General features: G+C 37.2%; 3 protein-coding genes and 1 pseudogene across 8 annotated transcripts; 2 read left to right on the top strand and 2 right to left on the bottom strand.

Annotated features, from left to right (window-relative positions):
- Window positions 1-30,820: 30,820 nt before the first annotated feature.
- TMEM67 (transmembrane protein 67) lies at window positions 30,821-89,865 on the bottom strand. Of its 4 annotated transcripts, XR_014255836.1 has the most exons (29): window positions 79,174-89,865; window positions 77,270-77,358; window positions 75,195-75,288; window positions 74,375-74,474; window positions 72,837-72,906; window positions 72,669-72,743; window positions 67,966-68,028; window positions 66,331-66,485; window positions 66,108-66,216; window positions 65,282-65,368; window positions 64,893-64,958; window positions 63,054-63,210; window positions 62,544-62,667; window positions 60,808-60,913; window positions 58,046-58,102; window positions 56,887-56,985; window positions 54,683-54,781; window positions 54,341-54,427; window positions 52,738-52,837; window positions 52,504-52,643; window positions 50,879-51,019; window positions 41,291-41,371; window positions 40,685-40,801; window positions 37,119-37,235; window positions 36,908-37,012; window positions 36,319-36,421; window positions 33,020-33,162; window positions 31,935-32,073; window positions 30,821-31,433 (listed from the first exon to the last, which is right to left on the bottom strand). XR_014255836.1 is itself a non-coding variant. In XM_082434174.1 (28 exons), exons 1-28 carry the CDS (start codon window positions 79,397-79,399, stop codon window positions 32,827-32,829), a joined length of 2,919 nt encoding a protein of 972 aa, XP_082290300.1. In that variant the 5' UTR covers window positions 79,400-89,865; the 3' UTR covers window positions 30,821-32,826. The 4 variants fall into 4 exon arrangements, 3 of the variants coding, with proteins under 3 accessions (XP_082290300.1, XP_082290299.1, XP_082290301.1); XM_082434174.1 differs by having other exon boundaries at window positions 30,821-32,835; XM_082434173.1 differs by having other exon boundaries at window positions 30,821-32,073.
- On the top strand, window positions 47,669-50,871 carry LOC309647157 (signal peptidase complex subunit 1 pseudogene; annotated as a pseudogene). The gene has a single exon. The product of its transcript is annotated as a signal peptidase complex subunit 1 pseudogene (transcript).
- Window positions 89,866-93,023: 3,158 nt separating the features above from the next.
- On the top strand, window positions 93,024-100,740 carry RBM12B (RNA binding motif protein 12B). 2 transcript variants are annotated; one of them, XM_082434176.1, is made up of 3 exons: window positions 93,024-93,107; window positions 96,479-96,525; window positions 97,104-100,740. In XM_082434176.1, the coding sequence occupies exon 3, from the start codon at window positions 97,132-97,134 to the stop codon at window positions 100,114-100,116; it is 2,985 nt and encodes a 994-aa protein (XP_082290302.1). In that variant the 5' UTR covers window positions 93,024-93,107; window positions 96,479-96,525; window positions 97,104-97,131; the 3' UTR covers window positions 100,117-100,740. The 2 variants fall into 2 exon arrangements, with proteins under 2 accessions (XP_082290302.1, XP_082290303.1); XM_082434177.1 differs by lacking the exon at window positions 93,024-93,107 and adding an exon at window positions 93,222-93,339.
- Window positions 100,741-103,683: 2,943 nt separating this feature from the next.
- On the bottom strand, window positions 103,684-129,157 carry CIBAR1 (CBY1 interacting BAR domain containing 1). Its single transcript, XM_082434190.1, is given in 9 exon segments — window positions 103,684-104,788; window positions 106,481-106,600; window positions 111,688-111,801; window positions 120,625-120,729; window positions 124,806-124,826; window positions 124,829-124,948; window positions 125,917-125,985; window positions 128,227-128,461; window positions 128,998-129,157. Coding segments are annotated over 9 exon segments (900 nt in total). The 5' UTR covers window positions 129,024-129,157; the 3' UTR covers window positions 103,684-104,698.
- Between the last annotated feature and the right edge of the window lie 15,022 nt (window positions 129,158-144,179).

Genomic DNA, 144,179 nt, shown 5'->3' with positions numbered 1-144,179 from the left:
GACCCTCAGCTTACGGGGGTGTGAAACCAAGGGCTTGAGCAGGTGGAAGGAACTGGAAAGAAGAGGGAAGAGCCAACTAGAGGTTCTTTGAAGGAAGAGATGGCAGAGCTCTCAGAATCCTGGAAGTGACGTACTAGGGAGAGAAAAGGTTCTAAAACAACAGCACACTTTCTAGTAAGAGAGATGAGGAGGAAGATGGGAACACTAGTGCTGTGAACTAAAACTAAGGAAGGAGAGCTGATGGGGGAGTGGAAACACCACGGGGGAGCTGCTATGGTCAGTTTTGGGCTTGCTGAGACCTTAAAGTAAGACAAAACTATACATGGGGTGAGTGGGAACTGATACCAGAAAAAGTGAGGAAAAAAACAGAGTATCTGAGAGAGAGAGCAAAGCAAGAGTCAATTAGGGTTGAATGAACTGGCAACAGTACTCTTCATACAAAGAATTCTTGTTGTCTGAAGCCAATGACAGAAAAACAGTGCACTTGTTTGTATTGTGGGAGCAGTTGCAGAAAGCCGGGAACCACGAGACCCTGCAAGGCTGTCCTTTGCCTACTTGGCCCATGGATACTACTGAACTGGGCACAGTGCCAAGTGGTCAGTGCTTGTGGTAGAAGGAGGGAAGATGGTGTTATGGGAAGTTGCACATTTCCTCTGCTGGGGAACTCTGAGCCTTTGTCCACACATACCTCATGTGCCAGCTCATATGACATAAAGGCAATGCAACAGCACTGATCCTAATGCTAGGGTGCTGATATTTGATGTATATTCTGTTGGAAATTCCCTTAACACTTCTAGGTTGCTAGGATACTCTTCAGAACGACTCAGAACTTTGCATGTCTTGAAAGTGTTAATGTAGATCCCCCAAGACTTTAACTGTGACCCACTGTATTTAAAAACTAAAGTGGAATTCATCTGATTTAGCAATAGTCACAAGGTTTTATCCTTTGCTCTTTTAAAAATCGTATTTCAGCAAAATTTACCTAATGCACGAGTTATTCTCAGAGTAAAGGGTTTCTTTTCATTTCAAATCATGTCTGATTATTTCTATGTAAATGACAATGTTGATCATTATTCCAAGGAACAAGAGCATCAGCATGTAGGTACATTTATTATTTGAGTGAAATGGCATGCATCATTAGTTGAATCCTAGATATGGCTTCCATTTTATTGGAATTCTGAATTCAAGCAGATTCTAAATTAAAGTATTAAATTTTATACAAGCAATACAGTATCGCCAGAAGTGCCTTCTGGATAGGAAGGGGAGAGTAAGGAAGAGATTTTATTCTTGCTTCTGTTGTGGGACTATGCAGATCAGATGTCCAGTGCCAACTTGACAACAAACCTCAAGCCTGAAATTGTCTCGCCACTAGCTTTTCCGTTTGGCCCATGTTGCATTATCATGAGCTGGTAACCCTGGTGATTTTTATTATAGAATTTAAATAATAAAATTTAAGATTTACTGATGATGCCCCTCCTATGTTCCCCCAACCTTCTCTAACACAGAAACACTGCGGCGTGTTTAACTAGCATTAAATTTTCAGTTCTATGAAGAAGAGACCACATCTGCTTTATTTACCACTGTATCCCCAGTACCGTTCCTGTGTCAAATTGTGATATGCATCCAGTACATATTTGAATATCTAAACCCATGAATGATGGCAACAAGCTGGTTCATTTGACTAGTTACATGAAATGCTAAGATATGTTTCTTGATTGAGTCATTACAATTTTTCCCATCACCTACTGTTTTACCTTAGAATCATAGAAACTTAGAGTTATAGAGGCCTTATAAGTCATGTGGTGGAGTGGTTTTCAACTTTAAATGCACACCGGAAGCATGTGGGAGCTTTACAAAAGACCAGTGCCTGGGTCCCACCACCAGAGATTCTGATGCAATTGGTCTGGGATGTGGCCCAAGTGCTGGGAGTTCTAAAAGCTTCTCAGGAGACTCCAATGTGCAGTCAAAGTTGAGAGGCATTGCTATGTTGCAGCCTTTTAGAGATAAGGAAGTTGAGGTCCAGAGAGACTAACTGACTTGCCCCACATCATAGAGTTAGCTAGTGGCAAAGAACGGAAACCCAGGTGTCCTGGTTCTCAGATCAGTGTTCTTCCCACTTATACCTGTGCTTTTCAATCTGGACTCACTCACAAATCATTTACTCTATCATTCAATATTTTCCCTTAAAGGGACTCCTTTTTTAGCAGTTAACCAATTTGTCTTAAAAGAAAATTTTATATCATTTGATAACTGGAAAATCTGTTTCACTTGCTATACATAGATGAGAACTAAAAATAAAAATGTTACTAAGTTTTAGCTCGATGAAGTTGCCTGCTGAAGACTCTCAGCCTGAAACTTGTTCTCTCCCTGAAAAGAAGAAACAGGTAACTATCATTAAGTTGAGGCTTTCTCCTTAACAAGAGGATTGAAAGGGAATTGAAATGGAATGACTAGACATAGAGAATGGAGATTAGGTTTAACATAAATACACTACCAAGTGTAAAATAGATAGCTAGTGGGAACTTGCTGTATAGCACAAGGAGCTCAGTTCGGTGCTCTGTGACAACCTAGATGGGTGGGATGGGGGCTGGGGTGGGAGGGAGGTCCAAGAGGGAGGGGATATATGTATACATACAGCTGATTCACTTCATTGTACAGCAGAAACTAACACAGCATTGTAAAGCAATTTTACTCCAATTAAAAAAAAAAAGAAATAGTGGTCTTCAAGAATCAGAAAATAGGATATGAAATCCCGTGAAAGAAAGATGACACTTGTTCCCTCTTCTCCCGGAAAGCAGAATCATTCATTCATTCATTCATAAAAAAAGAAAAAAAAATGAAATGGAATGACTTTTTATCTATATGAGTCAAATAATAAATTTTAGAAGAATGAATGAATTCTTTTATTAATCATAGATTCCGTGTCCACACAGCACCTACAACTGCCTCAAAGGCCTAGGTGGGCCACATCACATCCTCTGTGAAATCCCATGATGCAGGCGTAATTGGAGCCACAGCTGTTTCGCTGCTTTCTCTGCAATGGCCATCGAATCAGAGCGGTTAAAGACCAAAATATATTAAGGGTAGAATTATGGCATAAAAGAAACTGTATATAAAGGGGAGAAAGGAACAACACAACATTCTCTTTTCATATGCCAAAAAAGGAAAAACTCACCAAGAATTTCTCTTACTGGGTTTAAAGCTCTTTCAAATTTTTCAGTTATCAAGTTCTGATGCAGATTACAAACTGGTATATTTACTAAGTGCTCTCTCCAGGGAGAAAAAGCAAAAACACTGGGTGGAATGAAAATAGAAGATAAAAAGTGGATGGAAGACCCTGCTGAATTCTCAGCTAAGCCAAGCCTGATTAGACCACATTTTCTAAAGCAAATGTTTATTTTCTGAGGCAAAAGTTAACCTTATCAGACACACATGGCATGGACAGTGGAATGGGACAAATTATGAGGGACACAAGCCTGATGTCTGTTTCCTCAAGCATTATTCCATACCGAGGAAACGTTTGCTGGAACAATCCTTATGTTCTCCATAGCATTTGAACTTATAGGCACTCATCCAGTTTCTTTCTTGGAGGCTGAAAACGTCTTTGTCTACTTTGTGCTGTTTAAAAGTTGTCTAATCAACGTTGGCCTAATGCTCTGTCCTTCCTGCAAAAGAGCCAGCTGGGATCTTTGGTTCCATCAGGGGGTAAGTTATAATACAGCCATTTTCCTTTCAACACATTGGCTGGGAAATCTCCCCTGCCAGGAACTAAAAGGCTTTAATTTTATGAATCATCAAAGCTTTTTCTTCTACATGATGTAGAATAACCTTTTCTTTTCAGAAGGTCTAATCCCACAGACTCCCAGAAATCAAGATGTCACCAAATGGCATGTGCGTGGAGCTCAAGAATAACAAAGGCGAGCGCTATTCAAGGCCAAGCTGCATCTTGCAGTCTTGCATAACACCCGGTGTTAGAAAACCTCGACCCATAAAACACTCACCTACTTTGTGGAGTTTAAATAAAGCAGAATGGTGTTCCTTTTTAAAGAAGTGCTTTACAGTTATCTTCCTGTCAGAATTTCAATTATTCTATGACTCAGTGGGTATATGTCTAGCTTTTTTTTAAATTCTTTTTTTGGGTAAGAATGTGAAGAAGTTTTTCGGAGAAGTTTGTAAAGGAAACGTTTATATAACAATGCTAAGCTGCATCAAATACAAATACAGTTTATTTCATTATTGGAAATACAATGTTTTAAAAGTAATGTTTTAAGAACTGAGCCTTATCTATACAAGTGAACAACTTTTCTTTGGTGCATTTGAAAACATGGTAGTTCACTTAGGAATTAACTGACATTTATGGCAGAGTTGAGGTTATTCAATATTCACCTGTCTCAGTCCTTAGGATTCAGACTTCCATAGAAGAAGATAAATCAGGCTGAAATTTCTTACATGCAAGGGATTCATTTTTCCTGCTTTTGACAAAACCTGAGCATCTGTCGTTTCTCTCGTCTATAGCATAGCCTGGCCAGCTGCTCCCTATACCCACCTCCGCCTCTGAACACACAGCTAGACTACGTTCCCAGCCCTTCGTGCAGATTAGCACGGCCTGTGACTAGTTCTGGCCAGCAGAACGTGGACAGAAGTGGTGCGCTTTTCCCGCCTGGCCCATAGAAACTCCCTGTGACACCCGTGCCCATCACCAAATGGCCAAACACCCAGGGAGGACGCTGAGGCCAAGTCACAAGCTGAATGGCCATATGCCAACCACAAACGTGCACAACACTGAACTCTGAGTCTGAAATAAGCTTTCATTGTGTTAAATCACTGAGAGTTTAGAGTTTTTCATTGTTTTTAACAGTAACAACCAATACATCACTGTTGTCTTTTCTTCTCTCTTTCCGTCTCCTTCTACTCTCCTCTTTCCTTCGCTCGTTCCTACTGTCTCTCTTTATCGTGTGATTAGGTCTTTCCGATTTAATGACTAAACAAAATTGCTTTTATTGGATTTGCGATTAAGGCCTTAACAGTGTTGAAATAATAAGCAGACTCAATTAATTTAATTGGGAGAAAAACTTCAACTTTTCAAAAAGCGTACAAGTTAATATTTAGGATAATTTTTATTAAACAACTGAGTAAATAGTGAACATTCTATCTCATTTAGAAATCACATGAGAGCCTCAGGGTAAGTTATCTTAATGTTAATGACCCAGCAGATGTGTACATGACAACCATCTTCTAATGAGGAAAACCGGCGTCCATGCACTTGGAAACAGATATAACCTTATGTTCTCAGACAACTCTATTTGAATGGCACTGTGACTTCCAGTGGGCAAGCATGGGCACTGTCACATCAGGCAGGCCAGAAAAAACACTAGTACTACATATGACCACGTGAGGCTTCCAAAAGAATTAGAGTTTCAAAGTGGCTTTTAGAAAATCCAAAATGAAAATTCCGATCTGATCTTGTGTAAGCTGCTTTCTTTCAGACTCAATATGGCAATTAACCCTCCTCCTTCTTTTCTTGCTCCAAGTTGGTGATTCTCAAACTGGGCTCAGGGAAGACCATTTAGAGGTTATCTCAAGAAGTAGGCTCCAGGCAACTCACTCCAGATTTGACTAGAAAAGCTTTATTTTGATCTGTTTTGCAAATTGGGTTTCTGCATAAGCATTTATTTTTGTGTGTGAGTGGAGAAGATTCTTTTGCTTTAAAGCAAAAAAACATTGCTCTATACGTTCTACCTGGATATGACGTCTACTCTCCGAGTTTTAGTCACACAAATGTCCAAAGATGTCCAAATCTGAACCTCCAGCACATCATCCCACTTGTATTTCACCACCTCCACTTGCTGGATGCCTCATAGCCACCTCTTCACAATATTCCTGAAATAGAATGCATTATCCTGCCTACCCTCTTCCTGCATTAATGACATAGCCTCTACCTGATTACTCAACAGAAAGCTCTGAATCATCCTGACCCCCTTTCCTTTTCCTCCCCGTATCCCAGCAGTCGTTTAGTCCAGTTTGTAAACTGTCCTAAGTATCCATTAAATATGTCCTTCCTCTCCATCCTCGTTGCCACGGCCTTAGTGTAGGGCCTCGTCATACTCCTTCTGGACCATCACAATAGTCCCCAGTGGCTCTCATGTTACTCTGCCCCTACTGCACTGATTTTTCTGAAATACAGTAGAAATCATAATAGTTAATATTTATTTTTAGCTTGGCAGTTAATAAAATGCTTTCATGTACATTGTCATATTTAAGTATCACCACATTCCAGCAAGAAGACATTGTTAGTCTTCATTTAGATCAGGAGGCCTCAGAAAATTATCTTGATCAGGCATCCTCAGAAAGTCAAAGAGCTGGTGTTCGAACCCGAGGACTCTGAAGTTAATTCAGATGACATTAACCACACTACCAAACACACATCAGTCCTTGGCTTTAAGACCTTCAATTCCTCACCACTGCCTACAAAAGAAAACCCAGACCTTTTAGCACCTCGAAAACAGCTTGCTCTAATAGTGCCCCAGGAAGCTTTAGAAGTTAGCAGTAATAGTTAATTTAGTAGTTAACATTCCAGCTCTGGAGTTAGAACACACATTCTAGTGTAAAACCTTGGATAAGTTACATAACCTTTTTAAACCTCAGTTCCTGACTGTGCAATGTAAGGCTAATAATGGAGTTTCTCCCGCGAGGTTGCTGTAGGGCCTAAGTAAGACTGTGCACGTGAAGTGCTTTACACACTGTCTGTCCCATAGAAAGTGCTCAGTGAATGTTGGCTGTGGGGAGCAATTTACCAGCCTCTTCCTGCTCTGTTTACTTTCTATCCTCTACCCTTCAAGCAGCCACACTCTCTGCGATGTCCTCCGTGAAACCCCGAAAATCCCATGTGGTAAGCCCCCACCACTTTGTACACACCTCTACAGTTAGATACTTGGTTGGGTTATACCACCCGTAAGACCAGGGGTGGAATGTTCCCTGGGGCTGGTCACTAGGTCTTGGAGAAAGTCCCCACAATGGAAGCCTCTTCCCACAAGCTCTCCTAGGTCTCTTGCTTTAGGTTTCTTTGCTCTGCCTCTCCCCCCACCCCTGGCACTTCTGACATCAGAGTTGTTCTCCAGCCTTGCCTGTGCCCCAGCCGGCTAGCCCTGCTGTCTAACTCCGGCAGTTCGATGGCTATCTGACCTCAGCTCCGTGTCAGCACAGTTGTTCCTCTTAGGTGTAAAGCTTTGGCATCTGGTCTGGGTTCTTTCTGGCATCTGACCTCCAGTTTCTAGCTTTTCTGAAGCTGATGACTCCCAGGGTCTGACCAAGAATGGGTCAGATGGGACGATCATGAATCTTATCACGCTATTTTGTGTTGTCTTGTCTTCCCGGGAAGAGGGATCTTGTCTTTGATCTTGGTAGTTCCTCCACAGCACATGGTTTAGAATAAACACTTAATCAGTGTTTGTTGACTGAATATGAGACAGGCTGGGACCTGCGACCTGGGACCCTTTGTTGCAGTGCTGGCACCTGGACAAATGTCTCCTCAAGCAACAAAATGTAAAGAAACTATAAGGGACTAAAAACAACTGTGTGCATGCACAGTTGGGGCAAATTATGGACAACAACATGAAAAAGACAAAAAAAAAAACAAAAAACCAACTGCCACTTCTGAAGAGCCGGGACCAAAAGCAGGGTGTTGGGAGCAAAAGCAGGGTACTGTGCATGACCCTTGCACACAGCACTACCAAAGGGGTGAGCAAACTACCTAAGCCACCTCTTCAGCCTGACCCCTGGACAAACCCCTACTCTCACCCCAGAAAAGGAACCAGAGAGTGAGCAAGCAAGGAAACCTGTTGCTTGTTTTTTCTCCCCCCTGCTGTAGCAGAGGCCCCAGTAAAGCTTTGCCTGAATTTCTTGTCTGGCCTCTTATCAATTTCTATTGATTAAGGAGGCCAAGGACCCTGGTCTGTAACAAATAGACTATTCTTTCCCAAACGAGTGGCTGTGAGTCTTGGGAACTCCTGATATATAAGTTCTTAAGACCACCTAGAGGCATCTGACAGCGAACTCAGTCTTCTGAAACCTCTCAAACACCACAACATTCAGATCAGTGGGAAGTACACATAACTGTGGTCATACGTGAGGGTTTTATCCCAAGTGGAATTAAAAAAAGCATTCCACCTGTAAAGTGTTTTTTTTCTTATTTTTGTCCATTATGTAATAATAAACTTCATTTTACGTATTTTCAAGATTGACTGCTTTTTGCTAAGCACTGTGTTGATAGTAATTCCTTGCAACTGTACATAAATTCCTTGAAAGAAGTCTTATCTTTGTGTACTTTTTCTTTTTGGTGGCACCTTGTTGAGCAACTTTATGAAAAGTGCATGCCACAAAATGTTTCTTAAGTTGAAATACACTGCAGTTTTCCAAGTTTTGTAGCTGAAAAATATTCTCATTTTGTGTTTGATTCAGTTATTGTGGCTTTCATTGGATACACTTTTTTAAACCACTGAGCGTTATTTTTTTTTTTAATCTGTAAAACAAAAAAGTTGCCTAAATGATCACTGTTTCTTCTCAACTCCAGCTATCTGTAGTGGATAGTTAAAAACCCTGGTGTCTCCCTATCTCAAATGGTCTCAGAATTAATCAACAAAGATCCTAAAATTCTATTGGTTTACTAAAAATAAGAATACATTTTGAAATTATTAAAATTTTAAAACATATACTTAAGAGAAATGCAAAATAGTGCAACAATGAGATACTACTTTTTGCCTACTTATTACTTAAAAACATATACTTTAGGGAAATGCAAATTAATGCAGTGAGATACTGTTACCAAGTCCAGGTTCACTCTGCTCGCTGCACGACAGGCCAGTGAATCGGAGATGAGGTGTTGAGGTAAGCAACACGTCTTTAATTCGGAAAGCCAGCAGACCAAGAAGATGGCAGACTAGTGTCTCCGCAAACCATCTTATTGGGGTCTGGATGCCAGTTTCCTTTATAGAACAAACAAGGGGAGGAGATGAGGAAGTAAAGTAAAAAGGTCATAAGTTTTGCAAATATCCCCTGGAATGGACAGCCTTGGGGAGGGGATGTGTTAATGTTAATTTCTTCTTTCTTACAGCCATCCACAGGTGGACAGGGTCCAGATGTTTCCCTGAACAAAGGCATTTTGGTTTAACATTCAGGCAGAGGGGCAGGGTTCCCTGAGGCAAGCCATTCTGTATAGACAGTATCCTTTTAGTGAACAAAAGCAATGGGACGCAAGGGTTAAAGTAAAAAAAAAACAGATCCAACATGTAGTCAGATTTGGCTCTTCCCTGTTAAAATAGCACAAATTGCTTACCAAAAAGAATGATTATCCCCAATGCCGGGAATATTATCAGACACCACTGGTAGGAATGTACAACCATTATGGAGGACAATTTCACAATATGTATCACCAGACTTAAAAATACATATTTAAAAAATGCATATAAACTCTGAACCAAACATTATTCTTCTAGAAGTTTCTCCTAAAGAAATGATCGAGGATAGATGCAAAGTTTTATTTTTTTTCCACATCTTTATTGGAGTATAAATGCTTTACAATGTTGTATTAGTTTCTGCTGTACAACAAAGTGAATCAGCTATATGTATACATATATCCCCATATCCCCTCCCTCTTCCGTCTCCCTCCCACTCTCCCTATCCCTCTTCTCTAGGTCATCACAAAGCTTTGAGCTGATCTTGTGCTATGCAGCAGCTTCCCACTAGCCATCCATTTTATATTTGCTAGTGTATATATGCCAATGCTACTCTCTCACTTCATCCCAGCTTCCCCATTCCCGTGTGCCCTCAAGTCCGTTCTCTACATCTGCATCTTTATTCCTGCCCTGCCACTAGGTTCATCAGTACCACTTTTTAAAATTCCATATATATGCATTAGCATACGGTATTTGTTTTTCTCTCTCTGACTTATTTCATTCTGTATGACAGATTCTAGGTCCATCTACTTCACTACAAATAACAATCTCATTCCTCTTTATGGCTGAGTAATATTCCACTGTATATATGTGCCACATCTTCTTTATCTATTCATCTGCTGATGGACGTTTAGGTTGCTTCCATGTCCTGGCTATTGTAAATAGTGCTGCAATGAACATTGTAGTACGTGTATCTTTTTGAATTATGGTTTTTTCAGGGTATATGCCCAGTAGTGGGATTGCTGGGTCATATAGTAATTCTATTTTTAGTTTTTTAAGGAACCTCCATCCTGTTCTCCATAGTGGCTGTATCAATTTACATTCCCACCAACAGTGCAAGAGAGTTCCCTTTTCTCCACACCCTCTCCAGCATTTACTGTTTCTAGATTTTTTGATGATGGCCATTCTGACCAGTGTGAGGTGATACCTCATTGTAGTTTTGATTTGCATTTCTGTAATGATTAGTGATGTTCAATATCCTTTCATGTGTTTGTTGGCAATCTGTATGTCTTCTTTGGAGAAATGTCTATTTAGGTCTTCTTCTCATTTTTGGATGGGGTTGTTTTTGTGATATTGAGCTGCATGAGCTACTTGTATGTTTTGGAGATTAATTCTTTGTCAGTTGCTTCATTTGCAAATATTTTCTCCCATTCTGAGGGTTGTCTTTTCTTCTTATTTATGGTTTCCTTTGCTGTGCAAAAGCTTTTAAGTTTCATTAGGTCCCATTTGTTTATTTTTGGTTTTATTTCCCTTACTGTAGGAGGTGGGTCAAAAAGGATCTTGCTGTGATTTATGTCACAGAGTGTTCTGCCTATGTTTTCCTCTAAGAGGTTTATAGTGTCTGGCCTTACATTTAGGTCTTTAATCCATTTTGAGTTTATTTTTGTGTATGGTGTTAGGGTGTGTTCTAATTTCATTCTTTTACATGTATCTGTCCATTTTTCCCAGCACCACTTATTGAAGAGGCTGCCTTTTCTCCATTGTATATTCTTGCCTGCTTTGTCAAAAATAAGGTGACCATATGTGCATCGGTTTACCTCTGGACTCAAAGCTTTAGCTGAATGGTAGTTCTCGACCTTGAGATTGGAAAAGAAATGAAACAAATATTTGTGGATTGGCTGAAATGCCATTTCCCCAACAAGTTGGACAGATCTTTGGGGCGATTGTTCTGTAAGCACTGTAGGCTGGGCATACAGTAGGTCAAAAACTCACACAGACTCTTTCTGGAGCTCAAGTCTCGGGGCTGAATCCCACGGGGGTTAGGCGGGGCAGGGCCATTTTCCTTTATCCCCTCCCTGGCTTCGTTATGTGACAAACCAGAGGGAACTGAGCATCTCAAAATCTGAACCAGAGGTTTGAGGAAGAAGAGCCTGGATGAGGTAAGGGAGCCGAGGAGAGGAACAGAGGTAAAAAGCTAGAAGGGAGGACAAAAGAGGAGGCTAGGGCAGAGCCACTCCCGCACCCCCTATGAGGGGACGAGCTCCGAGAACAGGAGATGACTGTGTGGAAAAGGAAAGCGCTCTCTTGCGCCACCTTCTGGTAACTATGTGTATATGCACCATACACACATTTTCTGCTCATAGATTCTGCTTGCTCTTCTAGATGGTCAGGACATAGTTACCGGATTATAGTAGAAAGTAACCAAAAGGTCCAACAGTGGAAGATGGACTGAGAAAATTTTTATAGACGACTACTGTAGAGGAGGAAAAATAATTTTCCTTTTACTCTTCTAAGTTCTTAGCTGAGAACCCTGTAATAAAGACATTAACAAGAGAAAAACAGGAATTTTATTAATGTATATGTCATGTATACATGGTAGAGACCCAGAGAAAAATGAGTGACTCCTTGAGGTGACTCTTAGAATTCAGACTTAAAAACATTTTAATAGAGAAAGGGGAAGGGAATGTAGCCCTCTCAGCAGGGAGTGAATGATTTTTAGGAGAGATGGCTGGGCACTTAGAAGAGCAGGTGGGAGGTATGATGATTTGTGGCAAAGCTTGTCTGGTCACCTCTCCTGTGGTAAAAGTCTGTCATCCCTGGTTGATGAAACTCCCGGGGAGGAGACTTATCACCGTTGAGTTCCTTGGAGAATCTGTCTTTAGGCAGGTAAAGCGAGTTCAGAGAAAGCCTCTCCCTGAATTTGCTGCTTTTCCAGTAACTACAGCTGAAAATTTTGAAAAATATACAAAGCAGCATATTTTGGGGTTGCATACTCTGCTGCCCTTCACCATTTTCTAACATGAAATGCTACTTACAATACGCAGTTGAGTGAAAAAAGCAGGTTACCAAAAAAGTGTGCAGCCATTTCATTGCTGTAAAAACAACACACAAGTCATATGTTGTATATATACAGTCAGAAACATGGAAAAAATATGAAATGCTACTCTTTAAGGTGTTAACAGAGTTCTAGGCCCTGGGGTTAGATACAGAAGCAAACAGGACAGACAAAGCTCCTACTTGTGGACCTTTCATTCTCGTGAAGACATACATAACTTAAAAAATAAGCTAATAAATAAATAAATAATATGTGCCGCATACTGTTATCAGTGCTGGGGTTAAAATTTTGTGTACATGTCGGGTTGATATGGTCCCTATCCTGATAGAAGGCTCAGTCCTTCTGAGGAGGCAGGCAGGAAAACAGGTTAAGTGGATGCCACGATCAGTGCTATGGAAGGGGAAGTGAGGTCGCTGTAGGGCTGAAGGGAAGGGGTGCCCGACCTTATCCTGGGGGTCAAGGAAAGCTTCCTGAGGAGGGAAGTCCAAGCTGACAGCTGGAAGATGAGGTAGGAGTTAGCTGAAATACGGGGGAGCTTTCCAGAAAGAGGCCATTGCAGGTTGGAAGGCCTCAAGGAGGCGGGGAGGTGGGAGAACAGACAGACACGCTGGCTGAATGACAGAATGAGTCATTCCGAGAACCGAGTCTGGGTTCTCTGGTGCTTAGAGTTTGAGTGTGGACAGAGCAATGAGAAGAAAAGAAACTGGAGAAGCAAACAAGGGAAGACCATGAAACCATGTTAAGCAGTGTTTGGACTTGACCTTGAGTTACCTCTCAAAGATCATCATGAGTAATTCAAGGGATCAGTAAATGGGGTTAGCCCTAGTATGCTCCTCTTCAGGAGGAAAACATTTTAAAATAATGATGTTGTTAAAATCAATTTCTGAAAAATATTTAATCGCATGCGAATATGTTTATTCTACGCAGTTTTTTTTAAAAAGTAGGCTACAAAACAATGTGTAGCATATAATACCATTATGGAAAAATGTATAAGTTTGGCATCTATTATTTAAAATGCAAAGAAAAATGTCTAGGGAAATACGTTATGGTTAAAATGTAATCTGTGTTTATTTATCTCTAGTGATAGAATTTCAGGTAGTTTTTGTTTTCCTATCTTTTTTCTCTATTGCCAAGAGCTTCTACAAGGAATATATATCATTTTTATGATGAGAAGAGAAAATTTAAATGCATTAGAAGTATGATTTGGAGATAGAGAGCAGTGTCTTAAGGGTCAGAAATCTCCACGCATCCTAAAGATGTGAAAGAGATATAAGCAGTGGGAAAAACTCAGACTCAACACTGAGGGTCCATGAGATTTTACTCTCATTTTTCTGTAACAATTTGAATTGTAATCTGAGCAGCAGTAAAGTAAGCTGTTTATCTTTTGACAATAAGACATAAATTTCCCTATTGGCAGATAAATTTCACCTGTACAACTACTCTATATGCACATATTTTTGCATGTTTAATAGTGTCGTTTGCATATAATTTAAAATCAGAAGTCATGTTGGAAGAATTCTGAGCCATACTTGTTGTACTCAACAAACAAGGGAAACAACCTAAATTATATCCTGTCTCTATTTAAACTATTATCAGACCAGCAGTGGGTGTCCTGAGGAGGCTTTAATTCCAGCTCTCCATTGAGGGGCCTTGGATCTACCACAGAACTCCTTAGGGCTTCAGTTTTCTGATCCACACTTGAGGGAGGTAAGCAACCATTGCTAAGGTCCACAGAAGTCTATGATTTGGGGACTTCTTTTTCCCCATGTAAACTTGACAACATCTTAAAAACATTCTACAACTGAGCACTCTTTGGATACTAATAATCTTTATTCTACAAGTTTTACAGAAAAGTAACAATTGTTTTTTTAAAAAGAAATGTTTGAAGCTGCTTTCTCATTCTGGAAGGTGGAAAAGACAAGGTTGATTTTTTGTTTGAGAAATACCTGGAAAGAGGTTTTGGGTTATAAAAGGTGGGCTTTGCCTGGCATATTCTGGAATGAGGTATTTTGACAGAGAATCTAACTGTTCTGTAGGTAAACTAGAGAGACTGCGGATTTGCGGTGGTAAAATGAGTGGTGGCTATCAACAGAAATGGCTTCAGCTGTTATCCTATAACCTCCAGTAGACCCCTCAACCCACTCCAAGTAACATATAATCTAAGTTTTTAAAAACAAGGTGCTTCTAAACAAAGGACACTTGGACAGAGGGACTTTACCCCTCACTTCCAATCAAATTTTCCTCCCCAAGCCCCTTCCATATAGTCTGATAGTCATCACTGGCAGAAGGAAAAGGTTTAGGAACCCTGGGGACTCCAAGAAGAAGATAAATGGGAAAAAGATCAGGGTGGAGAGGAAGGTAGGTCCCAGCAGCACACAGCAGGCCAGCGCCTGAAAGTTAAGACAACAATGTAAATTCCCCACAGTGGAGAATTGGCTGAAGGACTCTGAGAACACCAAGGCTTAACATTCAACTTGAAGTTGTTTTCTGATCCATGCTATGCTGTAGCCCCTCCTCTGTTATTCCAGATCTTTGGCAAACCGTTAAAACATACAGTTATCTAACAGGGATCAAATGGATGCAAAAAGGTATTAACAGATATAATCAAAGAAAAAAAATCCTCAAAATGAAGATTTGAATCTCCAGAACTAAAGTACACATTCTATTTGAAGAAAATTAATATCAGTGTGTTTAACTCTAAGGTAAGTCATTGGACATTAAAGATAAAATTCTTTACGTATCCAGGCAGAAAAAAAAGTCCCCTACAAAAGAAGAAAGTTAAACTGCCCTCAGACTTCTCTACAGCATTATTAACTGTCCAGACATAATGGAAGAGTCTCCAAAATTTGGAAATAAAATTTGACTCAAGGATGTTTGTTAGACCTAAGTAACCTGTCTTGAATTCAAAGTTTAAGAGACAAACATCTTCAGACATGAAGGAACTCAGGGTATATGACATACACAACTCCTACTTGAAAAAATAAAAAAACAAACCCAAAAATTATTCAATGATGAAATTCAGCCAAGATAATGCAAATGTTAAAAATATGGTAAACACGATTAATGTAACACTCAATTACAAACAATTAAGTAATGTCTCTGGGTCCTGAACAAAACTAAATGTAAGCCAAGAGTTTTGAACGTAGTCAGACTTTTCTTGAGTATAAAGAGAACAAATATAATCAAACATGGAAGAAATCAAGAAATGGATCATCCATGAGACTTTTCTAGAAAGTACAACCTGCCAATGGAATTAATTCAATTGAGAGACAAATAGCATGTAGACATCAAGAGTTAGATTTTGAATATTAGAAATACTGCAGAATGGAGGCTTCCCTGGTGGCACAGTGGTTAAGAATCTGCCTGCCAGCGCAGGGGACATGGGTTCAAGCCCTGGTCTGGGAATATTCCACATGCTGTGGAGCAACTAAGCCCATGTGCCACTACTACTGAGCCTGTGCTCTAGAGCCCTCGAGCCACAACTACTGAGCCCATATGCCACAACTACTGAAGCCCGTGCACCTAGAGCCCATGCTCCACAACAAGAGAAGCCACCACAATGAGAAGCCTGCACACTGCAACAAAGAGTAGCCCCCGCTTGCCACAACTAGAGAAAGCCCACGCGCAGCAAGGAAGACCCAACGCAGCCAAAAATAAAAATAAATAAAATAAATAAATTTAAAAAAAAAGAAAGAAATACTGCAGAATGATAGGGAGTTTCATACTCTTTGAGTGGAATTGAAATTAGTAACATTGTTCCAATAATAATGGTAATGATTTAAAAAATAGGTCTGAATATTTATACCCTCTGTTCCAATAATTCACTTCTAGTCATTTATTCTGATGAAATTATTAAGGATTTGAAAAAAGATATCTGATGAAAGACAGTGATGTCAACACCACTTGTGAAAGGATAAAATTCTTTTTTGATCTTCTAAGACAAGAATAGTTATGGAACATCTACAATATTATGCATAAAATTTCTGAAAATGTATATCTTGCAATTTTTTATTAGTGTAAATTATGTTCTTTCTGGATACAGAAATAGTCTCATACTGGATGGATAGATAGATAGATAGATAGATCAATAGGTAAATTAACTGATTTGGGAAACCCAGACATGTAGATGAGACCCCGCAAACTCACTATTACACACTCAACAATTAGTATATAAAGTAATAAAGTAAGGTAGCCTTTGACATTTGAAATAAGGAAATTAAAACAATTTTTCTATCCTGATGAACTTTTACAGATGATTTATATAAGTAATATAAGTCTGCCTGTGGTGTAGTTGTTAGTCCAACTCTGTTGGCAGGTTGGGTTTCTAGAGTGAAATATAAGCTTAAGAAAATTTATGAGTAAATTTATTTTTAGCATTTAATTTTTCAAAATAGTTTCAATGTATTTTGTATTTTTAAAATATTTCACAGGGCAAAAAAGGAACTTGTTAGTAAATTTAGTTGTTATGTAAACTGATTGACTTAAAAAAAGGCTGACATAAACTCAAAATGGATTAAAGAACTAAATGTAAGGCCAGACACTATCAAACTCTTAGAGGAAAACACAGGCAGAACACTCTATGACATAAATCACAGCAAGATCCTTTTTGACCCACCTCCTAAAGAAATGGAAATAAAACCAAAAATAAACAAATGGGACCTAATGAAACTTAAAAGCTTTTGCACAGCAAAGGAAACCATAAACAAGACCAAAAGACAACCCTCAGAATGGGAGAAAATACTTGCAAATGAAGCAACTGACAAAGGATTAATCTCCAAAATTTACAAGCAGCTCATGCAGCTCAATATCAAAAAAACAAACAACCCAATCCAAAAATGGGCAGAAGACCTAAATAGACATTTCTCCAAAGAAGATATACAGATTGCCAACAAACACATGAACGAATACTTAACATCATTAATCATTAGAGAAATGCAAATCAAAACTACAATGAGATATCATCTCACACTGGTCAGAATGGCCATAATCAAAAAATCTAGAAACAGCAAATGCTGGAGAGGGTGTGGAGAAAAGGGAACTCTCTTGCACTGTTGGTGGGAATGTAAATTGATACAGCCACTATGGAGAACAGTATGGAGGTTCTTTAAAAAACTAAAAATATATCTACCATACGACCCAGCAATCCCACTACTGGGCATATACCCTGAGAAAACCATAATTCAAAAAGAGTCATGCACCAAAATGTTCGTTGCAGATCTATTTACAATAGCCAGGACATGGAAGCAACCTAAGTGTCCATCAACAGATGAATGGATAAAGAAGATGTGGCGCATATATACAATGGAATATTACTCAGCCATAAAAAGAAACGAAACTGAGTTATTCGTAGTGAGGTGGATGGACCTAGAGTCTGTCATACAGAGTGAAGTAAGTCAGAAAGAGAAAAACAAATACAGTATGCTAACACATATATATGGAATGTAAAAAACAAAAAAAAACAAAAATGGTCATGAAGAACCCAGGGGAAAGATGGGAATAAAGACACAGACCTACTAGAGAATGGACTTGAGGATATGGGGAGGGGGAAGGGTAAGCTGGGACAAAGTGAGAGAGTGGCATGGGCATATATACACTACCGAACGTAAAATAGATAGCTAGTGGGAAGCAGCCGCATAGCACAGGGAGATAAGCTCAGTGCTTTGTGACCACCTAGAGGGGTGAGATAAGGAGGGTGGGAGGGAGACGCAAGAGGGAGGAGATATGGGGATAAATGTATATATATAGCTGATTCACTTTGTTATAAAGCAGAAAATAACACACAATTATAAAGCAACTATACTCCAATAAAGATGTTAAAAAAATTAAACAAAATTATTTTTAAAAGGCTGACAAATAAAAAATTCGGAAATCAAAAAAAAAATACAGATGTCTAGTGTTAATAGTACTTCAGGGAAAGATGGAAGAGGGGTGGGGTCCCCATAGGGGTGAAGTGACAGGAGCAAGACCTGTAGCTGCAGGAAGTGAGATGAGGAACAGGACTTCATCAAAACCATTCAGAGTGAGAGTGACTTGAAGAACATAAGCCAACACGGCTCCCACTCGTGCTGCTCCTCTGCTGTGACCCATGCCACACCCCTGAGCACCTGAACTTGTGCACACACACGAGCGCACAGAAGAAATGCCTGATCCACCCCACAGGCCATCTCCCCTTACCTGTCATTAAGGTATCTTCATTTAAATGATTGAGTTTTAGTATTGATGCTGTGTATACTCCCCGATTCAGTGTGTGTAAAACTAGGAACACTTAGCACGTGACTGTAACAGAAGTAAATATACAAGATGTGACTTTGGTCTCAAGGGTCTTTTTTATCCTGACTCATTCTGTGTCAACTGAAGAAAAACGCACAACCTAAAATTTGCGAGTTAAGTTGTTTTTTGTTTTTTGTTTTTTTTAATTTTATTTTTTTATTTTTGGCTGTATTGGATCTTCGTTTCTGTGCGAGGGCTTTCTCTAGTTGCGGCAAGCGGGGGCCACTCTTCATCATGGTGCGCGGGCCTCTCACTATCGCGGCCTCTCTTGTTGCAGAGCACAGGCTCCAGACGTGCAGGCTCAGTAGTTGTGGCTGACGGGCCCAGTTGCTCCGCGGCATGTGGGATCTTCCCAGACCAGGGCTCGAACCTGTGTCCCCTGAATTGGCAGGCAGATTCTCAACCACTGCGCCACCGGGGAAGCCCCCCACACCAAGTTAAGTTTTATTTGGGGACTTTACTGAGGACTGTAGCCCGGGAGACAGCCTCTCAGACAGCTCTGAGGAACTCTTCTGCGAGGAGCCAGTATACATAGGAGTTTTTACTGGAAAAAAAAAAGTGTAGTCGAACATCAAAATATTACTGCTATTCACAAAAAACCAGACATCTCAAGTTAATGATTTTAGTGCTTTTCTATGTACGGGAAGATGCAGGAGTCTGGGCTCATTGAAATTATTTCCTAGATGGGCTTCTTAACTATTTAGGGCCAGTATTCAGAGCACAGAATGTTTTCTGATTTTCTTCCCCCTGAATTCCCCTCAGGGCGCACCATCAGGAGGGCAGCTGCAGTAGATGATGACTTGCTGCAGGGCAACATTCATTGTTTATTGGGATGGCAGGGGACATTCCATTTCCACATCTGTTAGCTTCCATGACCACCGCAAGCTAAAGAATGGTCCAAACCCTCTGTCTGTACTCTTGCTGCCCTTGTAAAAGCGAAGTTTAAAGTACAAGATCATGAAACCATTCTGTGAGCCAGAACTTTCTTTGGTTATTCATGAACATATGTGAGTAAATGCCTTTTGGGTATGATGATTATAAGTGTAACAAGATGGGAGGAAAATTCTATTAGCCACTGATGCAAGCATCCCTCTCAGGGAGAGCTTACCTCCCTTAGGAAAATGCCATTCTTGCCCGAGCTAAGAGCTGAGTCTATGGTGGTGGGGTATGTCTTGTTACTCCGCAAGGAGCTCCTGGGTGAATTTGGGAGGGGTGTGGGGAGAGGAAGAGAGGGAGAAGGACAGAGGCAAAGGGAGAGAGGAGATGTCCAGTGCTGTGCCACGACTGGGATCTCCTGAATCCTCAGAAAGTTAGAAGAAACCCAGCACAGAATACTTGGTGTGATTGCATTTCTCATGGAAACCCTCAGTGGGACTGAGAAGCCAAGCAGTTAGCGCCCATGCAGTCACAGGGAGAAGAGCCCCTGTGCGGGTGACAGACAGGATCAGCCTGCTGGGGGGAGATGCAGGAGGAAGCTTAGAGAACAGAAGCCGAGGTCTGCGGCAGGTGTGCACACTCGGGAAGTGGACTGAGATAGTTAGTGAAAAGATACATATAGGACAGATGAAGGACATGTCACGAGTTTGAGGGAAGGCTTGAGTGGAAGAGCTTGTCCTGTCCAGCAGGGACATAGGAGCCCGATCCTTATAGGAAGAAGAAAAACATACCTATCTTATTGTCTGTTCTTAAGAGGAATGCAGGCATTCTTGGAAACTGTGTCATAAAGCGGAATGCTACAAAATAGAATCTATTTTCTCCCGAGGAAAATTATTATAGCAGAGTAGCATCCTGACCGAGAACTCAGCATTGCATAAACCATAAATACAACCAACACATATCGTGAAAGCAAAGATACATATAAATTTACATAACCACTTAAAACTGTAACATTATTCTTGAGTTCTTTAAAACAGGCATAAGTGTAATATACACAGAATTTTATAAAAGACTCCAATATGCTATAAAGTGAATAGCTGTAAAACAACTAGTGTAACCAATTTAACATGAAGTATGTTAGTTATAGTAAGAATTAAACAATTAATAATATTGTGTTTGCCTTCTTAGCGCTTAAATGTAGTTTTCTGGAACAGTAAGTATAAGCCTTAAAGGGGTTATTCAAGAAAGTTTGAGCTAATGCCTTCTTTTTTCTATTAAATGTCCCTGAATTAAGCAATGCTGCTGGCAGTCAGTCAATTAATCAAAAGTTTCTTAAGGAACATAGTTGATACTCACTACTTGCTTGCTATTCTTGTTGAGGGTGAAGATGAGGTCTTGTCAGAAAACCATGAATAGCATATTTAGAAGAAATAAGCAGAGAGGAAGGTATGAGAGGAGGATTCTCCACTGTGTCATTGAGTTGAGTGGGCTGCAAGTGGTTATCTGCACTCTGAGGAGGTAGGACATTGTATCAAGTGAAATTCCTACTATGGTTTAATTAGTGTGGGTTGACTGGGAAGTAGTTGTTTAGGGGTGTTTGAAAAGTCAGGATTGCACTATATTGCATGTAACGGACACCTGTCTACAAATAGGGGTTTATAGTTCCCAGTAACAAGAAGTGCCAGCAGCCCTGGGCTGACCTAACTGCTCTAGACAGTCATCAAAGACCCAGTCTTCTGTACTCTCCTGCTCTGCAGCCTCATGCTTGAGCTCAAGATGTCTTTGGCACCTCCAGGCATAATGACCACACTCCAGGCAGGAAGAGGGAAAGGGCAAAAGTGTGTTAGTTCAGTTTATCCCTTTTTATCAGAAAATCAATAGCTTCTCAGAAGTACTAATGAACTTCTGCTAGTCTCTCATAGGCCACCATGAAACATGGCCACCTACACAGTGGAAGTTGAGCATATTCCATCCCAAATGAAACCAGTGTTCCATAGTGAAGAAAGAGGGGAGAATGGATATTCCATAGACGGCTAGCAATGTTCTTCCACAGGTTGATTTATTTGGGATAGGAATTCAGGGCTTTGTGGTGGCATACTCCATATTACAGGCTGTGTTCAAATGTCAGGGCCGTTAACGTCTTTCACATACATTGTCTGAGTTTAAACTGATGTGCTGCTTATAAACCTGCCCACCTGCCCTATCAAGATTATTATTTACCATTTTAAAATATATAAAACTAAATTTTAGGTTAAATGACTTGTCCAAGGACAAGTGGATTCAGTACAAACATTGATTATCTTCATCTGGCACTTTACATGGAGAAAGTTGTCAGTTGTGGATCTTGTACTTAGAGATAGAAGAGGCCCTAGAGATTACTGGGGCTACAAATGATGGAACAGAAGCCCAGACAGCAAAACTGGTTTAGCCAAGGTCTAGTTACCAACAGAGACAGAACTAAACCCAAACATTTTGACTTCAGTCTCGCATACTTTCCAAGATCTGCCTGATAAATATTCATCTAACCTTTGAACTCCTTTCTTTTGTGAGGAAGAAGAAATGAGTTTCAGAGCTCTCATTTGATCTCCATCCATTTCAGACTCTCCTAAACCACTTCTTATTTATAGAGCCCCTCAAGACAACCCTAATAACAAGGCTTGTTACTTTGCGGACTTAGACACATACATCATGGGATAAATTCTATTTCCCAAAATGGTAGGACTATATAAATAACAGCATGGCGTGGTCCAGTTAGTCTCTGACCCTTGAGCTTATTCTATGTGCAAGAATAAGTGTTCTTTAGTATTTTAGTTCTCAAGGTTCACCATCCAAGGGGCCAAATAGACACCCTCCTTTGATGTGGTGATTTTGTCTGGGAAGGTTTAGAATTAATTTTTATTGCAGTATAGTTGATTTTCAATGTTGTGTTAGTTTCTGCTGTACAGAACAGTGAATCAGATATACATATACATATATCCACTCTTTTTTAGATTCTATTCCCATATAGGTTGTTACAGAGTATTGAGCAGAGTTCCCTGTGCTATATAGTAGGTTCTTATTAGTTATCTGTTTTATATACAGTAGTGTGTATATGTCAGTCCCAATCCCCCAATTTATCCCACCCCCTCCTGGGAAGGCTTTGTGTGCACACCCAAGTGGCAGACTGGGAAAGGACCATGGAATCCACATGGTCCATACTTTCCCCGAGGAAGGTAACCCCTCTCTGCATCCCTACATGTGCCTTTCTAAGGCATGTGTAGGAAGACCTGAATGACGAGGAACCACTATTATTTAGGTGGCTTTAAATTATCTGAAAGTTCTTCCCTCTCTTGAGCTGAAATCCACTGTTTCATAGCTTCCATTCATTGATTCTAAGTCAGTGGTTGGGAGCTATATGGACATTAACTCCATCTTCCACAGGACAAATATTTGAAGAAAGCCACCGTGGTCCTGGTTAATCTTTTTCCAGTTCCTGTTATTCTTCCTGGGGCATCTCTAGATCCTTCATCATCCTAATTACCACCCTCCAAATAAAATCCAATTTGTCAAGGCCCCTAAGAACCAGGTACATTCGGAGCCAGACACCATGGGTGAGTGGCACATAGTAGGGCCATTCCCTCCTTTCTTTTGGATACTCAATTAAAGTGGCCTTAACTTGCATTAAGGAAGTTAACACTCCTCTCAGTGCGGTTCCATCTTGAGCTTGTTGGTCAATCAAAGGTATTTCTCTTTTTCTGGAGCACCGTTGTTTGGCCACGTCTTGTCTTCTGGACTGTCATATCTATACTCACCGCAGGTATACACAGAGGCATTCAAATAAGTGAATGTGTCACATCAATTTGTTTTGAGGTTGTCAAAACAGTAATTCAGTCACAGTGATGTACATTCATTGTGCACTTACCTGTTCCAGGCTCTGTGCTAACAACTTTATGTGTATTATCTCCTTTGATCCTTACAATGACCCTCTTGAGACAGTGATCTTCTAGTTTGACAGATGAAGAACAGACTCAAAGAGGTTGAAGAGTCTGCTTATGATCACATACAAAGAAAACAGAGAAGTGGGGAGTTCAGATCCAGGTCTCTCAGAATTCAAAGCTTTTGCTCTTCGCTACAATTCTATTCTGCCTCTTTATGGTAAGCACACAAAAAACCAAAAAAAGGATTCAATGAGGGCTCTTCCTGCAGCTTTATAATGACCAAAGAGAGAGGGCATAATAAGAGAAATGGGTTTGAAGTTCTGCTTTGGTTAGTATCTAGGATAGATACTCTGGTCATAAGATCTCATAACCCTCTACCCTCTGGGGGTTACAGCTACATTGCTCTCGTAAGTTACAGAAGTATTGAAAATGTCAAATTAATGAGTCTCCCTGGCAGCTGGCATTGCTGTGCTCATAATACGAAGCAGCTGAAAAGGATACATGGAATGACACCCAAACATTTATTAACATATTGGGAATCAAAGTGCCATGGAAACACTGACTACAAATATTTATCAAAATATTGGGAATCAAAATGCCATGCAGACAGTGGCTACAATTATTCCCAATGAGAGCTGGCTTGAGAAAAGTTCAACAGAGACGTAAGGGGAAAAAGAGCTCTATGATTTATTTTAAAACTATTTTTTAAATGCCCTGGTCTACTAACAGCTGTTTTTTCCTGCTGTGTTAGTTCTGTCCTCCAGCTCCTCACAACAAGAGTGGCTGCAAAAAGAAAACTGCTAACATGAAAACATGATCAGAATAATAGGCGACCCCCAGCAAGGAGCAGACCTTCTCCAAGTAGGACTGGGGCCTTGGCTTTGGCTTTGTGTTCTGAGCTTGGTCTCTCTCCCTTTTAGGTAACAATCCTTTGAAACTATGTGTAATGATGGCTTTGAGAAAGGCTCCAGAAAATGAGAACTGTCCAGTGGATGGAACCACTTTTAGCTGGCTAAAACAAACAAAACTAAATCTTGCTCTGGTTGCTGCAATGGGGAAGTAGATAGAATCCAGAACTTAGTTTTTTCTTGCTTTGAAACTGTATGCTTGACTCTAAGCAAATCCTCTCTCTACTGTTGGTAAGGTCTGTCAAATGGCCCACCCCGAGCTCCTGTAAATGTAGTTGCTCCTACCTCAGAGCCTTTGCACATGTTCCTTCTCTCTGGAAATCTTCACCCTCATTCCCACCCCATCATCCTGGCTGACTTCTGCTCATCATTTATATCTCCACTACCCTCCCACAACAGGTCTTACAAGGCTACCCAAACTATTTTAGGTATTTTAGGTTTTATGTTCTTTTACCCTGTACATTTTCTTTTAATTGCTTGTGGTAAGCAGAATAATGCCCCCCTCCAAAGATAGTCATGTCCTAATCCCCAGAATCTGTGAATACATTACCTTACATGGTAAAAAGGACTTTGAAGATATGATTAAGTTAATGACCTTAAGATGGTGATTAGCTGGTGGGCCCAATAATCACAGGAGTCCTTATAAGTAAAAGAGGGAGGCAGGAGATTCAGAGGCTGAGAGGGATTTGAAGATGTTACGCTGCTGGCCTTGAAGAAAGAGGAAGGAGCCAAGAGCCAAGGAATCCAGGTGGCATTCTAGAAGCTGGAAAAGGCCTCGTATCCTTAGGACCTAGCCCAGTACCTGGCATGTATAAGCACTGGATAAATATTTGAAAATTGATTATGCTCCATAGGAGCAAGCAGTAATGGCATCACGAGATCTCCCCCAGACTTCGTGATAATAGACAATAACTCTGACCAGAATACCCCTTCATTCATTCATTCATTTTCATTCCTTCACACATTTGCTATTTTTTTTTTTAATTTATTTTTGGCTGTGTTTGGTCTTCGTTGCTGCTAGCGGGTTTTCTCTAGTTGTGGCGAGCGGGGGCTACTCTTCTTTGTGGGGCGCGGCTTCTCATTGCGGTGGCTTCTCTTGTTGTGGAGCACGGGGTCTAGGCGCGCCGGCTTCAGTAGTTCTGGCATGCGGGCTCAGAAGTTGTGGCTCGCGGCTTCTCATTGCGGTGGCTTCTCTTGTTGTGGAGCACGGGGTCTAGGCACGCTGGCTTCAGTAGTTCTGGCATGCGGGCTCAGTAGTTGTGGCTCACAGGCTCTAGAGCGCAGGCTCAGTAGTTGTGGCACACGGGCTTAGTTGCTCTGCAGGCATGTGGGTTCTTCCCGGACCAGGGCTCAAACCCGTGTCCCCTGCATTGGCAGGCGGATTCTTGCGCCACCAGGGAAGTCCCTACTATTATTTTCGAGGTGCAATGCCAGACAATTGGAATGAGAGTAATCAAAACAGACCTGATCTTTCCCTTAATGATGAGACTAAGTGGTGCCATCTGCTACCCAGGAGCTTCCTTTTCTGTCACACGGTTGTGCCCAAGTATCCCAAGTGATTGATTGTGGGCCGGGGGGGAATGCAAATCTTTGGTGAAAAATCTTGTTTATATTTGCTATGTCATTTAAACATGGATTTGTAACTGAAAGGTGTATATAAGAAGGTTGTTTGTAAGCTCATAGTTATAGGATGTAGTTTTAGTAAGCAGCAGGTCACTATGTATAAATTCCATCATTCTCTCCCCAAGGAAAATAAACAGGTACAAGTTAAAGATGATCAGACTGGTAGAGACCAGGCCCAGTGACAGGCTTGACCATGGCTCTCTCAGTCAGGTCAAGACTGTGTGTGATTATTTTTTTCTGATTCCATCAAGTAAAAGAATAAATATGAGATATAAACTAGAAAACTAATAGCATCATAGTATTAAAAAGTACAAATATTGCATAAACAAAAAATAGGGGGGAAACATACACATGCCATCACACTTATACATGCTGAAAACCTCTCTTGTAATCTTGCTTAATATAGAGGCCTCACTCATGTAAAACAAACTCTAAGAGAATCAAGAAAAGAACGTGGGCTGCATTTTGGAAACTATATTGCCTTTTGCTGAAGGTTTAAAGTTGCCACATTAAAACATATAACATATAGTATTAACATACAATATAGTATGTCACATTTTACATTATGATATATCGTATATCATAGCATATAAGGAAGATATCATACAGAGTCCCATTTGGTGAGATTATATTTATAAAAGAGGCCTTACATACTCTGGATAACGTTTTGTGTTTTTTTTAAGATTTTAATGTAAATGTGTATTTTATTAAAATGAAGGAAGATTCCATAATCATTAGATTTTTAATAAGCTTTTTTTTCCTCGAGACATGACCTGTTTTGTGATTCTCTCTCTTATATTTCTACTTTTAGCATTCAATTCCCAAACCTGGGTTGAAAAAACCTCAGCATTACATATACGGGGAGGGACAGTAGAAGTGAGGAGCGGTGACAAGGTCAAGGTCCTGAAGTGCGGCGCTAGGGAGCCCTGTCCCCAGGCTCTGCAGCCCAGGGAGCTCAACACCCTGGAAAGCTGGCCAGAGTTCAGCATGTGCTCTACTGCCATCCGCTGTCACAGTTGCTTCAGTCAAACAGCGCAGAAACGTCGAGTCTTAACATCTTTGAGATACCTGGAAAATAGTCATCTAATAAGACAAATCCTCTTGCTTTTATATAACATAGTATTATAGTCATTTGTTCCACTTCCTTACCAACAGTTGGTATTTTAAGTTTTAAGATATTAGCCATTTTGATAGTTTGGTAGTTGGTGGTATCTCTTGATTTTATTTTGCATTCTCACGATGACTAAGGTTGAGCACTTATCACATGTGCTGGTTGGTCATTTGTGAACCCGGTTTTGGGAGATGCATACTTCAGTTTTTTGCCCATTTTTCCATTGGATTGTCTGTCTTTTCTTTATTGATTTGATGAGTTCTTTATTCTGGATGGAATGCTTTGTCAGATATATGTTTATAATTTTTTTTCCTCATATTGAAGTTTGTCTTTTCATTCTTATAATGCTATTTTCTGATGAACAGAGTTCCTAATTTCAACATAAATTGAAAATTTACATTTACTGTAAATATGCAAAATTGTAAATTTAATGTAAATAGTGAAGTCCAACTTACCAACGGTCGGTCTTTTCTGGGTCTTAAGACATCTTGGCCTACACCAATGTTATGAACATATTTTCCAATGTTATCTTCTAGAAGCTTTATCATTTAAACTTTCACATTTAGATCTACCATCTGCCTGAAATTGATTTTTGTGTGTAACATTGGGGTAAAGATTCATTTTTTTCCCTTGTGATATTCAATTGAACATTGAGAAACCACCCTTTCCTCACTGCACTGCATGTCACCCTTGTCATAAATCAAGTGACTGTATACCTGTGGCTCTGTTTCTAGTCTCCCTCCCACTGGTCATTTGTTTATCCTTGGGCCACAGCCATGTATTTCTTTTGTAATAATAACTATAATAGAAGGAAAGTTACTTTTTAAATCCTACAGATTGCTGATTGGGCAGTTTGTCTACTGTTCTAGCACTCCCGGCAATGTGACAGTGTCTTAATACAGGCTCCCAGGGGACTAATCTTGGTCTTTCTTTCATAATTAAATATTCACGGGACTTACTACCACTACTACTACTACTATTACATAGCTAACATCTACATAGCATTTACTATGTGCCAGGCACTCTTCTAAGCACCGTACACACATTAACTCATTTAACCTTCCCAATAACTCTCTGAAATAGGTACTATTATCCCCTTTTACAGATGAGCAAGATACCCCAAATCACCCAGCTACTACGTGGTGGAGTCAGGACTTGAATACAGGCAGTGCGGCTTCAGAGTTTGTGTTCTCAGCCACTATCCTTTACTGCCTTACTGCCTCTCTTATAGGCAATGTATTTTCTTGTGAACCATGACATGCAGCCAGGAAGTCTCCTAGCCCATGGACCGTCAATTATACCAGAGCAATCTGACTGTGGAAGGTACCCTCTTGCCCCTCTGTCCATTCACTTACTCTTCCGGGTACTGAGTATTCATTTGTAGGTAGGCTGGGAAACTTAGCTTGGTTAAACTCTCCATGCACTGTGGCTTGATGTAAAGGCCTTTAATGATATGGCTCCTGTTTTCCTTTCCAACCATCTCCCTCCAAAACCCCCAAATGTACTATCCTGTGTTCTTTTATGGGATAGTCAGTCAGGTTCGGCCACAAGAGGAGACACAGTAGAGGCTCAGGAAAACAAAGTTTATTATACTCACAGGTCAGAAACAGGAGGCACCCCCGCCATGCAGAGCCACATGGGGAAGCACCAGTGTTGGTCAGGAGGCAAAGGGACAGGAGTGAAGGGAGAGCCTAGGCCATGGCCTTTATTAGTTTCTGCATTTCTGCAGGGAAGGCAAGGCAGGGCAGGGTAACAACTTAGGACTGGTTAGTTTGAATAATTACAGCAGGCCCTAAGCTATAGGAGTGGTCCCTGGTTGCTTGGTACCTGGTCCTGGGATGACTAAGGCAGAGGAATATCGTTTCCAGGGGGGTAAGGGCCAGATAGTGCAGGTATAGCTCTGGATTGGTGAGTTTGCATATCAGAGGCCTGCTTCTGTCTTGGTCCTTTGCTACCTCTAAGAATTGGCTAGTCCCAGCAGGGCAGTCTCTCCCCAGTCAGAAAAAAATTTTAAGATGTTAAAACATCATAATATACAGAATATTTTTAAAAAATATATAAACAATATATGTATTCTGTATTCAAATAATCTGTAGTAGCCAATGGCCATGTGCTTCATCTCAGAGCATATATTGTTCCTTGCTTTGATTGCACTTGTCTTGTTTATCTTTAAATCTTTTAGATCAAATACCACTCTGTCAGGTCAAAGCCCTGATGACCAGAGATGTGCAGTTACAAGCTTTCCCCACATCACACCCTAGTGGCTGTAGCACTTTTCAAATTGCTGTAATTATTGGTTAATATACCTGTTTCCTCTACTAATCGTCTTACCCTTATGAGGGGCTCGGGAGTGGAAATGGGTAGAAATGTTGCTTGAATGAATGTATAAATGAATAAGCAAATGAAATAAACCCTCCCTTTCAGAGACAACATTCCACTCTCTACTCTTTTCTAATCTGTACCACAAACCACACCTACAACATGGGGTAACAGCTCCTTCTTGCCTCCTTTCACTAAAGGTCTGACATCTACCAAGGCCTCTTCCTTGTTGAGGCTGGGGTGACTGAGGCAGAAGTAAGGTCCACGATTTTCATTGCTTAGTTACTGAAATCAGTAATCTCAGTTTTAATATCATAGAATTAATTTATTAGCAGGATAGAATATACATTTGAAGGCACATATTTCAAACTAAAATATTTTAAAATTCCAGTGTTCATAGTTTACTATTATAAGCCTATCTTAATGAATTAATCCTTACAACAAGTGGTAAGCAAAGGATATTATTTCCATTGTAAACATGTGGAATGAAGCTCAAAGATGCCAAACAACTTGGTGTAAAGTCACAAAGCTAGTAAGTGACAAAGGGCAAAATTCTAATTCAAATCCATGGCTTCTGTTACTAAATTTGGAGCATTTTCCCATTAAGCCACACTGCTCTTCAACTTACCTTTATTTCCCCGCAGCTTTTATTGTCAATGTTTACTGACAACAAAAAGGTTCATGTTTCATGCTTGCAAGCACTGTGTTAATGGTCATTTTGAATGCTTCTCAATCTAGGTAAACAGCAGAGCCTTCTCAAAAGGCAGTTTGCTAGGGCAGCAGTATGAGAGAAGTAAGCGAGTATAAACATCTCATAATAGACAGACTGATCTGCAGAACCATTTCAAGGGCCTGTGCATTTCTAAGGAGGATAGAAAGCACACAGCAGCTTGTAAAGAACCTCTAGGTGAACCTAGGGTCATTATGAAATGACCAAGAGATTTATCAAATGTTTCTATGTAATCCGTAAAATTAAGGATATAATATACAAAGTACAGTGGGTTGGTTTTACAGAAATAGACAAAATATTATGGGTCTAGTAGAAAATTAAGCACATGATCACAAAGTTTAAATCGTGGCAATATGAACACGAGTCAATAGTGTATGAAAACCTGTACACCCTTTTATGTATCTAACCAAAATAAAAATAATATTGTACAAAACTACTTTAAAATGATTTTTTAAATGTCCTTTCTCTGTCTTAATTTATCAGCAGGTGAGCCAACCGATCATATTTTTTGAAATTTCCACTTAAATACGTTCACATGAATATTAACTTCTTTTATGTAGAATGAGAGTTGTATTTCTTTCATAAGCTTCTGAGTAGGTGGCTTTAAAAATCCATGCTGGTACATTTACTTATCTCTGAGGCTTTTAGAAAGGCATTTCTGTACTGTGACCCTTAAGAAACCAGAGTTTCAAATCCTCAACTTATTAGCCTCCCCTCTTCTCAGTCATCCTCAAGATTCAGAGAATGTAAAGGATTCAGCTTAGCAATGGCTGGGGACACCCACCCCAATACTGTTGTATTCCTAAATGCTATTTCATAAAATACATATTAATAAAACAGGAAAGAGAAACACCAAATGTTTTATTCTATATTTTCAATTCAGTAATATAAACAATATTTACATAGCATTACATTTAAGTATTTACACAGCATTAACATAGAAGGCAGTAAGAAATGTTGCTTTGGGGGTTAATGACCATTATACTTGAAATAAGGTGACTTTCAAGTTCATGGTACACAATGAAAAGGATTATTAAAGAGCACATTGAAGAAAAATAATATCATGGAAAATTATTAGCTACATGGCTCAGGATTTACATTAATTATATTTTGGCTCCTCATATTTTTTTCCTTATTTAAAAAAAAAAATACTAGCCTACTAACTTATGAAGCCTAAGCTTACTTTCAATAAATCACCTTGTTAATGTAACTTACAGTTTGTTATTTACAATCTTTAAACATAATTGAAGAGCAAAGCTTTGGGAGTGCTCTTACAATGTTAAGTAATGTATAAATGTATAAAAAACTATATTACAGCTCAATAATGTAAATGATATTAGAGATATAAACATACTTCATGGAAGGAGTATATTGACCTAATAATACAGGTATACAAAGGAATGACTACGTACCATTTCACGAGGTGCCTATTAATCCAATAGTGAATCAGTCCACTGCCAAACAGGGTGAACAATTAAAATGAGGCAAATTGATTCAGCCCATATACAATTTCAAATTTCTAAGTAAACTTGAAAATATTTTCAACATTTATTTAACCATAAAATACGTAAAACAAAATATTGAATTGAAAACTAGGCTTGAACTTGGAATCAAAATTCTTTTTCAATGTGAGAAAATGTAGGCAAATCTAGTTCATAAAATAATCTACAGAGACAAATGATGGGGACTGTTTTGAATATCATTAAAAAAATGTTATGCTGAAAGCAACATTTAGATTTTTTTTTTGTCCCATTGTCAGAGCTATCTAGTCTATGAGCTGGTGAATTAAATACCATGCATAATAGGAAAATAATATTTTCCATTGTATCACACTACATGTTCACAAAGCAAGTTGTATATCTACAAGTTATAAAAATAAATCTTTCTGTAGATTAAAAAACAAATAAAAATAGAATAATTTGTATTACAAGTTTTAAAAAATACGGCAAACTAACCTGATAATCATGACTTTTTTTTTGCCATGATTATAATTGTCTTTATCTATTCAATAAATTAAATCAGAAATCTTTGATCCACCAATGTTTTGGATGCCAAATTCTTCTGTCCTACTGTATTACGAATAAATCTAAAAATCTGAAAAAAAGTAAAACAATTCAGAAGGAAAAATATATATATAAAGGAAATTAATTGTGCACATCAATTAAAATATCTAAATTAAACTAGCTAATTCTCTCAACTATTTAATTTCATGTATCAGACATCTGAATTCCATGGTGATACACAAAATTATTTCAAGACTATTATCATCTTTCATAATACTGAAGCAGTGTGCGTCCCTATTCAGAATATATTTTTATAAATTAATAATACAAATCCCCTTACGTTCACAGGAATATACTTTTAAATATTTGGCAAGACAAGTTTCCTCTAGCTCTAAAAGCTATGGAAACATCAAAAGAACTGTGAGGAACAGAATTTGTTCATAATTCTAGATCTCTATCAAAAACTAATACATTATATCTTATTAACTCATACACTTCTTTGACATAGTGGGGAATATTTGGGTGATATGAATACTAACATTTCTAGAACAAATTTGGTTTTTCTTGAAGTCTCCATTTCAGGCTCCACACCCATCCACGCAATTGTTTTCTAATCCAGGCAGATAGGGGATGTGTGAGAGTTACAAGTTGAAGTGGCTGAGCCTAGAGCTAGATCTCAGAGCTTGCCTTTTTGTTACGGTAACATCTGGTGCAGAGGGTGAATGGGACTCTAATTACTGCTCACTGCTGGCATCTAGGAGAGATGGGTAATTTAAATGTCTTCCTATTAGGTTCCTTTCACATTTGCTCAAGCAACTTATGCCTTCCCCAAGATCTCGGTACTTCACTGACCCTGAAGGAAAGTGTAGAATGAACCTGGTTGAAATGTTTTTCCTTTTTTTGGCAGGGCTAATCATATTCTAAATCTTTATAAATTCCTAGTGAGAGTATACATTGTTACTCTCTGCTATAAAAATAAATATCTACTTCTAACATATTTCTTTTAAATGAAACCCAGAAAAAATTCTTAAATTTACCTCTTGCTGTAGGTACGTAAGGAAGGATGCTAAAATAAAATTTTGGCAAGCCAAATCCACAACACAGAAGAACATCAGATCATAAATAAGCAGAGTGGCTTCATTTCCATAATACAGAACACTGCTGAAAGAATAACTTTCATCTATCAAAAAAAGCAATTTATAAGACATAAATTAGAAATTTAAAAATAGAATAAACCTGTGATAAATTTCTGGTGATAAAACTTGGATATTTAAAAACAACTAGTTACTATAATACTTCATGGCTATTTTATGTCAATTATACCTGAATTTAAAAAAAGAAAAAAATACTTCATGGTTTACAAAAAATAAACAAAGGGTATTAAAATTTGCTAATCTAAAACGTTAATCAAAGAACTCTGCTCATAAAAAGCAGTTTTAACATTTGCACCAAGGGTTGTAATTGCTAGTGGTTTAAGTATACAGTCAGTATCTTTCAATGATCAGGTAATGAATATCCTTTCTCTACTTGTTTATATAACTAAAGGCTAAAGAATCTTAGAAAGATTCTCTTAGATTAAGTTTAAAAAGCAAAACACACTTTTCTGTACAGCAGAGAATTAACACAGCATTGTAAATCAACTATAATTCAATTAAAATAAATAAATAAATAAAAAGCAAAACAAAACCAGCAAGAACTAGAATAGTGTGCTACAATTTATGTCTCAAGTAGTCCCCTAAGGTTCTTCTCTGAGACTTCTTCTCTTCTCACTCCCCAAGTAAGGGTTCATCCTTTTTGGGATGTGAACACCCTTTTAAGATTCTGATGAAAGCTACAGACCCTTTCACGAGAGGAAGTGGGGGAAGTACACATATACGAATCTTGCACACAATTTCAGGGAGGTACAGAGAATCAATTCAGTGATTCAGCTGCCCATGGATATCCAGTTAGGGACTCTTGTTTTATACAAGAGGACATCTGGCTTGCTGCTAACATTCTTTTTTGATCAGGGCGTTAGTTATAGGAATATATTCAGTTTGTGAAAATTCACTGGCCGTTAAGCTATATCCTTACAAGATATGCACTTCTGTACATATAGTTGTATACATATTTTAAAAAAATAAACAAGCCAGCAATATACACTCTTTGTGGGTGACTTTTCACTGCCATTGCTCCAGCAATGACCTCATTTGATGAGACTTGCCATCTTACTGTGTGCCTTTACTTTCTCCTAAGATCCAGTCCCCCAGTTCCTTACATTTAATGGCTTACTGGACATCTCTTCCTAGATGTCCCAAAGGTACCTCAAGACACAACACATTCAAAACCAAATTCATCCTCTTTCCTTCAAAACCTGGTCCTCCATCTGCACTCCCTGTCTCAGTGAAGGGTGGCACCACCACCAACCACCTAGTCACACAAGCTGGAAATCCGGATGATTTTTGACTACTCTTTCTCTCCTACCTTCTTTTCCTTAACATCTCTGGCAATCTCTTCTTCTTCTTTATCCTCATCACTACTGCCTTAGCTCATATTCTCGTAATTTCCCAATAGCGATGAAGAAGTTGTTGATGATGATTGTATTATTATTATTATTAGAAATGGTAACAACATCATTTTTCTGAGTGCCTACCCATACCAGGTTCTTTACACAATGATTACACATGTGTAAATGCAACAACCTTTAGAAGGTTATACTTAATTTTATAGAGAGGGCATTAAAGTTCAGAAAGGGTAAACAACTTTCTCAAGTGCACAAAACTAGTAGTCAGATTTTGAATCCAAGACCAGAAACCTTTGAAAGCTATATTCTTAATGACTAAGTTATATTGTTATAGTCTTACATCTGTTTAACCCAACCTATTCACTACTGCCAGAATAATTCTTCCAATTTATAAATCAGATATGCTGAAGGCTTTCTGATGACATCCATGTTCATTAGCAGTGGTTTCCAAATTGTTCTGATCATGTATCCTTATCAGAATAAAATGCTGAGCATGCATCCCATAATAGGCGTAGTTTATTAATTACTACTACATATAATTTTTCCAAAATATAAATTAAGAATGATGGAATTGCAAATATACAAATAGACTTTTTAATATTTTCTTCTCACACCTCCATGGATCAACCTGCACACACCTTGTAGGACAAAATTTTTTTTAAAAATGTTTTTGGAAACAAGTGCTCTATAGGATAAAGCAAAACTCCTTAGGGTGTCAGACAAGGCCTTTGGGATTCAGTCTCTGCTCTCTTTATCGTTCATGCACTCTCTCTCACTGACCCACTTCAATCGAGGCTTCAATCATAAAGTTCCTAAGTGTATAACGCCCTTTCCCCCTTCTGCACAAACGTCTTCACCTCTCTTACGTGGACCCTCCTGTTTGACAACACCAACTTATTTTTTAATACCCAGTTCAAACTTCACCATGTTGCCTCTCTGGCTTCACCCTGTATCTAGTTAGATTTTCTACTTTCCTTTCTGCACCCAGTGCAACCTGTGTCTGCACAGACTTCTATCCCAGCATCACTCCACTCACTCATCACATGCCTACTTTCCACAGTCTACTAAACAAGATGCCCAAGGGAGGGACCATTAGTCTGTGTATCCCAGGACTGACACAATATGTGACACTCAATAACACAAGGGTAAGTGATATCTAGGCCAGGACACTGGTTATACCATTTCCATTCTTCCCAAGCCACACAAAAGGTTATCAGTCACATTGACACTGACATATATACTTCCTTTTTAATGATAAAAAACCATGTTTAGTCACTATTCCTGTCACACAGATATGTGCAATTTTTAAGAAGTTGGATAAAATGAAAAATTAAATGTTAAAGATAAGTCATGAACATTATTCTTCTTTAAGTGTTTCATAAGTGTGCCACTGAATGAACAGTCCAATAAAATCTGAACTTTATGTATTTGTTTTACTATCTCTTCCATGTCTACCACTGATTTTGTTTTGTTTTGTTTTGGCTGTGCCGTGTGGCATGTGGGATCTTAGTTCCTTGAACCAGGGATCGAACCTGTGCCCCCTGCATTGGGAGTGTGGAGCCTTAACCACTGGACCATCAGGGAAGTCTTGTTTGATTTTGAAATTCAGCTTTTTTTTACTTTCTTGTAGAACAATTATCTTTTATATATTTGTTTCTTGCTATTGATACATGACATAATAAAACGGGACACAGAAAACTACTATAATTCCTTTAAGTTAACTAAGTTCATTATGTTTCCTATATAAAAGTATAAAATCAAAAGACAGGAACTACAAGCATGTTTTTTCAAACTTGGAAAATAATAAGTTCAGCAAAGGCATTTGAAGGATACCATTGTAAAAGATGCTTTTTTCCATTGGTTCCATGAATTCCATTCCAAGAATTCTTTCAAGAAGCAATTTATCTTTTATAAAGTAGTCCATTTCCTTATGAACCTAATATAAAAAACGAGAGTCATTTCAAAAATAGCAGTGAAATGAATGCTTCCCAATTTACTACGCTGGACTTTATAACAAAATTCTCTTTAGGAATGTTTTAAATTTTAAATGCTATTAGTAGTACTTAGGACTAGATATACTGAAAATCAATTTATAACAAGCTTTTTAGGAATACAATCATAGCATATTTCTACAATAAATAATTGATAATATTTGTTAAGTAACAAAATTCCAGTATAGACGTATTTTAAGGTAATCATTATGCTAATAGACATGTAAAAATCTTTTTCTTTTACATAACTTAACTCCATCCCTAAGCCACAGTATTAGTTTTTACAGCAAAAACAAACAAACAAACAAACAAAAAACCCCACAAGGCGTAAGTCCATTGATTTGGTTGACTGAAGAAATAATTGACACTCCTCGCTAACTTTTTTAAAATTGCATTTTGATTCTAGCTTAAAAATAAATGATGATACATACATGATCGATGAAAGAGCCAAGAAATTTATTCATAGTATGATATGCTTTTATACTCTGCTCAAAAGTACTTCCTGATGAACTCAATAGTCTAGCAGGGCCATTTTTCTAATGTGAAAAAGAGACAAGGATAAATGCAACGTGCCTTACATCCTTGGTATCTAAATAACATGAAATACTGACAAAATATATGTGAATTGTCCTTTATACAAACCCTTGTTAGTGTCTCATGAATTCTGTCATACTGTTGTCTCATCTGGCTAGAAATAGCAATTTGAAAAGTTTGACCATCTGTATTGGGTATCAAACCTCTTTGGCTACACAAATTTTCCTGAAAAGTTAAAAAATTTAAATTGAGATCAAGATTATGAAAATTTTGCCTATCTTAAAAAGAAAATACAATATTTAACATTACAAGATTTGGAAGCCAACTGAAATTGTACTGAACTATTATATTTGAGACAAAGAGATTCTAACAGTAACCAAGGTTCCCACTCCCCTCTAGGTTTTACTAATTTCTATTTCATCATACTTCCTTGCAGGTGCTATATCATCTCCTTTACTCTGACCTACTTAAAAAAAAATCTCATACTAAGTTCACTGTATATTGATATTCTTAGCTTTCTTTATAATTAATTTATTGCTCTTTAATAAATGACAAAAAGTCTAGTCTTAGAATTAACTTTTATAAATGGTCTTTTTTGTTTTCTAAACACTTTAATATGCTTCCTTAATAAATTCCAATAAAAAAGGTAGTGATACATGACCCAATGGTTAATGTTATAGACCAGATATCTATTTCAAGTCTCTCTGACACGACTTGAATCCTGAGAACCATATGCCTGTAACATTTTGCCCTACCCCCGACCTAGCCAATTCTCATAGATGCTTTAGGGTTCAGCATAAGTATTCTTGCCTCCATTCTCGACTTTATTTGCTTACTCTGGAGCTTAACATTGTCCTCCTTTATCTAAACCTAAGCTGTAAACATAATATAACACTTGGTTTTCTACTGACTTAAAGGCAGTCTATGTGTAGTGAATTTCTCTATTAAAAAAAAAAAAAAATTTTTTCCCGATTAAAAAAGCACATGCCGCTACAGATAATTTATAAAATACGGAGAAATATAAAAAAAGAAAAAAAATCACCTATAACCTGAACACCAAGAGATACAGGTATTTTAAGGTATTTCATTTCCAGTTGTTGTCTAGGCATATACATATAGATGGCATAAAATTGGGATCGTACTGATTTCTTTTTCACTTAACATTATAGCCTCAGCATCTCTCCATGTCATTAAATGTTCTATAAAACATGATTTTTAATGTTTACCTAGGGTTTCACTGTATAGGTAAACCAATTTACTTAATATTCTCTCATTTTTACATATTTTTTGCCCTTATAAATAACCCCTGTGATGAAGATCCTGAACCTAAGTAGTTATTCACATTGCTAATTATTTCCTTGAGTTAGATTAATAGAATCAGTAAGTCACAGATAATGAACTCTTTATTTTTTTTATTTTCGGCTGCGTCAGGTCTTAGTTGTGGTGTGCCGGCTCTTCCTTGTGGTGTGTGGGCTTCTCTCCAGTTGTGGCGTGCGGGCTTCTCTCTAGTTGTGGCATGCAGGTTTTTCCTCTTTCTCGCTGTGGTGCGTGGGCTCCAGAGCACATGGGCTCTGTAGTTTGCGGCGTGCGGGCTCTAGCTGAGGCACGCAAGCTCAGTAGTTGTGGCGCGTGGGCCCAGCTGTCCCGCAGCATGTGGGATCCTAGTTCCCTGACCAGGGATTGAACCCGCATCCCCTGCACTGTAAGGCGGATTCTGTACCACTGGACCACCAGGGAAGTCCCAAAGATAATGAATTCTTAAAAAGCTCTTGTCAAATGCTTTCCAGCAGGTTTGTAAAAATGCATTCTGAGACCAGTGCCCATTTCACCCTGCCCTTGATGCTACTAGCTATTTTAAAAAAGTTTGATAATTTGAAGAAAGTAAAAATGTTATTTTCACATTCATTTCTTTTATGATTTATGAGTTGGATATTTTTTAGAGGTTTATTAGTCTCTTTCTGTTTATTTACATATTTTTAAAAATCTTTTTGTCATTTTTCCATGGGAGTTTTTTGGGTTTTTTTGTTTTGTTTTTCTTTTTTGGCCACGCTCTGCGGCATGAAGGATCTCAGTTCCCCAACCAGGGATTGAACCTGTGTCCCCTGCAGTGGAAGCGTGGAGTCTTAACCACTGGACCACCAGGGAAGTCCCTCCATTGAGGTTTTGACTTAGTTTGCTTACTGATTTATATGACTTTCAATAGTTATCAATATGTTTGTCATATTTACTATGAGAATTTTACCCTATGTCTTTTATTAATATAATTGTTGTCTATACAAATGTTCTATATCAATAAAGTAAAATCAACAAATGTTACTTTTTTGATGCTTTCTGTATTTTATGCTTAGATTGTCATCTCCCAATCTGAAATATTCTTTTCTAGGTTTTCATAGTTTCATTTTGAAATTTAACCTTTTAGTCCAGGTATAATTTCTAATAGTTAACCAACTGATTCAGTTCAATGTATTAAATAAATTGTTCTTCTCTGAGATGTTGTTATCATCTATTAAGTTCTTGCAAGTCACAGGTATAGTCCCTTAATCAATAAATCCTCTTGGTTTTTCCTCTTAAGTACATATTTTTATTTTTAAATTTTCTTATGGAAGTTTTCTAATATACATAGTAGAGAGAACAGTAAACCATCCATCACCCAACTTCAACAATTACCAACATTTTACCAATTTTCATCTATCCTCCCAACTTTTTTCTTTTAAAGCAAACCCCAGATACCATGTTATTTCATCTGCAAATACTTCTGTATGTATCTCTAACCAATAAGACCTTGAAAAAAAATGCCATTTTCACACCTAATAAAATTAATCTTTCCTTAATATAATTTAATATTTAGTCTATTAAATCTCCAAGATTTTTCCCAAAGATTTTTTTATAGTTGGTTTGTTTGAATCAGGATCCAATCAAAGTCTACACATTGTATTTGATTGGGTTTTTTTCTTAAATTTCTCTTATATCTAACAGTCTTCTTCCACCACCACCACCACCACCTCTCCTTTTCTTTTCATGCCTTTGATTTGTTGGAGACTCTGGGTCGTTTGTCCTGTGAGACATCCTAACATTTTGCATCTGGCTAATTGCTTCCTGTGGTATTATTTTGTCTCTATCCCCTCTATTTCCTGTAAACTGGTGGTTAGATCTAGAGGCTTGATTACATTCAGGTTCAATTTTCTTAGGCAAGAATACTTCATGGGTGATATTATGTACTTCCTTACTGCATCATAAGAGGAAGTGCCTAATGTCAGCTTTCCTAATTTTTACTTGTAGTAAGGTTGAGCCAGTGTGTTCAGATTATATCAACCTGATTCCTCATTAAAAAGTTCCCTGTCATCCTTCACTTAATTGTTTTAGCATCCATTGATGATTGTAGCCTATAGGCATTAATCCATTAGTAATTACAAAATGGTGATTTTCTAACTTAGAATTCCTTTTACTTTCTTCCAACAGGAAGATCTTTCCCTCATGAATTATTTGGTTACTTTGAAAGAACTGTAGGATGGAATTTGATTCATTCCCTTTCAGTGTTGAGGGTAATGAGTTGGTATCCTAGCAACTTTCAAAAGTAATCAATGAGGATTTTTTAAAAAGATTACTACAAATCCCAGATTAAGAGGACCCATCTCTCAACTTAAAAAACAAAAAGATATAAAATACATTCATACCGCTTCTCTTTTAAGATTCATATTCATTTCTTCCATATTAGTATCGGCATGCCCATGTACTGATCTACCATGAATGTAATAACCAAAACATCTGTGGGATAACAGAAACACTGATATCTATCAAAAGAGAAGAAGAAGCAGTTAGCAGCTCATCTGCAAAACAATAAAAATTAAGTTCTTCTTAAAATTGCTTCCTTTCTCTCAAAATAATGAGGGTTGAATTCTTGGAAAACATATAAAGAGAATAATAAGATAATAAAGGATAATGAGGTTATTTTAAAAAGTAGATGCAAAAGAGACTGGAGACACTCCCAAGAAAGGAAGAAACAGGGTTGATATATGAAAACTTTTCAGGGACTTCAGGCTGAGTCAACTGTTTGGTGGCATAAGCAATTCATAATTAAGAAACTGCAAAGAAAGAAGGAAAAATTACGACAGTAAATATTAACTTGTAGCTTGTTATAACCATCTCTGGAATTAACCACCATTGGAAATCAGACTGAAAATACAATCATAGCAAATCACTTTTAAAGCCTCTTGTAGTGTACTCATGACCTTTAAAAAGGAAGAAATAACAGTTGCGAGATAAAGTCAGAAAGTACTTACGTTGCTCATACAGCACAAGTCAACAAACTGTCGAATTTTATCTTCTATAAATCTCTCATAAAAGACAGCAAAGAACACAACCTGAAACATTAAGCCAAGTTCATGTTTATTAGATTTTAGGATTTAATTTTCTTTTATAGTCACAGTATAGTGTCATAAGAAAAAAGAAGTTCCAACCAAGAACATAGTGGCCAATAACAATTCCTGTGGGATAAAATCCTACTTATCATTTCTGATTCTTCTGTCAAAGGAAGGGTGCTTTGGAATTGTGTTAAGATTCACTAAGGGAGCTTATTTTGAATTTAAAAAACTTTTCTGTGTCATTAAAATAAGAAAGGACAAACACCAGGGGAGGAAGTAAGGGGCTTTAAAAGCTTTAGGATAAACCAATGCATTAATGGCCAGATTTAGGTCTGGTTCTGCAATTCTGCTCATCTCCTAAATTCAAAAAGCCACTAGAAAAATTGCTGTTTTTCAAATTAATCTTTTCTGATAGAGTAGCACATAAAAAGCATATGTCAAGTATTCTGTTTCAACTACAGATAATGTGTTAAACATTCAAATGGAATGGTTTCAAGTGTCTTCTTAGATAGATTTAATAACAATACTACAAAGGGAAGTTTTATAAATCAAAAGAGAAAAGTTTACATTGTAGGCCTTCTTAGATACACTTCAGAGAAAGATAACATTTCCTAACCACCCAATTCAAAGCTGTCACCTGCTGTCGCATTCCTAACTTCCACTCCCCTTACCTCCCCCTCTACTCACTATCTCATCTCCCTGCTGATGCCCTTCACAGCACTTGTCACAACTGTGACTTGTTCTTGTTACAGCGTATCTCTGAGCTCAGCACAGTGCCTCGCACATAAAATGTACTCAGATATGTAAATGAATATAGCAGGTGAATACTGAAAAGACTTTCCTAAATACTCTATGTACACATTTTAAAACTCCTTTAAATGACATGAAAAACAGTAACATTCAAAGTTTAAAACTAAAAGATGCCACTTAAAAATTGAAGAAGCTGGGTTTGGGGAAATATAAGGAGTGAACAATAAAGCCTAATATTATGAGAATCAAGAAGAGTTTGTAGAGTCAGCTCTACCCACCACCAGAGTCTCCCATCAAGCCTCTTAGATAGCCTCAACCACCAGAGGGCAGACAACAGAAGCAAGAAAAACTACAATCCTGCAGCCTGTGGACCAAAAACCACAGTTACAGAAAGATAGAGAAGATGAAAAGGCAGAGGGCTATGTACCAGATGAAGGAACAAGAAAAAACCCCAGAAAAACAACTAAATGAAGTGGAGATAGGCAACCTTCCAGAGAAAGAATTCAGAATAATGATAGTGAAGATGATCCAGGACCTCGGAATAAGAATGGAGGCAAAGATTGAGAAGATGCAAGAAATGATTAACAAAGACCTAGAAGAATTAAAGAACAAACAAACAGAGATGACCAATACAATAACTGAAATGAAAACTACACTAGAAGGAATCAATAACAGAATAACTGAGGCAGAAGAACGGATAAGTGACCTGGAAGACAGAATGGTGGAATTCACTGCTGCGGAACAGACTAAAGAAAAAAGAATGAAAAGAAATGAAGACAGCCTAAGAGACCTCTGGGACAACATTAAACGCAACAACATTCGCATTATAGGGGTCCCAGAAGGAGAAGAGAGAGAGAAAGGACCAGAGAAAATATTTGAAGAGATTATAGTCGAAAACTTCCCTAACATGGGAAAGGAAATAGCCACCCAAGTCCAGGAAGCGCAGAGAGTCCCATACAGAATAAACCCAAGAAGAAACATGCCGAGACACATAGTAATCAAAGTGGCAAAAATTAAAGACAAAGAAAAATTATTGAAAGCAGCAAGGGAAAAACGACAAATAACATACAAGGGAACTCCCATAAGGTTAACAGCTGATTTCTCAGCAGAAACTCTGCAAGCCAGAAGGGAGTGGCATGATATACTTAAAGTGATGAAAGGGAAGAACCTACAACCAAGATTACTCTACCCGGCAAGGATCACATTTAGATTTGATGGAGAAATCAAAAGCTTTACAGACAAGCAAAAGCTAAGAGAATTCAGCACCACCAAACCAGCTCTACAACAAATGCTAAAGGAACTTCTCTAAGTGGGAAACACAAGAGAAGAAAAGGACCTACAAAAACAAACCCAAAACAATTAAGAAAATGGTCATAGGAACATACATATCGATAATTACCTTAAACGTGAATGGATTAAACGCCCCAACCAAAAGACATGGACTGGCTGAATGGATACAAAAACAAGACTCATATATATGCTGTCTACAAGAGACCCACTTTAGACCTAGGGACACATACAGACTGAAAGTTAGGGGATGGAAAAAGATATTCCATGCAAATGGAAATCAAAAGAAAGCTGGAGTAGCTATACTCATATCAGATAAAATAGACTTTAAAATAAAGAATGTTACAAGAGACAAGGAAGGACACTACATAATGATCCAGGGATCAATTCAAGAAGAAGATATAACAATTATAAATATATATGCACCCAACATAGGAGCACCTCAATACATAAGGCAACTGCTAACAGCTATAAAAGAGGAAATCGACAGTAACACAATAATAGTGGGGGACTTTAACACTTCACTTACACCAATGGACAGATCATCCAAAATGAAAATAAATAAGGAAACAGAAGCTTTAAATGACACAATAGACCAGATAGATTTAATTGATATTTATAGGACATTCCATCCAAAAACAGCAGATTACACGTTCTTCTCAAGTGCGCACGGAACATTCTCCAGGATAGATCACATCTTGGGTCACAAATCAAGCCTCAGTAAATTTAAGAAAATTGAAATCATACCAAGCATCTTTTCTGACCACAACGCTATGAGATTAGAAATGAATTACAGGGGAAAAAACGTAAAAAAGACAAACACATGGAGGCTAAACAATACGTTACTAAATAACCAAGAGATCACTGAAGAAATCAAAGAGGAAATAAAAAAATACCTAGAGACAAATGACAATGAAAACACGACGACCCAAAACCTATGGGATGCAGCAAAAGTGGTTCTAAGAGGGAAGTTTATAGCTATACAAGCCTACCTCAAGAAACAAGAAAAATCTCTATTAAACAATCTAACCTTACACCTAAAGAAACTGGAGAAAGAAGAACAAACAAAACCCAAAGTTAGCAGAAGGAAAGAAATAAAGATCAGAGCAGAAATAAATGAAATAGAAACAAAGAAAACAATAGCAAAGATCAATAAAACTAAAAGTTGATTCTTTGAGAAGATAAACAAAATTGATAAGCCATTAGCCAGACTCATCAAGAAAAAGAGGGAGAGGACTCAAATCAATAAAATCAGAAATGAAAAAGGAGAAGTTACAACAGACACCGCAGAAATACAAAACATCCTAAGAGACTACTATAAGCAACTTTATGCCAATAAAATGGACAACCTGGAAGAAATGGACAAATTCTTAGAAAGGTATAACCTTCCAAGACTGAATCAGGAAGAAACAGAAAATATGAACAGACCAATCACAAGTAATGAAATTGAAACTGTGATTAAAAATCTTCCAACAAACAAAAGTCCAGGACCAGATGGCTTCACAAGTGAATTCTATCAAACATTTAGAGAAGAGCTAACACCCATCCTTCTCAAACTCTTCCAAAAAATTGCAGAGGAAGGAACACTCCCAAACTCATTCTATGAGGCCACCATCACCCTGATACCAAAACCAGACAACGACACTACAAAAAAAGAAAATTACAGACCAATATCACTGATGAACACAGATGCAAAAATCCTCAACAAAATACTAGCAAACAGAATCCAACAACACATTAAAAGGATCATACACCACGATCAAGTGGGATTTATCCCAGGGATGAAAGGATTCTTCAATATACGCAAATCAATCAATGTGATACACCATATTAACAAATTGAAGAATAAAAATCACGTGATCATCTCAATAGATGCAGAAAAAGCTTTTGACAAAATTCAGCACCCATTTCTGATAAAAACTCTCCAGAAAGTGGGCATAGAGGGAACCTACCTCAACACAATAAAGGCCATATATGACAAACCCACAGCAAACATCATTCTCAATGGTGAAAAACTGAAAGCATTTCCTCTAAGATCAGGAACGAGACAAGGATGTCCACTCTCACCACTATTATTCAACATAGTTCTGGAAGTCCTAGCCACAGCAATCAGAGAAGAAAAAGAAATAAAAGGAATACAAATTGGAAAAGAGGAAGTAAAACTGTCACTGTTTGCGGATGACATGATACTATACATAGAGAATCCTAAAACTGCCACCAGAAAACTGCTAGAGCTAATTAATGAATATGGTAAAGTTGCAGGATACAAAATTAATGCACAGAAATCTCTTGCATTCCTATACACTAATGATGAAAAATCTGAAAGAGAAATTATGGAAACACTCCCATTTACCATTGCAACAAAAAGAATAAAATACCTAGGAATAAACCTACCTAGGGAGACAAAAGACCTGTATGCAGAAAACTATAAGACACTGATGAAAGAAATTAAAGATGATACCAACAGATGGAGAGATATACCATGTTCTTGGATTGGAAGAATCAACATTGTGAAAATGAGTATACTACCCAAAGCAATCTACAGATTCAATGCAATCCCTATCAAATTACCAATGGCATTTTTTACGGAGCTAGAACAAATCATCTTAAAATTTGTATGGAGACACAAAAGACCCCGAATAGCCAAAGCAGTCTTGAGGCAAAAAAATGGAGCTGGAGGAATCAGACTCCCTGACTTCAGACTATACTACAAAGCTACAGTAATCAAGACAATATGGTACTGGCACAAAAACAGAAACATAGATCAATGGAACAAGATAGAAAGCCCAGAGATTAACCCACGCACCTATGGTCAACTAATCTATGACAAAGGAGGCAAAGATATACAATGGAGAAAAGACAGTCTCTTCAATAAGTGGTGCTGGGAAAACTGGACAGCTACATGTAAAAGAATGAAATTAGAATACTCCCTAACACCATACACAAAAATAAACTCAAAATGGATTAGAGACCTAAATATAAGACTGGACACTATAAAACTCTTAGAGGAAAACATAGGAAGAACACTCTTTGACATAAATCACAGCAAGATCTTTTTTGATCCACCTCCTAGAGTAATGGAAATAAAAACAAAAATAAACAAGTGGGACCTAATGAAACTTCAAAGCTTTTGCACAGCAAAGGAGACCATAAACAAGACGAAAAGACAACCCTCAGAATGGGAGAAAATATTTGCAAATGAATCAACGGACAAAGGATTAATCTCCAAAATATATAAACAGCTCATTCAGCTCAATATCAAAGAAACAAACACCCCAATCCAAAAATGGGCAGAAGACCTAAATAGACATTTCTCCAAAGAAGACATACAGACGGCCATGAAGCACATGAAAAGATGCTCAACATCACTAATTATTAGAGAAATGCAAATCAAAACTACAATGAGGTATTATCTCACTCCTGTTAGAATGGGCATCATCAGAAAATCTACAAACAACAAATACTGGAGAGGGTGTGGAGAAATGGGAACCCTCTTGCACTGTTGGTGGGAATGTAAATTGATACAGCCACTATGGAGAACAATATGGAGGTTCCTTAAAAAACTAAAAATAGAATTACCATATGACCCAGCAATCCCACTACTGGGCATATACCCAGAGAAAACCGTAATTCAAAAAGACACATGCACCCGAATGTTCATTGCAGCACTATTTACAATAGCCAGGTCATGGAAGCAACCTAATGCCCCTCAACAGACGAATGGATAAAGAAGATGTGGTACATATATACAATGGAATATTACTCAGCCATAAAAAGGAACGAAATTGAGTCATTTGTTGAGACGTGGATGGATCTAGAGACTGTCATACAGAGTGAAATAAGTCAGAAAGAGAAAAACAAATATCATATATTAATGCATGTATATGGAACGTAGAAAAATGGTACAGATGAGCCAGTTTGCAGGGCAGAAGTTGAGACACAGATGTAGAGAATGGACATATGGACACCAAGGGGGGAAAACTGCGGTGAGGTGGGGATGGTGGTGTGCTGAATTGGGCGATTGGGATTGACATGTATACACTGATGTGTACAAAATTGATGCCTAATAAGAACCTGCAGTATAAAAAAACAAACAAAACAACTAATACTAAACTTTCATTGGGTTATTTGTATGGAAATATAAATGTTTCAGACATTACATGAAATTTCTAAAAATCTTATATTTGTATTTGTATGGAAATATGTATGGAAATATGTTAATATAAATGTTTCAGACATTAAAAAAAAAAAAAAAAGAAGAGTTTGTATAGACAAATTTATGGAACTGTAATAGGCTAAAGGAACTTTTATGGATATTTTAGGAATAAACACTGATAGTTTGAGAATGTGACCATGGAGAGAAATACTTTCCTATCAAATGACAGCAGAATGGGAACGAGGTTAGACGGTTGTGCCCAAGACAGCTAGTTGCTGCCCGAACAATCCTTCCCCTTCCCCTTAGCGACAGAACCCTTCTTTTGAGTGGGCACACTGCTGCCCAGCTGACGGTGCAGTGAAGTGTGGCCAGGTGACCAAGTTCTGACCAAGGAGATGTCAAAGACACTTCTGAAAGGGCTCTCAAAGAGGAGAGGGTGAGCGTCCATTGCACTCCCCCGATCGGCAGGCCCACCAATCTGCACACAGGACCAGACCCCTGTGGCCCCTATGGTCCTTGAGTTGGGGCTGCCCTTGCCCCACTGCCCGCCTCCTCATCCAGTCATGCTGGAGCATCTGAGCTCACTGCCCACACAGGTGGATTACAAGGGCGAGAAGCTAGCTGAACAGGGGTTTCAGGGAATTCTTTTCTGCAATACTTGGATTTATCTACGGGTATGTGGCTGAACAGTCTGGGTGCACTACATAGTTATAGCAGGATTTGCTTTTTCGTGTTTGCTGACATTTTCCTTCGTGGCCCATTTATCACTGACACCCTCTCAAGTGGTTCGAGACTTGCTCTGTTTGAGACTCCGGCACACAAGACAAGAAACCAGGGGAAAGAAAAATTAAGAGGCATGTTAAAAACAACTGATAGGGGTTTTCATGATTCAGCTTTACTACTTTACCTGCTTGTGTTTCACGTGAAATGAGCTAAATTGTTTTCATACCTAAAACGTGAGCTAAAAACCACCTATGCTCAGCTATATATAAATTTTTCTCTTTATATTTTACTTCTCAGTTGGGTTTTGATTTATAAAACTTTTAGACTTTCTCTTAATAATCTTCCTCGGAAATGCAGAACAGAAAACAACACAAGTATGCAAACTTTCTTGCAGGTCTACAAAATAAGGAAGAATAAATGCCTCATAAATGATAATACAATTTAACTATTACAGTTTCATAATTCATTATGAGTAGTTAAGCTGTTTTAATGTTTTCAGTTAAAACTCATAGTGAAAAAAAAAAGAGGAAAGGGTGAGGTCTTCTCCCCTGGCTCACCCCTGCAGCTCCATCAGCCATTATGGACTGCGAGGTGACCTTAGAGGTGAAGTCCTGAGGGGCAGAGCAGAACAACAGGCATCTGGGCCTGACAGCAGCCACCCTGATGGCCCTGCATTGCCGACCTCTGCTCTTCTTTCTCACGGGAGACAGAAAAGTCACTTTTATTTCAGCCACTGCTATTTGGGGTTTCTGTATTGTTGTACTCAACCAATATGAAAAGCTTCAGATGGTATTCCCTTAAATTCTCTACACCCAGATAAATCTGATCTATTCACAAAAACTTATATTGGTATATGTAAAAATAAATATTTTCTTACTATTATACTGATGATAAACATCAAACCCCATAATACGGTTGACAGACAGTAACTAGACTTATCATGGTGATCATTTTGAAATGTATAGAAATATCAAATCACTATGCTGTGTACCAGGAACTAACATAGTGTTGTAGGTTAATTATACATCAAAAACAAACAGACAAATGAACAAACTCTTAGAAGAAGGGATGAGATTTCTGGTTACCAGAGGTGGGAGCTGGAGGGGGAAGTGGGGGGAAGTGGATAAAGACAGTCAAAAGGTACAAACTTCTAGTTATAAGATAAATAAGTACTAAGGACGGAATGTGCAACATGATAAATATAATTAACATTGTTTTAGGTTATACATAAAAGTTAAGAGAATAAATCCTAAGAGTTCTCATCACAAGGGAAAAATATTTTTCTTTCTATTTCTTTAATTTTGTATCTATATGAGATGCTGGATGTTCCCTAAACTTACTGTGGTCATCATTTCATGATGTGTGTAAGTCAGATCACTATGCTGTACACCTTAAACTTCTACAGTGTTGTATGTCAGTTATATCTCAATAAAACTGGAAGGGAAAAAAATCAAACCCCATATTCTTTTAATCGAATTTTATTTCAAATCCTAATTTCTGTTTCTCTTCCTTTTCCGATTGTCAAACTATCCCTCACTAGCTCTATCCTATAGCTTCAAGTCTGAACAAGTCTCACCAACTTAAAATAAATGCAAATTTAAAAGAGTCTATTCTTAAGTTACGGAATGACACCTGGGTCCAATTCTGTAGGAATTTTGGGATTTCAATCCCAAAGACCTTTTAAAATAAGCTTTTAAGGCAAATATTTGCTCTCCAGTTTATAGGAAGTTCAACCTATTCTTTCTAGAGGTCCCACCTTCATTTGCTTACTTAAAAGTTAAAGAGATCTTAATCAAACAGAAAGCCTTTTGCCACTCATGGGAGTGTCTGTAAGCAAGAGAAAGAAATGCAGAGATCAGAGTTAAGCGCTGTAGCTGCTGCTTCTTTCTTTCTTTTCTTCCTTTTGTTCTTTTTTTTAAAGCTTTAAGAAGATAAGGGAAGTAAACATAGAAAAGATCCTCTGCTAGAGCCCTGGGACCTGAGAAGATTTATTTTTAGTTTCAGCTATTTCAATAAATATTTCAAAGAAGATTTCAGAAGGGGTACTGGTTTTTGAGAGATTTAATGATATACAGATAAACGTAAACTATAAGTTACATTTCAAAAGAAAAGAAAAGATTAAGGGTACCTTAGCAATTCCCATCATTATATATAAACTAAATCCTGTGACTAGAAAGCTTCAGACTCTGAAAGACCCTTCAGAGTCCCACTATTGATAAGAAATGAACTCTGAAATCAGATTGCCTGGGTTCAAATTCCAGTTCTGCCAATTTCTAATTGCATGACTTTAGGTAAATATTTAACCTTTCTGTGCCTCAGCATCCTCAGCTATAAAATGAGGATACTAAAAGAATCTATCTCTGAGGGCTACTATAAAGATTAAGTAAGTTAATTTGTGTAATGCAGTTCATTAACACAGTGCCTAGATTATCATACTATGTAAAAATTAGCTATTAGTTATTATTATTGTTGTTCTTATCACCTTCTTTATACTATAGAAATCATGCTGTGTTCAATTTTGAGGATTAGCATGTAAACAGAGTTAAAAATATAGAGAGGCAATGTTGCTTAAAAGAACAATCTCTTGTTACCTGTATAATTCCAATGACTAGCCAAAGAGCAGTAGACACCGCATATCTCAAAATGCGGCTATAAGGAGCTATGTAGCTAGGTGGGCTTCTGGAAAGACTAGAAGATGAGTCCATTAATGCTAAGTTCTTGAATCCCACAACCTGAAATAAGAAGAAAAAATAATTTAAACAGACATAGATAAAGAAAACTCCTCTAGTCTGAAAATGAGACCCTCCTCTCTACTCCTTACCTTGAAAAACTAAAGTATTCAAGTTTGTATAAATGGTAGAAAATCTAGATAAAAATAATTATCCAGTATTTTAATTACAAAGTATTTAATACAAAATATTTAGCCAGTTCATTTGGTATTCTCTTCAATAAAGCTTTCTTCAGTAAACTACCAATGAACAACCAGTATTTCATGCGTTTTAACATATGCCAGGCACTATGTAAAATATCTTTTATACTTTAAAACAGTATTTTCCAAAATGTCTTTTGAGGAAGATATCATCTTTGATAAAAGGAAGCCATGGTTAAATAAGTTTAGTTAGTATATTATACTCACCTCCATGCCTTCCACCCTCATAGAATAAAAGCTCTGGAAAGTTTTATGGTAAAGGAATCTACATGACTTTATTGAATCCAGTGTTTTCCAAACTTACTTCATTATAATACTTTTTTCTCACATAACACCTTTTAAAGCTTTAAAAAACACTACTATAAATGAATTTTTGAGACAGTGTTCATATATCCTAGGGACACACACGTTCCTCTAGGTTTAAAAAGGAAAGGATGGAGAAAAGCGGGAAAGAAGTAAAAAGGAAGGAAGGCAGACAGACATACAAGTTAATAATTCATATCTAACCTTACTTAAGCAGCTAATTCTAGAGAAAACCTGTTACTCATACAGTTTCCATATTTCAGTCTCATATTCAGTACTGAATACTTCTTTAATAATTCTACCCAGATCCGTGAAATAACTGTAAAGGGATCACAAGCATGTACCCATTCAGTGTGTCTTGTTAAGCTACAGCCCCAGGTCTTAAGACAGAATACAGTCCATAGTAGGTGTTCAATGATAATTTGTTAGAAAATTTCAACCTTCTAATAGTGGTTCTAATACAGGAGTGAGACTATGAATAATGGGGGGGGGGTTCTTAAAATATAGATACCTGGGCTCACCTCAGAGCTACGGAATTGAACATGATCTCGAGGGGTGAGGTAAGGCATAGGTATTCTGCAAAAGCTTCCTATGGGATTCTGCTACAAACCAGTGGTTTAAAAATCACTCCTTACCTACAGTAGACAAATTCAAAAAGACAGAAAGTAGAATGGTGGTTTCCAGGCACTGGGGAGAGGGGAGAAGACGGAGCTGTTGTTTAATGGGTACAGAGTTTTAGTTTTGCAAGATGAACAGAATTCTAAAGACTACTGCACAACAACGGGAATGTACTTAACAGTACTGAACTGTATACTGAAAATGACTAAGATGGTAAATTTCATGTTATGTGTATTTTTTAATGGCTTGATTACAATATTTTAACCTTTAGAAAACTCTTCCACTGACATGAAAACTTAGCTGGAATTATATTAACATTTATGAGGTACCCATAAGTTGTATACAATTACATCAAACAGTTTATACCTCCAAAAGGAAGAGGACAGTAAGTACTTGAAAGAGTGGGTTAATTTTTCTCACAGTCTGAATTTCATTCCATTCATTTGCCACAAAATATGTTCTCCATATGCTTACGGGAACGGTAGCACTCCGAACACCACCCTCACCTGGTAGGGGAGATAAAATGAGTAAAAGCGTTTCACCTTCTTTGCTCTACAATGGTGGCAAAAGAATCTTGGTACAAATGGTTACTTTCATTACCTTCAACAGCTTTAAGAACCTTTCCTTTAGGTCGCTCCCAATCAATAAAGAATATGTCTATGGTAATCTGGGAGATGAGCTTATGCAAAAATTGCAGAGCCTGAGAATGACAAACAAAGCACCTTAAAGTATCTGCATTAAGCCTGCTTCTGAAACCAACAGTGATTCTTTAAGAATGTCCATTGACAGATGAATGGATAAAGAAGATGTGGTACATATATACAATGGAATACTACTCAGCCATAAAAAAGAACGAAATAATGCCATTTGCAGCAACATGGATGCAATTAGAGATTATCATACTAAGTGAAGTAAGTCAGAAAGAGAAAGACAAATACCATATGATATCACTTACATGTGGAATCTAAAATATGACACAAATGAACTTATCTATGAAAACAGAAACAGACTCACAGACACAGAGAACAGACTTGTGGTTGCCAAGGGGAAGGGGACAGAGAGGGATGGACTAGCAGTTTGGGGTTTGTAGATGCAAACTATTATATACAGAGTGGATAAACAGGATCCTAATGTATAGCACAGGGAACTATACTCAATATCCTGTGATAAACCATAATGGAAAAGAATATTAAAAAAAGTGTCTCTATGTGTATAACTGAGTCACTTTGCTGCACAGCAGAGATTGGCACAATGTTGTAAATCAACTATACTTCAATAAAAAAAAGAAACAAACATACTGTAATCACAAGAATATGTAATTTTCACAAGTTACAAAGTCGTAATACCATTAGGAGATCAACAGAAGCTCACAAAAGAACGGAATCACCAAATTCACAGAATTTTTATATACATATTAATTCCACTTCCCTTTTTCTGTCTTTCTTTGAAATAGGGATATGAAAGGAGACACACTACCTCCTCCTCCTACAGGGATCTTGCATTAATTGTCTCTCTTTCCCAACGTTTCCAAAAGCATACTTTGTTTTCTAGATCATCTAACTTCTTTATAAGTAAAGGTATTTCCAACTATAATTTGCTTGTCCTAATTAAAGTTTTAGCATGCTCTCACTGTTGTTTTTTTTCCTTATTTCTGGTATTTTCATTTACAGAATATGTTTAAACTAAGGCTTCTTCCTAGCAGGTACATTATTGATCAAACAAGGGATAAAAATCTAAGTATGGGATGATTCCTCTCTTCGTGGAGCTCACAGATCAGTGGGAACATCAGACACTTAATAATCACAACACAATTGGATGAGATCTACCACAGAAGCATGTAAAGAGCTTCACATCCATCGACACAACAATGAAGTAGAGAGGGGGGTTGCCATGGGAAGAAGAGGAAAGGAATATGGAGGCAGAGAACAAATGCTAAGAGTTCAGCACTTTATCCAGCATGGTACCTTTTACTCTCAATTAACAGGTTAAATTAAATAATAATAAATTATTTCAGGCAGATCTTCAGAATAAGATAACTATTATAAATAAAAGTAGACTTCCTAGTAAAACAGAATTAATTCACGCTTTCTTCCAAAATTAAACTAAATTTTACACCAAAGATTTTGAAAGCAGTTTAATTTTAAAGACTTATGTGCTTATTAGCAGGTCTTTTAAATTCAGTAACCCGTGCTTTGAAACTTACCTTCAGAGCAAAAGCACATCCCACATAAGTAACAAAACGTTCTTCCTGAGCCGGCATTGGTAGCAAAACAGAGACAGACTTCTGTGCCTATGATAAAAATTATGCTGCTAAATATGACCATACAAAGTTTTTACTAAACACAAGTTATAACCCAAAGAAAGCATAAAAGAGGAAGGTGGTGGTGCACTCAATAAACACAGCACACTCAGGGAATGGTGAGTTTAGCACTTGCCCCAATACTCTTGATCAGAAATATCCTCAACTAAAGACAGTTCCTTTATAAAGAAAGCTTACAAGTTATTCAGGTACTGGCACTTAGGTTAAATTCAGAAAATCACTTACTTTGAAGAAAATAAGCCAGTAAAGACCTGTTCCCACAGTGATGATAAAGAAAACATTGGCCAGGTCACCAGCATAGTAAACCAAGAATTTCATAACTGTCTGCAATTTAAAAAGAGAATTACAGCCATTATAGACACAATCTATTTATACTATTATTTTAATAACATGTTATCTACCCAGTTTCTCAAGCTTGAAGCCTTGTTTCATGTATACGTAGATCAGTTAGAAAGACCAACTGCAGCTACTTCCTAGACACCTTTTGGGTCCTAACCTTTTGATCCATTCCCAATAGCCTCTGTCTTATTCAACCCTTCTCATCTTTCACCATCTAAGAAATTTAGAACTGCTTCCTAATTTTCTTCGAGTTTGCAATCCTTCTCTCCAATGTATCCTCTATACTACCATCAGAGTTGGCTTTCTAAAATGTAAATTGGATTGTTTTACTCTCCTTCTTAAAAATGTACAGTGACTCCTTATTAAAATATAAATTCCTGACTCACAAGGTCCTCCACAACCTAGACAAAAATTAAATGTTTAGCCTCATCTGCCAGTTCCAACCACTTACTCAATAATTAACTACTCCACACTTTCATCTCAAATGTTTTGGGGAATGAAATGGGCATTGATTCTACAAATATTCTTCCCTTCTTCTCTCTGGCAAACTCTTGTGAGCTCTGAGGGCAGAGACCATGTCTCTCTTTGCTCATTACCACAACCCCCCCAGTGCCTAGTAGAGCGCCTGGCACTCAGACAGTTGGCTGTCAGTGACTATTTGTGGAATGCGCAGATAACCCAGCTTAAAGTTCACTTCTCTTGGAAGTCTTTCTTGACTATCCCAGACAGTAAATCAAGCCCCCCTCCTCTGATTCCTTGGCACATTGGCTCTGGAGTCAGGAAGATATCCCAGCACAAACAAGTTTACTACGTGCCTTTCTCATGTTCTTAATCAGCTAAATGGAAATACCACCTATTACTTTGTTGCTATAAAAATTAAATGAATAGGAAACTTACTTAACCTCTGCCACAATTTCAGCATGTATAAGATGGGAATGATAATAATACCTAACTTCATAGAGCTATTGTGAAGACTAAATGAACTATACACGTAACGCTTAAAAAAGTGCCTGGCACATAGTAAATATTCAAAAAATGATAGATAAAAATAAAAACAAACATAAAAAAAGATTGAGAAGAGAAACTCTAAAGTTAATAGAATAAAATACAGGAGAATACCTTTTTGATCTTGAGATAGGGGAGGCTTTCCTAAACAAGATCCTAAAAGCACATGCCATAATATGAAAACCTATTCAGATGTGACAATATTAAAGTCAAGAGTTTCTGTTAAACAAAGTAACACATAGATAAAATAACACATGAATCACTCTTGGAGAATACATTTCAACATCAAAAACCAAAAGTGGATTTATATTTAGAAAATACATAAAACTCTAAATAAATAAAATATAAAAACTTGTTTAGGGGGCTTCCCTGGTGGCGCAGTGGTTGAGAATCTGCCTGCTAATGCAGGGGACACGGGTTTGAGCTCTGGTCTGGGAGGATCCCATATGCCGTGGAGCAACTGGGCCCGTGAACCACAACTGCTGAGCCTGCGCGTCTGGAGCCTGTGCTCCGCAACAAGAGAGGCCGCGATAGTGAGAGGCCCGCGCGCCGTGATGAAGAGTGGCCCCCACTTGCCGCAGCTAGAGAAAGCCCTAGCACAGAAACGAAGACCCAACATAGCAATCAATCAATCAATCAATAAATAAATCTTTAAAAAAAAAAAAACTTGTTTAAATAAACAAGAAAAACTGAAAACTTAATTAGAAAAATGGGCAAGGGATATAAACAGGAAGTTCACAGAAGGGGAAACCCAAATGATTAATAAAGCATACGAAGAGTAATCAGAGAAATGAAAATTAAATCAAGAATAACATATTACTTACCCCACCAAATTGGCAAAAAATGGAAAGCCTGGAAAAACAGCAAGTGTTGGTGAGGACGTGAGGAAACAAGAACAGCACTGCCGTTGGGTGCAGACTGGCCCACAGCAACGCGGGAGGGAAATGAGCATACACCTCTCTTAGTCCTATACACCAGAGAACTTTTTACTCATTCTTTTTACTCATTCTCTAGCTGTGTCTTATTAGAAGGATATAAAACAGCCAAAAGATAAAAATATACTTAAAAAATTCCTGTGATCATACCTGTAAATCGATCATGGGACTCCCAATGCGTCTCTTCCAACCTGCTGTCTTCAAAAGAGACAATAAAACAGCTAGTCCACCCAACACACCCAAAGCAATCTAAAGGAAAAAAAAAATTTTTGGAATTTATGTAATTTCATAAAGTAATTTCATCCATGTTCAAAGATACTGTAAATAGAAAGTAAGGAAGTACTCAAAAAATGGTGGTGGAAAGTGGCTAAAAGGACATAGGAGCCAAATTTAAGGAACCCCCAATGGTCAAATCTGGGACAATTTGAGCAAGAAAATAGATAGTAATGAATTATCATTGCTAGAATAAATAAATATCCATGAGTCCATACTGATTTAAATAAATAATTGAATAAATAAATCAATGTGGACAAAGGGACAGTTCCTCCTTATAGTAGAACTTTAATTAACAAATATAGAAGAAATGATGGAAATATACAATCACCATCAGACAAATGTCACAGTAACACTTTTTACTGGCAAGAATTAACAATGGGTGCTAAAATTAGAGGGCAAAAGAATAATGAGGAGCAGGATATTTGCATAATCTCAAGTATCTCCTCACAAGATACAAGATACTTATTAATTATAAGTGGAAAAATACAGTGGAGAACTCTGTGGACACCATCTTAGCCATATGATCGAAGTTGACATCACTGTTAATAAGATACACTGACATCAAGTATCTTCTGATATGATTTGCTGAGAAGGGTACAACATCATTTCTGTGGCATTTGTGCTAAAACTACATTTAATCATGGGAAAATATCAGATAAACCCAACTGAGGGCCAAAATACCAGTGTCAGTCATGAAAGACAAAGAACGACAGAGGACCTGTCAGATCTAAAGATACACACGATGGCTAGAAGTAATATGTGACCCTGGACTGGGTCCTGAAACAGAAGAAGGATAGTGAAAAAAATCTGTAAAATCCAAAGAGTATTTAGATTAGTTAACAGGACTACATCAATATTAATTTTCTGATTAAGATCACTGTACTACCATCAGGTAAGATGTTAACATTAGGGGAGGCTGGGTGAGGGATATATTGCAGATCTCTTTATTTTGACAACTTTCCTGTACATGTAAAAACTTTTTTTTTAATTAAAAAATATACTGTAAGTATTTTACAGGTTAAAATAAACTCACATCTGTCTGGACATGTGCTTCTCCTTGATCCATTTCATATGTGACCGAGAAAGAAACCTGATATTTAAAAGAAAGCAAATTAGCCATACTGAAGTTATATAACACAAACCTACTTTTACTATAAAAATACATTTGTAGCTGAATTTTACCATAAATGTCATACTTTTGAACTATCAATGTTACTAGAGTTGGCCCTTATTTGTATCAATACATAAATGAATACGCTTTTGGGAATTATTCTTGCTACTTTAAACATCCCTTTTGAACACATGTTAAAGAAAGAGGGCTTCATTAGGAGTTAGGTTAGGTTCATTAATAGCAGTCAAGCCAAATTAACCATATTTCATTTTCTGATAGGTTTCTGTAACTGAGGAGTGTGACTGATCTTATGTATCAAGAATTCAGCAACTGGCTAAACAATCACAGCCTAAGATGGCAGATTAATCAAAAGGCTGAACAAGAATCTTAGGGATACCACTATATTGAGACAGGAGAAAGAAGAACCAGTAAAGGGTTAAGAGAAACAGGAGTGTGAGAAGTAGGAGAGGGAAGATACCTAAGTCTTACCAAGGTCATGAACAGGGAGTTTCAAGAAGGAGGAGGTCACCAGTAGTGTCAAATGTTGTACAACTGGCCCTTGAACAATGCAGGGGTTAGGGACACCAACCCCCGTGCAGTCAAAAATCCAGACAGAACTTTAGAGTTGGCCCTCCGCATCCATGGATTCAACCAACTTCGTGTAGTGCTGTGGTACATATTTAGTGAAGAAAAAAAAAAACCCATGTATAAGTAGACCCTGCAGTTCAAACCCATGTTGTTTAAGGGTCAACTGTATAAGTGTCAAGTTAAAGAAATAAAGCCAGTGTATGTGGAATTCATTGCTGACTTCATGAAACAGGTTTTCAAAGAAGCAAATGGCAAGAGCAAAACTGCAAATGATGAAAGAGTAAATGGTTGGGAAACCAAGGAAAGACACATGATAGCAAGCTGAACAGCTGGCAGAGTTGATGGAAGATTTTACTGTTTGGTTGTGTTAGTTTGTTTTTAAGATGGGGCAACCTGAAGGGTATTATAAGCAAAGGAAAGGGACCTTTCCTTTGAATAAAGGGTTGTGGGTGAAACAGGATACTGGAGGGAGTACCCTAAACAAGTACAGGTTGAAAGTTCGCTTAAGAAAGGGGGAAGGGTCCTTTTTTCTTAGAAACAGGAACAGGAGTCAGGAAAGATAATGAAACAGAGATACTTAAGTATTAAAGAGGAAATCTGAGGGAATTCATATTGGATGGTTTTGATCTGCTCAGTAAAATACGAAGATAGGTTATTTGCGATTGGTGAGAGAGCAGAGATGTAGCTGGATACTTAAAATGAATGTAGAACTTTACAATAGCTGTCATGAGAAATTAAGAAATGATGAAAGAACTGTACATTCTACAATTAGAATGAATTTGAGGTGGACTTCCTCAATATGGTTTTATGATTCTCTCAACTTTTTTCTCTTGTTTTCTAACTTGTCAAGACTTAGTTTAGAATATTTTGGACGAGAAAAATATTTAAAGAAAATACCCAGAAGTGTTTTATTTTAAGATAAATATATTCCTGACTACCCAAGGATGACCATTCCAGGAACACGTAAACCAGGAAGTCTTTTGTTGTTACTAAGCATGTTTCTGGATTTTCTTCTCCTCTCACTATACTGTATACAAATACAGGCAATTGAAGCTAATTTTAACATGAAATCAGGTAATACAAATGAGGATGTGAAATCTTTCAGAGAAAAGTTATTTATGTGCCTACTTTTCACTTAATGAAAGCCTGAATCAAATAGTAACTGAGCACAAGTACAAGCACAACAGAGGGGCCAAAAGCACTGGCTGAAGAACTAGAATATTAAAATTCAGAAAAGTAAAATAATAGGAATTAAAAGCTATTAGTGAGTCTTGGAGGTAAGGAATGCTCACCTTCCAAGTCTCATGTTTCTGGAGAGGACAGGGAATGAGGAAGAAGTACAGAAGGATTAGCTTGCTTTTGATCTCTACCCTCTCTCATTTACCCCTCGTCAAAGCAGGGGTGCTTCACCTGCCTGGTGAGGTACAGAGGAGGAACTGTGTCGTGCGGCTCGGCCTTCCCCAGGCTCATTCTCTTTGGTGTAGCCTGTTTTCAGTGTGTACGTGGTATCGCTTCCATATACAGGCCCTGCGCGGCAGGGGAGGATTTTAGTTCTGTGGTTAAATTTAACTGAGTTGGGAAACAGCAGAAGACTAATTGGCTGCAGGTCCAAACTGCATTCTCTAGCTCACTTCAGCGCTACTAGTTATAAAGCTGATAATTTGATTCTCTTTCTGCCTGTTGAATTGTGTCTCTATCAAGTGGGCAAGACTGGTGAGAAGAGGAACACACATGCCCACTTAAGGTCTGAGTTCCTGGTTTAGTTAGTCAAGGAGGCAAAATCTTAACAGAAGCAAGGTGGCCAAAGAGGACGGGAGCAGATGCCGCATGGCTCAGCATACCCCAGGATACCGAACAGGGAGGCCCAGCTGCTGGTGACGCTGTCTACTGACAAACATAATTCTTGCTTTTTTATACCCAGGATCCATAAGAACTCACCTCTTACCACTATTAGTAAAAAATAATTAAGTCTTGACTATATAAAGTGCCATGTTTACTTAAAACTTTAAAAAGGACTAATTGTCTTTTGACCATAACACGAACTCTATCAGCATTATACTAACACATAGAGAGGCAATGATTAGGAAGGAACTCACCTTCACAGACTGGCTGTTGGGATCTTTGATATCAATGTCACTGTAGGCAATGGTAATTAAGGGAGGGTAGATATTTCCATTTTTTGTGTTGGGCACAAGGCGGATACTGTTTAAAAGAAAATTCATTTTTAGTTATAAATACATCTAGGCCCTTAAACATACATTTAACTTATTGTTTCTTCTGAATTAGATATGGATAGTCTTGGTGATCTCAGAACTACCAGTTACTAAAAACTAGAGGTCAAACATAAACTAATGGTAACAACATAGGCTATTTGAAGTGGTCAAAACTTTATATTGAAATATAACCTCTGAGACAAATTAGAAACTCTTGTTGATCTAGGTCCTATGAAGTTTACAAATGAAATCAGTGAAGTACTGTGCACCACTTTTGAGGACTACTCAAAAGAGAAGTGTTACATGAAGCCTAGAGGAAGGCAGGTAATGTCCTAATTTTCAAAGAAGATGAATTCTTAACAAAATACTGTGTCATATCTAATACTGTTTAGGGCACATAATGGGGTACATTTTGCTGAATTCAATGCATTAGTAATGTACAGTTTGTAAACTCAGAAAGGAAAATGCCAAGCACCAGTGGCCAGCATAGTTTCTCCAAGAGCAAATCAGGCGTGACTAGTTTCAATTTCGTTTTCACTAGGGATACTACATTAGATTGAGGGACTGCTAAAAACAGCACAGTTGGATTTCAGCAAGGTATATGACAAAACTTCTGTACTGCCTACCTCATAAGGTTATCATAAAAATCAAAATGAAAAAAATAATGTATGTTGAAGTGCCAGAAAGAAGATGGTGTTGATTTTCATCAGTGTATTCAAGGTGCACATCATAAAATATTGGAGTGGGAAGGCTGGTTAAGGTCTTAAGAGATAGGAATCTCACACTGGAGAAGACACACGAGGGCTGCAAGGCACTACCCTAAGGCAGGGTCATCATTAAAGTATTCTAGGAAGGGACTTCCCTGGTGGTGCGGTGGTTAAGAATCTGCCTGCCAATGCAAGGGACACGGGTTCGATCCCTGGTCCGGGAAGATCCCACATGTCGCGGAGCAACTAAGCTCGCGCACCACAACTACTGAGCCTGTGCTCTAGAGCCTGCGAGCCACAACTACTGAGCCCATGTGCCACAGCTACTGAAGCCCACACACCTAGAGCCCGTGCTCCACAACAAGAGAAGCCACCGCCATGAGAAGCCCGCGCACCACAACGAAGAGTAGCCCCCGCTCGCTGCAACTAGAGAAGGCCCGTGCGCAGCAAGGAAGACCCAACACAGCCAAAAATAAATAAATAAATTTATTTTTAAAAAAAAAGTATCCTAGGAAGAGTGAGGTGTTGATAATTAATGAGGGCCAACCTAGAACAGTAGCTGTTAAAGGAGATGGAGCCAGAGGAGGCCTGCCTATTGCAATCACCTGGCAGGCTCTAACATACCTGCTTCAGCCCACTGATCTTCACTTTTCCCCTCTCAACCCGTTCTAATTTAGCAGGTCTAGAGTGGGCCTACAATATGAATTTTGGCAAAAGTCCTTAATCTCTTCTGACGTAATTCTCCCCTCTATTAGTGTATCCCAATCTATCGGGACATCTAAAAACACATTATGTATTGTTCCAGTTCAGGTGTTCTTATTGTTTTCATCTGATAATTACAGGTCAGTACTTTCAATACCACATTTTCCCATATACTCTAAGACTCATTTAGTGCATTAGACGTTTGTTTACCTCAGTGATATTTGGGTAGCAACTCGAATTAATCTTGGCTGACTTCCTAAGTCGTTTTCTCTTCCACTTAGTGCATCCACTAAGAACATGCGCCGAGTCAGAAGCCACTTGCCGGAGCTACTGTCTTTTATAATAAAAAATAAAAAAAAAAAAAAAGATAGCATTTAAAAAATACCTTCAATTCTTCAAGATGGCTCTCAAGGAGAACTTTTGCAGTTCTACTAATTTTTCTACTAAAATTAGCCCTGATTTTACAGTTCTACTAATTTTTCTCAGGATACACTTTTAGCAATAACATAATTTCTTAATAATAAGCCTGATATATTTAGTAAAAATTTCTAAATATACCAGCAACCTTACTGTTTTACTTTTAGGCATGCTATATAGAAACTTATACTCAGAGAGAATCTATGACCATTCTTATAATCTGTGATTTATTAAATTATCATGTTGGTTGACTGGTTTATTGACTTCAGCTCAGAGAAAGAGTGGTATGTATGGATGCCTTACCTTGGTTCACAAATATTTTATTGTGCTGAAGATTTAAGTTTAACACAGGCACAGCCCAAATATATTGGTGTTGATTTTCATCAGTATATTCAAGGTACACATCATAAAATGTAGGCATGGGGAAGTCAGTTAAGATCTTAGAGATAGGAATCTCACACTGGAAAATAAAATGAAAAATGAAAGTATCCCAATTGAAAATTAGAAAGCATATTTATTAACTTTAAAAGTTTTTTTTAATTGTAAAATGAAATATCTTCAGTTATCGTGTTTATACACATTTCCATGTGTCTTTCAAAACATGAATACTATGTATGATTCTTTTATAAGGGCCAAAATAACTAACAGTAAAGAACCACCTGGATCTTGTCCTACAGCCCATTCATTCTCAACAGTAAGTGTACAGTGAAAAGGTTTAAAAACTCCTATCCTATGGGATGAGGTCCCAGTTCTTTCTCCTGATGTACACTGCAGTTTATGATTCAGCTCCCCTTAATAGAGCCAGGTTTATCTCCCACTGCTCCCTCTCTGTCTATGGTCCAGTCACACTAATCTACTTACAGTCTCTAAATATGCTATGCTATTCTACATCTCTCTGACATTGCAAATGGTGTTTCTGCTTGACATTCCCTTCCCCACTGTGCTCTCCTGGCAAACTCATATTCACTTTACAAGCTCAAGTATCACTCACTCTGTAAAGCCTTACTATATTTCCCCAGGAACTGCTAATGAACCCTCCTTTGGACTAACATGGTACCTTGTTCATATCTATAGAACAACACATCACATTCTTTGCAATTCTTTGTCTGTCTATATAGCTGTTTTCTCTACTGGCTGTGAACTCCTTGAGAGGCAACCAGGTTCAATGGAAAAACTATGATTTTCAAGCCTAACAGAACATTTACTTGAGTAAATTACCTAATCTTACTGAGCACCATTTCCTCATTCATAAAACACAAATAATATGTATTTCACATAGTTATTTCACGGGTCAGATGAGATAAAAATGATAAAATGCTGAGCATACAGCAGCAGGCATTTAACAAGTGTTGATTCTCCTGGCCCAAGGTAGACACACCATAGCATTTTTTAAAAATAACATATAAGTCATTTCTGATAATAAAAGTAAATTCACGTTCATGATAGAAAATTTGGAAAATATAAAAAAGAGAGAAAAAAAAGAGAGAAAATCACCTGTAATCCCACCATTCAGAGATAACCACTGTTAAAAATGTTTATCTTCTTCTAATCTGTTTTCCCTGATAGTATTTTTCAATGTGGTTTTAACAAAACTGGAAGCACAGTTTTGTTCTATGGCACATGTATATGCATTTTATCAAGAAGTATTTTTGTAGACTAGTGAATTTCTTTCAAACGTTTAATGGCTCACAATATTCCTTTGTACCATACTGTAGTTTTAAAATGCATTACCAAAGGAAGGAAGGTCAGGGAGGGAGGGAGGGAGGAAAGCATGGAGGGAGAGAAAAGGAAAGCATTTTTATTTGTTTCTGGAGGGTAGAGGGAGGAGGGAGTGATAACACTTTATTGTTCATTAAAAATAAAGTAATACTTTTGCTTTATTCTAAAATGCTCAAAAGTAGAGATTATTTTTATGACCTATATGCCTAGAAGTAAATAAACAATTGATTATGATGTTTAAGACTCTATCTATGACAAGGTACTCTTTTCATGCTGATTAGATTAATAAAAACTGTATCAATTGGTGAAATTATTCATTACTACAAAAAATTTCCAATTTCAAAAATTCAAAGATATTCCAATTATTGCTGATGTGAAAAACTGAAACTAAAATACAGACTGTCTAAAATAGTTCCAACTTACATTCTGTTGATAGGTTGTTCCAAAGGAATAAGCAGCATTTAGTCTTGTCTCTGTGTCTGGACAAAGCTACAGCAAAAGAATACAACTGATAAATATCTCTCACAAATGTTTTCTTTGCTTATAGTCAAGGGTTCTCAACACTCAACATGGACATATACTTTATATAATACTCGTTCAATGTATCAAGGGAATGAAAAGTTAAGGGAGCATCTTTGTTATAAGTCATAACTTAAAGTAGTTTTAAGAAATTCCAATTTAAAACACATGAAAAAAATCAACTCTACCAAGCAACTGATGCTCTATCCAAGCAATAATCTAGTGTTTTCCTCATCTTTGCCTCAGTCAAAAATAAGACACGTTAGGAATTCTCTAGCTCGAATCATACTCACCTGTAAAACACCTCCTTCTAAAGTTTGCCACTTGAGAAAATTTCCTCTTACATCATAAGAAGCAGCAACAAACTTCAGTTTTGTATTCTGATTAAAGAAAAACAAGAATAAAACAATGTCACATACTCTGAAACTCTATAAATATATATATTACATAAAACAGTCTATACAAACTTTCAGAGTTTAGACTTCCAGAGTATATATTCAGTAAAATAGTCCATAAAATTTTTTTCATTGTTGATTGATCTTTTCTTTTTACAGAGATTAAACACACCAAAATAAATGGACTGGGTTTTCGCACAAAAACTATTATTTCAGAATTGAGAGGCAGTGCTGGTGACAGATAACTTCTTTTCAAACCTGTTAAATGTGTGTGTGTGTGTGTGTGTGTGTGTGTGTGTATGGGGGGTGAGTAGGGGAGGGAAAAATCTGTTCTTTCATTCTAGAAGGTCAAAAAGTTGAGGTAAGAATTTGGAGCTGTGAAGTGCTAAGGAAAGGCATAAGAATCCCAGTCAATCTTTGGAAGCCGTTTTTAAACATGTGGAGATACAGGACAGAGATGGCTTTGCATCTGGTGATGAACACTGTCCTTCCCAACCCCACAAGTACTACTTGCTGCCATAACGACATAATCCAGAGGTATCATATACTCAAGTAAGGCAGCTAAACTTTATATTGTTTAGTTCCTCAGCAGCTAATATTTAGATTTAGTTTAGTAATTAAAGTTTTAAAAGCCTATCAAGAATTATGACTAGTAATATTCTTGTTACTTTTTAAAATTATAAATCAAAATGTAGTTATCTTTCAATAATATAGTGACTTGTACCTGGTTTTCCCCTTTAAAACTGAAATTTGTAGGAAGAGGTGTAGTACTGAGTACTTGAGGTGCTAATCCTAGCTGGTCTCCATAGAACAGCCATGGAAGATTCTGTCTCCTATAAACAATCACAATTGTTTTAATAATGGGGAACAATTCTTAATATGTATTTGTGAAAGTAATTGCACTGAATTTCGTCAAAATGATGGTTCGTCATTTAGAATAGCCTTACCAAAACGAAACAGAATGAACAGTGCCCAGTCCAGCAGTATTTTCAAAGATAAACTGAAACAGTCGACATGCATCAAAAGTGGTAGAGTCATAAGAATTCATATTCATCACACACATATTTCCAAGAGCTTGGCAAGATGTTAGATTGGCATACACCTACAAGAGAACAATGACAAAGAAATGTATGGACTTTAACATCCTAAGCAAAAGTTGATATAAAAATTATGCTCGGTTTTAACTTTACCTATTCTGCAAATTCTTTTTTTGGATATTCTTTTGCTTTTAATACCTTTCCTCTAATTTAAGTAGAAAAGAACTTTCTATATGGCAGATAAATAATTTGTACATTTTAACTGTAAATTTTGGGTGGAAATATAAAGACAAGCAATTAAAAGAAGAACTAACAGCATGACATTTTAAAAAGCTATTATGTAGAATTATTTTTGAAAGAATAATAATTTGTTCCTATATTAGAGCTTATGCATATAAATCTAATCCATTTTAAGTGATTTGTTTATGAACAGCAAAATAAGATCATTTGTTGAGTTTGCCCCTCAAACTTCTTTTCCAGTTTTCCCTTTCAGGAAAAGACCACTCCATTTTTAGTTATTCAAATAAAAATCACTGCAGTAATATTCTTTCTCTCCCTTCTCGTATCCAGCTCATCATTAAATCCTATTGGCTCAATCTTCAAAGTATATCCAGAAGCTAAACATTTCTCACACTTCCATGGCACCACCCTTGTCCATGAGTCCACTTTCTCTCACTTGGATTACTCTAATGCTCTCCTAAATGGTCCCCCCACTTCCGTCTTTGCCCCAACAAAATCTGCTCTCCATATTAGAGTGATCTTGTCAAAACCTGAGGTCAACCATTGTCTTCCTTTGCACAAAATCCTCTACATCCCTTCCAGTAAACTCCAAGTCCTCACCATAGTCACTCCCTTCATCCGTGAACTCATCTCTCCACTTTCCCTGCTCACTCTGCTCTAGCCACTCAGGTCTCCTTCCTGTTTCTTTAGCACGAACACCAGAGAACTCCTGCTTTGGGACCTCTGCACTTGCTGTAGTCTCTGCTTAGAATACTCTTCCCCTAGATATTTACAAGGCTCTCTTCTACTTCCTTCAGATCTTTACTCAAATATCATGCTCCCAGAGATGCCTGTCCTGACCACCCTCCATAAAATAGCACCACCTTCCACTCTCTATGCTCTTTATCCTGATTTATTTGTCTTCATAGCACTTAGCACCACCTAACATTTACTTACAATATAATTCCACGAGGGATTTTTCCTCTGCCTTTTCCTGAAATAGATAACTTAAAGATTTGAGAACAGGGCCTGGCACACAGTAGGTCATCAATAAACATTTACTAAATGATAGTATGAATCAGTTTCCCCTAACATTCAATTTCTGCTGAATAAGTTTGGACACATTCAATTTACAAATAATGAAATGTGAAATGAATAACATTTTCTTTAGTATTCTCTTTCAGTCCACTTAGAAAGGGTTTATTTTTCTTACAGAAAATGACTAAGGAGATATATCTACTTAGAAAAGTTTTATTAACTGGGGAAAAAATTGTATCACAATTCTTTGAAATGAAATAAAATTATTTTCTAGAAATTCAAACATACCCAACAAGCAGCTGCTGATGATTGCAAATACTCTGCAAACCATTCTGAAGTAAAAGACATGCCCTGTAAACAAAAAGATGAATTTTAGTTTTAAGTTCAAATAGAAATTCCTTAACCCTACACTGTTTAGAAGACATTAATATGCATATTGCTGAGTCGGAAATAACTAACATTACTTTCTCAATATTATCAGAAAAATAGATTCTAATGGGAATATAAGAATTAATTCTAAGCAAGGTCAGTAATTACAAATAGGACTGAATTACAAAATCACATCACTTAGGCAAAGGATATAAGGAAACAAAGTATGTCTATAATCAAAAAAAAAAAAAAAAACCCAAACACTATTATGCCCATTTCACTAAAACAAAAAACAAAAACCAAAGTGCAAAAAAATAAAAGAAAAACTAGATTCTGACTTAGTATTGGTTAACATTTACTGATTTAGGATTATTACACTGTATTAAACTGGCAAGTAATAAAAAAGAAATATTTGTGAATGATTTCTAAGCAACTGGAGACTGGGGATATACAGAGTAACTAATATATAAAATCTCCAAAGTGGTGATTCACAAACAATGATGGGTATCAGAATCAACTGTGGAATTTCCTAAGAACAGAAAATGCTTGGCTTCATTCTAAACCAAATGAAACAGAATGTCTAGGATGAGACCAAGGCATACATGTGCTCTGAAAGCTGCAGATACAAGCCTCTAGTTAAGCACCACTGCTGTAAAGCTCATCTGCATATCTTGTTAAAAAATGAGACACCGAGAAGCACCATTCAGAATAAATTCTCTGAACATGGACAACGGAGATAAAACCAAATTATATGAATCGTGACACCACAACTGTCAAAGAAATCTAAAATAAAGTTATGAGTCACTTCATAATTCATTATTTTCATCTCTTCAATAAGCAAAAATTCTCATTTTATAAGAAGAAAACCTATGCATAGAAGGTTGACTAACACACACAAAAAAACTGAGTAAAAATGGAAAGCAATAACAACAGTACTGGCAAATGCATGTAAAATGAAGCCACAGACAATGCCAGTGATAAAGTTGTATGGTCCTTTGTAAAACAATATCCATGGAATTTTTAGAAACACTTAGGAAATTTGTCTCAAGGCAATAATCTCCCCAAAAGGAAAAACACATCTTTGTGCATAAAATGGTTGACAGCAATATTATTAATAACAGAAAACCTAAATAGTCAATAGACATACAATTACATGAATTTCAATGCATAAACTGGAGTATTAATAAACTGGAGTATTACGTGACTATTTAAAATTATAATTACATTGGTTGAGCCTGGAACACAGTATAGAGAAACCAAGGTAGTGCCTAAAGACTGAAAGACATGTCAAAATAACACAGGGGCTATACCAAAGGGAAGTCCAAATGTGAGACAATTTGAGCTTTGAAAAAAAGAATAACAGTGACAGATTATAACACACTCATGATACCTGGAGTTTGCAGTAAAGCTAAAAAAAAAAAAAAGCACAGAGAGAAAAGAAAGCATTCTTTATAGAAGACTGCTAACTAAAAATATAAAGGGAACAACAGAATTGTGAAATCATTTTGAAATAACCAATTTAATAATTGATTCAGGTAAGGTTCATCAATGGCTGCTAAAATAGATATGTAAGTAGTCTCAAAGTAAAATCTCAGACTAACTTATTAGTCACAGTATCTTTACAATGGAGAGAAGTGGCAGACAGCACCATGACCAGGCAGTCAATTTAGCATCACCACTAACTGCACATCCTGACATTATGTGCTCCTTGTTGATGCAATGGGCTGTACACAACACCTATATCATATTTTTGCAAAAAGACATTTCACTGAGTCTAATCATGAGAAAAATCCAGAGTGTGGGATGCTCTACAAGAAAGTTGGCCTTGACTCTGCAAGAGTCAATGCCATAAAAGCAAAAAAAAAAAAAAAAAAAACCCAAAACAAAACCAAAAAACCCAAAAAGCAAAACAGAACAAGGGTCTCTCTGTTCTAAATTAAAGGAGACTAAAAAGATTAACTCAATGTGGGGTCTTTCACTGATCCTGGGTCCCCCTTGCCAAAAAGACTTTATTGAAACAAGTGGGGAAATTTGGATATGAACAGTATATCAGGTAATTCTATTATATTAATTTTAATCTTATTAGGTGTGATACCAGAAAAATGCCCTTGTTCTTAGGAGCTACATAATAAAGTATTTAGGAGTGAAATGTTATACAGCTACAACTTATTTGCAAGTGGCTCAGAAAAAAATATGGATGTGTATGTGTGCATATGCATACGTTTACATACACAGAGAGAGATAAAGCAAATGTGGCAAAACATTAATAATTGGTTAAACTACTAAAAGATATATGCACAGTTATTATTTTTTCCAACTTTTCTGCAACTTAAAAATTTTTCAAAATTAAAGTTGGGAAAACAAACCAAGACGTAAGGTGTTTTTGGAAAAAGGGAATGGGAAGACACTGATTCATATATTTGGAAAGTTTTTATTGATTTTCTGGTATATTACTTGAGGAGGATTGGATGTCTCTCTTATAAAATTATATAAAACTATAGGATAAATACAGAAATAGTTAGAGATGTGTGTATATATATACATAATGTCTGTATATATTTTCTAGCTATGTCTGCTAAAGAGGGCATACTAGGCATGGTAAGCTTGGTTTCTAAATATTATCCTTAAGAGCTTCTTAGAGAAATAACTTTCCAGGGCTGAAGCAGGAAAAGTACAAGATGAGCCTGGAAATCTTATTGTGCCAGAAAGTAAGGAAATGCTCAAAGAATGACAGAGATATGTCAAAAAGACATAGGAACCAACTCAAAGGGGCTTCTAATAATGGCCAAATCTATGACAATTTGAGCACCAAAACAAATAATACATATACTGGATTATAAAAAGGGAATAAAATAGGAACCCACAAATCCATACTGTCCTTACTGAACAAATAAATATATAAAGGTGAGGAAGGGAAAATTCCTTACAGTAGAACGTTAATAATGTGGAAGGAATGATAGAAACATTTGGCAACCATCATAGTAGTGGTTGATGAAGGCTAGTGACATCAGTGGAAACTAAAGCTACTTAGTTTAGAGAAGGTTTAGAGAAGAAGAAGTGTAACCTTGGAAATTCTCCTCAAAAATACTACCAAATACAAAGGGAAAATGGTAACTTAATAGCAGATGTGGTGAGTTTACAGCAGGGGGTGACGGTTAGGTTGACATCACCAGTGGTGGGACAGATGGACATCATGTGTCTCCTGATGTGACACAATGGATTGAGAAGAGCACATCTTTTTTGTGGTTTCCTGCCAGGCATGTCCTGATTATGAAAAAAGACTGGATGGACCCACGTTGAGGGTCACCCTCTGGATTGTAAGGCCTGTAGTCTTCAAAACTGTCGAGCTAGGGGACTTCCCTGGTGGCCTAGAGGTTAGGATTCTGGGTTTTCATTACTGTGGCCCAGGGTTCAATCCCTGGTCAGGGAACAAGATCCCACAAGCCGTGTGGCATGGCCAAAAAAAAAAAAAGTAAAATGACAAAACTGTCGAGTTCATGAAAGGCAGGGAAAGACTGAGGACCTGTTCCAGATTGGAGGAGACTGAAGGGGACATGACCTCTAAATGACTGGTAATCTGAGACCAAATATGAAAAAGACACATTGTTGGAATTTTTGGCAAAATTATTTTTACTTATTTTGAAAAGGAAAAAATGAAAATTAAAGGCCTGCAAATTTGATAATGGTATATGTCACTATAATCCGAGACTGGAGAAGAATGCCACAGAAAACATAAATCTTATTACAAATGAGCCAATTTTTGGATGATCTTAAGCTCCCTATGTATATGTCTATTTTAGTATTTGTTTTTCTGCAAATATTTGGTACTTGCCTGTAATCCCACAAGACTACACTGGAGGAGAGGAATTTTTGCTTTATTCATGAGGATTCCAGATTCCACCCTCATCACGGCTATCCTTACAGCCCCCCAGTCACTCCCATTTATTCAGTGACGATTGTAGCAACCAGATCCTAGCCTGTCCACACAAGCTCTACTCATTAACTAACTCCTAGTTAGTCATCTAACTCCTATTCTCTCGGACTGATGACCTCTTCAGTTCCAATTCATCCACTTCCCATTTTACATCCCAGATCTTGTCATCACCAGATTCTGTTGCAAAAGCTCTAACTATATGCCATCCCACTCTCATCTATAAACAAGGAACTTGGCCAGATACAAATAATCCTCAAATCTCCAGTGATTACCATGTACAGGCTCTGTGAGGTAGGTATTATTATACCCAACCTACAGACAATAAAACTGACGTTTAGAAAGCCCAAAGGTATAAAACTAATGACTGGTAAATCCAGGTTCAAATCTAGAGTCTCTGGTGCTCTTAACTATATTATACTGCATTCTTTATAGGATCTATAAAGGACCTTTCCAGCTTAAACATTCTGAGATTCACTGAAAAAGAAATGAGCTAAGGTAGAGAAGAGAGCAACTGTACTTATAAATTATAATGCTGAATTGTTGTCTAATGTTTCTTACTGACTGATAATTTCTGTTTTAAAGTGATTTACACATAAATGTTTCTCATTTTAGCCCAAATTAATTACCAAAGGAAGAAATGCAGAAATATCCTTAACAATAGAACAAAAAAAACCTGAAGCATACTCACAAGATCTCCATAACGTGCAGCTGAAATCATATGTGGAGGGAAATTCCCTGTGCTGCTGAAGCATAGTCCCCCTGTCTTCATTAATAAATAAGAAAAAAAAAAAGTTTATGGAAGAATATAAGTAATTTAATTTAAAAGTATATACATTATCAATTTGATTAGACTTACTAAAATGTTAGGTTCTGAACACACACAGGACCTGCTGGTATTAATGAATGTTGGTTCACATTGGACACACCTGTCAATATAACAAAAATAATTTTTTAAATGTTAATAAATTACACTAGCCTTAATTTAATTGAGAACTTGTCTTCCTAACTGATTAGATTAGATTCATTCAACTAAGCAATTACTTGTAATAAAGTAAACATATTAAAAGTACTAATGCTGATATACTACTCTTTGTACTACAAGGCAAGGTATAAATAAATAAAATTAACCAATAATAGGCGAATATTCTTTTGAAACCGCAGGTAATGTAAAATAAATAGTATTGAATAGCAAAGATGGTTAAGTCACTCAAATAACAAAAGAGCCCAACAAACTCATATAAATGAAACCAAATCTATTTTTATAAGTAGTTATTATCGAATATACTTTCCTTATTTTTCTGCCACAAAGCAAAAAGGTAACACGCTGAAAAGAAACAAGTATCTATACCCTCATCAAATCTACAACAAACACTCTTAAAGTCTTTCATCGTCTTTATTTATTTTAGGAAAATACTTTATATTTTTCATTAATGAAAGATATAGAGGGAGGGAGGGCAGTGGACTAGTGGGGACGCTGATAGGCTTCTATGGGTACTCATTACTTACAAAATAGAACAGGTAGGAGGAGGAGCTGGGGCACAGCACAGAACTCAGACTAGGCTTGGGGAGGTATAAGAGGGGAGGAATAGGGGATCAACCCAGTAGTCTGTATTAGGATGCTACAACCTAGGTCAGCCTGAGAGAAAAGATGATCCAACACTAAGTATCCCCAGGAGAAACTGCTCAAGTATTTTCTGTCTCAAATTTGGGAACTGAAGAGAAAATGGTATTTAGAGGGAGGTCAGCATGTAGGCGTCTAAAAAAATTGAAGAATTGGAATAGGGATGATGTGTTTGAGTTAAAGAAAGGGAGGGGTGTGTGTGTGGTGTGCAGGTATGCATGCATGAATGGGGAACAGGAAGTGACAGAGAATAAGACTATAAATCAGGATACCTGGGTTATGATAATTATCATCACATTTATTAACATATTTTTATGTAATATAATATATAAAGATAGTACCTAGTATATAATAAGTAGATTGTAAATAAAAGTTACTATTATATACTATGCATTATATTATAGATTATGTATAAATTACATGACAAACAAAAATAGCTACCTTTCACTGAGCACTTACTCTGTAGTGCTTAGCTAAGAACTTTAGGTATGTAAAGTATGTTTCTGAGCTGTGGTAACAGCCTGTGAAGTGGGTGGTATGTCCCCATTCTGAAGACAAGGAGACAGACTTATCGAGCGAGGTCAAACAACCAACAAGACACTGAAACAAGAATTAAACCCTATTCTGTCTCATTTTCTGGGCCTCAGCTTCTTTACCTGTTTATTTCTATCCTTCCTTGGGTTATTGTGAGGAGAAAGGAATCTGATAGGAAAGGCACAGATTCTACATAAATATAAGACATTAATGAAGTCAGCACCCAGCACACCGCTTACCTGTTTCCTAAAGCATTTGCTATTGTAAAAGAGTTTTCACTTTCCTCACAGAGCTTACAAGTTGCTTGAGACAACAACGTTCCATTAACATCTCTTTCCACTAAACAATTTAGAAACAATAAGATGTTAACTCATAGTCAATAGATAAGCTTCTATACACTTCGTAAAACCCAGGTGTAATTATTATTCTAGTAATTCTCAAAACACCTTGTTTTCATAAAGACGTGTCAAACACCATCCATAATAAAGTATCGAAAAGTGAAGGCTTCCCCATTCCCACATAAAAAATACAGAAACCAATTTCCAAATCATCATCGTCATAATAAATTAATATATTTTCCTCAAAGAACTTCTTACCTCTTACCTGCATGTCCCTGTTACACTGGATTTGGGGAAACAAGTATTTTCATAGACTTCTGATAAGTTTCACAACTTAGAGGGCTTTTGGTGGTATCTATCAAAATTGTAAATTCACATACCTTATAATACTACAATTCCATTTTCAGATACCTAACCCACAGAAACACTTGAACATGTACATAAGAATATTCATCAAAACATTATTTGTTAGAAAATAATCTAAATATTTTAAATAGCAAAATGCTATGAAATACCATGGAGTGGATTAAAAAGAATGTGGTAGCTCTAACAGATCATACCATTAATTGAAAAAAGTATGCTGGAGAACAATGTTTTTGCTATGAAATATTTATATAAAAAATACCACTTATATTTCCTGTGGTTACAATGTATACAATGTACATTAAAAACAGGGAAAAAAAAGAGTCTATAAGGACACATTCTAGAATCTACTTCTTACCTAAAATATGGCCAGTGGGACAGTGGCATTTTCCTTCTGCAGTTAAACCACCAGGGCAAGAAATACAGTTCCAGCCATCTCCAGTAACACCTTTCTAAATTAAAAAAAAAAAATTATTTTCCCTTTCTTAATTAATGTTCTCCTTCTTAATTGATCATGTAAGTTCAAAAAGCCACAATAGTGTATAATTTGCAGGAGATATGCAAATAAATTATACAAATATGAGCCACATAAAGATTTCCTGGATAGACAATTTGTGCTTATATTCAAAAATTAAGCTATACATTATTACTATAAGTACTGACTACTATTAACTCCAGGCAATAGTTCTTTCTTCCTTATGATTTTCAATTTAAATGAGTCCTTACTCTCATAATTAATATTGTCATTCAGTTTTTCCATTTACAAAGAAAAAATGCAACGAAATTCAACACTATTTAATCAACAGATAGCCAATTAATAGTTTAGTCTTACCTGTTCTAAAATAGTTATTCTAATTTTTAAAAATTCAAATACAATAGCTTTTAACAATTAAGTTATGATTTAAAATGGATGAATTTTATGGTAAATAAATATACTTAAAGTTGTTTAAATTATGAGATCTTTCCTTTTATCTACTAATAGTTTGTACTAGTAAAGGTTTTTTTTTAAAGAAATTCACGTTCTTTTATTTATTTATTTATTTATTTATGACTGTGTTGAGTCTTCGTTTCTGTGCGAGGGCTTTCTCTGGTTGTGGCAAGTGGGTACCACTCTTCATCGCGGTGCGCGGGCCTCTCACCATCGCGGCCTCTCTTGTTGCGGAGCACAGGCTCCAGACACGCAGGCTCAGTAATTGTGGTTCACGGGCCCAGTTGCTCCGTGGCATGTGGGATCTTCCCAGACCAGGGCTCGAACCCGTGTCCCCTGCATTGGCAGGCAGATTCTCAACCACTGCGCCACCAGGGAAGCCCCTAGTAAAGGTTTTTGATAAAATATGACATCATCAAAAATTGGGCTTAAAATATTATATGGTTTAGAAAAAAACCTGGGGTAAAAATACAGTAATTTTATTACAAATATGGATGTAACCAAAATTAATAGAAAACAATGGTAACAACAAAACAATGCCACAAATTATTTTAGGTTTTGGTTGAAAAGACTAGATATATCAAGAAATGCTCCTATATTTATTAGTACATTTATACATGTAGGACTATTTAAAAATTACGATAGCTTAGTAATGTCACTGAAAAATAAATCTGCTTTGGCACCATTTCATATTAGCAGCTTTTTATCACTGTAATTCAGCTAGGGTCAATATTTCCAAAAATATAAAGTTTCAAAATGATCATCAAACCTGTAAGTACTAGTCACAAACCAGGACTGGTTTATATATTAAATATTAAATTCCCAGACTCAATTTTTTTAATACAATAATGAGAAGAAATATTACTATAAAGGCAGAACTGGCACACTGACTCCTAATTACCCAAAATGATTCAAAGATATATTTCTGTTAATTAAGAATCATCATATACAGTAACTATTAATTTACTAATTTTCCAAAAATTATGATATAATGAAATGATTAACAAAACAGCAACAGATATTAACCTATTTACTGATGAAACTGGCATTTCATGAACTTATCACTCAGATATCATTATGAACATGAATCATTATAAAAAACTGTTGACGCTAAATCTAAGACACTGAACTCACTCTGTACCAAATGATACACACATGCAAAACTGCTCTATATATGTATCATTCACTCATCTATTGATATTTGCTTTTATAACTCAGTTTCTCTATGAAATAAAAATAAAAATAAAGACACTCAAATTTTCACAGCTTTGTGTTTTTTCAGATTTCAGGTTTTAAAAAGTAAAGCAATATCTTTGTTTTTTTCCAAGTTTGCAAAATTTCACTATCTCCCAAAATTTACTCTAGTAAAAACAAAGTTGGCTTAATAATTTTAAAATGTGTGGGAAAATATTAGAGTACAGCATTAAATTGTAGTTTAAAAAACAAAGGTATTTAATTTATTATTTTTTACAGTAAGATTATTTTTTAAAATAAATACTCCATACCATGTTTTCTGGGCACTTTTTACAAATAATATCAGGTCCTCCATTATTAGAGATCATCTGAAATCCTGGTAGACACACACATACAGTTCCTAAAAAGAAAGGAGCCAATTTTGACCTTGATAAATAAAACTCCAAGATAGGAAAATTTTAATAAGTCTTAAGAAGTAGTAGTTAAGAACAAGACAGCGGAGGGACTTCCCTGGTGGCACAGTGGTTAAGACTCTGTGTTCCCAATACAGGGGGCTGGGGTTTGATCCCTGGTCAGGAAACTAGATCCCACATGCATGTCACAACTAAGAGTTTGCATGCCACAACTAAGGAGCCCGCAAGCCGCAACTAAGGAGCCCTCCTGCCACAACTAAGACCCAGTGCAACCAAATGAATAAATATTAAAAAAAAAAAAGCAACACAGTGGAGCCAGTACTGCGTAGGTTCTAATCTTGATTCTGCTACTTGGTTGTGTGACTCTGAGCAAGGTACTGAACTGCTCTGTGCCTTGGCTTCCAATTTGCTAAAATGGGAACAACAAACAGTACCTACCTCACAGGGTTAATATAAGTTAGTTATTATCTGTAACGGTCTTAGAATCCATCTGGCACACAGTAGGTATTGTGTTTGCTACCATTTTAAGTGCAAGCATAAATAAACTATTAAGTTATAACTATTAAACTAATAACCAAACTACTGATTAACTGCTATGGGAGATTTTACATTTCTATTTCATCCAACCATACACATATATTCAATGAATTCAAATTTACTTTGTCAAAACAAAACCTTATTAGGAAAGTTATCTCGATTCAAATAAATCACTGTTTTCCTCTGTTTGGAAAGAGAGTAAACTTTATAAGATAATCACTACTCAATTTGCTGGGTAGGTAAGGACAGCATTCTCTAAGAAGGCATTAAGTGGATACAGCACCCATAGGAATCCATGTAGTAGAATGCTTATGATATCAGGGTTCGTAACTATGAACCTTACACTTTAGAGTCTGGGTAATGCTTTCTCATTCATATTTCCTCACCTTAGAATCCTGACCTGTCCTACACAATGACTTAAATAAAGATACATCAAATTTCAAGATGGCAGAAAGTTAATACCCTGGGTGCCCAAACCGAAATTAAAAACATTCTCAACTTTATAATATGGGAAAACTCTTATTCTGAGCAGTTTCAGTGAGGACAACTAGGACCAAATGATGAACGTCTCAAGAAGAAAAAAGTTAAGTTTAATCTAAAGAGACTTTAAAGGCAATCAGTAATATTCAACAATGAAAGGGCTAAATCCTAAGGAAATCTATAATATTACGGACAGACTGTATAGTGGAAACACATAGGTCAAGACTGAGGGCAAAGAGACAGGCGTTCTTCCCGTCCCCAATTTAGAAGACAAAGAAGACATTACGACCTCATCTGGGCTTCCATTTCCTTATCTGTAAAACGAGAAGACTGGACCTGATTACGGTTAAGGTCCCTTCCAGCTCTAAATTCTGGGATTTGAAAATATCAAAAACTATCAAAGTTTACAAGCGCTAATTTGCATTCCCTCCCTAACCTGTTCTGTCACCTGCTCCTCTGCACCTCAGATTACTTCTCTATTTTTCTTCCTTCGGTAGTCAGCTTTCCAGGTGCCTCCCTAAAGACCCCCCGGATGAGGAGTGGGGGACTGGAGCCGAGAAATTAATTACGACAGCCTATGAGGTAGCGGACTCGGGGTTTCCCCAACCTCACTCGTTGTGTGCAAGCTTCAATCCTCCAAGGAAACCCTCCTCTCAGGCGTTGGCAGTTAACCTTTCTGAAACATTCCTTCCGCAGACGAAAAGATGTTTTAGTGACGAGGGGTCTGGGGACAGCATCAAGGCGGAGGTGTTACTTTGGCTAGGGCCCATCCTGGACCGTCTCACCTCGAGCATCCTGCCTCTGATTGGGTCCACACGCGACACAGGAGAGCGCGGAGATATCGAAGTACTGGTTGTGGCCGCACGTCTCCGGCTGCCGGAAAGGGAAGAAGAAGGTCTGAGCCTGTGAGACGCGAAGAAGGACCAACAAGAGGAACAGAGTCACACCCGCAGCGTTTAAGGTGGACCAAGCCGCCATTGCCACCACAGTCCCGCGTCCGCCCGTCACCATGATGCACACACTAGCGGCCGCGCAGTCTCCGGCGCCCCATCAGCCTCCGCGACAACTCTGCAGAGCTGATTGGACAACTGCGGTCCGGAAGTGTGTGCCTGCGCTGCCTGGTTGCTAGGTTACCAAAGCCTCGGGAAGCTGGCTGGTCTGGGAAAGGATGAGTTAGAGGCAAGCTAACCCTGGAGCCTGGCAGGTGGGACCGGCTATTGAAAACGTTTGCTTCAAACTCTGCTACTCGACCCATTAGCGGGACGTGAAATCAATTTAGGAGGTCGCGAAATAGATAACCACAGCAAAGAAAATATCTGATTTTTATCACACAAATTAAGTATTGCGTCACTAAACTGTTACATGATATTTACATCAAAATTTACACAGACTAGGTCATTTTCGTGTTAAAGGAGACATTCCAACAATGTATTTGTCAAAATACATTGGTCAAAAAAGTAGGAAAAGCACTGATCTGAAATATGCAATGTTGGAAGATTGGCTCAAGCACTAAAAACAGATCTTTCCTGACAGACCTTTCTTTGTGTTTCCATGTTCTGTGTTTTAAGCATAAACATCATGATTATAAAATGAGATCTTTAGTCCAGTTGTGAATAAAAAAGGAACTTATTTTTTAAAATCAAATATACACATACATGATTGTTGTCTTTCAAAATGGGCACTCTTGGAAGCTGTTAGCCCCGAAACATTTTAGAATTACCTTCAAAGCCAGTTTCTGGGTCATAAAAGAAAAAGTTATTTCTTAATATTTAAATTTCACTTCTGCTTTTGTTGTTGTATTTTGTTCTCCCCCCCCAATAAAATCTGGCATATTTTGAAGCCACCTTATTCATCAGTGGTATCTTGAAATGACTTTTGGCTTTCCCAAAAAACCCACAAACTTCATAATAAAAATGATGATTTATCACTATTAAGGAAAATACACACACACGTATAATGTTCTCAATACGTGTGGGAAAATGCATCTAAGGAAGTTAGATAACTTTAACTATTAGCCACCATTAGGCCTAGTATTTGTCATGTGACCTTCCCTAAAAGACCAGCATTCACTTTGTCGCTAATATCTATGACACAGAAGGTGTATGTTATGAAAACTGTTCCTTAAAGAGGCATTAAAAAAATGTTTTTTGAGTAACTACCATGTTGTTGGAGTGTCTAATTTGAAGTAGAAATCACTTATCTGAATATAATTTTTGAAAAACATATGACTCCATAGATGTTAATGGGGGCTCAGAAAGAGTATGGTCAGAATAGTTGAGATTAATCTGCAAAAGCTTCCTGTGGGTGAACTCTAGTCTTCCTTAATGCTCTGTGGGAGTGGTCAGGGCAGTAAAATTTACTCACTGTCTACTATATAATTGAAGCAATAAAAGAGCAGATTCTTAGTATTCCACACTGTGCACTATGCTAGGCACTTGACAGCATTAACCTTTACTCTTCATAATAACCCTTTTCAGGAACGCTATCCCCTTTTTTGGCTACTTTTACAACTAAAGAAACTGAGGATCAAAAAAGTTACATTTTAGGAAGTGGTGAAACTAGACTCTGTCTCCATCTGGCCAACTCCAAAATTGTTATTATCTTTTCATACTCATTATGTTGAACGAGTTGCTTTACTCAATTGTTATCTTCTCAATCTATTTAGTGGCTTCTTTGCAGAATAGATAGAGAAAAAAAAGGCATATTCTATATGTAGGACAAACCTATTGTCTTTAGTTAACAAGATGATACTGCCATTTTATACCACAGACAGTGGAACTATGTGGTTGTCTGAGAACTTTGGGCACTGCAACTAAAAAACTCCCCCAAAGAGCTAAATAGTTTATTTGTAGCACAAGGATTCAAAATAGATGTAGTTAAGTTGGAAATAACTGTAGATACTCTCGGTTCATCTTTATAAACTGCCTAGAAGGATAACAGAAAGACTGTTAGCTAAACCTGTTAAGCATAAATTGGGATGTATCATTAGGAATATTTTCATTGCAAGTAATAGAAGATCAGGTAGTTTAAGCCAGTTCACAGTGGCTTAAACAAAATCAAACATGGGAATTCTGGAGGTAGGGGCTGCTGGTGTTCATTCAATGATATCAGATAGTCATCTCTGCTGTTTTCTTGGCTTTTCGCTCCTACCTGCAATGTGATTGCCTTACACCAGATATCAACATTCAGATTTAAGACAGGAAGAAGGAAAGTTACTGAACCAGAGATGTTTCCTCTGTCTCTTTAGTCAGAAAAGCAAATGTTTTCTGTATGCCAGATATTGTGCTAAACTTAAACTTCTTACATGTATCATTTCAATCTTTTTATGAATAGGTAGTAATCTCCACTTATCAGGCTTAAAGACATGCCCAATATCACCCAGCAAAGAAGTGAAAGAGTTATACATAGAAGTAGATGAGAAGAAGAACATGTTTTAATGTCAGCTTAGGAAGAACTTTACCCCCCAAAAGTGAAACAATGGGTTCAAACACTATCACAAATGCTTATTGAACACCTAGAATGAGATAGGCACTGCAACATGCCTTACCAAAATTATCATCCACTCAACAACCTTATGAAACCTATACTGCTATTATCATCTCTTTTTTTATAGATGACAAATGGAGACAGAAGATTTTTAAAATGTACCAAAATTCAAGGCTTGCAATTTACAGAAGCAACTTTAAATTATGGCAGTTTAACTCTTGGGGCTGCTTAACCACAATGCTGTGTGTCCTAACAATATAAATGCTACAAAAAGTCAAGGAGGCTGAGGATGGAGAAAAAGTCTTTGGATTTGGAAATTGGGGGATCATTAGTTATCTTTTAGAGTGCAGTTTTATTACAGTGATAGGGGTAGAAGCAAGTCATAGAACAGTACTGAGAAAGAGCAACCACCAGATGTAGACTATTTTGGCATTGAAAGGAAGGCAAAAGAAGGAACTGAGCTAAAAGAATTTTAATTTTTTCTTTAGGATAAGGAGACTATGTCTATAAGTGGAGAGTAAAGGAAAGGAGTAGTAGAAGAGAGATTTAAAATAGAGAGAGGAATAATTGACTCTCTCTTGAGCTCCTGGGAAGGGGTCAAGGACTTAAAGTAAGAGTGGGAGGAGGACCATCTAAGGGGAAGAAAGTCATTCTAGGATTAGAAGGAAAAAAGAAAGATGAGTGAAGCCATCAGTAAATCTTGGGCTAGGGATCAGAGAAATTGAGCAAGGTCAGTTTTCTAAGTAAAGAACATAGGTAAAAGTAAGAAATATTTTGAAAAGGTAGAGTGGATAATTGGAAGGGAAATCATTTAGAGTTGAAAATTGGCAGCAAGTCTAGATCTTACCTGCAAAAAGGCTAGATCACGTTGGAGTGGGAGCATCTAGAGGATAGGCTAGGAAAGTCCTAGGGTCAAAGTGAACAGTTTATGGAGAGGACAAGTATAGTTTGGTTATGTTGAACGAGTTGCTTACTCAGGTAGAGAGGTATAACAGAAATGGATGTGGAGGTCTAGGGCTTGATGAAGAGTTTGGAGCTGGAAATGGGAATCATCTTGAGTGTTCCAAAGACTATTGTGTTTTTGAATCCCTAAACTGAGTTAAGAGAGGCATAATCGCCAGGAAAGAGAGCCCTATGGGAAGTCAGAGGGTATCTCATCTTTGGTGGGGAGTTCAATCATTTTTCAAACATTTATTGAGCACTTCTATGAGTAGACACTTGTTAGGGACAAGAGCTATCCCTGGCGCTTTCTCTCAGGGGCGTCATAGAAAGAAATACATAGAAACAAATCATTAAAATATTTTGAGATAACTGCTCTAATTGAGACTGTGCAACTTGAAGATGGGATTACCCCTGCCTTGGTGGGTAGGAGGGAGATCAGTGAAGAAGTCACAGAGGAGGAGACACTGTAGGACAGGACAGGTAGCGGGACCAGCAGAACAGACCCAGAAGCATGAGTGAGCAGGCACACCAGTGAATGACACATACCTCAGTATCCCTGAGGTGTGGGGTGTGTATGGTCAGTGGCAGGAGATGAGGCTGGAAAAGTAGGAAGAAATACAAATGAATGTTCTTGAATGCCTGTTATTTACCTGCCATTGTTGATCAGATTTGCATTTTAGAAAATATTCTAGAAAAGAGGTATATGGAAACCTCTAGAGGTAGAGACAACTTGGGAAGCTAAAGCAGAAATCTAGGGTCTAAATAGGGCAGGGGAAGAAGGGAGAGGCAGGAGAAGATAAATGAAAGAGCTGTTTAGGAGGAAGAATTGTGAGAATTTTATGACTTGGATAGAGGAAGTAAACAGGAATAAGGATCATTCCCAGGTTTTCTGATCTGGGTGGCTGAGTGGACTGTGACATTAAAGGAACATAGAAAATACTTGCGGCAGATAAAGGCTTCTTATTGAATAAAGAAAAACATTTAAAGGTAGAAATTCAGCTTACAGGAATTATCTAATATGTTGGTGGGAGTTAAGACCATGGATAATAATTGAAATAATTGGTATTAATTCCTTGCTTTCAATGTGTCAGGCACTGAAATATCTCATTTGATCCTAAATTGGGACCATTATCATCACCTTTACTTTACAGATGAGAAAACCAAGGCTCAGAAAGCATCTATGACTTCCTAGGGTCACACTCAGATCATGATTCTAACCCTGGCAATTTGACACCAGAGCCCACGTTTTTTTAACCCTGATTCTTTACTGGTGCTCTTGAGTCCCTGGATGTGCTTTCCTGGGCATTAACAAATAAAAGGGAAAGGTAAGTGAGTCCATGAGGGGATTAATGAATTAAAATACTACAAAGAACATGAAGGCTAAATTCAAAGTGCAGAAATGAAGGTTGTGGTCAAAAGGGGAATTAGGTCAAAATCCTACATTTGGGGCCTTTTGTGTGGTGAGTCTTGCACTCTTTCCCAATCTCCAGATTCTTAGATATAAACAACTAGATATAAACAACTGCTGCATTGTATTCAGTATGTTCCAAACTGAACTTGGCTTCCATGATGGAACAGTCTCCTGGTTTTCCTCCAGGTTATTCCTAGAATAAACTTTCTAGTTATTCCTGCTCTCCGCCCTTTGTAGGCCCAGACTCCTTTACTTGGCTATTAAATGTGGAATCCCCGAGGGCTCACTCCTAGACTTTTGACTCTTCTCATTCTTTGGTTTTCCTCCTAGGGAAAGTCGTGTCCATGACTTCAATGACCACTTTTTGTAGATGACTCACATATATATGTATATCCAGGCCAAATAATTTTTCTGAGCTCTGAATCAGTATTTCCACTGTTTTCTTGAAAAACTCCATTTGGGTGGAATGGAGTATCTTTAAATCCAGGTGCCCAACAACAGCTCATGATCTCCATCCCTTCTCCCACCCCCAAACTTGCTCTCTTCTAGTGTCCTCTATCTCAGTTAATGGCAACATCATCCAAACTGTAATAAAGGCCAAAACTCTAGGAGTAACTTTTGATGTTTTCCTTCCCTTCAACTTCCTATTTCAGTCTATTAGCAAGACTTCTTGATTTTGATCTTCTAAATATCTCTTGACTTTATTGCCCAAATATCCCTTGAATTCTTTTTCTTTTCTTAATCTCTGCCATCACTGACACCCTAAATACAACCTCCCCCCCCACCCCCTTAATTACTGCAATGGCCTGTTTTAAACTTAATTTTTCAGCTGTAGGCATTATCAGTTGTCTGCCTGCTATGGAAGATGAAGATTTGCTTTTTATCACATTTTCTGAACCTCTCCATCTTTTTAATATATTTATTTTAAATTTTCAGTTAGAGTAGTAATCACTTTTACTTTACTATGACCACTTAAATGCTGTTCACATTTGAGTCATGTCCTGTACCACAATTTTTATCTTTCTCTTATTTGAGTAAGTGTCTTCTTTGCTTCTTTAGTTATCATGTGCTATCATTAAAAAAAAATCCTCAATTCTTCCTCAGAACTATGACTCTCCTTTCAATATATATAACACATTTACTATGGGCCAGGTTCTCCTCCAAGTGGTTTTAATCCTCACAGTAGCCCTTTGAAGTAGATACTGTTATCCCCCATTTATAGATGAGGAAATTTAGGAACAGAGAGAGCCAATAAGAACTTGTATTAGGATCCAGGCATCTATGTTCTTTTTCTTTTCTTATTTTTTTAGGAAAATATTTTATTTTATCTATTTATTTTTATTGAGGCACAACCAACATGTAACATTAGTTTCAGGTGTACAACATAATGATTCAATATTTGTATATATTGCCAAATGATCACCACAATAAGTCTGGTCAACATCTGTCACCACACATAGTTAAAAATCCTTTTTCTTGTGATGAGAACTTTTAAGATCTGCTCTCTTAGCAACTTTCAAATATACAATACAGTATTATTAACTATATTCACAATGCTGTACATTACATCCCTATGACTTATTTATTTTATAACTGGAAGTTTGTACCTTTTGACACCCTCCACCCATTTTGCTCACCCCCTGCCTCTGGCAACCACCAATCTGTTCTCTGTATCTATGAGTTTGGCTTTTTTTGTTTTTAAAGATTCCACACATAAGTGAGATCATATGATCATATGGTATTTGTCTTTCTCTGTCTGACTTATCACTTACTATAACGCCCTCAAGTTCCATCCATGTTATTGCAAATGGCAAGATTTCATTCTTTTTTGTGGCTGAATAATATTCCACTGTGTGTGTGTGTGTGTGTGTGTGTGTGTGTGTGTGTGTGTGTATGTCTCTTGCAACTTCTTTATCCATTCATCCATTGATGGATGCTTAGGTTGTTTTCATATCTTGGCTATTATAAATAATGCTACAGTGAACATGGGGGTGCATATATCTTTTTGAGTTAGTATTTTCATTTTCTTCAGATAAAACCCAGAAGTGGAATTGCTAGATCATATGATAGTTCTATTTTTAATTTTTTAGGAACCTTCATACTGTTTTCCATAATGGCTCACCAATTTACATTTCCACCAGGAGTGCACAAGGGTTCCCTTTTCTCTATATGCTGGCCAATACTTATTTCTTGTCTTTTTGATAATAACCATTCTAACAGGTGTGAGGTGTTATTCCATTGTGGTTTTGATTTGGATTTCCTGAGTGGTTAGTGATGTTGAGCTCCATTTCACATGCCTGTTGGCCATCTGTATGTCTTCTTTGGATAAATGTCTATTCAGATCTTATGCCCCTTTTAAAATTGGATTTTTGGGGGGTTTTGCTACTGAATTGTATGAGTGATTTATATATTTCAGATAGTTACTCTTATTAGATATATGATTTGCAAATATTTTCTCCTATTTGGTAGGTTGCCATTTTATTTTATTGATAGTTTCCTTTGCTGTGCAGAAGACTCTTTAGTTTGATGTAGTCCCACTGGTTTATTTTTGTTTTTGTTGCCTCAGGCATCCATGTTCTTAACCAGTATATTATATGATCTCTCCTCAAGGGAGTAAACCAAGATTGAAGAGAATATGCACTCTGTTAAGCTGGAAGAGGAAAAGAGAGATCTCAGGCTTAGTGGATTGTATATCCTCTTATTTCCTGGTTTACTTCTTTCTTTGGGCAGAGCACATACTTCAACAGCTTCCTGAGAGGGTTCATAAGACGGAAATTTTAGAGACCTTGCATATCTGAAAATGTCTTTAGTCTTCCCCCACACTTACTTAGTAGTTTCCCCCCTGTTGTGCTGATCGAATTCCCCAGAAATAATCTTCTCCCTGAAGATTTAAGCTTGGTTACCAGTTTTAGTGGGGAAAGAGAGTGTGAGTTTCGTCATTCAATTTCATCATTCACATGATGCCCTTCTTTTCTATATAGAGCCTCTGATCTCATCTGTACCCATTGTCCCTAAGTCGTACTCTCTCCAGAGAATAAACCTTCAATCTTCTGCTATAGTGGGGGAGAGACAGGTTTCTTGTACTGGAAGGAAAGAGCCTTAAGTGCATGTCTTCAGTGCTTTATAAATTGATGTTCAATCAACTCTGTTTTCACTTCCTTCCCCAGCAGAAGATATTGAGGCCTCTTAAGCCTTTGAGGACTTATTTGGTGCATATCAGGTTGCTTCTTAGCTTTTTCCACTGTCAATTCAGAATCCTCTTGGAGTCACAAAATAAACGATCACCTATCCATCTGATTGCTGCTTGCAAAGTTTTATTGCTGTTGTCTCCTACCCTATCATCTTCATTCTTGTCAGAACTCCTTTGAAAGTTCCCTTTCTGATATTTTATTTGGATTTCTGAAAGGAGTGAAAATAACTACAGTTCAAATTGTCACCTTAAACTGGAAGTCAAAATAACCTGTTGACCTGTCTTCATGTGCATACTCTTGCCACAGTCTAATCCATTCTCCAGACCTCAGCTGGAGTAATCTTTTGAAATGCAAGTCTAGTATGTCACCTCTCTGCTGAAAATAGTTCATTGGTTTTCCACTGGAAAGCTCAAAGTCTTTAACATGAACCGTAACCCCCAGCAGGGTCTGACTTCTTCCTGCAGCCTTTCATTGTCCTGTGCACTCTGCCCACACTGGTCTTCTTTCAGTTCTCTGATTGCCACTGAGCCTGTGCACTTCTCTACCTGCACCACCTCTCCTCCCTTTCCCTTCCCAGTAATTTCCCTTTACCTTGTTAATTCTTCCTTTCCTTCCAGCTCATCTGTCACTTCTCTTCCTGACTTCCATGAGAAGGCCAGGCCCTCCTATGAAATACTCTCAGAGGAACATGTATTTCCCTTTTACAGCTCTTATCCCTGTCGTAAATTTACATTTAGTTGAATAATTCTTTCACTAGTTTTCTCTCTTCTCCTGAACTGTAGTCTTCACGAGAGTAAATACCATGTCCATTTTTGTTCACCATTGTCTCCTGGAGTTGTGTGTAATACATTATAAGCATTTAATACACATTTGTTGAAAAGGAAAAGATCAAAACTTGCTTCATTCCCTCATTCTCTAGTTTATTGTCATCTTCCAAACTCTAAGGGGAGCTCAATGCTCTCTTCCCTCATTTCATCCCTGGGAAGGGAGCAGAGGACCAATGTGGGTTAGACCTAGACCACGAGGCCTCTGGACATAGTCCTTATGGACAGAATGTTTTGGTGTCCACATGGCATGGTGTCAATCAGAGTACAATGCACCAATTATCGATCCTGGGGAAAACTCCAAACACTTCTGCCCATTGCATCTTGGTATTGATTGGAGTTTCAAAAAAAAAAAAAAAAACACAGTGCAGTCAAGCGCTGGATGGGACAGCACTTTACTTACATAGAGAAGAGGCACAGCAAGCTCAGCTTCAATAGTGGGCATCGGCACCCCATAGCTAGCTGGTCTCTCCCTGCTGCTGACACAGGGTAATTAGCCTAGGCGCTGCACCCATTCATGCTGCAGTGAAAGGAATCCTGTTCCCTCCCCTTAGAGGACAGTCATAACATTGGGGTTGGTCAGGTACCATATGATGCACATGCTTTAAGCAGAGACAAAAGAGTACTCATTGAGATTGAAACAAGGAAACATATTCCCACACAAGGTAATAAACCAGGCACAGTCTGTGTGGGCTCCTTAACCCTTGGTAAGGAAGTGTTCCAGACCCAAGGTCCATTCTTATGCAGCTGAGTGGGGGCTCCATGAGACTGCCTTTTCCAATGCAAGGTCTTCTGGATTCTCTCTTTTTTTTTTTTTTCATTTTCTCCGTTTGTTCTCTCTTCAGAATTTCTCTGTAGATTCTTAGGTCTTCCTCTTGCTTCTTCCTTTTGTTTTATGTTCCTGGGACTGGACGGAACACAGGGAAAGGAAGCCTAAGCAGAAGGAGACATCCTGTTTCACACATGGTCCTGCCTGTTCACTAGAAATAGGTTCTACAGTGAGATTTGGGGGTCAGAGCTTCATCACTGAAACCCAGAGATGTTATCCAGTACCCTTCCTGCATGCCTCCTTTTTGTTAACTATAGCATCCATAGAATATTCAGGATCTCAGTCTCCTCCATATTTCAACCATGGAGACAAGACTCTCATTTACATCAGGCAAGAAGTTATCCAAGTTAGAATGCTGGGGTCCTGTTCAATCCTAATTGACCACACATCATTCATTTGTTGATTCTGTTAAGTCTTTCGGATCTGACTTCTGTTACACACAACTGAGCAACTTCCTTTATTTCATTAGTAGTATCCATACAGTGCTCCAGTGATTCCTGGAGGTTTTGTAGATGAGCCCCTGAGAGCCACTGCAGGGGACAAACTGGAAAGGAGCATATAGGCCACCAGAGAGACATGTAGGATTTTCATGTTATATGCTTTTCCTGGTGCTTTACTATGGGTCTTTAATGTTTATATATATAAGACCATTTTATCTACACAACAACTCTACTATTGTCATCTTCATTTGATGGGTGAAGAAACTGAAGTTCAGCAACTAAAATGATACAGCTAGCAAGTGGCAGAATTAGGCTTGGAACTATGGTATTCTGATTTCTGAGCCTACCTTCTTGATTTCTAAGCCTACCTTCTTGATTTCTAAGTTATACAGTTGGCCCTTCATATCCATGGGTTTCACATTTGTGGATTCAACCAACTGCAGTTTGAAAATATTTGGGAAAAAATTCCAGAAATTTCCAAAAAGCAAAACTTTAATTTGCCACATACTGGCAACTATTTACATAGCATTTATACTGTACGAGGTATTATAAGTAATCTAGAGATGATTTAAAGTATACAGAAGCATAGGTTATATGCAAAAACTATGACATTTTATATAAGGGACTTGAATATCCCTGTATTTTGGTATCTGAAGGGGTCCTGGAACTAATCCCCTGAGGATACCTAGGGACAACTGTAATGGAGTTTACTGTGTGTTAGGGACTGTTCTAAATGCTTTACAAGCATTATTTCATTTAGTCCTCATAATGGCCCTGCATGGTGGGTACTGTTAACTTCCTCTACAAATGGAGAAGTTTAAGGATAAGGAATTTGTCCATAGTCACGAAGTGGAAGAGCTGGGATTTATACTTGAATCTGGCTGATCCAAGAGCCCACGGTCTTAATCCCTGTGCTCTACATGTCCTCCTGTATGTGATGACTGGCTGCACATGTGGGCTTGTCTCTTCTGCTACAGTATGAGCTTCTTGAGGAAAGAGGACCGTGACTTTTTCAGCTTTGTCTTTCAGGAGCCTTAGCAAGGTTCTGGACATACAGTCCATGCTCAATAAATACCAGTTGAATTGAATGGAAGTCAGGGTTTGCAAGAGGGTCCTTGTAGTTTAGAAGATGGAGGAACTCTGAGACCAAGTGATGAAAGGCTGTTCTTGTGGATGTTGAAGAGCTAGGAAGGACAGCTGAAAACTGTCTGATACCAAAATCATGCAGGAGGGTAAGTAGTGCTGTAGTTGTGGTAACATGCTTAGTAAAGTTGACTAATTGCCCAGGCAAAGCCAAAGAATGGTCATGGTTCGGTGTGGTTACCATGTTTCAGGGTATAGTCTTCTGTTTTGCTGATCCAGAAACTTTCTTTCTGTTTTCTAAAATGATTACGTTTTCATGTTGACACACTAAAGGCTCAAGAAACTGTTTAATAACCAGAATACCATATAGGTAAACTCAATTACCTTGACTGGAATTTTCTTCTTTTGATTGTAATGGTGTACTCATCAGAGAAAGGCAGAAGGCAGACTAGAAAAAAACAGCCATTCACTATATTGTTCTGTTTGGAGAAAATCTATGTGAATAGAAGGGGGATGGTCATCTTTGAAAAACAAGGGCAGCTGGCAATATCTGTCTAAGCCTCTCCAAGGGAAGGAGGCTGATCTAAGCACACTTGTTCAGATGAGCCTTATGGTAAGTGCTCATTACATGACAGCTGTATTTTTGTTAAGATGGGTTAGATGGGTTTCTTAGGTACCCTTAACTGAAAAACAGCTTTTGACATTAGATAACTCATGTTCTATTTTCACGCTTAGCAAACAACCCTCTCATCATTTGACTTCATATAGAGAGTGTTTACAGCCAGTAAGGTGCTGGTCAGCCTGAGTTGACCTCAGTTTCACTTTACTATTGTTTCTTCTTGTGAATTAATATTGACAATATTGACATTTTGGAGCATTGTTTCTGTGTGCTTGTTTAAAGGGAGTCTGCCTCAGAAGACAGCATACTCTCCCTGTATAATTCAGAGCAGTGTTCTCTGGAAGCAAACCACTAGGGTTCAATTCCTGGTTAATCCTATCTCTGTAACCTTGGGCAAGCTATGCAATGGCTTTATACCTCAGTTTCTCTTATTTGTAAAATAGGAAAAATAATAGTACCTACCTCTAAAAGTAGTTGTAAGAATAAAATGAGATAATACACAGGGGCTGGCACATAATAAACTCTCAATAGATGTTAGTTTTTAAGTTCAGGTTCTTGAGCTTGCTAGGCTAGGACCAAACCCTGGAGTTTTGGAAATAATCAAGGTAAATGCTGCCTAGTCATTGAGCCTAGCTCCCTGAGGTGACAATTTCTGCTTGTCTATGGGATCACCTTGACATTTGAAACAAGTCACTAATACTTATGTAGTCTCAGATATTAACATATATTTGCTCATTCAACGTTTCTGGCAACCTTAAGAGGCAGGTACTAATATTATCCCCATTTTACAGATGAGGAAACTGAGGCATAGAGAGGCTAAGTAATTTGCCCAAGTGAGTAAATGGTGGCTCACTCAGAGAACCACCTTTTATTCACTTGTTAAACTACCTCTTCTTTCTCAAAGAGAATGGGTATTTTGCAGTGAGAGAGATATTGAAAACTCATTTTTTTCTCTCATATGGAACAATGTTTTAAAGTAATAGTTTCTTAGTAAGCTTTGAATCCACCCATAAATGTATCCTGTAATTATAAAACGTGGTGGGCTGCTTTGTTACTTGCAAATAATAAAATAAAACACAAGGTTGTTCACCAGTTCTTACAAAGCAGGCACCACAGAACGTGCCTGTAACTGCTTTTCGCTTCCCAATTTTCAAAATTGGCTTATGTGTTCTGTTTCAAAAAACCCAAAAGTAGGAAGAACTGTATAAAGACATTTACAGACTTCATAAATGTCTCTAAAGTTGAATATGCATGCACTTATTAAGCCCCTTGGGTGTTGGCACTGTACCTGGAACATCTAAGGCTGCAACACTAACATTTTTCTGGTCTTCTAAAAGTATTTACAAAGAGGCTTTCGTTAGATGCTTAGAACACATAACTGCAGCGCTGAAAAGATGAAGAAATCGCAAAATTTTCTCCGCTTTTGCGTCTCTTTTCTTAACTCCTGGGAATCACGACCGTTTGTCCAGTGTATTTCGGCTGTTATTTACTGAAGTCTCTCACCGCAGCAACGGGTTAACCCCGAACTTTGTCTCAGAAGCTCTCTCCTACCCCTTGTTGAGGTTCCCCGCTTGGTTGGAATCTGAGCATGCGCAGGAGCTCAACAACTTCAGGGCGAGCGAGCGCGCTTGTGGGCGCCACCTCCCTTCCCTGGACGACGGGAAGTAGGTGAGCGTCTGGGCGCGTGCGCAAACGTGGCCGGGGCGCTGGGGTGGTGGGTTACGCCTGGAGAGCGCATGGGCAGACAAACTGTACGTCCGTTTGTCCGGACCAGAGGGGAGAGTGGGCGCCATCTTTTTCTAGGCTCACTGAGGGGTCTGCCTGTTTGGGGGAGGCTGCTGCGACGAGGAGTGCACCCCGCCCCCAGCCTTGTGGTTCCGACTCGGCAGCAGCGGTGTGTGTTTATTGCCAAGAGCGAAGCAGTTACCCCTGGGGCGCCGGGGGCTGGGAGGGGTTGGCGGCCGGGACGGAAGCACAGGGAAAGGCGGGGCCGCGCCAGGAACTAGCGTAGCTTCTGTCGTTAGGGCACCCTCTTTCCTTGCTAAATACCGACTGCCCCATCCATGTGGTGGTGTGTGTGCACTTGCCAGTCTGCTTGAGAGTGAAGATATCGAAGGATTGCATAGGTATTTTTTTTCTTTGCTATGTCATCGTAGTCAGCGGTAGCAGAAAAGCGATGAAGGCCCGGCTCATTAGGCTTGAGGGGAGCTAAAGTGTTTCAGTTAGATTTGGGGACAGTTCACGCTTTGGCGAGTTAGGGCGGAATGTTTGCCCCTGGGACGGTGTAACGGAAAGGCACGGAGGTTGGGCGGTCCAGGTTAATATGAAGGCTGATTTTTGGCTGAAGGTCTGGCTACAGCATCGGATACCACGTAGCAACTTTGGCCTGGTGCGAAAGAAGGAAGCTCTGACCCCTGGGAGTATGGACAAAGGCTTTGGGCTATAGAAGCAATGCCTTCGGATGATCCGTTTGAGGATGATGGATGTTATGGGAATTCCTGTGCCGTGTGGATTCATCTTCATTTACGGTTCCTACTGGGGACTTGGCTCTGTGTCGTCATGCCTTTAGTGTTTTATTTTAACCATCTACATTTTAAAAGGATAAAAGGCAGATCGTCATAAAGAATCATTGTGGACTGGGGTAGATTATTTTCTGCAGGGGAAACTCTTGCGTTTGTGCTTCAAATGTGCTTCATCGTAACTTTAGGTTTTAAGAAATAGTGGCAGTGTTCTCTCTCTCACCATGTCTGGAAAATGACTTGCTATTCTCTAGTTAAAATAAATGGATCTGAAATAATACCATTTAAATTTAGCCTTCCTCCCTTTTCCCTTTCAGTCTTGATGAGAAGATGCACATATCGTGGGGTTTTTTTGTGATAATGATGATTAAGTGGGATGAATCGTTGGATAAAATTAGCAAAATTATTTAAAATGAGCTTGTTAATTTCAGCGACTTGCCCTTAAATGAGCTCTTAAGGACCCACTTCCTTCTTTTCATAGGTTAGAAGTTCTAACAGATCACTGTCTTTAAACCAACACAGCCACAAAAATACTTTTGTTGCGTTCATAAGTAGAAAAATTTTAAGTGTAGAGTATTTTAGGGTATTTTTGTGTTTTACTTTTTTGTGTAATGTTCTAAGAATAGAATTTCTGGGGAATTTGCTTAAGGAAATAACATGGGAACCACAGGAAAGATGCTCATTTTCAGAGCTGGTTTCTTATAGGTGGTCTCCTAGATGTGTTTTTTAGAGGGATAAATGATACATTACCTTTGTATCTCAAGGGCAGAAAAGTTTAAGCAATAGTTACATTTGTGGCAAATTAGAAGAAACATTTTATATATTCTACTTGAATTGCAATTCACGAATTTGTACTTGTGGAACTACTTAGAATATTGTTTACAAATTAGGGAGGATAATTTATAAGACATTTTTTGTATTTGGCATTATTCCGTGAAATGTTCTCAGCTTTTTCTGTAGATATATTTCTGTTCCCTTTTGAATTTTTAAAAAAGTTTAGTAGGGACAAAATGATGTTTATTACACTGCTTTCTAAAATATTTTAAAAGCAAAAAAGGAGCTAAGTCATTTTGCATAGGAAGGAGTCTTGGAACAGTAATGTGGACAACTATTCCAGAAGCCATTTGTAGTTTTTGTTAAATTGGTGTGGATGTTGGTTTGTTGAAGAAACTAAGCTTATACACATTTTTTGGCGGGGGAGGTGGGGGTGGGGTTGGGGAGACAGTGCAGATATTTTCTAATAGACTATTTTTTAGAACGGTTTTTTAGTTTCACAGTAATATTTAGTGGAAGGTACAAAGATTTCCCATATGTCCTCTGCCCTTCCCCCCACATACCATGCATATATTTTATAGTAAAACTCATTAATATTTTTAATATCAGTTTGGCATTGATAATTCAGATGTGTAAAATGTGCCAGTTAATTTCTTGCTATCCTTGTTAGTTTAGCTTGTAGTTTAAAAAGTAATCTATGGACATTTTTCAAAGGAAAATAAGCCTTGCAGACCTCAAAGAACATGTTTTCAGACACCACTTTTGTGGATGAGTGGTACTTAGGTGTAAGTACTGAATTAAAACAACCTTTATTTGCACACTAAAAACATAAACTTATAATCATTAATTTAGTAGGTGTTAAAAACTTACTTGGTTAAGACTACTTTGGGTACCTCTGAAAGTATTAGATGTAATTTCTTTAAGCAATATTAAATTGAGATTTTTCAGTTGTTAATACTGATATCCCCAAACATTCCAAATTAATATATTCTTACTATATTTTTACCTTTCTACATTGTCATTTGGGTTTCCTCGATAGAATGCAGGATAGTTGTTTGAAATGGAATAAACTTATTAGCATAATAAGATTCTATGTTTATCTGAACATTTTCTTTCTGGCTTAAGATGAATTTTAATAGTAATTTTTTAGGAGTTTAAGATAAGGAGTAGCAATAGTTGAGTATAAGAGTAGTAGTAATTGAGACTTTAGATTTTAGGGATATTTTATTATTTGTCTTAATTATAGTGGAATCAGGAAATTTGGTTCCATGTTTAGAAATGTGAGGTGTATATGTAGAACGTAAAATTGTGTCCAAATGGTAGCCATTGGTTTTAGATTTATTGCTTTAAAAATTGGTTTTTGAATTTGAAACATTAGTGTTCATTGTATCATTTATTAATTTGATTTGGTCTTATGTTTTGAAAGGGAGGAGATTTGCAGGGGAGTTGGACATAATGAATTAGATGTTGGTCTTTTCATGGGTGGAAGTGAATAGAAGGTGTTTTAGGAATTTTGGGTGTTAAATTGTCATTTTACTTGTAGAACAGTTTTGTTTTTTTTTTAAAGTGGATATAAAATTCATATACAGTGAAATGCACAGACCTTAAGGATAGAATTCATTTAGCCTTGATAAATTTATACAACCATATAACCAACACTGCAATCAAAATATATAACATGTCCATCACCTTTCCTTGTGTCACTTCCAATCAAGGACCGATTGTTAAATTTTCAGGTTTTTTGTTTCTAAATAATTTGCCGATGTCTACTTGGAATCTGTACCTTCTTTTTGCTGAAGGATGATTAATTTCCCCTCGGAACAAAGATAACCATTTTGTAATGCCCTTAGTTGTGCTTCCTTATATTGCTTCACTTTTAATAGGTAATTCTGAAGTGAATATCCTAATCTGGCGTTGTTTAAGATCAATTGCAGGGTCCAAGGATTAATTATATTTCATTTTCTTTCCACAGTTAAGTTGCTTTTACAGAATTAACAGGTCTCCAAGAAATAAAAAAAGGTAAGATATCCAGAGCTTAAGGCATTTCACAGAAGCTTGACAAAAAAAAAAATGCAAAGTAGAATAGTGCATTAGGTACATATGGCTTCTGTACTTTATGTCTGGTCAGTGATGCACTAGTGGTAAGCAGTTTATTATCATGAGCAGCAATTATATACTGACCATAGATGTCTTTTCCAAGTATGTAAAATTCGTTGTGGTTGGTAAAATTCTTTAATCACCAAAGCTCTCTCCCATGTTTCAGTAGAAGATATGTCTGAAAATAGTTTGGTCTTGTTGTGAAGTAGCACTTGGCAGACTTACAAAGAAGATGTGATATTTTTGATGCTCATACTGTATAGGATAAGTGATAGGAAATGTTTCTTCAAAGTATCTGGTTTATTGTATGTTTAGTTGGGAGAAAGTTTATTCCTTTTTTTTTTTTAAGAATTAGACACAGTCAATATCTTTGTGAACTCATGTCTTATTTTCATTTATAAATGCTGAAGAAGGTAGGAACCAAGTAACTATTAAGCTTAGTTTGGGATAAGGTACTTCAAAAATAAGACTTGCTATTATGTGTACCTTTCTGTCTGCAGGTCATTATTGCTGTGGTTTGAGCTCAGCATGGCTGTAGTCATCCGTTTACTGGGGCTTCCTTTTATTGCGGGGCCTGTGGATATTCGTCACTTCTTCACGGGATTGACTATTCCTGATGGAGGAGTGCATATAATTGGAGGGGAAGTTGGGGAGGCTTTTATTATTTTTGCAACAGATGAAGATGCAAGACGTGCCATAAGTCGTTCAGGAGGGTTTATCAAGGATTCATCTGTAGAGCTTTTTCTTAGTAGTAAGGCAGAAATGCAGAAGACTATAGAAATGAAAAGAACTGATCGCATGGGAAGAGAGAGACCAGGATCTGGGGCACCAGGGGTTGGCAGCTTATCTAATTTTGTTGAGGCTATTAAAGAAGAAGCAAGTAATTCTGGATATGGCTCTCCGATTAATCAAGATGCTGGGTTTCATACTAATGGTACAGGACAAGGTGATTTAAGGCCAAGAAAGACACGGCCATTGAAGGCAGAGAATCCTTACTTGTTTCTGCGAGGCTTGCCTTACTTAGTAAATGAAGATGATGTACGTGTCTTTTTCTCTGGTTTGTGTGTGGATGGAGTAATTTTCTTAAAGCATCATGATGGCCGAAATAATGGTGATGCCATAGTAAAATTTGCTTCATGTATCGATGCTTCAGGAGGTCTTAAATGTCATAGAAGTTTTATGGGCTCAAGATTTATTGAAGTAATGCAAGGCTCGGAACAACAGTGGATTGAGTTTGGAGGTAATGCAGTTAAGGAGGGTGACATTTCTATGAGGACTGAAGAACATTCTCCACCAAGAGGAATTAATGATAGACATTTTTGGAAACGATCTCATTCAAAATCTCCCAGAAGAACACGTTCTCGTTCTCCTCTTGGATTTTATGTTCACTTAAAAAACCTGTCCCTAAGTATTAACAAAAGAGATTTAAGAAATTTCTTTAGAGATACTGATCTGACTAATGAACAGATTAGATTTTTATATAAGGATGAAAGAAGAACAAGATATGCCTTTGTGATGTTCAAGACTCTGAAAGACTACAACACTGCTCTGGGTTTACATAAGACTGTTTTACAGTATCGTCCAGTTCATATTGATCCAGTTTCTAGAAAACAGATGCTGAAGTTCATTGAATGTTATGAAAAGAAAAGACCAGCGTCAACAGAGAAAGAGAGGCTTGGACACGTTTCACAAAAATACTCTCAAGAAGGCTATTCTGGCCAGAAACTGTGCATATATATAAGAAATTTTCCATTTGATGTTACAAAAGTTGAAGTGCAGAAGTTCTTTGCAGACTTTTCTCTTGCTGAGGCTGACATTTACTTGCTTTATGATGACAAAGGAGTTGGTCTAGGAGAAGCATTGGTGAAATTCACATCAGAAGAACAGGCTGTGAAAGCTGAACGTTTAAACCGACGAAGATTCTTGGGGACAGAGGTATTGTTAAGGCTCATATCTGAGGTACAAATGCGGGAGTTTGGTGTAAATTTTTCTTCAGTGTCCAGTGAGAGGATGCATGACCATTCACAGTCATGTGATAGAGATGATCATTCCCATTCATTTGACTCAAATGATCTACCATTATACTCGGTTGGCCCTTCTGAAAACTTTAGGCATCAGCAAGAGGACTTGAGGCAACTGGACAATTTCAAGCATCCCCAGGGGGATTTCCGACCTCCTGAAAGGCGCCCTCCAGAAGACTTTAGGCATTCCCCAGAGGATTTCAGGCACTCCCCTGAAGACTTCAGGCGCCTTCGGGAGGAACACTTCAGGCGGCCTCCTGAGGAGGACTTCAGGCGCCCTTGGGAAGAGGACTTCAGACACTCTCCGGAGGAGGATTTCAGGCGCTCTCGCGAGGAGGACTGGAGGCGGCCACCTGAGGAGGATTTCAGGCGGCCTCCCAAGGAAGACTTCAGGAGACCCCCTGAGGAGGACTGGAGGCGGCCCCCCCAGGGAGACTTCAGGAGGCCACCTGAGGAGGATTGGAGACGGCCTCCTGAGGAGGACTTCAGACGGCTTCCCCCGGGGGAATGGAGGCGACCACCTGAGGAAGACTTCCGGCGGCCCCCTGAGGAGGATTTCAGGCGACTTCCAGAGGAAGACTTCCGGCGACCTCCTGAGGAGGACTTCAGGCGGCCCCACGAGGAGGACTTCAGGCGGTCTCCTGAGGAGGATTTCCGGCGTTCTCCTGAGAAGGACTTCCGGCGGCCACCTGCGGAACACTTCCGGCGGCCGCCCCCAGAGCACTTCCGGCGGCCACCTGCGGAGTACTTCCGGCGGCCGCCTCAGGAGCATTTCCGGCGGCCGCCCCAGGAGCATTTCAGACGGCCGCCCCAGGAGCATTTCAGACGGCCGCCTCAGGAACATTTCAGGCGGCCATCCCAGGAGCATTTTAGGCGCCCCCGAGAGGAAGATTTTAGGCACCCACTGGATGAAGATTTCAGGGGCCCTCCAGATGAAGACTTTAGGCACCCTCCTGATGAGGACTTCAGGAGTCCCCAGGAGGAAGATTTTAGAAGCCCTTCTGATGAGGACTTCAGGCGGCTCCCGGAGGAAGACCTCAGGGAAGCTCCGGAGGAGGACCCTAGACTTACTGACAGTTTTAGACTTCCTGGTGAGGAGTTTAGGAGCCCCCCTGATGATTTTAGAAGTCATCGCCCTTTTGTGAATTTTGGTCGCCCAGAAGGTGGCAAGTTTGATTTTGGAAAGCGTAATATGGGAAGTTTTCCTGAGGGGAGATTTATGCCTGATCCAAAATTAAATTGTAATTCAGGTAGAGTAACACCCATTAAGATAATGAATCTTCCATTTAAAGCTAATGTTAATGAAATTCTAGACTTTTTCCATGGTTACAGAATCATACCTGATTCAGTTTCAATACAGTATAACGAGCAAGGATTACCTACAGGGGAAGCCATTGTTGCCATGATAAACTACAATGAAGCTATGGCTGCTATTAAAGATCTGAATGATAGGCCAGTTGGCCCCCGCAAAGTTAAGTTAATTTTGCTCTAGAGAGCATTTCTAAATTCAGAATTACCTCCCCACAGTATTGATGCAGTAAAATGCATTTTTTTAAGTTTATTTTTAACTAATGAAAAGAAACATTTTAATTTTGACCTGTGAATAGAACAAATGTAAATAGTAGAATGTGAATCTGGTTTTCTTTTGCTTGCAAATTGTCATTCACTTTTTCTAACTTAAAAATATATATGCCTTTTTGTTTTTGTTTTTTTTGACCAGTGGGGGAGAGAACTAATTCCCTCAGTGCATTAATTTTTGTTGATGTCATGGGTAAACGTCAAGACTTGTATAGTAGAACTGTATTTGGGGAAGATAAGTTTTATATTCACTTTTGTTTCCATTCTGTAGTCTACATCTTTTTACTCAAACTGTATAAGGAAATGGTCAGTGACTGATTGTTCAGGGTTAGCATTTTCATTGCTAACTGCCTGCAGAATTAATGCCCTCTTCCTTGTCTGAGATATTACTGTGTTAAGCCTCCCCTTAATCATAAATAGTTCAAAATTGACAGACTGTGAACTTGAAGTTTACTTATGTAAAAAGCTTAGGAAATTCTTAAAACTTCGATGCTCATAACTTGCAAAATTTTATAAAAATAAAAAAATTGCAACTGAATAGACCAATTAACTTGTATTTGTATAAAGAGAAAAAAGAATTATAGCTTCTTTTGTGAAGGTTTCCAACAGCTGTATAAGGTAATATTTATGACAGGAGAGACCAAACATTCTGTAATAATAGTGTATTAGTGCTGTGTATAGTTCTGTGGTTTCTTCCAACATCTCACCAACCAAACTGATAAGATTTACTCAAAATACTTAAAGACAAAAAAATAAAAAGTAATTATAGGTACAGGGGACTTTCAGACTTATGCTGGGAAGAATCTGATAAATGGACATAGTTTGTGTTTCTAGGAAGAATTTACTGATGATTCATATAACTTGTATTTTTAAAATTAGGTTCTCATTTCTTAATTTCAAAACTTTTTATCCAAAGACTCAATGACTAAATATAACAAGACTTTTGTGAGATTGAATTTTGACTTTTTTGATATTTGACATTTAGTGTAGACATTTTGCAAATACTGGATTTGATTTTCTATACCATCATAATGTTAATGCTAACATTGGGCACTTACTGTGTGCTAGGCAGTATAAGTACTTTACATGCATAATGTCAATCTTAATTATTCCCTAAGAAGCTTAAGAGTATTTAGCTCTATCTCACAAATGAGATAATGAAATTCAGAGAGTTTAAGTTACTTGCCTAAAGTCATAGCTAGTAAATCAGGGAGCCAGTTTCAACCCAGACAGACTACACACTCCAGTTCATGCTCTTAATACTTTTGCCTGCTAACTTTGTTAAATGCTGTTTTTAATTTTAGTAAGAAAGACCATGCTAAAAATATTTTCAAGAGTAAAGGATATTTTCTTACCTCCATTGTTGCTTTAAAAATAGCATTAAGAAAATATAAAATTAGTATGCCCAAACATTGTTAATAAAAGACAAAGTAACTAAAACATATATCCAGGGTTTCTCTGGGAGACAAATATTATGTATTGGCTTCTAATTTAAAATTGTTCATCTTATGAAACATGATTTGACTTTGGTTGGCCTTTTATAGTTTACATAAAACAAAGTTAATTTTCCTCAATTCTGTGATTTAGATATTTCCCACAGTGAGCAAATAAGAATAAAGTTTGAATTTGTATCAGTAGTTTAGTCATTTAATAATAGGGTATGGCAGAAGTAGAATACTGTGTCAGTATTTAGCCAGTTAGTTAGTGCTATAAGTATTTTGGATTAATCTTTAGTGTTTTAAAGAAGTCTAAGAAAAACCAACCGAAGTTTCTGTGTGTTTTTAATTATGTTGAATGTCGTTCTTGCTAGTGGAATGAATAAAATGGTAAATTTGGTTCAAAAAAGCACATCAGTATGGCTCTTGAAACTAGTAAGCTTACAAGCAGCTAGGAAAATGACAATAGGAAGAAATGATATTTTTAACTGCTCAGAGATTATATAGATGATTTATTTGAGTATATGGGAAGACTTAAAAATGCTTCTTAAATATATATCAATAAAAGCTAAGATGAAGCTTAAAGTGCAGTTATCACTTAATATTGAACTGCTTCTCAATCTAGGCTGGGATGGTGGTGGTAGATAAGAGGCTATCACAATAGTAAACACAGGCTTTGTATTTTGATTGTAAAATTAATGGATTGATATGAATAGTTAATTTTACTCCATAATCTTTGGTTTAATATATTTTTTCACTTTAAAAAGTTTATTACAGAAAGCTGGCTTCTACTGCTTGGGAGCCATTTTTGCATATCTGTTCCCAACTCTGCCTTCAGTGACATGTTGATAACTTAAACTGGCCACGGTAGGAGTATTTACACCATGGAAATTGGTAAATGCAGAAAATCAGGGCATTTTCCACCCCAGAGAGCCAATAACCAGCACACCACCAATTTCAAACAGATAAAAGAGAATAGTGTACTCTAAATCCTCATATACCCATCGCCCAGCTTCAATAATTATCTCATAGCCAGGTTTGTTTCCTCTCCTAGATGTATCAGGTATACTAGTGGCATATTGGTTCTCTAGTTTAATACCCAGTGGCACTTTAATTATCTTAAAGCCAAACATTTTTGACTCGAGGTATTCTGAAAAATATAGATCATGCCTAGAAAGTAAACTTAATCCCAACCAAGAGATAGGTAAGAATCATTGTGTTAGGAGCACACACTTACCACTTACTGAAAACACTGTCAAGAGCATTGGCTCTTGGTCCATATATCACCTAATAAGCAGTGACCCTATCAATCACCTCCATCTTTGTATTAAATGTAAGCTAATATTTACTGAGCTATAATAGATACTGTGTATTTATGATCTTTAATTACATGTGAATTAACTATATCATTTAGTTCCAATAACCCTAATAAACCTATTTTGGAGATAAGAAATGGAAGCCTATAGCCTGTCTTTTTATAAGGAAGCTAAAAGAGGTTTTTACATTTTTAAGTAGGGTTACATAAGTACCTATGTAATGGCATTGATTTTGTCTCTCAGCTCACAAATTGTAAAAATATTTACTGTGTAACCCTTTAAGGAGTTTGCCAACCTACGTCTGGTCTAAAATTTAATTTTACATCGAAAGTATTCTGTATAATATTCCTTTCGTCCTTAGAATATTTTTTTTGAAGTAGCCAAAGCATACGTTTTATAACAGAATTATTTGCTGATTGCTTTATATATCAGGCACTATTTTAACTTTACAAATAGGGCAACTGATGCTCAAGAGAAGTGAATTGCTATCATAAGCAGCAAGAGCAATATTAGAACTGTGTTTTTTTTCTCCCAGCTACAAATACCAAGATTAAATACTGAGAAAATAAAAATGCAATGATATCCTCAGTTTTTTAAGAATATTAAATTATTTAGGATTTTAAAATGTTTTGAATATTTTACTTAAAAACTAAGTAAATTTATCACTTAGGGCTATTTTCATGAAGCAGTGCTTTGTTAAGAACAGAACCATGAATAACAAAGTCAAAAAAGCTTTCTGGAAAGTCTTTATTTTTCTGTTATCTTTTTGTGGTAATCCCAAATGATCATTTCGTAATTTTTATATGCCTGACTGGGATTTATGAAATAAGAGAAGTACAATTCCCCATCCAAAGAATAAAAGCATCAGACATACTGAAAGGCTTTGATTAAATTGTTTTATATTTTCAGGAATAAGAGTGACTGTACACTCTTTTATTGACTAGATGGTAATTTGGTAAAAGTTTTATAGAATTTTTACTGATTTATGGTTTTCCATGATGTTTTTTAGGGCAACATCCACCAAATCATAGCTTTGCAAAAGTTGTAGTGCCATATATAGCGCTTTAGTATGACAGTGGCTTCGTTTTAAAACCCGAATCAAGCTGAACGTAGCTTTCTAAAGTTAAAATTTATGCTTTATGTATAGTTGTAAAACACCAATATCCTAGTGTCCTATTATTGTTAAGAGTGACTATAATACTCTCGTTGAAAAGTAAATTTATATATCGAATGATGAAATTCAGGTTGTAATAGAAGTGAAAAAAAAGTAAAAAAAGAAAACTTGGCTTTTTGATTAAAGCTTTATGGAACAGAATTTGTATTTCATCAGAATGACTATCTAGGACCCTTTTCTGGTATTGAAAGCATGGTGTCTTAACCTAAAGGAAGCAAGTGGAATTGTTAGATTTTTTTGTTGTTGTTATCTATTTAACTAGTGTAACCTCAACTAGGTATAGTGCATTAATATGAAATACTTCTGAAATACACAATCTTTTTTAAAAAATGGAACCTATACAAAAAGATCACATGCTGCTAGACAGAATGTTGAAATGACTGGTGTGTAATATTTTTTAAAACCTTCATTTTTGGTCAGCATAAATTTCCTTTAATAATTTCTCTCTCCATTTCCAGTAGGATTTCATTTCATTTCATTTCAAGCCAGTATAAAGTTTTACAGTTTTAGTCATTCTGGATTCCAAGTCATTTAAGATGAAAATGGAAATGCAAAGTTTACTTAAGAAATTTAATTTTCTTCTTCTGTAACATCTAAGTCTTCATCCTCTTCATCATCATCTTCTATTTGTTGATCCTTTCTTAGTCGACAGGTGGGTACCTGTTAAAAGTTAAAACATTTAAAAAAATACTAACTAAAAAATATTTTTACATGCGCCCTGAGAAGTGCACATAGAACAAATATTTCAGAAAAATGTCCATAAGTACTAACTTTTAGTAATGAAAATTCCCTATGAATTATTGTATTTTAAGGTTTGAAAACAGACGCAAATTTTTTTTCATTCATGTTATTTTTTGAAGAAAAATGTGAAATTAGCCATTTGATTCCAGTTGGGTACAGGTACTTCAATAACCGACTTTCAGAGAAAAGTATAGTCTCCGTATATTATAAATGTCAAAAAATATTTTAAGTTAAACAATTCTTAGGTCACAAAAACAGGTATCTGAATGAGAGTCATTAAAGGGATGGCAAAAACACAAGGATGTTTCAACTAGGCAACTGAAATATTAAACTTTAAAAATAGTGTGATTTAAATGTAATGAGTTGAGAATCTGAATTCACTACTTGGGTTTAAGTCCTGACTGTTGCCACTTGGGTCATCCTGCTTCAAACTTTTCTGAGGGTGATTATACCTCCCAGGGGACATCTGGCAATGTCTGGAGACACTGTTGATTGTCAAAACTGGGGGTGTGTGTTTGTGTGTGTGTTACTGGCATCTTGTGGGTAGAGGCTAGGGATGCTGCTCAACATCTGTACAATGCACAGGACAGTACCCCTGCCTCCCTCCCCCCCTCCAGATTACCTGGCTCAAAGTTAATAGTGCTGAGGTTGAGAAACCCTGGGATTATGTATTCTAAAGTGCTACACAGATCTTGGCTAATTTAGGTGATATTATTAGCTCTAAAAGGTCAAAACTCTGCATGTACTATAATACTAGATTTATGGAATTTATGTGCAAGGCACTTAGTACTGGAATAATAATATAATTTGGTTAGGGGGAGAGATGCATAAATAAAAAGCAGTAAATGAATGCTTAGAGGAGAATCAAATGAAAACAGAAGGTACTGGGTCACACTTACCTGAAAGTTATATTATGAAAATATTTTGCTCAATTTTAAATTCTGAAGGCTAGATATGAAAAAGGTCATAGCTTTCTAAATCAGGAGTTGGCAAGCTATAGCCCAGTTTGTGGCGTTTCTGTAAATAAAGTTTTATTACAACTATTGATTTGTTCATGTATTGTTTATGGCTGCTCTTGATTGAGGCAGAGACCACATGGCCCACAAAACCTGCTATTTTCTGTGTGGCCCCTTAGAGAAAAAGGTGGTTGACCCCTCCCTGTTCTAGATACCAGGTACTTCAGGCTTTCTGGATATAGAAGAAAAGAAAATTGATTCTTTACCCTAAAGATATGTGCTTCTGGATCTATGATAATGTTCAACAAAAGCCCTTTTTAGGTATCATTTCCAGTAAGCTGTGATAGTGGGATTTAAACCCTAAATAGTTTGAGTTCAGAATCTGTGCTCTTCATGCTATACCAGAGAACAAATGTAGATCAGCATTTTCCTGTCCCTTCCACCTCTCTCCCAAGTGTTCTGCTTCAGAGAGTAATATGTTACAGATGATACAAGAATTAAGAGCCGAACCTAGTGCAATCTTCTGTTATTTTACATAAGAGGGTAGGAGAGGGTAAGTTATTCGAAGTCCTATGACTTAAGGGAAACATTTTTAGTATTGAACAATTCCAAAGGCAGGAGCTCACATTCCTTTAAATTATGGTTTCTAGCTCACCTGTCCTGTTCCAGATACACACTTAGCTGACAGTGATCTCTGAAGAGGTGACTTTGAATTTGCTCTTACGATATCTAAACGGGATGAATAATCTGGTGGATACAGAGAATTTCGGAAAACCTGTTGCAATGACAAAACGTTATAAAGTGATACTAAACAATGGAAATCTAGAAAATCATGTTAAGTTCCCCTTAGTTTATCATGTTAAGTTCCCCTTAGTTTAGAATTTTTTTAAGCAACTCCCCTCCCCACACTGGGGACAAAGTTTCATTTATTTATTGTAAATTTAAAACAAAAATCAAAAAAATAAAAAAATATTTTCAGTTGGAAAGATGTAAGCTAAAAAATTCTATTGAACCACCTAAGATGATGACGGGCCCTGAAACAGTCACTTAAGAGCTTTTGCTGGTGAAACGTGAAAAGCTCCTACATTCAAAGAGTATGCAAGCCAGTGGGAAGACTAAGTCACACCTTTGATTCTTTGGTTCTGCCTCTCCTCAGTATCAGTTTAAATTCACTGATGGCTTTCACAGTACATCACAGAAGAGTAAATGGAGCCACTCTAATTTATGGATTCCAATCTCACTAGGATCTGGAATGCCATCGCTTGTCGGTTCTTTTTCCTTAAAGCAGTAGTTCCAAATCTTACTGTGGTCTTAAGCTTCCCTACCTGTAGCTTTTCCACCATTTCTGTAACATAAAGAAGCCAAGTCTGTCAGATGTGAATTTCTTCATATTCCCTCTTTTTTTCCTCTTCACCCTATCCTTTTCCTTTTTTAAAGCAAATGTCATTCTGATTCTCTCCAAGGTGCACTTTCCCTTTAGCGAAACTTCAAACCAACAAACAAAAGCTCTCTTTCTCCAGTTTTCCTTCCCCGCAAACAAGCAAGATCCGTTAAAAAAAAATTACTTCAAGGTATAACTTTACTTTTTAAAAAACTTCTCAAACATTATACTTCATTTGTCAGCAAACTACAATTAGGCTTTCCCCTTTCACTGAAATTGGTCTTGCTGTCAATCACCAAAGTTGTCTTTCTGTCTTCAACTGACCTTGTCCTGAAACTTCTTTTCCATGCATGCCATCACTAAACTCTTCATGTGCTAGCTGCTCTATTTCTTCACATCCCTTTTTCTACGGCATATACCTGAAATATTTTTAAAGGGTTTCCCTTAGGCCACTTTACCTTTTTTGACACCTTTCTCTGAAAGATCTACATAGTGTTTAATGGCTACCCTTCCACCAATTCTCTGTAGACTCTTCTGATAGCCATATTTATGCTCCCTAGTACCATCTGTTCTAGACTAACACTGTCCAATAGAATCTTCTGAGATGATGGAAATGCTTGCTGTTCAGTGCTGTCCAAAAAGGCCACATATGGCTACTAAGCCCTGGAAATGTTTACGTGACTGACAAACTGAATTTTTAAGTATAATTTAATCTTAAATAGCCACATATGCCTAATGGCTACTATTCTGGACAGTGTAGCTCTGGATTCACCTTTACAGTGAAAGACATTACCAAAACCTTAGACCAAGCTAGAAGCCTGGGCATTCTCCCTAAATTTCTCACCTGAGGTAGTTCTATTTTAATTTATTGACTCTATACATCTTTAGCTTACTTAGAATTAGCATACTACAGACCAAAATATGATTTCTCTACTAGAAAACTTTGGCTCCTGACTATTGAGAGTCTAAATGCCTTAGGTGACATTCAAGGCTTACAATCACCCAAACGTACCCATGATACTTCACCTGTAGCATGTATACCTATATGCAGAACACGTAATACTACTGTGACTTTGCAGTGCTGGTTCCTCAGCCTGGAATTTCAGCGCACTTACTCATCCTTCAGGAGCCAAGTCAAATGCCATCTTTTTTCTGCTTTCCCCTGTTCTCTAGTCAGTAGCTCCTATTGTTTATACCCTCAGTACAGCTTTTATCTCACTGTTTTGTAACTACATGTCTGTTTCTACAACTAGTTTTAAGTTCCTCCAGAGCAAGAAGCCTTCTTTTATCTTTGCAGTTCCTTCCAGCTTAAGACAGCAGCCTGGTAAACGAATGATGTTAACATGAACTTAATCTGGGTGTTTTGAGAAAAAACGACCCAAACTAGGGGATGTCTCTACACATTTCTTTAAACCTTAAAGAAGTGCAGGACACAAAAGGAATCAAGGGATGAAACTTAACGCAAGAGGTATGACTTGGTTTAAGGGCAATTCAGGCATGCTAATAATTAGGTTATTGAACAGTTTACTGAGGACCCAATTATATTTTGGTGCCAGACATGGAACCTGGCATCCTGGTATGATATCAAAACTGGATGACTCAATCCACTGGTATTTGGAAGAAATATATTTTTGTTAGAACAACATTCCTTATTTTAGCTTTTCTAGCAAAGATAAAAGTGGGAAATGGAAGATAATTTACAACCCTTGGGGTAAAAGTCTAAACCAGTTGAATATTAGTCTCCTACTGCAAAACAACAGATTTACAGGAATATTAATTTATTGGCAATAATGCATTTTCCAATATGGTCCAAGATCTCTTCTAGGAGTGAGTCTCAAGATCTGAATATGCTCTGAACTGAATGTACAGAGGTGATCTTTTGAAGGGGAATATGGGCCTGACAATACTTTTTATGTGAAGAACAAATCAGGTAAGATGGTTTCTGATAACTAGATGCAAAAAATTAGCTGCTGCCTGAATAAGTCAGGACTGCTATCTAAACAGCAAATTATTTCTCTGTTCCTCTCTGCATATTTTCTCTACTTGTTTCCGAGAAACTTGTATTTAAAGGGTCCTTCCTCATCTTGGTAGCTGTTTGATGTAATTTTACTTCGACTTGTCTCACACAACTTTCCCCAGACTGCTGTCTTCTCCTTTCCACAATTTCTGTATGGCATCGTAGTGATAGCTTAGGCCTATAGTTCATTACATCTCAGGACCTTTGTATATCTATCTGAGCTCTCTGCCTGAAAGCTGTTGCCACGTATCCTACTTATCCCTCAAACTTCTGATTAAGAAATCATTCTTTGATTCTCTAGACTATTTAGAATCCTCCATCACATACATTTGCAGCACACTCTATTTTTTTCTTTATTTTTTCTTTCTACATTTTTTTCTTCTTTACATTATAAAACGTAAATAGTTACACAGTATATTTTTTAAATGTCTGAACTCCTTTTAAGTTTCTGCTTTTTGACAACTTGGACCAATTCTTGTAATGCTAAATCCTCAGCACTTAGAATGGTGTCTGGCATATAACAGGTGCTCAATAAACAGTTGATGAATGTACTTTTTATTATACTATAAGTATCTCCATTTTAGAGATAAGGAAGATGAAGCATGAAGAAGTTAACTTGCTCAATACTGCCCCATTAGAAAAAGTGGGGAAGTTCATCCTCAAAAACACATCTATCACACAGCCCTGAGATCTTGAATTTTTTTTAATGAATCCTACAAGCTACCTAGCTAGCTGATGAAGAACAGTGGTAAGAGAAGTGGTAAAGGAAGTGGTGTGATAAAAAATATCTAGGACCTCTAGAATGAGAAAGAAAATCTCGGGGTCCAAAGGGCTTGAAGGAACTTATAGTGACAAGTGTATTGGGTCAAGGGTATTAGAAAAAGGAGAATGAAAATACTTGTAAAGGGAACTTATGTCTTGTAGGAAAAGTGGGGGATCAATTTTGAACCTGCCACTCAATATAGTGTTGTTTCTTGTAGGAAATGGTTCATGTCACTCATCAAGAACCACGCTTCTGGCAGTATAGACGGGAATAAAAACACAATGTCTATAGTCAAACTTCTGGGTTTGGCTCCCAGCTTTGTTACTTACTAGCTATGGGATCCTCTGGGAGGTTCCTTAACCTCACCGTGCCTCAGTTTTCTCATCCACAAAAGTGAGGATAATAAATACTTTTATTAAAGTTGATGGTAGGGTTAAAATAATACAATGAAAATGCATAGATCAGTAGCTGGTTCAAAGTAATCACTATATAAACATTTGCTACTTTTACAAATTACAGATAAAAGCTTGATCTATTTTTTAAAAAATAGGATACAAAAAGGAGTAAAAATTTAGAAACCTTAGCTTTAGTATTTGGAGGAAATAGACACTTAAGAAGCCATCTATTAACAGTAATAGAAATACGATCGTGTATGCTTAGCTGAGGTAAAACTGCGATCAGATTTTGACACTGTAAAATGTATATACACATACTAAAACATGTACTTTTCTTCATTTTGGCCAAGCTATAATCTGGTTTTACTGAATTCAAGTTTCTTGGAACCAGTAGAGTAGTGGGAAGTGAAGGCCCAGGGGATCTCTTTATAGATACTTTAGTTAAAAAAAAAATGGAATCTTCAAAATTATGAAATGCCAGACACTCTCAAATTCTATCACTTATTAATATAAAATTCTGGTTATATCTTGAGACTACGTGGCCTTTTTCACTTCTACTGTAGACAGAGTATATCTCGAATATTTTATCTATTTCAGCAAAAATACTTTGCCTTTTCTTCCCCTTTTGGAAGGTAAGATTGTAGGACATTAACTCTTCAGGTGAGCTTGCTGAAACCAGGCTTTGGTATTTAAATGCTCTAATGTTAGCTGGCCGGTAAGATTTATTTGCATTTAACTATCAGTACAAAGCAAACCTACATTTATTTCACAGCTTACTGATTAAGTCCCACAAAACTAGTTAGAAGCCAGATTCTGCTATTTACTAGCTAAGTGGCCAAAGGCAAGTTAAGTTACTTAAAACCTCTACACCTGTTTCTTTAGTTGTAAAACGAGAATGATAACAGTACCTGCATCACAGGAGTGAGTGAGAAAATGCATGTAAAGCTTTGGGTGTTGTGGCATAAACACTCAAATGTTAGCTCAAACCAATAAATGCTATTTTTAGCACATGTGACATATCACTAGTCAAAATGATACATTATTTCATGTAATGGCTTTATTTCTATGTTTTACTAGATATTAATCCTTGGATTAATCCTTGGAACTCTACCAGGGTTAATTTGAAAAGTTAAAAAGTAAATAGAAATAAATAGAAAGTCATACAGGTTCAGCTATTTGGAACTGCATACAATAACATCTAAACCATGTAGTGTTCTAATTTAAGATATTTTTACCCAAACTAATGCTTTCTTTTAAACATTTCCATATCAATAGAAGAACTGAGCTTAGATGGACATAGTCTTACCTCTAAATCTTCTTCTTCATCAATCTTTTGTATATTTTGGTAGGCAGCAGTGTAGACCTCTAAAGCTTTGCCGTGAAATAACATTTCGATAGTGATAAATTCTGAAAATATAGTCTAAAAAAACAAGGATTTGAATTTAAACAATCATATAAATTGCTTCATGAATTTAGTAAATTTATTCCTTACTATATAGTCTTGGCATTTTATGAGATACAGAGGTATCTGTTTTTCCACAGGGCAGATGAAGTACAAAAGATAACTGGAATAAAAATAGTTGCAAAGACCTTCTGCAGCAAAACTTTCAAATTACACAAAATATTTCCTATCTTATTATTTACTTCCCTTTTTTAGTCGGTTCTTCTATTAGTTATTTATGATTTAAAAAAAGATTTGACTAAAATGTATGTCATTATGTACTCTGTTGCTGAGTGCCTATAAGTATTAGCTAAAGCAGTTTAGTTCTGAAGCTGTTTTTTTTAGCAACTCCAACTGATGTTTGAAAGAATGTTTTTAGGCAAGAATTCTATCCCATCATATTTATATGATACTTGTATTCTCTAACCACAAAGGGATTACTTGGTAATAATGACATTCCTACTACTGATAGTAGCACCATACATTTGCATAGAGCTTTCCAGTTTACAAATATATGACTTGTCCAGTGTTGCTCACAGCTATAATGTTAAGACTTGGATCTGATTCTTCAAAGTTATAGCTCTTGCTCATTGTACTGTGCTGTTCTCGCTGGAATCAATCATTTCCTTCGCAAATAAACTACAGGTAAACTCTGTGAGCACGATGATGACAACTTACGGTAGGGAAGGTCATGAGCAAAGAGAATGAATAAAGATGTGCATGTTGATCTAAGCAGAGGTGAGATAATTGGTAGGTAGGGAAAGTATACAAGCCAGACAAGTTTGCAATAAAATAGGATCTATCCTTTTGTTATCTTGTCCCTTATCAAAATAAAAAATCAGAGCATTAATGTAAAGAAAAGTGGGCAGAATAAGAATAGGATAGAAAATACTCAAGCATTGTCCTTTCAGGGGCAATATAGATGGGATGGGTCAGGCTAGAAGGCAATAGTCAAATACTCATTTTCCTTCATTTCTGCTCTCCTGTGTTAACCACCCAGATAGGAGTAGTCCTGCACCTTGGAAAATAGCCATACAGATATCCCTTCGTGTCCTGTGATTTTTTTTTTCCCCTCTCCATCTCCATTCTTAAGGATTAGAAAAATATTTAAGGGAGAACTAACAGGCTTCTGATTGCTACTCAGTGGAAATAGATCTGTAGTTGAAAGTAACCCTTCTGAGCTGCCAAGCACATATGTAGGGCTAAATGCAAAGACTGGGCTCTGGGATAAATGACGTATAACTATAACTGACAATGACCTTTACTGTCACTTCATATAGGTCACAAAGTGCTCTGGTATACTGGACTGGCAACTGACTAATAAACAGCATTATGCCAAGGTACAACTTCGGATTCCACACCAAGAATCACCAGATACCTAGGAATACCTTAGAGGGAGAATAGCTTTTGACTAGGGCTGGTACTTCTCTTGTCAGTCTTCCTAAGATAGTTGACTAGCTAGAAAGTAAGGGGTTAAGCTTAAATCACTCAAGTAAGTTGGGTATTACTCCTATTTTTAAATAGTTCTACAAATGAACATTCTAAATCTTTAATAGACTGGCACACTATTTAATAACTAATGAAATCCAAACATTTACAGCCTTATTACACCTAAATCTGTAGGTTTAGGCTTAATTCAAGTCTATTCCACTGTGGTAACTTTGAGGAATATGGAAAAAATTCAAAATAATTTAAAATATTTTTTGAATATTTGAATATAGTTATTAAATCCCTGATGCCAAAATCTCTGAATGTGATGTCATCTCTGAACTAACAATTTCTTAATAGCATTTTATAGGAGTTATATTCCCCTTAGCTCATAAGTAAGCCCTGAAAATATGTTGATATGTCTGTCACTGAAGAATGATACATTATTTTGGTTTATCCATATCCTCTGATAAGAGAATCTATTACACTCTCATTTTAAAAGACAGAGCTCAACTTTGAGTCTGTTAGCATTTTGCAGTCTCAAAATTTAGTTTCAATTAGTGATAAACATTTTAAGAAGTAGCTTTAATTAGTAAATGGCTATTATTTACTACTTGGAACATGAGGGAAAAATCACTCTCAAGTTTTGTGATACTTTGGTTTAATCCTTTATGGTTTGACCTTTTATTTCTTGACAAAACATATACTATATATCTATTTAAGATGGGAATAGCCCTGTTAACTCTTCTGTCAAAAACAGTGATGGAGAATCAGTGGCATTGCTAAGGTAGTATTCCAGACTTGGAATTTTTGACCCAAGAACCATGAAGCCTTAAGATTATCACAGAGGACAGCTATATCCCTGAGTATAGTAAGGAGGAAAAACTACCAGTTATACTTTTTTTTTTCTAGCTATTGATAGAATTTCATAAAACATGGGAAAATGGGCAGAAAGGAGGAGGATAATAGCAAGGAAGAATTAGATGACAACTGGTATAAGAACATAAAAACATTGTGTTTTTCAAATAAAATAATTTCAGTGAGTCACTAGAAAGGTGGTGCAACTTTGAAAGATCCATTCATATTTAGAGAAAATTTTCCTCAAATAAACATAGCTTTCAGTGATCTCATGTAATCTGCTAATCTGGAATGGGTCAGTATGGTCAGGGACAGGCATTCACGCATTACTTTTTTTCCTCCTTTTCAATTTTGTGTGACTAGAAGGCCATTTGGGTACGTACTTAATTTTTATTGGTGGGGGGGTGGGGGAGCTAATATGAAATTCTCTACCCATTGGCAAGTATTCTGCAAAGCAGGTAGCCTAGTAGTTTAAAATAGGGGCTCTGGATTAAGATAAACCTGGGTTCAAATCAAGATGGAAACAAACCAGCTGTGTAATATTAAACAGTTTGTTCTTTTTCCTTATTTTCAACATCTTAGGTTTTGCCTTAAGGATTAAATGTAATCCAAGAAAAGGTATAGTATGGTAACTGGCTTAGAGTAAGTGCTCAGCACAAGTTTGCTATTTTTATTGCCCAAGGAGTAAACCAGCTAAACTAGAAACTGTTCCTTATCATAACATTAAAGCCTCTATCTGGTTTAATTAGAAAGCAGCATATTTAACAAAAAAGTCATAAAAGGTCTTGTTAATAATTTTGGCAAATAAAGGGGAAATGACAGCTCTCCAGAGCAGAGGCTATTTAATAAATGTCAGGAGAACTTTCTATCCATTTGAAAATAATAAAGTTAGACATCTACCTCATACCATATGCAAAATACAACTGCATAAAATAAAATATTTAAAATATTAAAAAATCATACAAATACTAGAAGAAAATATGAGCAAATAATTATATAATCTTGCGGATGAAAACTCCTTTCTAAGCATGACACCAAGGCAGAAATCAAAAAGGAGAAGATCAATAGATCTGGCAGCAAAAATAAGACTTTAAGGTGGTAAAAACATACCATAAGCAACAAAATGGGAAAATATATTTGCAACATATCTTCTCTTTAATATAATGAGTTAATTTTCTCAATATAAAGAATTTTTATAAATTAATAAGAAAAATGCCAACACAATAAAAATATAGGCTAAGGTCAAATGTGAGTAATTTACTAAAGAAATAAAATGTGTCATTAAATATATGAAAAAATACTCTGCCTCAACAGTAGTAACTGTAGCAAATTAAGATGATACTGATTTTTCAACTATTAGATTGGCTATTATTAAAAATACTACTACTCATCATTGTTACATTGGTGTGCTCATGTAAGGTTCTGCAGAAATGTTAACTAGTTAAAGCTTTGTGGACAGAAGTTAAAAACAGCTATCCAAATTGAAAGTGTGTATGCTCTTTGAATGAGAATGCCACTTCTAGTAATTTATCCCAAAAGAATAACTGGACCAGAAAAAAGGCTGATGTTTAATGATGCAATGAGATCTATAATTGCAAAAATAAGCTAGATGTCCATCAATGAAGGCTGGTTAAATAAACTGATATATCCATATAGCAAAATACTATATGAGGATGCCATAACGGACAATATGGACCTTTGTTTCCTCAGCACAAATATATCCATGATATATTAAATTTTAAAAAGAGATGCTACATATAGTGTGGTCCCATTTAAACAAAACTGTATAGTGGTAATATTACCTTTCTCATAGGACACTGTGAGGAGGAAATGAGTTTATCCATATAAAATGCTTAGAATATGTGACATAGTTAAATTAATGTCTAAGAAATATTTGTTGTTGTTATTATTCTTATTAGCATATTTCTTGTGTATATTTCATAGAAAGAAAGTATGGAAGGATATAAACCAAAATGCTAACTGCTTATTTCTGAGCAGTGGAATTATTACATTTTTCTCAATAATTTTATGAAAAAAAGTCATGGTGATTTCATATTTATTTATAAGCAAATAAAGTTACTAAAAATTAAGTTTTGAAGCTATTTCTTGCTCACGTCAGCTACTTTACCGATACTGAATTCCTGTCCCTATCTGTTCCAGGAGTGACCCCTGGTCAAGATCGTTTTCATAGGTCAGAAATTCCCTTGACACCGTATTACTGATGACTTTTCCCATTACGTGGGAAACAAATAGGATTGTGAGTTTTCTTCCACATTCTATACAACTAAGTTCATACCAGCTTTTCTCAGAAAGACAGATTCTCTGCAAGGTTCCTATGAAAAGTCTTTTCCTAAAAATTGTGCTACCTTACTAATGAACACTGCTGCTAAAATTCAGATGGACTTGTCAATTAACCCCCACCTCAAACATAGTTAATACAGTTATGAGCAGTGCTCACTACTGCCAATCATTTCTACCCCCAGGGAGGTTAAAGAAAGACCCAGAAGCTCTGCCTCCATCTGAAGCAGTAGCCTGATAACAGGTACAATAAGAATGTTTGTAAAAAAAAAAAAGAATGTTCTGTGTCTGCTTCTCCCAAAACATGAGCGGGATCAATAGTTTTGACTTTTCCAAGAATTTATCTCACAAACAGAAGTGTTTGTCAGACATGGTAAAATCAACGTGGCAATATCTGAATATCGTTTTTGTTAGAAATAAGGGGGTGGTAAAGTAACCCTTCTGATTGATTTTCGAGGCTTTTGGGTATAGGATCTGTGCATCCCTCTTTATCATAAAACATCTCAAATGAGGCCTAACTTGGAAAAGGAACAATTTGACAGTAAGGAGGAAAAACATACAGAACAGAGATTCATAACCTTAACAGACTCTAGTATTAATCTCTGGAACTCATATTTCTGGGAGTTTGCTAGAGTCATGAGGGTCTGTATTAAAAGTGTACACTTTCACAGATGACATGATCTTGTATGTAGAAAATCTTGAGGAATCTGCAAAAAACTATCAGACCTAATAAATGAGTTCTGCAAGGTTGCAAGATATAAGATCAGTACACAAAAATCAACTGTATTTCTGTGCACTTGCAATGAACAATTGAAATGAAATCAAGTAAACAATTCCATTTACAGTAGCATCAATAATCATAAAATACTTTGGAAAAAGTTTGAGAAAAGCACAAAACCTACACTTTGAAAATTATAAACATTGTTAAAAGAAATTAAGGATGATTTAAATAAATGGAAAAACAGCCCATGTTCATGGATTGGAATAATTAATCTTAAAATGGCGGTACTCCTCAAATTGACCTACAGATTTGATGCAATCCCTGTCAGAATCCCAGCTGCCTTGTAGAAACTGACAAGCTGATTCTAAAATTCATACCGAATTACAACAGATCCAGAATAGCGAAAACTATCTTAAAAAGGAACAAAATAGAACTCACACACCCTGATTTTAAAAGTTACTACAAAGCACTGTTAATTAATCAGGACAGTGTGGTACTGGCATAAGGATAGACATAGATCAATAAGAATGGGAGTTCAGAAACAAAACCACGTCAACTGATTTTCAACAAGACTGCCTAGACTTCAATGAGAAAAGAACAGTCTCTTCAACAAATGGTGCTGGAACAACTGGGTAGTCAGTCACATGCAAAAGAATGAGGTTTAACACCTTCAGTTCACATGATACACAAAAATTAACTCAAATGCATCAAAGAAAACTATAAAAGTGTTAGAAGAAAACATAGGGATAAATCTTTATAATCTCAGATTGGCAATGGATCCTTAGATATGACACTAAAAGCACAAGCAACAAAAGAAAAAGATAAATTGGACTTCATCAAATTTAAAAAGCTTTGTGCTTCAAGGGACACCATCAAGATAGTGAAAAGAACTCACAGAATGGAAGAAAATAAATGCAAAACATATATCTGATAAGGGATCTGTATCCAGAATATATAAAGAACTCTTAAAATGCAATAAAAAAAAGATAACCCAATTAAAAGATCTGAATAGCCTTTTTTCAAGAAAGATATACAAATGGCCATAAGCATCAGCAGGAAAATGCAAATCAAAACCACAATAAGATACCACTCTACACCCACTAGGATGGCTATAATGAAAAAGTCTGATGAACAACAAGTATTGGTGAGGATGCAGAGAAATTGGAACCCTCATATACTACTGGTGGGAAAATACAATGGCACAGCCACTTTGGAAAACAGTCCGGCAGTTTCTCACATAATTAAAGATAGAGTTACCATATGAACCAGCAATTCAACAGGTTATATGGTTGAACTGAAATGAAATGTCCAAGAGAAATGAAAATATGTCTATACAAAAACTTGTCCATGAATGTTTATATCATTAATCATAATAGCCAAAAGGTAGAAACAATCCAAAAGTCCATCAACTGATGAAAAGATAAACAAAATGTGGTTAATATCCATACAATGGAATATTATTCCACCATAAAAAGGAATGAGATACTGATACATGCTACACTATGGATAAACCTTGAAAGCATGCTAAGTGAATGAAGCCAGTTACAAAAGCCATGTATTTTATGATTCCATTCATATGAAATGTATGTTCAGAATAGCCAAATCCAAAGAGACATGAGATTAGTGATGGTTGCTTAGGCTGGGGGTGAGGACTGGGGGAGCAGGAAGGTAAAAGTTAGAGTGTACTAGGCCTCACTTTGAGATGATAAAAATGTTCTAAAATTGAGTGATGATGGTTGTACATGTCTGAACACACTAAAAACCACTGAGCTGTACATTTTAAATAGGAGAATTGTATGGTATATGAATTATCTCTCCATTTTTAAAAAAGTAGGTTTTTTCCTGTCTTCTTTTTTTTTTTGTGACCACCACAAGACTTCCCTCTTCCAGGGTCATGATATAGCAGGCCAAGAGAGAAGCTTGGAAGCCCTTTTCTTCTCTGTGCACCCTCCACTGTGCAGTCCCTTACTCCATGTCCTACTGCTTCAGGAAATCCCAGGTCGTAGGAATTGTAGTTGGGAATTCTGCACTCACTGTCTCTGCCCGTTTTGTAATTGGTGATGCTCATGGGATTAAAAACACCTGTAGAGTTGGCCAGCATGCAGATGGAACACTGAAGTGAGCCTAAAGATCAGAGACACAGATTGCCATGTGTAAAAGAGAAGTTAGTAGGCATGAAGAACAGTGGTAGCATGAGGAATCAGGCTCCCAAGTCACTAAAGAAGCCCTTAGGTGGCAATGAATCAGACATACCTCACAAGTCTCCAATCTCCTTTTTCAGATTAAAGCTAATTATTTTAATCTTCCTTCCCTTCTCCCTCAATTTAAGAGAGGATGTCAGCAGTTGTAAAATGTTATGCCCTGCCCACACTCTCCTACGTTGGTAAAAGGGTTTGTCTCAGGGCAGCTCCTAAGGTGCTCTTCCTGAGTAGCAATCTACACAGCAGAGTGCAGAGTAAATTGAAAGGCTTACTTTTTTTTTTTTTTTTTTTTTTCATCTTCAGGACCAAAGTAGAGACGTTTGATCCTGGCTATCAGAAAAATCAAAGTTCTGAAATCCTATGAAATTATGATAGGAAATTAAAAAAAAATAAAAGGGCAAATGAATGTTGTTTCATGGATTGTAGAGAGGAATGATACAATTAAGTGGCAGATAATGCCTATTTTATTGATAAGAACATAACTTTTGAAAGCAGGATATTTTCTTTGTTAATAAGTTATTAAAATGACAAAAAATACTTTTCTTTAAAAGCTGTTCCAGGAAAATTTGCAGTGAGCCAAAAGGCATCCTTAGATGACTTGTTTTAAAGGACATAAAGTGATCGTAAGTAATCCTCCAAATCTTTCCAAGATGCCTATGAGAAAGTCACTGAAGACCTTCTCAAGTCCATGATCCTGAATGTCTACTGATGTGTTATAATAAGTCAATTCTTATTGGCGGATGCAAGTTTATGTGGTTAGCTACTCTTATTTATTTGATAGTATGTAGGTATTAGAAACCTATAAGCTATTAAAATTAGTGATAGTGTATCATAATGGAAAGCACCGATTTTTAAAATACATAATTGGTTTATAGTTCAGACTTTTGGCTATGATACTTCAGAAAAGTTACTTTATATCTCTGCTTAATTTTTTTTTTTTTTTACATAATATATGATAACACCACCTCACTTTCATGGGGTTGCTGTAAAGATTAAAAGATAATTTATGTAAAGTGCCTGGAGCCGTACCTGATACATAAAAACATAATAAATGTCATTTTTCTGTGATTAACACTATTTGTAATAACATTTGAATATCTGGCCTCTGGTTGGGAATGGAGCCCCTTTAAATACCATTGTTTCCATAAGAAAATAATATTTGATATATTTTTGTTTACATCTTTTTCACACAGACTATTTATGGACTAAAAAAATCAGTAATTTAAATTTGTCATAAATTTAAATAAAAAATAAGGTTAGAAAACATATTTTGAACTTTAACAGTTACTTTGTTACCTTTATATCCTTTATTTTCTGCTTTTCAAAGCTGTCAATAGTCTCCTCCAGATGGCGAGTTGTTCGAGCAGCATCCATTGTGGCCCTTTGTAATTCAGTTTCTGCCTACAAAAGTGTCCCCGCCAAAGAACAGGAAAAACTCAAGTCAGAATCCATTCGACTGAGTCTTTTTGTAAACGCTACCGCTGCGGTACTGGCTTTTTGCCATAACAGTGTCAATCATTCAAAATATATTTTACCACATAAAATAAAACGATCTATACGATAAACACATGCAGAATAAAGAACTTTAAATCTATCAGGTGACATGATTCATGATCTCAAACAAAAGAAAACAAAATTCCTTCCCTTTCTGCATACAAAATCATTTTTTTTCCTATATCACCCTTGCATGATTTACTGTAAAATAATTTTCTATATTTTCTACTGCTTTCACATATTTCACTGTCTCTGCCATTTATCATACTCTCCTTTTCTCCTCACTATCTCTCTCCCCTTTAGCCCTTTCTCCCCCCAAATACTTAAGTATTTTCAATCTTCTAGTTCTCCAAATGCATGAAATGTTTCTACTTCTGTAATATCCTAATCAGGTAGAATAGAGTATACACTACAAATATTTATTTCAGCATGGATTTTCTATTTGTATATTCTTCTTATAAGCTAACAATATTACACTATTACTACTTAGTTAATGCTTATTACAAAAAATATATACCAGCAACTAATAAATTAGATGGAAAATCTAATGCTTTCCTTCAAAGTACTCATACTATCTAGATCCATGTTGTACAATCAATATGGTGGCCACTAGCAACATGTAGCTATTTACATTTAAATTAATTAAAATGAAATGTAAATTAAAAAACTGGTTACTCTAGTTGCCATTTCAAGAGCTCAATAGCCATATATATAGCTAGTGGCTACAGTGCTGTAAAGTGCAGAACATTTCCAATCTAGTCATGTATTTCTCTTTAAAAGAATCATCTCTTCCTTAAGGACAACAGTTTGCCCCAAAATATTTAAAATTTTTTGTTAAACAATAACATATTTTTAAAAACATGGCCCTATTTTCTGATTAAATTCTTTCTAATAATGTTCTGTTTCCTATGTTAGTACTATGTTTACTCAAAAGTATCACATATCATCATCTTAATAGTTACTCCATAGGAAAAATTTGCAGTTGTGAATCAAAGTTTTGTGACACATAATATTATGACATTTAAGCCCTTGCTTTCTTTTGCAAGAAAATGTATAAATTGAAATAAGTAAAAAGGTTTACTATAGGGGTCCATCTCTTCACACATCACTTTACTACCCACCTGTGACTGAAATTTTTCATAAAGGAAAAAAATACATTTCAAATAGAACAATTTCTTCCAATAAATTAAAATCATATGCTATTATAGAATTATATCTTCTTGCAATTAGATTATACATTAATCATAACTTTATATTGATTATATACTCTTACAACTAGGTTAATTCAGATATACAATTTCAAGAAACTAAGCATTTAAAACATACGTATATATATCTGTGTGTGTACGTTTGCTATATAGGGTGTAAAGTTTTCTTAAAACCATGCAAACTTTTATGCTTTTAATCATAACCAGTAATCAAAAACAATTCTATTACTGATCTTCAGATTTTTAAAAATATAACTATCACAGGATTATAAAAAAATTTCTAACAGTTATGATGCATGTTAACCTTTTACTAATGAGAATATTCAAGCAGACTATTTTTCTAATACTGTTCAGTACACGACTTGTGAAATTTTTTACCGTGACTACTTACTTTTGACTTAACGTCTTTTCCCTCCCCATTTATTGACGGTTTCATTTGAAAATCTGGAAGGGTAGGTAGAGTTGGCTAAACTAGCAAAGAGCAGGGAAGCAGAAGCCACAGCTGGGACATGGGTATCTTAACCTTCTACCACACTCCAGCAACTACGATTCATTTCTTAGTCTCAAATCCTTTTACTCCAGCATAGCCACATGCCCAAAATCGCACAGCTATTTTTAGCCAAGTGGATACAGATTTCTATTTCTTCCTTTTGTTGAAAATTCTTCAAAATCCTATAACATACCAATTTGGGTAGGAGATACTTTTGATTAAAATACTGATACAACTTTATGAATAAGGATATCAGTATATTTAATGAAATTAGTCATGAGTGCAAAATGGCTTATAAAAGAGTGAGCCAGATTGGTGTTTTTCAAACTGTTGCAAGAAGCTTTTTCAGAAGCCACCAGGGGCCTTAGGGGGTCCAGGCAGAGCACTGGGATTCTTCTTTACCCAATCCTCTTATATTAGAACTACTCTTTTATTTTATATACTGAACTTTAATGTGCTTCTTTTGACGATCAGATGAATTTTAAGGGTCTATCCTGGTAAATATTCTATGATGCTATTATAGAATATCTTTATATTTATAGTGGATGCATTTATATGTAGACTGTCCTTTATTTTCTGGTTTCAGGTTGTCAAATTCCAGTGGAGTCCTACACCTTTCCCACTGAGTGTGGCAATTCATTTACAGCCATAATCTATTCAGTTGCTGCTTTATCTCCCCCTGTGTAAACTCCTGACCTGCTTTGTCTATGGTGTAAGACAGCCTCCTCCACAGCAGTGTTTACAGCAAAGCACCAAAGTCAGAGGCGTCTCTGTCTTAGGAAGACATTTATTTCCACATCGAGTGTCCACAGCAATACCCCTGTATCAATCTTACCACCTCCTCAAGATTCCAGATGTGACATTTTTTTCTGCCCTTATGTACTCTCCCCTCCTCCAAACAAAGCAGCAAAATTTTGACCTCTGGCTTGATTCTTAAAAACTGGTGATATTCCCTAGTCTCTGCCTTAGTCCACAGTTGTCAGTCATAGATTTTCCAGCATTCTCTAGTTTGTCTGACTTGCTTGAAACCCAAACTCTATAATCTCCAGTTTGTAGATCCCAGCCATGTGGCTGCACATTTTTATTACAAGGTTGGGCATATGTATCTTTAGTCCAAAGGAAGGAGGACCAGGCTGTCGGTGCAGCCCAAAATCACTAATCAAGGGATTCCCCTCAGAAATGGAGATGTTCTGGAACCTCAAATGTCCCCAAAGAGTCAATCCTCATGTGGTTTCTGGCAAAGGTGGGCTGTAAAAAACCTTAAGGAGGTAGGGAGAAGACATAAGGAATGGGAAAAAGAGGCAGTGGGATAAGTTAGTACTTTATATACAACTGCACCTATCCCAGTTGCTGGCAATTAGCCAGGTGCTGTTTTCTTTATTTAGTTTATTTATTTATCTATTTATTTATTTATGGCTGCATTGGGTCTTCGTTGCTGCATGTGGGCTTTCTCTAGTTACAGTGAGCAGGGGCTACTCTTCCTTGTGGTGCACCGGCTTCTCATTGCGGTGGCTTCTCTTGTTGCGGAGCACGGGCTCCAGGCGCGCGGGCTTCAGTAGTTGTGGCTCGCGGGCTCTATAGCGCAGGCTCAGTAGCTGTGGTGCACGGGCTTAGTTGCTCCACAGCATGTGGGATCTTCCAGGACCAGGGCTCGAACCCGTGTCCCATGCACTGGCAGGCGGATTCTTAACCACTGCACCACCAGGGAAGTCCCTTTTTAGTTCTGAACAAGGCACATTCTAGTTTAACAAATAATCATTCTGAACAGAAGAACCTTGTTACAGTAGACACTCCTATTTAGATCTGTGTCCAGCTGTGGACCTCAGTTATACTCTTGAATCTCCTGAGGGTCTTTGGCTGGAAGTCATAATTGTGGTTTCACATAGCTGTTGTTTTTTAAGATGAAGGGAATTTTACTGGGAAAAAAATTATTGTTCCTTCCTTTTCTCAAATGCAGGGCTGAGAGGGCATTGATATATTAGGATTAATGATAGATCTTTAACTTTATAATTAATAGTCATCATTTATGTAAAAAATCTTAGAATTTTGTATTTATTCTTTATAAAAACATCTACACTTCTGAGTGTTTTATATTTTGAATGTCTATTGTGGAAAACAACATAAGAAGACTGAATTAAGTTGTGTATTCTCTTTAAAATTAGCTAATTTCCATAGTGAGAATTTGTAAATGCATGTGTTTCTTTTCAAACTTTACATTCATATTCTTTGCACATTTAAAGTAGAAATGCATAATTTCCATATATATTTACTTCTGTACTGCATACCTTACAAAATATTTTTTTAAAGACCCAAATTCAAAGGATACAATAACATGTCGATCAGATGGGTTTCTCTGACGTGTTCTTTCTAACTGAGTTAACTGTTTAGCTTCTCGATTCCTTGCCGTTAATGTTGCTTTGAGGTCATCCTGCAAACAGGCATTTTTTTTTGTTAATAAAAATCTCTTATTTAAGAAGTAAAATACATACTTCTCTGTTTTAAGAATGGAAGAACACTCCCTATTTGATCCACGCATCATTACCACAGGATTTATTACTACTGCATAATCAGTGTGTGTCTTTTTGTGTGACACTGTGTGCATGTGTGTAGTTTAATATCCTCTCAAATAATGACACAATTTCAATGCAAAACTATATATATATTTATATATATGAATATACACACACATAAAATTTTGATTGTGGTGGTAGTTACAGATGTATGCACATTTATTAAAACTCAGTGTACATTTAAAACAGGAGAATTTTATTGCATGTAAATTATACCTCAGTAAAGTTGATTTAAAAAATAGAACTTTGGGAATGTAATGTATACCCTGGTGACTAGAATTAATAATACTGTACTGCATTTTGAAAGTTGCTAGGAGACTAGATCTTAAAAGTTCTCATCACAAGAAAAAAAAATTTGTAACTATGTATCGTGACAGATGTTAACTAGACTTATTGTGATCATTTCATAATATATACAAACATCAAATCGTTATGTTGTACACTTGAAACTAATATATGTCAATTATACCTCAATAAAAAAATTAAGAAAAAAAGTCACATTCATTTTTAGTTTACATGTTATTGCCTGCTTTAAAACAAAAATATAAACAAATTCATTTAGTAAAATAATTTCTGTCCATGACTGTCTTCATGACTATAAATATTAAATATTTTAAAGTTTCCATAATAAACAAAACAATGCTTTATGATGCTACAGTAGTATATAAAAATACTTCCTTATTCTCAAAGTTCTAAGAACGCTTCAGAGTGTGTAAAAAGAATGACTAAACACTACTCTGTACCTTTTATTAAAAGGACAGTTATTGGAAACCTCATATATTTTGCCAGAATACCTAATAATAGTAGAAAAAATGAATTTACTTACTCGTTTCATTTTTACAATGGTTCCATAAGCTTTCAAAGGTTCAACTACTTTGGCTTCAAGTCTTTCAACCTATTGAAAATTATTATAAAATATAACTGAAAAGAAACATAGACATATCAAAATTTAAATTCTGAAATAAAACCTGTGCTGTCGAACCTGAACATAATTACTACACCGATTAATATTTGAAATTTTTTAAATTAAAATGTCAGTTACCTTTATAAATAAAATAACCACCAGAAATTGATAAGACTCAGAATCTAAACTCAAATACATTAAAAACTGTTAAGCTGTGCAGTAGCAATAAAAGCTTTTGGTAAGTTTTAAGACAGCTCAAATTTTATTACAGCTACCACTTTCAGTGTGTTTAATACTTGGATGGATACTTTACATACATTATATCCGAAATGTAAAAGCCCAACCTTCCAGATAAGAAAATCAAAGCTGAAAAATATAGCATATTGGAAACATTTAAAACAACACAATCCTCAAAAGCAAAAAAGCCTACAGACCACTTAGAGAACAAGATAAATGGTGTTTCTGAGCTGTTATACTGTATGGTCGATCTCTCTTTTATTTAGAATTAAACAGTTTTTCTTAAACATTACAATATTTATCAAATTTTGAGTAATTTCTCCTTTTACTAATAGCACTAGTGGAAGGCACTAAAGAAACGGATTTTTTTTTAAAGGCAAGTGTATAACTATAGCATAAGAAAAATAACTCCTGGACATTAAAATTTTCTTTTTCAGGATAGCTAATACAAGATGACATGTATTTAATTGTTTAAAATGAACATGTATTACTTTTGTAGCAGGAAAAAGGCTTTTTTTTTGATGATACACGTTTATATAATCAGTGAGTGTATACCACTTCATATTCATTTTTGTTTAGTTTCTATAAACAGAATGTATACGAATATTTCATTTTAAAAAATTTTAGGAAAATGGAGAAGATCAAGTTCTCATTGAGCATTTAAATATTAGGAATCCTAAAATCAAATCCATGAATACTCAGGATTATTTATTCCATTTCAAATAATCCATACACTGATTATTCAGTGTAAAGATTAGCCAAGTCTTTTTTTCTGTTCTCCTTTTTGTAGCCTACCTTTTGTTCATTGTTCTTTAGCACCTCCACCATTTGGTAAGCAAGTGAAATAAAAAGAACAAATGTAAATCAATTCAGTTTGCTATTTGATAAATAGCATAAAGGTTTTCTAGAAAGGGGCACTAAAATTATTGGCTAACATAGGGTTCTAGTATTATCTGTGAGTATAAACTACTTTTGAAACATTAAGTTCCTAGTTACACATAACTGAGAGTTGCTTGTTTATTACAGAATAAATATCATATGACAAAAATGAAACATTTTCCCCCAAAGTACCCCCAAAATTACTACTCAAATTTCTGTATGATTAGCAGTTATAGGTTCAAAGATCATTATCTTCTTTTTGATTTTGAGGGTTTTTTGATAATTGAAATTTCTGTTTTAGGCTTTTAAAAAGGAAGAAAAGCATTGATGAGAAAAGTACAAAAGAAGCAATGCAGCTCTAATTGGGCAACTTCTGACAAGTTAAAAGTTAAAGTGAAAATTTCTGACCTGTATCTTGAATCCTGAAGTAAATATAAGTGAAAGTGCTGATGAGGTATGAAAGTAAATGGGCTTTAACAATTTAAACAATTACAATACCACCTTCTTCCCTCCCCCCACCCCAAAGCAAAGAAAAACCAAACAAACCCACAAAAAACCAAAAAACTCCACAAAATTTCACTACTGGTTTGTATGCATAATACCATGGTGACTAGAATTAATAATACTGTACTTCCTCCCCCCCCCACCCCGCCTTTCAATGACACATTGGTCAACTTTCCAGAGCATGGAAGCAGCAACAAAAATCTCTTGTTCATTTACTACTTATTCACTCACATTAACCACTTCCAACATCTTCCATCTCCAGATATACTTTAAAATATACCCACTTGCACACAAGACACAAGTCATGCTCCTTTTCTTCCCTGGGGTACTACGTTTACTACACCCTGCAAATAGCAACCCCATGGCCAAAAGTTGGCAAGTAAGGTGGGGAAATTCAGGACTTCAAGACACCCTAGAGTTTAGTTTGAAAACGGTAAAATCACAGGAAGCGTCCCTTTAATAGACTTACACAATGTTACCGACATGAAAAGGTACGTTTATCATCAAGAGTGTGTTCGCCACTGCAGTTAGGTAGATTACAAGTCTTCAGGGCTCCTCCATCCACTACGTCAGGGCTCATTCATAACATGACGGTGTGACTTCACTCCATACCTCTGCTTGTCGATAATCCTGAAGTTTGGAAAACTCGTCAGCAAAGGTTTTCAGGCCCTGCTTTAACTTCGGGGTCTCTGTAGAGGCATACACGTTGATTTCATTCACCAGGAGGTCGGCTTTGTCTCGCAGTCTGGCAGTTTTCCGCACATAAGCAGCAAAGATTTGGCACAGCTCTCCAAAGTGCTTCTCCACATTTGTGACAGCATCTTGCAGTTGTCTGGTTTGAGCATCCCTAGAGAAAAAGGTGACAAAAAAAGCAAATCACTCTCATTTGAGATGAGATGGCTTCATCTTCACGGTAATTTGATTATGCCAACATTCCCGGGGTATTTTGCAGCTTCGACGGCGCAAACCTTCAAAGATCCCACCATCTCCCAAGGCCGATCCTCCTCCTCTAGGTCCCCATTCGGGGCCTGGCCTCCACATCCCACAGTGCAGGCGCACGAAGAGGCCTGGCTCCGGCCGGCGGCGCCGCCGCGGAGTGGCGGCTCCCGGGGCAGCTCCGCGCTGCGCTGCCCGAGCGCCCGGCTGCCACCCGGCGTCTGCACGGCCCGCGGCAGTGCGGGGGCCGGCGCCTGGGGAGCGTGAGGGGCGGCCACCGGGGCTCGCCGCAGCCCAGGGAGATAGGCCCCAGAGCGCGGCGGCGACTGTCCAGCCCCCGACCCAGCGCCGGAGCTCGGCGCGGAGGCCCACGGAGGAAGGCTCCACTCCCCCACCCGAGCCCTCGCGTGTGGCGGCCCTGGGCAGCTGCGGCCCCGGGGCTGTTACCGGTTTTCCAGACTGCGCCTCAACATCTTGCCTCGCGCACGGTCGGAGACCCCGTTCTGGGGCCCAACGCCAGGGGCTCCGCAACGCCCGGGCGTGCGCGGGGGCGCGAGAGCCTGAGAGCCCGCCCCGCGCGCCGCCGCGGCGGCCCCGGCGTTTCCACGGCAACGCGGCGCGCGCCCGCGCGGTCGGCGCCGGCGTCCCGGAGCGCAGCGAGGGCTCCGGCAGGGCCAGGGTGCGGAAGCGAGAGAGGTGCCCCCGCGCCCACCCGCGCCCGCCGGCCGGCGCGTCCATCTGCGCGCTCCTGCCCGCGCGAGCGTCTGGAACGCGGCGGAAGGCGGGCGGCTGCCGGGCCTCTCCGCGTCCTGCGGCGCGCCGCCACCAAACTCCCGCCTCCGTCCCTACATGCTGGACTGTGAGCAAAGCAGGAGAAAAGCGGGTCAACCGGTAACGAGGAGGGAGGGAAAACTGGAGGCCAGTGGGGCCAGTCTCTGCTTATGCGACGCTGAGTCTTAGAAACGGTGCTCATCTTGTCCACTTCTCTGTGTTGAAGCCGAAAGTGTGGGCTCTTGGAAGGAGCGGTGCTTTCCGCCTTATTCATTTATTCAGCAAATATTTACCGAGTTCCCATTTTGTGGAAAAAATAATGTTCGACACTGGGAATAATACAAAGATAAGAATCCCCTCCCCACCCCTAACCTTCCCGGCCCTGAGGGCCTTAGAGTTTGATGAGGAGACACTTAAACCTTTGCGATATAACCCGAGATAAGTAACAAACAAAACCCCCTATCCTTGGCCTTCGCTTCTGCTGCTCTTCCAAGTAAACACCATCAGGACTAAATCTAGGCTTTATTTCTTTCAAGAACCCTCCCCGTGACAACTTGCACCCTTCCCTCTTCCAGACAGCGTTAGGGCCCCCTTCCAAAGTCGTGTATTCTGTTGATTTTGTATTGTGTCCCGTAGTCTAGACTTTTGAGCTCTTGGAGGCAGAGGCAATGTAATCTTGGCCTTGTATTCCTCAGCACTTGGTGCTGATAAAAGTTTATTTTGGACAAACGGATGTCCCCAGTCCTATGTTACCTCTCTTACAGAACTTTTATTCTCTCATGTTACAGTGTATGCCTCTCTTCTCCCCTTGCATTCATTCAGGAAGTTATCCATTGACTGCCTGGTGTTTTCCAGATGTTATGCCGAGCTCTGAGCATGGAGTGATAACTTAAAACCAGAATAGTCTTTGCTCTTACAGAGCCCACTTGGAGGGATAGACACTAATCAAACAAATATTGATACATGTAAGATTGTAACTGAGTTGTGCGCTATTGTATCAGTTTTTGCTGTGTAGCAAACCACCACAAAACCTAGTGGCTTACAGCAATCCTTTAGCTAACTCAGGATTCTGTGAGTGAGCTGGGTGGTTCATCTACTTTGGGTCTGCTCAGCTGGGCTCTTTCATACATTCCTGGTCAGCTGGGGGGTCTGCTGGTGGCTGGATGATCTAGGATGGTCTCGCTACCAAGTCTTCTGGGGGGAAGGCTGTCAGCAGGGGCAAAAAAGGCAACATGTTAGTAGCCACTTTTGCAATGCGGCACAAGTACTAAGGAAAAATACATGACACCAGGAGAGCATATACTGAATATAGACGTTTGTTTTGAACTATTTGGGGAAAGGACTAAAGTGACGTTTGAGCTGAGATCCAAAAATTGGGAAGGGGGTAACTAGGTGAAGAGGGAAGGAAAAACAGTCCAAAGGGAGGGATAATACAGGCAAATTGCCCTCCCCCCTCCACCCCGCTCCCATCTATACCTCAACTTCCATGTTTCAGAAAATGGTACCAACCTCCAGCTGATTGTTCTAGTCAGAAACCTAGCAGTCATCCTTTCTTTTCCCCAGGCATGCTGGCAGTTCTCACCTGTTCTACCTCCAAAACGTATCCTGAACCATTCCTTCTTCATTTCTACATCACCATAATCCAAACTACTGGCATCATTCACTTTACTGCAAACCCTTCTTACTGGTCTCTTCATGTCCATAGTTACACACTGCAATGCAAAATAAAAGATGTGGGTCAGATCGTGCCAACCTTTCAGAGCCTCTGCGGGATGGGTCTGAATGTTTGTGTGTCCCCAAAATTCATATGTTGAAATCCTACCCACTAAGGTGATGGTATTAGGATGTGGGGCCTTTGGAAGGTGCTTAGGTCATGAGGGCAGAGACCTCATGAATGGGATTAGTGATCTTATACAAGAGACTCCGGAGAGCTCCCTAGCTCCTTCTGACATCGTATACTGAGCAGACGGTCTCAGCAGGCACTGAATTGGCCAGTGCCATGATCTTGGATCATGAATTGTGAGAAGTTAATTTCTGTTTTTTTTTCTATGCTACCCAGTTTGGGGCATTTTTGCTATAGCAGCTCAATGGACTAAGACACACTCCCAGTGTACTTAAAATAAAATTTTAAATTCTTACTCTGGCTATTAAGGCTGTACCTCACTCTTGCCTACCCATCTACCTTCTCTCACTGCCCCAGTGTGCTATAGCTAATATCTTTCTTTCTGTCTCTAGCATATATCTAGCTCATTTCAGAGTCAGTTTTGTGTTTGTTTTCTCTGCCTAGAACACTCCTTTCTCATATCTCCACATGCCTGGCCCCTTTTCATCATATAGAATTCTACTTAAAAGAGACCTACAGAGCGAGGCTTTCTCTGATCACCTAGCTATTACCATCTCACCCTTTTTTGTTTCCTTTGAAGCACATGCTACTCTCTATTTGTTCATATGCTGTTTGCCTCTCATGACTAGAATATATTCTCCATGAAACCAAGCACTTTGCTGTCATGTTCATGTTGTATTTCCCATACCACCACAGTCCTTGACTCATAGTAGGAACTCAGTAATTAGCTGAGTTTGTCAGTGAATGAGTAAGTGAAAACCCCATGACAGAGGGAGCATGGTGTGTGTGAGGAAATGGAAGAAAACCAATGAGGCTGGAGTGTAGAGGAAGTGGGCATGATGATATGTGTTGCAGTGGGAGGGTAGGTAGGACCAGGTCTTGTAGGGCATCTTGGCCATGCTAAGGAGTTTGGTCCTTGTATTAGGGTTCTCCAGAGAGAACCATATATATGGTTTTATTATAAAGAATTGGCTCATATAATTATGGAGGCCAAGTCCCAAGATTTGTAGTCAGCAAGCTGGAAACCCAGAAGAGCTAATGGCATGAATTCCAGTATGAAAGCTGGCAGGCTCAAGACCCAAGAAGAGCTGATGTTTCTGGCTGGGTCTGAAGACTGGAAAAAACCAAAATCTCAGCTCACACAGTCAGGCAGGAAGGAATCCCTCTTCCTCAGCCTTTTTGTTCTTGTCAGGTCTTAAATTGGTTGGATGAGGCCCACCCACATTAGGGAGGGCAATCCCTTTTACTCAGTCTACCAATTCAAATGTTGAGCCCATCCAGAAACACCCTTACAAACACACCCAGAGTAATGTTTGGCCTAATGTCTAGGCATCCTGTGGCCTAGTCAAGGTGACACAGATTAACCATCAAAGTCCTTATCTTGGTATCTATGAGAAGATATTGATGTGCTACAGCAAGGACTATCTTATTCATCATGTAACTCAAATCTTTTAGCAGATACCTCATATATGGTATAGTAATTGTTGAATAAATATATATTGAAGTGCACTCTTTCAGTCTCCACCCAACGTATGGGCTGAATGTGTTCTAGGAATCCTTCTCCTGAGATTTAGGCTCTTTGATCTTATTATCCTGTCAACAGACATTTCAAAACATGCATCAGTACAATTGTTCTCAAGTCTTTGCACTGCTTGGAGAAACTTTCTTTCTTATAGGCTATACTTTCTCCTAGGACACCTCTCATAGAAGAGGAGCTGGGGGCCTGGGGAGGCCAAGTGCCATGGCCAAGGTCACATGATGAGATAGTAGGGGAGCTGGAATTAAATCCTTTGTCTTCCCTCTCTCTCCAGTGCTCTTTCCACTGTACCAGGATCCACTCCCCCCCCCATTATGCTTTTTTGCAAAGTTATTAAACAAATGTAAACATAAATAAAGTACTAAGTAGTCAATGAATGTCATTTCATGTTTGGAATAAGGAGAGGGTGTGCCCATCATTGGTTGTAGCATTCCAAAATCTCTCGGGATTATTGTTCCAGGTTACAAGCAGTGTAACCTGACTTTTCTTAAACTACAACTGCCTTTTCATAAACCACTGTATGATATTTGTATATTTATTGTGAAAAACAGCACAATCTTATTTTGTATAAAATTGAATAAATTCCAATGTGGGATGGCTTAAGAAAGGTCCAGTGGAGGCAAAGAGTTACATTAACTTCATTCACTCATTTATTCAGCCCTACTTACTGAGAACTCATCATGTACCAGATGCTGGATTTACCAATCTTTAATCCAAGTGCTCTGAATAATGTGGAAAGAGACAGCTATACACATAACTGGATCATTAAAAATTTTTTTCTATTCTTATTTCTTTGGAACTTTAGAGGTGATGATGTTTAAATTAGATTATTTTATTTAAATTATGTTATTATTTTGTTAATCTTTCTCCTCCCCTACCCTTTTGACCCATTTTATTTTTTAAAAAATATTTATTTATTTTCCTTATGTTTTTCTTTTGGCTGCATCGGGTCTTAGTTGTGGCACACAGGATCTTTGTTGAGGCGTGCAGGATCTTTTCGTTATGGCGCACTGTCTGCTCGGGTTTTCTCTCTAAGTGCAGCGTATGGGCTTCTTTCTAGCTGAGGCGTCTCGTTGAGGTGCGCGAGCTCAATAGTTGTGGTGCGTGGGCTTAGTTGCCCCACAGCATGTGGGATCTTAGTTCCCTGATCAGGGATGGAACCTGCATCCCCTGCATTGGAAGGCGGATTATTTACCACTAGACCACCAGGGAAGTCGCTGCCCCATTTTAGAAATGAAGAAAGATGTTAAGTGACCAACCATGATATATTGTATTTATTTGCTAGTGTTTATGCCTAAACAATATAACTTCAGATGCAGCTGTCCCATGTTAAGAAGCTTAAGCAAATTGTTTTAATGCTGATGCACAGAAATAAGACCTCTCTCCAGTAAAATTTTAGGCTTTTTTTGGTTTTGTATGATTTTATTTTTTGCTTTAAAGATTCAATACTTGAGGGGATACAGGGGCTCCTTCTAGTGGTGAATTTAGTATTTAAAATTACTTGGTCAAGCACTAGAAGCCAAGAGTATAGAATGAAACTACCCCAGAATCCTATCTCATTTAACACCAGTTTTTAAGTAGAGATCACCTGTATTCTTTTTACTAATTAAGGCGGGGGGAGTATTATTAAGTGATAAAGCACATGGGCTTTGATGGACTCTGAGGTCTCACACCTGGAATTAAATTCTGGCTCCATCATTTTCTCAGCTGTTAACATGCCTCAGAACCACCTGGAGGGCATGTTAAAACACAACCTTCTAAGCCCCACCCCAGAGTTTCTGATTTGGGAGGTCTGGAGTGAGAGCCAAGAATATGCATTTATAACAAATTCTCAGGTGATACTGGTGCTGCTGGTCCAGGGACCACACTTTGAGAAGCACCATCCTTGACTCCTAGAGTGATGAAACTAAACCTTATATTCCTCAAGGTGTAGCCATAGGGTTATTGTGAGGGTTAAATGGAACAGTAGACGTTAAGCGCTTAGCATGGTACCCGACATAGTAAGTGCTCCACAGAGGTTAACTCCTAGTAATAGATCTATCAGTGTTTTCCAATGTGAAAAATTCAAAAAATAACATAGAACTTTTTAATAATATTGTTGTTGAGCTACTATTGTTAGCTAAGTTATATCAGTAATTTTACTTATGATTGAGTGTGCTTGACAGTGTACTAAGCATTATTAATATATCTATTAGCATCTCTCTCATTAATACATTAATCTTTATGCATATTGCTTTGAAAAATTGATACAAAACAAAACAAAAACGACACACTGAGGGGGCTATGTCAAAGAGACAGAGGGGCCAATTGAAAGGGATCCCAATGGCCAAAGTTGGGACAATTTGAGCAATAAAATAAAGTGGTAATTGGTTATAACCCACATTAAAAAGTAAATATCCCTGAGTTCATGCTGAGATAAATAAATGATTGAAGGAAGGAAGGAAGGAATAAACAAACAAATAAATGGAGAAGAAGAGACAAGTCTCCCATGTTAGTGATTCCAAATATTCTCTGTAGATGCTCTGCCCTCAAAGATGTGGAGGATAGCTCCTTAAGTGTGAGCAGCACATGGTGACTTCCTTGCAAAGAGGGAAAAAAGAGTAACTTTACAGTGGAGAAACATGACAGACACCACCTCAGCCAGGTGATTAAGGTCAATATCAACAGTGGTAAGTCATGTTACTAGTATGTACCCTTTATATGATGTACCTTAACTTATGGTCTTCTTCCTGATAACCCATAACCCCAGTGTAACCATGAGAAACACATCAGATAAATCCCAGTTCAGGGAGACTTTACAATATACCTGACCATTACTCCTAAAATTTGTCAAGGTCACCAAAAATAAGGAAAGTATGAGAAACTGTCACAGCCAAGAAGACCTTAAAGAGACATGACAACTAAATGTAATATGATATACTGGATGGGGTGGGTCCTGGAACAGGAAATGGACATTAGGTAAAAACCAAGGAAATATGAATAAGGTATGGAAAAAAGTAAAGCAAAACTCTTTGACTTTTAGAAAAAAAAGACATATATTTGTTATTAGAAGTACCATCAAAACTTGAAAAGCATAGTAAAGAAAATAAATGCCAATGCTATATGATAAAATGTTATGTTAATATTAGGTGAACATTTTTCTAGATTGATCTATCTACCTATCTAATAAGTAGAGGTAGAGCATATATATGCATATATATACACACATGTATATATACACACACATATATAAACATACATAGGCATGAAGACAAGCAATCTTATAAAAATAAGATCTTTATATGTGTTTTAAAATTTTATTTGGGGCATTATTTGATTTTTTTTTTACATTATGAAATATATCAAACATACAGAAAATAATTAACTGACCCCTATAGTAATATATTTACTGGGCAGATTTTACCATATTTGCTTCAGTTTTTTTAAATAAGCAAAAGTTCCAGATGAGTTAAAGCCCTACCCCTTCATCTTGTTCCCTCTGTCCCTTTTGTCTCATAATAATCACTATCTTCAAGGTGGTGTGTATTCTTTCCATGCCTGTTTGTATATTTCTACTTTACATGTATGTGTTTATTAATGATGTACTATTTTTATGTTTTTGAACTTTACATAACTGATATAATATTTTATATACCTTTTTGAAATTTACTTTTTAACACAGCATTATGTTTTAGAGATTTATCCATGTTGTTACATTTAGTACTGTATAGATTTCTTTTGTATGAGTAAATGATGGTGTTTTCATTCTTCTGGTAAATATTGGTTGTTTTTTTTCCTATTTACAAAATATGCTGCAATGTATATGTAATTTATTTTCTGTAGAGTATCTCTATAGAAATGGTTTGTCTTTTCATGTTGTTTGTAATCACTTTTGCAGAGCAGAAGTTTTTAATATTAGGTCTTTAATCTAGTTGAAATTTATTTTTGTATATATTCTGAGGTAAAGATCTAATTTTATCTTTTTCCATATGGATAACCACTTGTGCCAAATTAATGTATTGAATTTTTGGCTCAACACCCCCCCATCCCAACTGATTTTTTTTTTTTAATACTTCTGTCATATACCAAGTTCCCATACATAGTTTTGCCTGTTTCTAGGCATTCTATTCTACTGGCCTATTTGTTTATAGCTGGACCAATTCTAAGCCATTTAAGTTAGAGATATTCTGAATGGATCTAATTACTCGAAACAAGAGAAACTTGTTTGTTGATTTTTAGGATAAATCAAGTTGGCCTTAATGTGAAAAAAATTTTTAATGGCTGTAACCACAATTTATTTTCCTAATCCACTTTTTGGGGACAGCTTTATTGCGATATAATTTATACACCATACAATTTGCCTATTTAAAGTGTACAATTCCATCTTTTTTAGTACATTTACAGACTTGTACATCTATTACCACAATCAATTTTAGAACATTTTTATCACCCCAAAAAGAAACTGCACACATTAGTGGTCACTGTCTATTTCTCCTCAATCCTCCCAGCCTCAGGCAATCAATAATCTACTTTCAGTCTCTATAGATTTACCTCTGTGGGACATGTCATATAAATGAAATCATACAATATGTGGTCTTTTGTGACTGACCTTTTTCACTTAAGATAATGTTTTCAAGGGTTATTCATCTTATAATATGTATCAGAACTTTGTTCTTTTTTTTTTTTATAAATTTATTTATTTATTTATTTATTTATTTATTTATGGCTGTGTTGGGTCTTCGTTTCTGTGAGAGGGCTTTCTCTAGTTGCAGCGAGCGGGGGCCACTCTTCATCGCAGTGCGCGGGCCTCTCACTGTCGCGGCCTCTCTTGTTGCGGAGCACAGGCTCCAGACGCGCAGGCTCAGTAGTTGTGGCTCACGGGCCCAGCCGCTCTGTGGCATGTGGGATCCTCCCAGACCAGGGCTCAAACCCTTGTCCCCTGCATTGGCAGGCAGATTCTCAACCACTGCACCACCAGGGAAGCCCCTGAACTTTGTTGTTTTTATTGCTGAGTAATATTCCATTGTATGGATATACCAATTTGACTTATCCATTCATCTGTTGATAGACATTTGGGTTATTTCCACTTTTTGGCTATTACAAATAATGCTGCTATGAACATGTGCCTTCAAGTTTTTGTGTGGACACATGTTTCCATTTCTCTTGGGTATATACCTAGGAGTGGAATTACTGGATCCTTTGGTAATACTATGTTTAACCTTTTGAGGAACTTCCAGACAATTTTGCAAAGTGGCTGCACCATTTTACATCCCACTAGCAGTGTGTGAGAGCTCCAATTTCTCCACATCCTCACCAACACTTGTTATTATCTGACTTTATTGATTCTAGCCATCCTAGTGAGTATGAAGTGGTATCTCAAAGTGGTTTTGATTTCCATTTCCCTGATGGCTAGTAACGTTGAGCATCTTTTCATGTTCTTATTGGCCATTTGTAAATCTGTTTTGGAGAAGTAACTGTATCTTTTGTCTATTTTTAAACTGGGTTGTTTGTCTTTTTATTACTGACTTATAAGTGTTCTTTATATATTCTAGATATAAGTCCTTATCAGATATATAGATTTGCAAATATTCTCTCCTATATATGGATTGTCTTTTCACTTTCTTGATAGTATCTTTTGAAGCACAAAAGTTTTTAATTTTGATGAAATTCAGTTTATCTAATTTTTCTTCTGTTCCTAGTGCTTTTGGTGCTTAGTTTAGGCAAAGCCTTGTTTGCCTACCTAAGGTCACGAAGAATCACTCCTATATTTTCTTCTAAGAATTTTATAGTTTGGGCACTTACATTTATGTCTATGGTCTAGTTCGAGCTAAATTTTGTGTATGGTGTGAGGAGGGGTCAAAGTTCATTCTTTTGCATGTGATTATTCAGTTGTCCCAGAACATTCATGGAAGAGACTATTTTTTCCCCACTGAGTGTCTTGGTACCCTTGTTGAAAATAATTGATCATTAATGTAAGGGTTAATTTCTGGATCTCAACTTCTTGCGATTGATTTTTATGTTGATCCTTGTGCCAGTACTATGCAATCTTATAATTTTGTAGTTGTTTTGAAATTGGGGTAAAGATAGGATATTTTTAAATACATTGTTTTTAATTAAAATGTTAACTTTAATTTTATTGAATTTAATAAAGAGAAAAAAGAAATAAAGTACAATATAAGGTCTTGAAATTTAGAAAATAATATTCCTGTTCCACAAGATATTAGTTCCTAAAAGATCTAAGATTAAAAAAAGGGAAGTCATTAAGAATAGAAGTTTTCATATTTTGTAAACATGTGCTTAAACTTCAGGTTCTATGTTTAACTCTCCTATGAAAAATAAGGATATTAGCATCTTCATAATTCCTACCTCTTCCCTTTCCTCACATTTTGTTTTTATTAATAATATTTTCATGGCACATTATCAATGTTACTAACAATATATTTGAAACTACAACCCATACAGTGGTTTAGTCTTGGTTATACATTTACATCAACTCAATGCTCCCTACCAGTCCATGTTATCTAAGTTGTTGACTATAAGCTCAAAGTTGTGTGTAATATTATCTTTTTTTATTGAGTTATGGTTGATGTACACTATTATATAAGTTGCAGGTGTACAATATAGTGATTCACAATTTGTATAGTTTATACTCCATTTGTAGTTATTACAAGATATTGGCTATATTCCATGTGTTGTACAATTTATCTTTGTAGCTTATACATAATACTATGTACCTCTTAATCCCCAAATCCTATATTGCCTCTCTCCCCAGTGGTAACCAATAGTTTTTTCTCTATATCTGTTAAGTCTGCTTTTTTGTTATATTCACTAGTTTGTTATATTTTTTAGATTCCACATATAAGTGATGTCATGCAGTATCTGTCTTTCTCTGTCTGACTTATTTCACTTAGCATAATACCCTCCAAGTCCATCCATGTTGTTGCACATGGCAATATTTTCTTTTTTGATGGCTGAGTAGCCTTCCATTGTGTATGTGTAACACATCTTCTTTATCCATTCATATGTTGATGGGCACTTGAGTTGCTTCCATATCTTGGCTATTGTAAATAATGCTACTGTGAACATTGGAGTGCATGTATCTTTTTGAATTAGTGTTTTTGGGTTTTTTTTTGGGATATATACCCAGGAGTGGAATTGCTGGGTCATTTGCCAGCTCTATTTTTAGTTTTTTGAGAAATCTCCATACTATTTTTCAGTGTGGCTGCACTAATTAACATTCCCACCAACAGTGTACAGGGGTTCCCTTTTCTCCACATTCTCACCAACATTTGTAATTTGTGTTCTTTTTGATGACAGCCATTCTGACAGGCATGAAGTGAAATCTTATCGTGGTTTTGAGTTGCATTTTCCTGATGATTAGCAATGTTGAGCATCTTTTCATGTGCCTGTTGGCCATCTGCATTTTCTCTTTGGAAAAATGTCTATTCAGTTCTTCTGCCCATTTTTTAATTGGGTGGTTTGTTTTTTTGATGTTGAGTTGTATGAGCTGTTTATATATGTTGGATGTTAATCCCTTATTGGTCATATCATTTGCAAATATCTTCTCTCATTCGGTAGGTTTTCTTTTCATTTTGTCAATGGTTTCCTTTGCTGTGTAAAAGCTTTTAAGTTTAATTAGGCCCATTTGTTTATTTTTTTCTCTTGTTTCCTTTGCTTTAGGAGACAGATCCAAAATATTGCTGTGTCAAAGAGTGTTCTGCTTATGTTTTTTTTTTCCCCTAGGAGTTTTATAGTATCTGATTTAGGTCTTTAATTCATTTTGAGTTTATTTTTGTATGCAGTGTTAAAGAATGTTCTAATTTCATTCTTTTACATGTAGCTATGCAGTTTCCCCAGCACCAGTTATTGAAAAGACTGTCTTTTTTCCATTGTATATTCTTGCCTCCTTTGTGATAGATTGATTGACCATGAGTGTGTCGGTTTATTTATGGGCTCTCTATTCTGTTCTATTGATCTATGTGTCTGTTTTTGTGCCAGTACTACACTGTTTTGATTACTGTAGCTTTGTAGAATAGTATGAAGTCAGGGAACATAATTCCTTCAGCTCTGTTCTTCTTTCTTAAAATTGTTTTGGCTACTAGGAGTCTTTTGTTTTTCCATACAAATTTTAAAATTATTTTTTCTATTTCTGTGAAAAATGCTATTGGTATTTTGATAGGGATTGCACTGAATTTGTAAATTGCCTTGGGTATTATGGTCATTTTAACAGTATTAATTCTACCAATCCATGAGCATGGTATATCTTTCCATCTTTTGTGTCATCTTCAATTTCTTTCATCAGTGTCTTATAGTTTTCCAAGTACAGGTCTTTTACATACTTAAGTAGGTTTATTCCTAGGTATTTTATTCTTTGTATTGCAATGGTAAATGGGATTGTTTCCCTATTTTCTCTTTCTGATAGTTCATTGTTAATATATAGAAATGCAACAGATTTCTATATATTAACTTTGTATCCTGCAACTTTACTGAATTCATTGATGAGCTCTAGTAGTTTTCTGGTGGCGTCTTTAGGATTTTTTATGTATAGTATCATGTCATCTGCAAACAGTGACAGTTTTACTTCTTCCTTTCCAATTTGGATTCCTTTTATTTCTTTTTCTTTTCTGATTGCTGTGGCTAGGACTTCCAAAACTATGTTGAAGAAAAGTGGTGAGAGTGGGCATTCTCTTCTTGTTCCTGATCTTAGAGAAAAAGTTTTCAGCTTTTCACCATGGAGTATGATGTTAGATGTGGGTTTGTCATATATGGCCTTTATTATGTTGAGGTATTTTCCCTCTATGCCCACTCTCTGGAGATTTTTTATCATAAATGGATGTTGAACTTTACCAGAAGCTTTTTCTGCATCTATTGAGATGATCATATATATGCCATCTAGGTCTTCTTTTGAAAAAAGTCAGCTCAGGTATTCTGCCCATTTTTAAAATTGGGTTATTCATTTTTTTGATACTGAGTTTTATGAGTTCTTTATATATTGTGGATATTAACCCCTTATCAGACATGCCACTTTCAAATATCTTCTCCCATTCAGGAGGTGGCCTTTCTGTTTTGTTGATGGTTTACTTCACTGTGGAAAAGCTTTTAAGTTTAATTAGGTCCCATTTGTTTAGTTTTGCTTTTGTATCCCTTGCCTGAGGAGACAGACCCCCCTGCCAATAATATCACTAAGACTTATGTCAAAGGGTGTACTGCCTAGGTCATCTTCTCGAGTTTTATTATTTTCAGACTTACATTTCAGTCGTTAATCCATTTTAAGTTTATTTTTGTATATGGTATAAGGAAATGTTCTAAGTTTATTCTTTTACATATAGCTCTCCAGTTTTCCCATCACCACTTATTGAAAAGACTGTCTTTTACCCATTGTATCGCTTTGCCTCCTTTGTCATAGCTTAATTCACCATATGTGCATGGGTTTATTTCTGGGCTCTCTATTCTGTTCCATTGATCTACGTGTCTGTTTTTGTGCCCGTACCATACTGTTTTGATTCCTGTAGCTTTGTAGTGTATTCTGAAGTCAGGGGCAGGGCACTTCCAGCTTTGTTCATTTTTGTTTCGAAGATTGTTTGGCTATTTGTGTTTTTTTTTGTGGTTCTATACAAATTTTAGGATTATTTGTTCTTGTTCTATGAAATATGTCATGGGTATTTTGATAGGGATTGCACTGAATCTATAGATGACTTTGGGTAGTATGGACATTTTAATGATATTAATTCTTTCCATGAACATGGGATATCTATATATTTATTTGTATCATCTTCAATTTCCTTCATCTATGTCTTATATTTTTCAGAATATAGGTCTTTCACTTCCCTAGTTATATTTATTCCTAGGTATTTAATTCTTTTTGATGTGACTGTAAATGGGATTGTTTTCTTAGGGGAATTACCTGGCAGTCCACTGGTTAGGATATGGCACTTTCACTGCTGGGGCCTGGGTTCAATCCCTGGTCGAGTAACTAAGATCCTGCAAGCCGTGCAGTGCAGCCAAATTAAAAAAAAAAAAAGCAACAGATTTCTGTATATTAATCTTGTACCTGCAACTTTACTGAATTCATTTATTGGCTCTAATAGTTTTCTGGCAGAGACTTTAGGGTTTCCTATATGCAGTATCATGTCGTTTGCAAATAGTGACAGTTTTACTTCTTCCCTTCCAGTTTGGATGCCTTTTGTTTCTTTTTCTTGACTGATTGCTATGGCTAGGAGTTTCAATACCATGTTGAATAAAAGTGGCAAGAGTGGGCATCCTTGTCTTATTCCTGAACTTTAAGGAAATTCTTTCCGATTTTCTACATTGAGTATGATGTTAGCTGTGGTCTTGTCAGATATGGCCTTTATTATGTTGAAATATATTCCCTCTATACCTACTTTGTTGAGCATTTTTATCATAAATGGGTGTTGAGTTTTGTCAAATGCTTTTTCTGCCACCTATTGAGAAGATCGTCTGATTATTATCTTTCCTTTTGCTAATGTGGTATATCACATTGATTGATTTGCAGACATTGAACCATTCTTATATCCGTGGAAGAAATCAAACTTGGGACTTCCCTGGTGGTCCATTGGTTAAGACTCTGCACTTCCACTGCAGGGGCTGCAGGTTTGATCCCTGGTTGGGGAGCAAAGATCCCACATGCTATGTGGCACAGCCAAGAAAAAACTAAATAAATAAATTTAAAAAACCAAAAAAAAAATAACCCCAACATTTTTTAAAAGAAAGAAATCAAACTTGATCATGGTCTATGAACCTATTTATTGTTGTTGATTTTGATTTGCTAAATTCTTTTTGAGGATTTTTGCATCTGTATTCCTTTAGGGATTTTGGTCTGTAATTTTCTTTCTTTTCTTTTCTTTCTTTCTTTTTTTTTTTTTTTTGTAGTGTCTTTGTCTGGTTTTGGTATTAGAGTAAAAGTGGCCATGTAGAATAAATGTGGGAATTTTCTCTCCTCTTCAGTTTTGGGAATAGTTTGAGAAGTATAGGTATTAACTGTTCTTTTTATGTTTAGTAGAATTCCCCTGTCTGATCCTGGACTTGTATTTGTTGGGAGTTTTTTGATCACTGCTTCAATTTCAATACTAGTAATTGATCTTTTCAGATTATTTATTTCTTCCTGATTCAGTCTCAGAAGATTGTATGGTTCTAGGAATTTATCCATTTCTTCTAGGTTGTCCAGTTTGTTGGCATATAACTGTTCATAGTATTCTCTTATGATTATTTGTATTTCTGTGATACTGATTGTAACTTGTTTTTCATTTCTTATTTTGTTCATTTTGGTCCTTTCCCCTTTTTTTAATGAGTCTTGCTAATGGCTTATCAATTTTGTTTATCTTTTCCAAAAACCAGTTCTTGGTTTTATTGATCTTTTCTACATCATTTTCTTGTCTCTATTTAGTTTGTTTCCTCTCTGATCTTTATTATTTCCTTCCTTCTTCTGACTTTGGTTTTTGTTTGTTCTTTTTCTAATTCCTTTAGATGGTAGGTTAGGTG

Source organism: Balaenoptera physalus (assembly GCF_965194825.1).
Source record: "Balaenoptera physalus genome assembly, chromosome: 17".
Taxonomy (NCBI): domain Eukaryota; kingdom Metazoa; phylum Chordata; class Mammalia; order Artiodactyla; family Balaenopteridae; genus Balaenoptera; species Balaenoptera physalus.
This window is presented reverse-complemented; position numbering and strand designations above follow the sequence as displayed.

What these genes read in the sequence shown, in the direction of transcription:
- RBM12B (XM_082434176.1), top strand. Translation starts at nt 97,132, where the DNA reads ATGGCTGTAGTCATCCGTTTACTGGGGCTTCCTTTTATTGCGGGGCCT.
- TMEM67 (XM_082434173.1), bottom strand. Translation starts at nt 79,399, where the DNA reads ATGGTGACGGGCGGACGCGGGACTGTGGTGGCAATGGCGGCTTGGTCC. An exon ending in GGTTCTTAAAGCTGTTGAAG is followed by an intron (nt 52,644 to 52,737) that starts GTAATGAAAGTA and finishes CTCCCCTACCAG; the next exon opens with GTGAGGGTGGTGTTCGGAGT. An exon ending in TTGGCTCTTTCATCGATCAT is followed by an intron (nt 36,422 to 36,907) that starts GTATGTATCATC and finishes TTTTTATATTAG; the next exon opens with GTTCATAAGGAAATGGACTA.